The 141,344-nt window shown below is 49.3% G+C and overlaps 7 protein-coding genes and 1 non-coding gene across 10 annotated transcripts in view; 3 read left to right on the top strand and 5 right to left on the bottom strand.

Moving 5' to 3' along the window:
• The window catches only part of MLLT1 (MLLT1 super elongation complex subunit), a 64,821-nt gene extending 22,471 nt beyond the window's left edge, over window positions 1-42,350 (bottom strand). Inside the window, exons 1-3 of the mRNA XM_061150578.1 lie at window positions 42,293-42,350; window positions 32,673-32,853; window positions 26,504-26,586 (exon numbers count right to left, since the gene is read on the bottom strand). Coding sequence (XP_061006561.1) covers window positions 26,504-26,586; window positions 32,673-32,853; window positions 42,293-42,304 — 276 coding nt within the window. The 5' untranslated portion in view covers window positions 42,305-42,350. The remainder of the gene's footprint in view (window positions 1-26,503; window positions 26,587-32,672; window positions 32,854-42,292) is intronic.
• Window positions 31,370-31,442, top strand: TRNAG-CCC (transfer RNA glycine (anticodon CCC)). Its single transcript has one exon. It is a non-coding gene; the product is annotated as a tRNA-Gly (tRNA).
• Window positions 42,351-53,599: 11,249 nt separating the features above from the next.
• ACER1 (alkaline ceramidase 1) lies at window positions 53,600-110,222 on the bottom strand. Of its 2 annotated transcripts, none has more exons than XM_061150577.1 (6): window positions 109,446-110,222; window positions 59,439-59,553; window positions 59,197-59,338; window positions 57,824-57,961; window positions 54,769-54,906; window positions 53,600-54,293 (listed from the first exon to the last, which is right to left on the bottom strand). In XM_061150577.1, exons 2-6 carry the CDS (start codon window positions 59,515-59,517, stop codon window positions 54,125-54,127), a joined length of 666 nt encoding a protein of 221 aa, XP_061006560.1. In that variant the 5' UTR covers window positions 59,518-59,553; window positions 109,446-110,222; the 3' UTR covers window positions 53,600-54,124. The 2 variants fall into 2 exon arrangements, with proteins under 2 accessions (XP_061006560.1, XP_061006558.1); XM_061150575.1 differs by lacking the exon at window positions 109,446-110,222 and adding an exon at window positions 77,243-77,335.
• CLPP (caseinolytic mitochondrial matrix peptidase proteolytic subunit) lies at window positions 100,453-106,250 on the top strand. The gene is made up of 6 exons (XM_061149283.1): window positions 100,453-100,667; window positions 100,758-100,829; window positions 101,345-101,441; window positions 102,348-102,535; window positions 103,285-103,390; window positions 105,902-106,250. The coding sequence occupies exons 1-6, from the start codon at window positions 100,482-100,484 to the stop codon at window positions 106,069-106,071; spliced, it is 819 nt and encodes a 272-aa protein (XP_061005266.1). The 5' UTR covers window positions 100,453-100,481; the 3' UTR covers window positions 106,072-106,250.
• Window positions 110,223-110,405: 183 nt separating the features above from the next.
• ALKBH7 (alkB homolog 7) lies at window positions 110,406-112,078 on the top strand. Its single transcript, XM_061150573.1, has 4 exons — window positions 110,406-110,643; window positions 111,290-111,463; window positions 111,551-111,675; window positions 111,844-112,078. The coding sequence occupies exons 1-4, from the start codon at window positions 110,440-110,442 to the stop codon at window positions 112,004-112,006; spliced, it is 666 nt and encodes a 221-aa protein (XP_061006556.1). The 5' UTR covers window positions 110,406-110,439; the 3' UTR covers window positions 112,007-112,078.
• A 119-nt stretch (window positions 112,079-112,197) lies between these two features.
• PSPN (persephin) lies at window positions 112,198-116,510 on the bottom strand. Its single transcript, XM_061150574.1, has 2 exons — window positions 112,748-116,510; window positions 112,198-112,663 (listed from the first exon to the last, which is right to left on the bottom strand). The coding sequence occupies exons 1-2, from the start codon at window positions 112,899-112,901 to the stop codon at window positions 112,356-112,358; spliced, it is 462 nt and encodes a 153-aa protein (XP_061006557.1). The 5' UTR covers window positions 112,902-116,510; the 3' UTR covers window positions 112,198-112,355.
• Window positions 116,511-116,637: 127 nt separating this feature from the next.
• On the bottom strand, window positions 116,638-121,865 carry GTF2F1 (general transcription factor IIF subunit 1). Its single transcript, XM_061150572.1, has 10 exons — window positions 121,474-121,865; window positions 121,340-121,386; window positions 120,777-120,849; window positions 119,203-119,567; window positions 118,560-118,744; window positions 117,847-118,000; window positions 117,580-117,761; window positions 117,411-117,484; window positions 117,186-117,324; window positions 116,638-116,995 (listed from the first exon to the last, which is right to left on the bottom strand). The coding sequence occupies exons 1-10, from the start codon at window positions 121,483-121,485 to the stop codon at window positions 116,673-116,675; spliced, it is 1,554 nt and encodes a 517-aa protein (XP_061006555.1). The 5' UTR covers window positions 121,486-121,865; the 3' UTR covers window positions 116,638-116,672.
• A 14,956-nt stretch (window positions 121,866-136,821) lies between these two features.
• Window positions 136,822-141,344, bottom strand: part of KHSRP (KH-type splicing regulatory protein) — an 11,611-nt gene continuing 7,088 nt past the window's right edge. The window contains exons 11-20 of one of the 2 annotated variants that reach the window (XM_061150571.1): window positions 141,286-141,344; window positions 140,638-140,738; window positions 140,399-140,543; window positions 140,160-140,320; window positions 139,963-140,072; window positions 139,455-139,543; window positions 139,172-139,372; window positions 138,989-139,066; window positions 138,750-138,910; window positions 136,822-137,673 (exon numbers count right to left, since the gene is read on the bottom strand). The exon at window positions 141,286-141,344 is cut by the window's right edge and continues 44 nt beyond it. In XM_061150571.1, coding sequence (XP_061006554.1) covers window positions 137,665-137,673; window positions 138,750-138,910; window positions 138,989-139,066; window positions 139,172-139,372; window positions 139,455-139,543; window positions 139,963-140,072; window positions 140,160-140,320; window positions 140,399-140,543; window positions 140,638-140,738; window positions 141,286-141,344 — 1,114 coding nt within the window. In that variant the 3' untranslated portion in view covers window positions 136,822-137,664. Of the gene's footprint in view, window positions 138,911-138,988; window positions 139,067-139,171; window positions 139,373-139,454; window positions 139,544-139,962; window positions 140,073-140,159; window positions 140,321-140,398; window positions 140,544-140,637; window positions 140,739-141,285 lie in introns of both variants that reach the window. The other variant, XM_061150570.1, reaches the window with a different exon arrangement.

The following is a 141,344-nucleotide window of genomic DNA, read 5'->3' as shown; positions in this document are numbered from 1 at the left end:
CCCCCAGCCCTGGGCCAACTGACCGAAGCTCTGGACCGGCCCCTGTCCACCACCTCGGACCCTCAGGGCCCACTCCAAGGCCGCCTCCCTGCAGCTGGCAGGGCTGGCCTGCAGGATGCCCCCACCACGCCCCTGCCCACTGCCGCCCCAGGTCGCAGAAGACTTGGGTGCAGTGCAGCCTCACCAGCTGAGGAGGACACTTGGTTCCTAAGAACCCTGAGGCTGTTTCCTCTGCCCACGCTGGCCCCAGGGGCCTATTTGACATTCCCATAAGAGGCCCCAGGGTTCCCACATTCGCTGAGCTTAAAGGAAAACCAGGTAAACCCAAATCTGATCAGGGCCCAGCCTGCTTGCTTACAGGACCACAGCTTTTGAAAACACTTCGCAAAGGAGAGAAAGGGAGAGAGAGATGGAGAGAAAGAAGATTTAAAGAAGCGTTAGACAGCAATCAACAGCAACGAACTGGTTTTATCTGAATCCTGATTTGAACAAATTACTTCAAAACATGAATGTGAGATGATTCGGGCAACTTTGACATTATTGAGTATTTGACATTAAAGAATTATTGATTTATTGCTTTCTAGATTTGATGATATCTGTTAGGGCTTTTTGGTTAAGAGTCTTGTCTTGTCCAGACACAGACTGAAATCAGGACCTGACTAGGACGCTGCAGCCCCAGCGTGGAGACGCAGCAAGGGCCGCCTGCAAGTGGGTCGCTGCTGCCGCTGGAGGTGGTGCTGTGCGCTCTGCTCCGCACCCCTCTCTACTTCTCCACAAGGTTCTCGGTTTTCTATATTTAAACGTTTACCTGTACAGGGCTGGTCCCACCCCAAGCTTCCGTGCAGCTGTGCATCTAACCACTACCTATCTGAGCCGACTCCATCCTGCTACAGGGGACAAGGAGAAGGCAGGCCCAGGGCCGCCCTTCACACCCCCACGGCTCCCCCAGCCCAGGATCTCCTGTGGCAGGCACGTCTAACACTCGGCCCCATCGTCAGCACTCTGCCAGCCCTCGCCAGGAATGGGCAGTTAGTGGGAGGCTTTACATGGCACCTTCCTTCATCCTCCAAAGCTCTGAGGGTTCATTGCTGTTTCACGGCCCCTCGGGAGAGGAAACAGGCTTTGTGGCATGTGATTACTTGCCAAGGCCACACGGAACCAGTAAAGGTGGGCAGACACGGGATGGGCATACCGCAGCCTTGGGCACGTGCAGAGCCCCATCTCCTGTGCTCCTCCGGGCCGGCCCATGGGTCCCCAAGCCCAGGCTGATCAGGCTGGGGGCTTCCAGGCAGCAGGAGAGAACTGCAGATCGCCAGGGAAAGAGAGGGAGGAAAGCAATCCCTGAAATCCTACTGCCAAGTAGGCAAGTGTTTGGGGAGGTCCACGGAGGCAGCTTTACAGGATGACGGTGGCCTGGGGCGGGGAGGGTGGGTCCATGACAGCTGGTGTGAGCGAAGGGGCTCGCCGCGCCGGTGCACCAGAGCCAGCAGGGCTGGGGGCACTGACACAGCAGAGTCCACAGACACCAAGGTGGAAACTGCCCCTCTCCCTCCTCCCTGCACCCCCACACTCACACACACACACACCAAATCTGTTTCGGGAGGCTGGTTATAGTAGTTACTTCAAGGTAGTAGGCTGGAGAAAAGACTTCAAACCCTTGCAACCTACATCTATCACCTTTGTAGTCATAGTAAGAGGAAAACTTTTAAAAAGTGTTAAGGAAAGCAGTGCATTGTGGGCTCCAAACCATGGACTTTGGGGTCTGAGATCGCTCGGATGTCGAAACAGCTCTGCTGCTGCCTCGCTGTGTGATGCTGGACCTGCCACTCCACCTCTCTGAGCCTTGGTGAGAGGAGGGAAAAGACTCCCGGGGTTCTGGGTGCACAAGGGCAGGTGGGAAGAGGGGCTGTGATGCTGGCCAGCACCGTGGTGTGGTGTGGTGTGGCGGCCATCAGACTGCCCAGGAGACCAGGAGGCCACCCAGCAAGTGAACGGGGGGCCCGCCAGGGCTGGGCACAGGGGTCAGGCCACCTTGTATGGAAACAAGCGCCCTCATGCTGGACGTTAGCTTCGGTTATCTGGAGTCCTAACAATCTAACACCAACAGGAGTGGGAAAGGAGCCAGCGACATGAGCACACATGTAAAATGGTAACCTGATGAAGAAACCTGGACAAAAACAGATGCAAAAGAGGAAAGGACAAAGCCTGCGGTAAGCCCACGGGCGCCTGGAACTCAGGGGACCCAGCCAGGCGTCCTCGGTCTCCTCCCTGGGCCTCCCAGCCCCATCTGAGACACCTCCACCCTCGGTGCTGTTTCTACAAAGAGACACAAGAGTCAGATATGCAAAGATGCGAACAACCTCTCAGCCTGGAACTGGGCCAGTCTGACCCCAAGAGAGCACCCAGGCTGATATGGACGAGCCCCTCACCACTGCCTGCACTCTGGGGGGTGACCACGCAGATGACTCAGTGACACCTCTTCTCTGGCTCATTCACCCTTTGGAGGCATTTCTCTCCCGGGCGCCACACCTGCCCTCGAGGAAACACAGATGCTTCTGGGGTCCCATGCAGAGGACGCTACAGGCAAAAACTGAGCACACAGCTGGCTGACAGCCCCCTGACCTTCCTTGGTCTCCTCACACAACATGCCCTCTGTCCTGGCTCCTCGGTGATCCACCGGCAAGGCCAGGCCCCCTGGATCAACCAGCAAGGTCCTCAACGCAGAGCACAGGCTGCCCACCTCCTGAGCCCAGCATGGCCGCAGAGAGCCAGGGAGTCAAGGGGCTGTGTGGGGCAGGCAGTCTCCCCACCGGCCCCTGGGGTCGAGGGCTTAGTCACTCAAGACTCACTCTCCTCTGCCGTCTCAGTTCAAACTGAGGGCAGGTGGGGAACGCCCGACCAGTCACCAGCAGCAACCAGGACACCCAGAGCCGCGCCCCCTCTGGGGGTGTGAAGGAGGGCCGAGGGGCTCAGCACTGCCCACACAGGCACTGGCCCCCCAGCACAAGCCAGCAGGAATGTCAAAGACATGCCTCCAAGGGCTTCCGGCTCAGAAGCTGGCCTCGTTGTTTCATCTTACTTTAAAAAAAAAAAACCTCTTTCTGAAGAAAACCACGCAAGCTGCCTAATAAAATGTACCAAGACACCCCTTTCTGTGACTTCAGTTAACGGCATTGGAGAGAAGTCATGGAAAGTTAGTGATGGTTAGGGCTCAGTGTCCAAGAATAGCCTGCTGTGGGGGCGGGCTGGAGGGCAGGGAGGATGTCTAATATTAGCAGAAAACAACTGGAATAAATGTCTTCGTGTTTTACGTCTCTGAAAATTGGGCTGTCTCCTGAAGTCAGCACGCACTCTTTTTAAATTTTTTTTTGTTACTTATTTATTTTTTGGCTGTACTGGGTCCTTACTGCTTTGTGTGGGCTTTTCTCTAGTTGCAGTGACCAGGGGCTGCTCTCCAGTTGCGGTGCATGGGCTTCTCACTGCAGTGGCTTCTCTAGTTGCGGAGCATGGGCTCTAGGTGTACAGGCTTCAGCAGTTTTGGTGCGCGGGCTTAGTTGCTCTGAGGCATGTGGGAATCTGGTTCCCTGACCAGGGATCGAACCCATGTCCCCTGCACTGGGAGACGGATTCTTAACCACTGGACTGCCAGGAAAGTCCCCAGCACACATTCTTGACGTGTTTCTCTTTCTCCCCACCAAGTATGTTGTTAAGTTGACGGTACATCTCACAGTGAAGGGAGGCAGAGACCAGAGGAAACGGGGTCAAAGTCGGCTTCGGGGAAGATTTCACAGCCCGAACAGCCCAGCTGAGGGTTCAACATCCACGTGTGCCGAGGTCAGCGTTCATTCTCCGACAGACATCGCAGGGCATGGGCAGGGGCCGCCGGCCAATGTGAGGTGCAGGAAACAACAGAGCAGGCGTTCTCTGAACTTAACCCCTTGTCCCCACCCTATCCCTGACTCTCTTCTCCACCCCCTGGTTTCACCAATCACTCCAAACCAAACACTCGGGACTAAGGGACAACCAGCTTTAATTTGAAAAAGAGAAAAAATAAGATCAGCTCCCCCACACCTGCTCACACCCGAAACCAAGCCCCTAAGCGCCCCTCTCACATGACCCCTAGACACTGACTCTGTCTGCTACACAGACAGGTACTTCCAGTCTGGCAGCCGCTGAGCTCCTCCCAGGAGGAGCCGGGTCTGCCCTGTCACCTGACTGCTACCGCAAGACAACCTGGAACAGGAACAGGAGACGCACCTTGGCAAGGCCACAAGATCTCATGTCCAGAGAGGTAGATGGACCCAGAGGTCACAGAGATCGACGCCTCACTGAGGGTCTAGAGCACACCCACCTACCACACACAAACCTGAGAGGCCATTTTAAAAAATGTATTTAAGTTGTGCTGGGCCTTCGTTGCTGCTCATGGACTTTTCTCTAGTTGTGGTGCAAGGGCTTCTCAATGCAGTGGCTTTGCGTGGTGCAGCTCTCAGGCTCTACAGCACAGGCGCAGTAGTTGTGGTGCACAGGCTTAGTTGCTCCACGGCATGCAGGATCTTCCCGGACCAGGGATTGAACCCCTGTCCCTTCAACGGCAGGCGGACTCTTAACCACTGGACCGCCAGGGAAGACCCCCTGAAAGGCCTCTTACATGGCAAGTGTGATGACTTCAACACAGCCTGGGTGATGTCTCCGAAGCTCCCCAACGTGTTCACCCCTCCCTTCTGAAACTGCGTCTCCCACTTTCACCAGGAAGGGTGTCTTCCCGTCTGCTCTGCTCCGCTGACTCCACCACCCACTAGGCTCTCAGCAAGCCTGGCTTCCTAAGGGGAACTTTCCCACATCCCCCCCTTCTCAGCGGGTTCCTGTGACAGGGGCAGCACCCATGTCCCCGGCTTCAGAGCACCGAGGACCGATGGAGTAGACCTCACCACCCTCAGCCCTGCTCATCCAGCACCTCTTGCCCTTTTGGTCCAGGAGCCCACCACACGTGGGTCTGGATCCACTTTGGTCCTTTCTGTGTCCCAGACTTGTAAATATCTGCTGCATGGATAAATCAAAGAAAATAAATCACGGGGAAAAAAAAGAAGAGAAGCAATTTCCCCTCCTCCAGTAAATAAACTTTTATAAAAACCTCCAACTGCCAAGAATAAATGACCATGGCGCCCCCTGCTAGATGCCATCTTCCTACAGGCAATCTCCTCTGCCTCTCTGAACAGATGTTTCAGAGCACGATGCCAGTGGGTGGGCTGCAAAGACAAGCTTGTGGGTTTTTAGATGTCCTGTGCCAGACCCAGAGCACAACCATAAAAGAGAAAACAATGAGAAACTGGACTATCAAAACGTAAAGCTTTTGTTGGGCAAGATATACTGTGAAAAGACAAACCACAGACTTGGAGAAAATATGTATAAATCACATACTGGATGAAGAACTTGTATCCAGAGTACTGTATATAAAGAACTACTTAAACTCAACAGTAAGGAAAAAAACTAACCCAATTTTTTAAAAAAGGCAAAAATTCTGAACAGCCCATTTCATTTGTCCAAAGAAAATATATGGGTTTCGAATAAATACATGAAAGATGCTCACAGTCATCAGCCATCAGGGAAATGCAAATCAGAACCTAAAGAGGCACCAATTATTATACTTCATGTTCACCAGGATGGCGACAATCAGAGATACGGAAGGTGTGGGCCAGGATGTGGAGAAACTGGGACCTCGGACGCGCTGGTAGCAATGTAAAAGGGTTTGGCCCCCATGGAACACCATCTGGCAGCTCCTCAAGTTATGGGCTTCCCTAGTGGAGCAGACAATAAAGAATCCACCTGCTGTGCGGAAGACCTGGGTTTAGAGAAGGGAATGGCAAGCCACTCCAGTATTCCTGCCTACAGAATCCCACGGACAGAGGAGCCTGGAGGGCTACAGTCCATGGGGTCGCGAAGAGTCAGACACGACTGAGAGACTAACACACGGGATTAACCGAAAGACCCAGCAATTCCATTCTCAGGTACGTGCCCAGGAGAAATGAAAGCATATGTGCACAGGAAAACTTGCACACAAAATAGCTAACAGGTGGCGACAACCTGAATGTCCACCAACTGACAAATGGATACACAATATATGGTCCATTCTGAGTGGAATAAATTCTGCCATAAGAAGGAACGAAGCACTGGCATGTGCCACGGTGTGGATGAACCTTGAAAACATTACGGTGAATAAAAGAAGCCAGTCACAAAAGGCCGTAAAGTGTAGGATTCCATTGATATGAAATGTCCAGAACAGGCAAATCCAGAGACAGAGAGTGGATCAGTGGCTGCCAGGGGTTGGGGGAGGAGTGAATGGTGAGTGACTGCTCATGGGGATGGGGTTTCTCTTGGGAGAGATGGAAATGTTCTGGAACTAGTGGTGATGGCTACACAGCTCCGACTATACTAAAAATCAATGAGGGGCTGCTCTGACAATCCAATGGTTAAGACTCTGCACTTCCACTGCAGATGAAATGGGTTTGATCCCTTGTCAGAGAACTAAGAACCCAAGTGTCACACGGCATGACCAAAAACAAACGAACAAAATCAGAAAAGAAAAAAATGAAATGTACACGTTAAATGGATGAATTATACCACACATAAATTAGACCTCAATAAAGCTGTTAACGGCTTCCCTGGTAGCTCAGCTGGTAAAGAATCCTCCTGCAATGCGGGAGACCCAGGTTCAATCCCTGGGCTGGGAAGATCCCCTGGAGAATGGAATGACTACCCACTCCAGTTTTCTGGCCTGAAGAATTCCATGGAGTGAATAGTCCATGGGCTCACAAAGACTCGGACACAACTAAGCAACTTTCACTTTACTTTTAAAGCTATAAGGAGAGATACTACTACACGCCCATTGGAAAGGCAAAGAGACAACTGACATTACCAAGCGCTGAGCAGCAAGATCGCTCCTCCACTGCTGGTGAGGGTGCCAAGTGGCAACCACAAAGTTGAGCATACCTGTGCTGTGTCACCCCACAATTGCCCTCTTGGGAATTTACCCAAAGAGGCTAAAAATTTATGTCCACACAAAAACCTGTCTGCAAATGTTTAGGGCAACTTTATTCTTAATCATCAAGAACTGGAAACAAACCACATGTCCCTCAACCAGCAAATGGATAAACAAATGCAGTCTTATCCACACAATAAAGAGGAATGGACTATTCATTCATGCGACGCCATGGATGGATCTTAAGTGCATCTCCCTAAGTGAAAGAAACCAGACACAAAGGGCTACATATTGCATGTGTCTATTTATGTGACATTCTGGAAAAGGCAAAATGCAAGGATGGAAAACAGATGAGCAGTTTCGAGGGACTGAGGGTGGGGGGAGGAACTGACTTCAAAGGGACAGCAGGAAGGGGTCTGGGGAGGGGGGTTGGTTCTGTGCAGTGACGTCATGGTGGATACATGACTATCATGTCAAAACCCAGAATGAACTTCACTGAAGACAAACTTAAATGATAATAATCATAACCAGATGGGTGGGGGAAGGAACCCAAGACAGAGCACAGACGATGACTAATGAACCTAAGTGTACACAAGTGTGTGACACAACCACCCCAATAGCACTGGAGGAAAAAAGAGATGTCACAGAGAACTCTCAACAGATACTGGGGGTGGAAGACAGGAGAATTGCACGCAGACACCATACTCTTACTTCTCACAGGAATACTTCAAGATTCTTAAACAGCTTTCCAGACATACTAAGGTTAAACAAGCAAGCAACTACATTGCATGGAGGGAGAGCCAGGGGTCTCCCTTCAGAGAAACAAGTTAAGTAACAGGGCAGGGCGGGGGTGATGCTGGAATGAACTCGGGGTGCTGAACTGGAGTTGAGGCATTGGTATGAACTGACATTTACTACGCAGACAGAGAAATGAGCATAGGTGGGGCAGCTAGTACACAGGCATACACTTCCCAGATCTGTCATCTGAGGGACCTAAAAGCAGACGCCCCAGGAGCAATGAACACATTTTGCTCCCAGATCTTCATTTTGAAATACCTCCTCCAATAACAGGGAACAAGTTCTAGTGCTTCGTCGCTCAGTCGTGCCCACCTCTTTGCAACCCCATGGAATGCAGCCTGCCAGGCTCCTCTGTCCATGAGATTTCCCAGACAAGAATACTGGAGTGGGTTTCCCTGATGGCTCAGTGGGTTAAGAATGGGCCTGCAATGTAGGAGACACAGGAGATGCAGATTCAATCACTGGGTTGGGAAGATGCCCTGGAGGAGGAAAAGGGACCAAGGCTCCTTGGAAAAAGGGCTGATTCTAGGGCTGGGGCATGGAAAAACCAAGATGAGCCAGGAGCATTTTTGTGGTGCCAGAAAGTGAGGAAGCACCCCCAAGACATGGGAACGTGATGAAAAGGCACAGGGGCCAGCCGGAGGGAGCTCCCACCTGCCAGGGGGCAACAATCTGAACCACAAACTGAGTAATAACAGACCTGGATTATAACCCATCCCCCAAACCCCACAAGCAATGACATAAATAAATGGCTGAATAAATCAATGCATGTACAAGGGACAACTACCTTACATAATAATTCCAGCTGATAAATGCAGAAGGAATGAGTGAGATGGGAATCACCATGGAACACCACTAACAGAGGCTAAAACTAGTGGACGGGGCTTGAATAAGAAACAAGTGAGGTTTCCCTGGTGGCTCAGTTGTAAAGAGTCTGCCTGCCAATGTAGGAGACACAGGTTCCATTCCTGGTCCGGGAAGATCCCACACACCACAGGGGAACTAAGCCCATGCACCACAACTATTAAGGCCTGTGCTCTGGAGCCTGGGAACTGTAACCATGGAGCCCACTTGCCGCAACTACTGAAATCCGCATGCCCTAAAGCCTATGCTCCACAACAATGGAGCTTCTCTTGGCTTCCACAAGAGAAGCCACCACAATGAGAAGCTCATGAACCACAACTAGAGAGTAGGCTCAACTTGCTGCAACTAGAGAAAAAGCCTGGGCAGCAACAAAAATCCAGCACAGCCAAAAATAAATAAATAATTTTTTTAAAAAAGAAGTAACTTAAATAGTTTTAAATGTAGGAAGTACTACACCAACGTTAATTCTTTGTTCTGACCCTGTGCAGTGATCCTGTAAGATGTTAACACATGGGGGAGCTGGGTGTGGGTACACAGGAGCTCTCCGTATGATCTCTGCAACCCTTCTGTGTTCCTAGGTTTCTAACATTATTTCAGAATTAAAAGTTGAAAACAACAGTCATGACTATGAGCCAGTCCATCCTGGATAGGTTCTCAAAGATCTTTAAGTATATTTGCAGCAACCTGAATGTGCAAATCTACCTCTTACTCTGACTGTGAATTTTATGGAACTGAAAGTCTTACAAAGTCTTTCCAATAAAATCTGTTACCCAAACTGAGATGTGGAGTAAGTATAATACCAAACTTCAAAGACACGGTATTTTTAAAAGGGAAGTAAAGTAGCTTGCTGATTTTAAAACACTGATTACACATCCTGAACTGGTAATATTTTGGATATATGATATAGGGTTAAATCAGTTACAGTATTAAAATTAATTTCACTCATTCTCAGCTTTTTTTTTTTTTTTTCCAGTGGGTTTTGTCATACATTGTTATGAATCAGCCATAGAGTTACACGTATTCCCCATCCCAATCCCCCCCCCACCTCCCTCTCCACCCGATTCCTCTGGGTCTTCCCAGTGCACCAGGCCCGAGCACTTGTCTCATGCATCCAGCCTGGGCTGGTGATCTGTTTCACCCTAGATAATATACATGCTGTTCTTTCGAAACATCCCACCCTCACCTTCTCCCACAGAGTTCAATAGTCTGTTCTGTACTTCTGTGTCTTTTTCTGTTTTGCATATAGGGTTGTCGTTACCATCTTTCTAAATTCCATATATATGTGTTAGTATGCTGTAATGTTCTTTATCTTTCTGGCTTACTTCACTCTGGATAATGGGCTCCAGTTTCATCCATCTCATTAGAACTGATTCAAATGAATTCTTTTTAATGGCTAAGTAATATTCCATGGTGTATATGTACCACAGCTTCCTTATCCATTCATCTGCTGATGGGCATCTAGGTTGCTTCCATGTCCTGGCTATTATAAACAGTGCTGCAATGAACATTGGGGTGCACGTGTCTCTTTCAGATCTGGTTTCCTCAGTGTGTATGCCCAGAAGTGGGATTGCTGGGTCATATGGCAGTTCTATTTCCAGTTTTTTAAGAAATCTCCACACTGTTCTCCATAGCGGCTGTACTAGTTTGCATTCCCACCAACAGTGTAAGAGGGTTCCCTTTTCTCCACACCCTCTCCAGCATTTATTGCTTGTAGACTTTTGGATAGCAGCCATCCTGACTGGCATGAAATGGTACCTCATTGTGGTTTTGATTTGCATTTCTCTGATAATGAGTGATGTTGAGCATCTTTTCATGTGTTTGTTAGCCATCTGTATGTCTTCTTTGGAGAAATGTCTGTTTAGTTCTTTGGCCCATTTTTTGATTGGGTCATTTATTTTTCTGGAATTGAGCTTCAAGAGTTGCCTGTATACTTTTGAGATTAATCCTTTGTCTGTTTCTTCATTTGCTATTATTTTCTCCCAATCTGAGGGCATTCTCAGCCTTTCTTAATGTGCCTAATAAAAAGCTTCTATCACATACATGGCTTACATGTCTCACTGGACAGCCAGGGCACAAGATACAATTCACTTATTGGAACAAGAGGCCTCAGGCCACTTGGGGGACAATGAACAGATAATGAGAGGAGCACTTCACCAAGACTCTGTTCCTTTAATTGGTCTTCGGAGACTTTACTTGTCCTGGACACGCTACCTCATCCAGGCATGTTCTCCCAGGCCACAACCAACACCTCCAATCACTTTTCAAAGGAACAACTCAGTCACAGCTTGCAGACTTTTCTGGGTCAACATGTGATCGGAGGGCAACTGTCTGGATCCCCCTGGACGAGCTCAAGCTCCCAACACAAAGAAGTTCACATCACACATTCATTCTGTCATAGCAAATTCTGTGAGCATTTAAAAACAGGCACCTGTGACTTCCCTGGTGGTTCAGCAGCTAAGACTCCACACTCCCAATGCAGGGGCCCCAGGTTCCATCCCTAGACCGGGAACTAGATCCCACATGCTGCAACTAAGAATTCACACACCACAACTGAAAGATCCTGTATGCTATGATGAAGATTGATGATCTTTGTGCTGCAACTAAGAGCCAGCACAGCCAAATAAATAAAGATATTAAAAATAAATAAAAAATAAAAACAGCACCTATCCAGGATTCACAAAGAACTCTTACATCTCAACAACAAAAATAAAATGGGCAAAGGACGTGAATAGATATATCTTCAAAGAGGATATGCAAATGATCAACAAGCACATGAAAAGACGCTTTGCATCATTAGTCACCAGGGAAATGCAAATCAAAACCACGATGACATGCCACACGACACACACAAAGATGAAGGTAATTCTAGAAGTTATTAATAGGGAATTCCCTGGTCCAGTGGTTCAGAGGACACCACTCCAGGGGACATGGGTTTGATCCCTGATCAGGCAACTAATCAAAGTTATTAAATAAAAACAGGAAATAAGGGTTGGGGAGGATGTAGATAAATTAGAACCCTCAAACACTGCTGGTAGGAATGTAAAATGGTTCAGCCATTGTGGAGAACACTTTGGTGGTGTCTCAAAAAGTTAACGGAGAAGGCAATGGCAATCCACTCCAGTACTCTTGGCCTGGAAAATCCCATGGATGGTGGAGCCTGGTAGGCTGCAGTCCATGGGGTCTCGAAGAGTCAGACACAACTGAGCGACTTCACTTTCACTTTTCACTTTCGTGCACTGGAGAAGGAAATGGCAACCCACTCCAGTGTTCTCACCTGGAGAATCCCAGGGATGGGGGAGCCTGGTGGGCTGCCATCTATGGGGTCGCACAGAGTCGGACACGACTGAAGCGACTTAGCAGCAGCAGCAGCAAAAAGTTAAATATAGAACACCGTGACCCAGCAACTCCATTCCCAGGTATAAACCTAAATAAACTGAACACTGGTTTTCAAACAAGTACCTGTACACGTGTTCACAGCAATGCTATGTCAGAGCAGCAAGTGATTCTCAGCAGCCAGCTTGATACAGAAATAGCCCAAATGTCCTCCAACAGACGAAAGGAGACAAACTGTGGTACAGCCACAATTACTCAGCCATGTATGTATGTGTGCTCACTCGTATCCAACTCTTTGTGAACCCCTGGACTACAGCCCACCAGGCTCCTCTCCATGGGATTTCCCAGGCAAGAACACTAGAGTGGGGAGCCATTTCCTCCTTCAGGGAAACTTTCTGACCCAGGGATCGAACCCACATCTCCTACATTGGCAGGCAGATTCTTTACCACTGAGCCATCAGGGAAACCCATTCAGCCATGAAAGGAATGAACTTTTGATACAGAACAATGTGGGTGAACTCAGTTATACAGCCAGATACGGAAGGTCACATGGAGAACAACTGCTTAATGGATATGGGTCAATGTCTTGGGACTAGATGCAGATGCTCACTGCCCAATACTGTGAATACCACTGACTTGCTCACATAAAAATGGTTAATTTTATGTTATGAGAATTTCACCTCAATTACAAAAAAAAAAAAGGTGTGTAGGGGTGGGTGAGCTGACACACAGGCTGTAGCACCAGGCTTCTTGACAGACAACAGCTGCCCCTCCAGAATCAATTTGGCTCATCCTTCTAGGCACCCGCTCAACAAATATTTTCAGGTACAAGTGTTCTCACTTTGCCAGAGGCTGGCAGACACACTGAACAGCACTGGCAGGGCCCCGCCCCAGAGAACTGGCCTTCCAGGGGCAGAGTCACGCACTGGGCAAGCAGGCCTGTGTTCATTCCGGGGCTGGGGAGCAGGAGAGCGAGCACGCCAGGAGAAAAACCAAGGTCAGACCTGAAGATCAGAGAGACCCCTGGACTCTCCCACGTCACAAGAGTGCAACCCTGGGCAGGCTCACCATTCGAGCCCCCCACCTCCCCATCTATGAGATGGGACCATGGGGCCAACCCTCTATGGGACTATGTGAGGCTTGGAGGAGCTGTCAGGGAAAATGCCTAACACAGCCACTGGCCTATCAGCATCCATACTTTTCCCCAAAGTGCAAAATTAGCTGAGGTGCAGCAACATTATAAGTAATAGTGCTCAACATTTATAACATCTCCGTAAGTGCAGAAGAACCATATAACAAAAGTCAACACCCGTCTGCTATGTAAAAAAAAAAAAATTCAACAAACTAGAAATAGAAGACATAAATGAAAAGCCCATAGTAAACATCATACTCAACAGCAAAAGACTGAAAACGTTCCTGATCTTAGAGGATGCCTTAAAGAAAGGCATGCCCACTTTCACCACTTTTATACAACACCTAAGAAGTCATATCCAGAGCATCAGGCAAGAAAAAGAAAGAAAGGAAGGGAGGAAGGAAAACAGAAAGAGAAAGGAGGGAGCGGAGGGAGGAGGAAAGAAGGAAAAAAAATTGGAAACAAAGAAGTAAAACTATCTCTGATCACAGATGATATAATATTATATGCAAAATTCCTAGATTACACACACACAAAAAAACTGTTAGAACCAATGAACAAATCAGCAAAGTTATAAGATACAAAATCAACACACAAGAAATCAGCCACAGTTCTATACGCTAACAATGAACAATGTGAAAAAGAAATTAAGAAAATAATTCCACTTAAAATAACATCAAAAAGAATAAAATACTTAGGGATTAACCAAGGAAGATTTGTACAATGAAAACTAAAACATTGCTGAAAGAAATTAAAGACAAATGCAAAGATATCCCATGATCACAAATTTAGAAAAATTCACATTGTTAAAATGTCAATACTGCTTAAAGTGATCAAGGGATTCGATGCAATCCCTAACATAATCCCACAACTTTTTTTTTTTTTTTTGCAGAAGTAGAAAACTCTACCCCCCAAATCACATGAAATCTCAAGGGACTTCAGTGAGTCAAAACAATCTTGAAAAATATTCGGAAAACTTACACTTACTGATTTCAAAACTTACTACAGAATGGAGAACCCAGAAATAAGCCCACACATTTATGGTAAATAAATCTACCACAAAGGAGGCAAGAATATACAATGGAGAGAAGTCAGTCTCTTCAATGAAGTGATGCTGGGAAAACTGGACAGCTACATGTCAAAGAATGAAATTAGAACATTCTCTAACACCACATACAAAAATAAACTCAAAATGGATTAAAGACCTAAATGTAAGACCATAAACCATAAAACTCCCAGAGGAAAACATCATAGGCAGAATACTCTTTGACATAAATTGCAGCAATATTTTTTTTTATTTGACTCCTAAAACAAAGAAAATACAAGCAAAAACAAACAAATGGAACCTAATTAAACTTAAAAGCTTTGCACAGCAACGGAAACCATCAGCAAAATGGAAAGACAACTACTAATGAGAAAACATCTCTGAACGATACGACTGAGGAGTTAGTGTCCAAACACAAACAGCTCACACGACTCACCGTCAGAAAAACAAACAACTCAATTACAAAACATTCAGAAGACCCGAACAGGCATGTTTCCAAAGGGGACCTGCAGATAGCCAACAGGCACAAGAAAAGATGCTCAGCAACATTAATCATTAGAGAAATGCAAATTAAAACCACAATGAGGGACTTCCCTGGTGGTTAAGTGGTTAAGATTCCACCTTCCAATGCAGGGGACACAGGTTCCATCTCTGGCTGGGAAACTAAGATCCCACAAGCTGTGGAGCACCTAAGCTCACATGCCACAACTAGAAAAACCCTCATACTGCAACCAGAGAAGCCCGCGTACCAAAACTAGAGAAAGCCTGCATGCCGCAACAAAGACCCAGCCCAGCCAAAAAAAAAACCACAGCCCTGCAATGAGATAGCACCTCACACCTGTCAGAATGGATATCAACAAAAAGAACACAAATAATGAAAGTTGGTGACCATGTGGATAAAAGGGATCCTTTTTACACTGTTGGTGGGACTGTAAATTGGTACTGAAAACAGTATGGAGGTTTCTCAAAAAACTAAAAACAGAACTACTACATGACCCAGCAATTCCACTCCTGGATATATATTAAAACAAAACTAAACAAAAAAAAACTAATTAAAAAAGATACATGTACCCCAATGTTCATAGCAGCACTATTTTCAATTGCCAAGATATGGAAGCAACCATCAACATGTGGATGGATAAAGAAGATGTGGCATATACAGATACATACTCAGATATACATACTTACATACACTTACAAACATACATATACCATGGACTACTACTCAACCATAAAAATGAACAAAACTCTGCCATTTGCAACAATATAGATGGACTTGGGGGACATTATGCTAAGTGAAATAAGTCAGACAGAAAAAGACAAACACTGTATGTTATCACTCATATGTGGAATCTGAAAAATAAACCAGTGAATACAACAAAAAGGAAACAGACTCAGAGATACAGAGAACAAACTAGTGGTTACCAGTGAGGAGAGTAAGGAGAGGAGGGGCAAGAGAGGGACGGGAGTTAAAGAGGCACACACTATGCCATGAAGAGAGAGAAAACAAAACGGGGAATACAGTCAACATTTTATAACAGTCGCAAATGCAGTGCAACCTTTAAAAACTGTGAGTCATTATGCTGTACACTTGTAACTTATATAATATTGTCCTTCAGCTACACTTCAATTAAAAATTTTTTAGAAAAATATTACAAAGCTATGGTAATTGAAACAGTGTGGTGCTGGGCATAAAGACAGATATACAGACCAATGGAATAGACCAGAAAGCCCAGAAATAAACTCTCATATATGTGGTCAAATGATTTCAACAAGGGCATCAAGACCATTCAACAAGAAAAGGACAAGTCTTCAACAAATGGTGCTGGGAAAACTGGATATCCACATTGAAAAGAATGAAGTTCAGTGGGGCGGGATGGAGGCTCAAGAGGGAGAGGGTGTGGGTACCTTTATGGCTGATTCCCGCTGGTGTACGGCAGACACCAACACAACACTGTAAAGTAATTATCCTCCCATTAAAAATAAAAATTAAAAAAAAAAATGAGGTTCAACCTTTACCTAATACCATATCCAAAATTACCTCAAAATGGACCAAATATCTAATTGTAACAGCCAAAGCTATAAAATTCTTAGAAGAAAACACAGGGCAAAAGTTTCACAATATTGGATTTGATAATGATTTCTTTCCATATGGTTCGAAAGAAATCACTATGGTTTTTCCAGTAGTTACGTATGGATGTGAAAGTTGGACCATAAAGAAGGCTGAGCACTAAATAATTGATGCTTTTGAACTGTGGTGTTGGAGAAGACTCTTGAGAGTGCCTTGGACTGTAAGGAGATCAAACCAGTCCATCCTAAAGGAAATCAGTCCTGGGTGTTCATTGAAAGGACTGATGCTGAAGCCAAAGCTCCAATACTTTGGCCACCTGATGCAAAGAACTGACTCATTAGAAAAGACCCCGATGCTGGGAAAGACTGAAGGCAGGAGGAAAAGGGGAGGACAGAGGATGAGATGGTCGTATGGCACCATTGACTCAATGGACATGAGATTGAGCAAGGTCCGAGAGATGGTGAAGGACAGGGAAGCCTGGCGCACTGCAGTCCATGAGGTCACAAAGGGTAGGACACAACTGAGCGACTGAACAACAACAAATGATATCTTGGATATGACACCAAAGGTACAGGCAAGAAAAGGAAAAATAGACAAATTGGACTTCATGAAAATTAAAACCTTTTATGCAAAGTACATGACCAACAGAGTGAAAAGGTAATCCACAGAATGGAAGAAAATACTTACAAATCATATATACAATAATGGATTACTACCCAAGACATACGGAGAACACCTAAAACTCAACAACAACAACAACCACACAAACAAGGAATTCCCTCAAGGTCCAGTGTTAACACCTCACACTCCCAAGGCAGGAGGCACAGGTTCAATCCCTAGTCAGGGAACTAAGATCCCCCATGCCATGGGGGACAACCAGGAAAAAAAACTCCAATTCAAAAACTGGCAAATAGCTCAAACAGATATTTTTCCAAAGAAGATATACAAATGCCCAGCAAGCAGATGAAAAGACGTTCAACATCACTAATCATCAGAGAAAGCAAGTCAGAACCACAATGAGGGAAGCCCCTGGCAGTCCAGTGGTTAGGACTCAGTGCTTTCACTGCAGAGGGTCCAGGTTTGATCCATGGTCGGGCAATTATGATCCTACAAGCTGCATGGCAAGGTCAACAACAAAAACCCACAATGAGATAGCACCTCACACTCATTACTATGGATACTATCAGAAAAAGAGAGAAAGCAACAAGTGTTGACAAGGATGTGGAGAAACTGGAACCCTTGTGTACTGTTGGTGATATGTAAAATGGAGCAACTGCTATGGAAAACAGCATGGTGGTTCCTCAAAAAATTAAAATAGATGTACTACATAATCCAGCAATTCTACTTCTGGGTGTGTACCCAAAAGAACCAAAAGCCCACAACACAGTAAATCAACTTAGACTTCAATTAAAAAGTTAAATTAAAACTTTAAAAAAGAATTGAAAGCAGGGTATCAAAGATATATTTGTATACTTGTGCTTACAACAGCTTTATTCTCAGTAGCTAAAACATGGAAGCAACCTAAATGTCCAAGATAGATGAGAGGATACTTAAAATGTGCTCCATCCACACAATGGAATATTGCTCAGCATTAACAAAGAATGAAACACTGACACACACCACAGTATGGATGAGCCATGAAGTAAGCCAAATACACATATTGTTACAATTCTGCTTACATGAGGTACCTATGATAGGCACATTCATAGTGACAGAAAGTGGAATACAGGTAACCAGGGACTGGGGGTAGGAGAAGTTATTATTTAATTGGCAGTTTTATTTGGGATTATCAGAAAGTTCTGGAAACAGAAATAGTGGCTAAAAACCATTGTACATATTTTTTTGGATGAATTTTTTATTGTGATAAAATATACATAAAACTTAACATTTTAAACATTTTCAGGTGTACAATTTGGTGGCATGTAGTATATTCATGATGTCGTGCATCATGTGCATCATCACTATCCATTCCCAGAGAGTTCTCATCATCTGAAACAAAAACTGTGTACCCATTAAAAAATAATTCCCTAGATAAAGAAAATGTGGTGCCTATCTACAATGGAGTATTACTCAGCCATAAAAATGAATGAAATAATGCCATACGCAGCAACATGAATGGACCTAGAGAGTGGCATGCTAAATGAAGTGAGTCAGATAGAGAAAGAAATATCATATGACATCTCTTATATGTGGAATCTAAAAAGAGACAATAAAAATGAACTCACAAAACAGAGACTCACAGACTTAGAGAATGAACTTATGGTTGTTGGAGGGGAAGGGATAGTTAAGGAGTTTGGGATGGACATGTACACACTGCTATATTTAAAATGGATAATCAACAAGGATCTCCTGTATAGCACATGGAACTCTGCTCAATGTTATATGGCAGCCTGGATGGGAAGGGGGTTCAGGGGAGAATGGATACATGTATATGTATGCCTCAGTCACTTTGCTATTCACCTGAAACTATTACAACAGATGTTAATCGGCTATTCTCCAATACAAAATTTAAAAATAATAATAATTCCCCAAGTCCCTAGTAACCACTATTCTGCTTTCCATCTCTGTGAATTCGCCTATTCCAGAAACTTTACACAAGTGGAATAACATAGTATTTGTCCTTTTGTGTCTGGCTTACTTCACATCATGTGCATTCTTAATGACACCGAATTACACTTTAAAATGGCTTCAATGATAAATATTAGGTTACAGATGGACTTCCCTGGTAGCTCAGCTTGGTAAAGAATCCGCCTGCAATGTGGGAGACACGGGTTCGATTCCTGGGTCGGGAAGATCTCCTGGAGAAGGGATAGGCTACCCACTCCAGTATTAATGGGCTTCTCTGGTGGCTCAGAGGGTAAAGAATCCACCTGCAATGCAGGAGACCTGGGTTCAATCCCTGGGTTGGGAAAATCCCCTGGAGGAGGGCAAGGCAACCCACTCCAGTATTCTTCCCTGGAGAATCTCCATGGACAGAGGAGCCTGGCGGGCTACAGTCCATGGGGTTGCAAAGAGTCAGACACTACTGAGCGACTAAGCAGCAGCAGCATGTTACAGATAAACATTATGTTACAAATACAAATGACAAAATCAGACCAAACTACATCCAAGTCAAGAACTTCTGCTCTTTGCAGGACACTAAGAGATTAAGTGATTGAGAAGACATGCCATAGACCAAGAAAATATCTGCAAAATCAAAGTTTGACAAAGGAGTGATATCCAGAAACATAGAGAACTCTTACAAACTCAATAAGGAAGGAGACATCCCAGATTTTACAAAATGGTCAGACACTTTGAACAGACACCTCCTCAAAGAAGTTAAAGGCAAATAAGCATATGAAAATATGCTCAATGCCATAAGTCATAAGGGAAAAGTCCAGAACCAGATGGTTTCACTGTTAAACATTACCAAACAATCAAAGAATTAAGACCAATCCTACTCAAACTCTTCCAAAAACAGAAGAGGAAGGAACACTTCCTAACACATTCTGTGAAGCCAGTAGTACCCTCACACCAAAGCCAGACAAAAATACCGTAAGAAAACTACAGAGCAATACTCTTTGTGAATATAAAATTGTCAAAATAACAGCACACCAAATCCAACAGCACATTAAAAAAATTATACATATAATTAAGTGGAAATTTATCCCAGGAATGATAGTCGATGTAATACACCACAGTACTAAAATAAAGGGGGAAAATTCACATGATTATCTCAACAGAGGTAGGAAAAAGTGCTTGAAAAAAACGTTACGCCCTTTCATGAAAACACTCAGTAAACTGGGAATAAAAAGGGACTTTCTTAATCTGATAAAGGGCATTTAAGAAAAATCCACTGCTAACATCATACTTGATTAAAAAAAAAAAAAAAGACTGAACATTTTCCCTCTAAGTCAGGAACAAAATAAGAAAGACCATGTTTGACATTACTATTCAACACTGTACTGAAGTCCTAGCCAGAGCAATGAGGCAAGAAAAAGAAAAAAGGTGTCCAAATACCAAAAGGTATTCTGTAACAGCAGAAAGCAAAGATGAACTAAGGAGCCTCCTGATGAGGGTGAAAGAGGAGAATGAAAAAGTTGGCTTAAAACTCAACATTCAAAAAACTAAAATCCTGGCATCCAGTCCCATCACTTCATGGCAAATAAAAGGGGAAAGACTGAAAACAGTGACAGATTTTCTTTCCTTGGACTCCAAAATCACTGCAGACAGTGACTGTAACCATGAAATTAAAAGACGCTTTCTCCTTGGAAGGAAAGCTATGACAAACCTAGACAGCACATTAAAAAGCAGAGACATCACTTTGCTGACAAAAGTTCCCATAGTCAAAGCTATGGGTTTTCCAGTAGTCATGTATGGATGTGAAAGCTGGACCATAAAGAAGGCTAAGTGCCAAAGAACTGATGTTTTCTAATGGTGGTGCTGAAGAAGACTCCTGAGAGTCCCTTGGAAAGCAAGGAGATCAAACCAGTCAATCCTAAAAGAAATCTACTCTGAATATTATTTGGAAGGACTGACACTAAAGCTAAAGGTCCAATACTTTGGTCAACTGAAGGGAAGAGAGACACACTGGAAAAGACCCTGATGCTGGGAAAGACTGAAGGCAAAAGAGGGCAGCAGAAGATGAGATGGTTAGACAGTATCACCGACCCAATGACATGAATCTGAGCAAACTCAGAGATAGTGAAGGACAGGGAAGCCTGCCACGCTGCAGTCCATGGGGTCACAAAGAGTTGGGCATGACTTAGTGTCTGAACAGATCCAAACTGACAGGAAAAAAATGAAACTACCTCCATTTGCACATGATATCTTTTATGCAGAATATCCCAAAGAAGCCACAAAAAATTGCTAAAGATAATAAACAGATTCAGTGAAGTTACACAGGACAAGATCAACATACACACAAATCAGCTATGTTTCTATAAACCAGCAATGAACATTCCAGAAGGAAATTAAGGGAACAATTCCATTTTACAATAGCATATAACAGACTAAAATATCTAGGAAAAAATGTAACTGAGAAAGTAAAATACTTGTACATGAAAACTACAAAACATTTCAGAAAAGAAATTAAAGAAAAAAAAAAAAATTAAAGAAGACCTATAAATGAAAGACATCCCCTATCCATGGTCTGGAAGACTTTAATATTGTTAAGATGGCAATGTCTCCAAAATGTTTACAGATTCAATGCAATCCCTGTCAAAATTTCAGTGGTCTCTTCTGCAAAAATGGAAAAGTCCAATGTCAGATCCATACATAATGCCAAGAGGCCCACATCAACCAAAACCATATTAAAAAACAAACAAAAACCCCAACAAAGTTGGAAAACCCACATATTCTGATTTCAAAACTTCTTACAAAACTACAGTAATCAGAATGGTACTAGTATAAAAGTGAAAGTGAAAGTTACTCAGTCATGTCCGACTCTTTGAGGCCCCATGGACTACACAGTCCAAGGAATTCTCCAGGCCAGAATACTGGAGTGGGCAGCCTTTCCCTTCTCCAGGGGCTCTCCCCAACCCAGGGATCAGACCCAGGTCTCCTGCACTGCAGGTGGACTCTTTACCAGCTGAGCCACCAGGGAAGCCCTAGTCTAAGGACAAATGTAAAGATCAATGGAGCAGAACTGAGTCCAGAGATAAAGCGAACCATATACAACCAACTGATTTTCGACGATGATGCTACTTCACGGCGGGGGAAGAACAGTCTCTTCAACAAAATGGTGCTCAGACAACTGAAAGATCACATGGAAAAGAATGAAGTTAGACCCTAACTCATCCCACACACAAAAATTAACTCAAAATGTGTCATCCCCAGCCACCATTGAACAAGCCGCACTTCGCCTTCCTATGCACGTCTCACGCCAAATGAGTGTCCTTCTCTTGGTGAACTAGTGCCATCTTTCCCTCATTTCTGTACCCCTGCTGTCTGAAACGGCCCCAGGCACAGTGCCAAAGTACTGTCCAGGGGTCCCAATCCCAAGAGAGCTGTGAGGTGCCTTCCAGAGAAAATATGTCCACCAGACAAGCTTAGTGCCAGCATGAATGACGGTGCTGTGAGTCCACTGTTAACAGTCAACAATGAAACAGTGAATAAGGAGCCGTCAAACAGAAGCGCCCAGAAAACAAGGCTATGTGTCCCTCTGCTGACAAAACCGTGACCAGAGGCTCACAGGAACTTAACCTCTAGGCCCCTTGCAGCAAAGGTTCAGTTTTCACTAACTCAGTGTTCCTGGTAACTTTACGTAACTATTTTGAGGAAGGAGAATTGACTGTATATATGTGTGGAGGTGTGTGGGGGGGTGTTGAAACAATGGAATATTATTCAGCCATAAAAAGCAATGAAGCACTGACACACAGCACAACTTGGTGAACCCTGAGAACATGAAGCTCAGGGAAAGAAGCCACACACAAAAGGCTGCGTGTTGTGTCATTCCTTCTGCATGAAATGTCCACAACAGGCAAATCCAGAGACACAAAGCAGGTCAGAGGCTGCCAGAAGATGAGAGTGGGGATGGGGAGACAAAACATTTGACATTAGAGAGGCTGTGTAACATCACGAATGCACTAAATTCTGCTGAATTATACACTTTAAAATGCTTAACTGCACAGGACGTGAATTTCACCTCAATAAAAATTTTATTTTACAACTGTCATATCATAGGAAAACATTTGGCCATTGACCCCAGTTCCTGATCTTGGAAATCGCTCAGCTGTGTCCAATTCTTTGCAACCCCATGGACTATACAGCCCATGGAATTCTCTAGGCCAGAATACTGGAGTGGGTAGCCTTTCCCTTCTCCAGGGGATCTTCCCAACCCAGGGATCAAACCCAGGTCTCCCAAATTTCAGGCAGATTCTGTGTCTGATCTTGGGATCTCCTGAGTGAAGGGGTGACAGGAGCGTTCTGTGCTCTAATGAGGTAGCTCCAGGTGGGCCCCTAGGTGGCTTAGGATGGGGTTGGTCCCCAGAAAGACCAAGTCTTGACGAGAAGCTCATCCCCTGTCCTGACCTCCAAGCTCCAGGGCAGGGGAGGGTGGAGACTGAGTTAGTCAGCAATGGTCAGTGACTGACTCATGTCTTCTTAACAAAGCTTCCATAAAACCCCTAAACATGGGGTTTGGAGCCCTCAGGGAGAGCAGGCGAATGTGCAGGTGCAGGTATGGTGGGGGGAAAGGACCTGGAAGTTCCGCCCCAACCCACACCAGGCCCCGCCTCTCTTCCAGCTGGCTGCTTCTGACCTGCATCCCACATACTAAACCCAAAACAGGAAGTAAAATGTCGATCAGAGTTCTGTGAGCTGTTTCACCTCAGGCTCTCAGAGCCTGAGGGGGCTGTGGGAAACCCTGATTTACAGCTGGTCCATCAGAAGCACAGGAGGCGCCGGTCACAGGGTACACCGTGGGGCTGAGCCCTGACCTGAGGGTCTGTGCTAATTTGATGGCTACTGGCAGAGAGAGCTAAGCTCCTGGACACCTAGACGGGGTCTGGAGAACCAGAGCCAGAGGAGAGGTGCTGGGAAGGATGCTGCATTTGGCACTAAAAGCAAGTGAATAGAAACAGCTCAGCGATGCCCAGAAGAAATTTTAAGTCAGAAGAACCCAACCCCACCCCTCTTTTTTCCACCCAGGCTTTGGGGAAAGGAGTGGTTTATCTGTATAAGAACATCCTGCCAACAGGTCAAACAGAATGTGGCCTCAGATAAGTGCTAGTGCCAAACACCACGGAACCCAGAATTCCACTGTTCCCCAGCAGGTGCCATGGCCAGGGGCAGATGCAGCCAGAATGCCTCAGGCACACACAAGAAAACATCCTGCGTCTGAGAGAGAGCCCTCCTGTCACCTTCCTTTATCTCTGGGGCCTCGACTCCTGGGGCCTAAGGCCGTAGGGACTGCCTGCTCTGTTCACCCTGTGTGCCCAGGCTGACCCTGCAGTGACACCAGCGATGAAGCACTCACTCCGTGCTGGGACCAGACCATGTGCCCGCCCTTCCATCTCTCCTAATCTTCCCAACAGCCTGAGAAGCAGACACGACTGAAATCTATCTCATAAACAGAGAGACGGGTCCAGAGAAGTGGCTTGTCTACAGCTGCTCCTCATTGCTTAGCACAGCAATGATCAGCTCACCTAACTGATGACTGAACGGTGAGGAGGGCTAAACTCCGATGGCAGCTCTTGCCTACGTGGGTGGGGTGGGGGTGGGAGAAGCCACTAGCAGGTCCTCCCCAGATGGCCCTACACCATGCACATCCCACATCTGCAGCAGCTGCTTCTGCTGTAAACCCGCCCTTGCTTTTCCACACTTGTCTGGGCTCTACTAACCTCCAAAGGGACCCACATTTAGACAACACTTGTAGAAGCAAGCAAACAGCAGAATTCACAAATGGCCATCATCCTGGGTCACATCCGTTTTGCGTACGTGTATGTGAACACAAGCTCTGCCGGTCCAAGTGAGCCCCCCACAATCAAGGTGCAGCCCAGCCCATGTGACTGGGCGTCTAGGCGCTCCTGCACACAGGCTGGGGATGTGACCGCCCTCTGGGGCCTGGCCAAGTACTCAGTAATAAGCATCACCCAGCAGAGTGTGAGGTGCACCCAATGGGACCTGTGACCCGCACCCCAGTCCCTCCCCAGGTGGTCTCACAGTGCAGGGCTGCCCACTACAGCCCTAAGGGCAAAGCCACCACTGGGAGCAGAGGATTCTAGTCATGGGACACAGGGCACAGGAGCGCACCCAGCACCCATCTCAAGAACAGGCTCACAGCTCCACGCCGGCCCCAGTGCCCAGCGCTGCAGATATGGAGGTATCCATGCACATCGCTTTCTCCAGGTGCACTTGCTCTATCTCCCCAGCCACCCAGAGGGGCTCTGATCAGCATTTCATTTGCACAGCCTCCCCGTGGGGCAGGAGGGCTGGAAACACACGTGCCAGGGACTCACCCCAGCCCTGTGCCTCCACACTCCCCAAGCAGCAGGAGGCCTCCCGGGGTCTGGCTCCCTAAGCCACAGGGCGCCAACGCCCCTGGGGGCACAGTGCCCCTCCTGGGCCTGTGCAGACAGGTTGGACTCTCCTCTCATCAGCAGCCAGTCACCTTGATGCCCAGAAAAGCAGGGTGACCTGCAGTCCCACCATCAAATCCCATACCCACTGAAATGTTCCTCAGTGCACCCGAGCTCTGCCCCTGACACCAGGGATTCTCAGAAGAAGTGGCTTGTCAAGTGAGCGGTGGCACCTACGGGCCCCCCAGGATGTCATCCCCCCTGAGAGGTGGCAGAGCTGCCCACAGCCAGTCCAGCTGCATGCATGGAGAAGCATCCAGCCAGCAGGCATTCAGAGTCAGGTAAAGTCACCACTGCCGGCTGGACATACCTGCGAGAAGCAACAGAGGCTCACTGCCAGGCAGACAGTGGTTAAATGCTGGGTACTGGGCTTCAGAAAAAAAGTTCTGGTCTGAACTGTGTCCCCAGTTTCTACACTGACTCCCACGCCCCTCGTGATGGTGCTGGGTCACAAGGATGGAGCCCTCGGAACGGGATTAGTGCTTCCACAGACTGCTCACGCTTCCCCACGGGAGGGCACAGCAAGAGGAGTATGTGACCTGAAGCACGGCCCTTCCCTGACCGTGCTGGCGCCTAGTCCCGGCCCTCCAGCCGCTGGAAAGCTAAGCAAACAACTTCTGGTGTTTCTGAGCCGCCCTGTCTGTGATATTGTGTTATCACAGCCTGAACACTGAGATGATTTCTATTTTTTTCCACTTTAAGCACATAGAGAATACTACAGAGAGAACACCCTCCTGTGATCCTACCACCCGGATTACCTTTACCATCTTTCGTACATATGATCCCTTTTTTCTATAAATACCATACACACAACTTGCTTTTCTCATTCAACAATGCTTAAAGCTCTCTCCCCCAAGGCCGTCAACAGTTCCGGTTCAGAAGATGCACAAGCGCCTCCAACCAAAAGCCTACATTGAATGTCCAGGTACCTTCCGGATCTTCCCCTCTCCTCCCACAGTGACTGTCCAAGGACTCTGGCCCCACCCCAGCATGTGACGGCTGAGCCAGGGACCCTGCCACTTCTAGCATGACTGACAGGGCCATGGCTTGCTGCTCCCCAACTTGCCAGCTCCCCAGTCGACTGCCATGGAGAGACGGTTGTGACTCCACCCGCGGGCGCCTGACATGGAGTCTCCATTACATGTGTCACCATCCACCCTGCGGCGCAAGGTCCCCTCACCTCATGTGAGTTGTGCGTCCTCCTCATCACTCCCCAGGACCCTACCTTGTTCTTGAAGTACACTTCGATGGGCATGATGAAGCCAGCATACCCCGACTCCTCCACCTTGTAGGGGGGCTCCTTGCACACTGAAAAGAAACAGACGATGTGCCATCAGCTCCTGGCAGCAGGAAGCACACGCATTCTGCCTCCTCTCTGGGCCCAGTGGGCTCTGCAGGAGGCTGGCTCCCCAGGAGCGGAGATCCCAGGCCTGGGCCACATCAGAGGGGTCACAGGGGAGAGAAGAAGCAGAGCAGGAGAAAGGGGGCCCCTGCCACCCTGGGGTGGGAGAGTGTGCGGGAAGGGGCCGGAGACCAGCTAAGGCAGAGTAGCTGGCACTGGCCACGGGGCGCATGGGTTCAAGACTGAGAGCAGCAAGTGAGGCTTGGGTGAGATGCCAGGCCTGGGGAGCCCTGGTCTCCCTGCGGGGCAGGCTCTCTGCTGTGCCCACCTCCTGCCATCACCCATGTGAGCATGTGACTCGGGGCCCTGCTCGGGGCCAGGGACACGGACACTAGCAGATGGAGGTGACCTGGTCTAAGACGGGGCTTGCTGCCTGGGCTCCACTGCAGCACCTAACCACAGCATCCCTAGGGACCGCAGCAACCCCAGGGAGGGAGGGAGGGGGAGAGAACCCAAGAAGAACAGCAGAACAGAGGTAAGACAATCTCCCAGTCTCAGTCTCCAGGACGCACCGTCAGTGTTCTGACACGCATGCTGTCACTCTGCGAGTAACAGGAAAACACTGCTCTCCTGCTTTTAGGAAAAACAGAAGAGTACAGATCCACCCCTCATGTCCTCCACCCCACCTTCTCCCGTGGCGACCAAGAGGTAGGAAAACCCTGCCACCTGTTAACACCTTACACACGTGTGTCTGGACTGTAACTCTTAAATGAGCCACAGATGGCTGGAACATAATGACAGGCCAGCACCTTGCACGTGGCTGGCACATGGGGTATGAGACTTGCTTGGCTGGCCTGACTTCCTACCAGGGGTGAGGGGGCAGTCATGACCTGGTCATAGGACCCACCGCAGCAGAGCCTCCTGGGGGCGCCAGTGGCCAACTCCTCAGCTGAGCACCAGGAGAGCTGTCACCTGACCTCGGGGCATGAATGTGAGTCATTACTGCCACCAAATGCTACATTCATTCATTATCCACGTCTGCGGTGTCGGGTGTCCAGATGGTGACAAAAGCCAAGGTCCCCAGGAGGGAGCAAGTCACCTTCAGTGGGACAGTCAGCCCACCCGGAAGTGACAGAGTCAGGGACAGTCAGCCCACCCAGAAGTCAGGAGTTGCCCTGCCCAGGGGACAATAAGCAGGGGACTCTGTGGGGGTGACCTTAGCCCCAATCCCTATTCCAACAGGTCTCCTGCTCTTTGGTCATCCTCCATGGGTGCTGGCTGGGCACGTCACATGCAGCCCACCCCACACCACTTTCTCATTCCCTCTGAAACCTGCACCGCCTGGCATCTCACAGCTCAGGATCCAGGCTGTCCCAGGCTTCCCCAAGGCCACCTTAGCTTCTCCCAGAGAACTTCGGAAAAGGAAAGAAAAAACCGAAGTCAATGAGTCAATTCAGCTCAACAAATGAAAACAAGATACTTTCAAAAATGAAAATTAGAGAGTAAGAAAGGGCTCTTAGACATTACAAATACAGTATTTACAATGGTTTAATTCAACAGAAAGACCAGAAAATAAAGTCAAAGGAATTTCCCAGAATGTGGGGATAAAAAAAAATTTTTTTTAAGAAAGGTGAGAGGTGCAAAAACAACGCTGTGGATTAAACACATGTCAACAGCAGCTAATATTCATAAAGCACCTATTGTGTGCCAGGCAGTATTCCCAGAATCTTATACCATCAACTCTCAACAATACTGTGAGCCAAATGCACTTGTTCCCATTTTACAGATGAGAAAATTTAAACATAGAGAATTTACATAACAAGCATTCTAGAAAGAGAGAACAGAAATTAAACAGATGGAAAGAAATTCCCAGAGAAATAGAAGAGAATCTTCCAGAGCTAAAATGAAGGGCACCAAATATCCAACATGATGAACAAATGAACCAAAAAACATTCAATATGATAAACAAACAAACCAAAAAAGTCCCCAGAAAGGTCATAAAAACCATCTTAAGTCCTTCTAGGGAGAAAACAAAGACACTAAAAAACACATCACCTGCAACAGAACGAGAAACCAATAGCATCAGATTCCTCAGAAGATGACAAAGCAACATGTTCAAAGCTCTGAGTGATAGTCATTCTCCAACCGGAACATTATACCCAGCTCAACTACCACTCAAGCGTGGGGCCAGAACAGGGCACTCTAGATACACTAAGACTTTATTCCCTACACCCCTTTCTTCAGAAATTGCTTCAGTGATTAGTCTCTTGGGAAACTTCTTGACAAATTACTCCAGTAAAACAGGAAAATGAACCAAAACATAGGGTGTTAGGTGAATCCCTGAGGAGAACAGTAAAGTAAGTCCCAGTGTGATGGCTAATGAGGTGGTCTGGAGAGGAGCCAGTTCTAATTAAAACAGGAAGAGGCTGGAATGAAATATCCAGAGGAAGCGGGGAGTCTCCACTGAATAAATGAAATGATGGGGGTATGGAGAAAAAGGCAAAGCACCTCTGATGAAAAAGACAAATGCAGGGATGGGGAGGAAGAAGCAAAAGGTATTCACAAAGTCACAGGCTAAATATGAAGCCGAGTAAATGGGGCCAAATTTCTTTTTTCTTTTTTTGGCTGAGCTGAATCTTTACTGCAGCATGAGGGCTTTTCTCCAGTTGTGCACTCAGGGGCCTCTCCAGTTGTGGCACATGGCCTCTCTAGTTACTGCATGCGTGCTTAATTGCCCCATGGCATGTGGGATCTTAAGCGTCCCTGGTGGTTCAGCAGTAAAGAATCTGCCTGCAATGCAGGAGATGTGAGAGACATGGGTTCGATCCCTGGGTTGGGAGGATCCCTGAGAGAAGGAACTGGCATCCCACTCCAGTATTCTTGCCTGCAAAATCCCATGGACAGAGAAGCCTGGCAGGCTAGTCTATCGGGTTGCAAAGAGTCAGATAGGACTTAGCGAATAATTAACAACAATGTGAGATCTTAGTTCCCAAATCAAGGATCAAACCCACGTCCCCTGGACCGGCAGGGAAGTCCCAAAACAGGGCCAAGTTTTAAGCAAGGATGACAAAAAAGATCCTATCTGACCTTGGCGTGACCTTGAGCATTCTCCTTGGAGCAAGTGACCCAGAGTTCAGAGAGAACCAGCCGGACGGTGGAGAGCATCAATACAGTCAGTGACCCTCACAGTTACCGACTTCTAGACTCACTCTCTGACCTGGAGCAGAACAACCTTAACCAAGTTGAGTGTAGCTCCCAGAAGGGGCATAAGGGTCAAGGAAGACAGGCTGCTCCTGCCCTTCTCTTCCTAAGTGGAAAGTCAGGAGACCCTGGCCAAAGCCGACAGCTTTGGAGAACCCATCCTTTCTCTTGGCAAACGTTTAGAAGGCACCTACTGTATCCTTTCAGCCCCAGGGATACAGCAGCAAACTGTGGCCAAATGCAAACCCCTCGCTTGGTGGGGATGTGAGAGGGCAAAGCTAAGGAAATAGTCTGAGCTTTCATGTTAGAAACTTAAATTTTTTTTTTTTAAGGGTCAGTATGCTCATATATGCACATTTTATATATAAAATGTGCACAAATCATTGTGTGTGTTCAGTTGATAAGCCATTTCCGACTCTTTGCGACCCCACAGACTGTATGTAGCCCACCAGGCTCCTCTGACCATGGGATTCTCCAGGCAAGAGTACTGGAGTGGGTTGCCATTTCCTTCTCCAGAAAGTTAAACAAATTTTTAAAGTGAAAAATCTAGAAATAAGAAGTAAATTCACTTCTACCACTTTAAAGTGGTAAGGAAAGGACACAACCCAGAAAGGACTAGAAGGCTGCCCCTGGGGTGGGACCACCACTGATGAGTTGGGAGGTGGAGATGCCCACCAGGTACATCCCGGCGGGGTCTCTGTGGGGTGTATACTCTGATTTAAAAGATACTTTTTAAGCACATAAAGTATAACTTCAGAGGCTGGAGTCCTGTAAGGAATTCACTAGCTGCTTCACCTTATGTTTTTCCCTGATCACTAAACAAACGGCAAACAGGCATCTACCATCTAATTCACATGATGCAGGGTGGCTCAGTGGTAAAGAATCCACCTGCCAATGCAGAAGACATGGGTTCGATTCCTGGGTCGGGAAGATCCCCTGGAGAAGGAAATGGCAACCCACTCCAGTCGTCTTGCCTGGGAAACCCCATGGACGGAGGAGCCTGGGGGGCTACAGTCCATGGGGCTGCAGAGTGTCGGTCACCACTTAAGTGACACAACCACCACTACCACATGCTGCAGCTGCCCTCTACACAGAGGCTGCACCAATAGGCTTTGCAAACAAGGACGGTTCAGCTACTCAACTCTGACTGCAAACTGCCTCTGCACAACAGTATGCTTCACCCAAAACCCATTTTTCAGACACTGGGAGCTGGGAGAATGTGCCCCTTCCACGTGACCACTAACAGGTGACTAGGCCTCTTGGGACCTCAGTTTCCACACTGAGACATGGAAGGGGATGCTGGGCACCACCACCCCTGCCAACGTCACAGAGTCTCTGCGAGTGGATGGGAATCACCACTGGGAGAGAAGGGGACTGGACGGGAGAGGGAAAGCAGGCACCCGGCCAGAAGGAGACAGCCCGGCTTCTGCTGTTTCATGGCACAGTCAGTGACCATGGAATGAACGGGAGTGACCAAGCGCCAATCGAAACAGGCAGACCCTGCCCACGGTGCACAGAGCCCTGCTTTAAAGCTCAGGCAGCGGGACTTCCCTGGTGGTCTAGTGGCTAAGACTCTGTGCTCCCAATGCAGGGGGCCAGGGTTCAATCCCTGGCCAGGGAACTTGATCCCACATGCTGCAGCTAAGGCCGGGAACAGCCAAATAAATAAATAAAATAAATAAATATTTAAAAAAATTAAAAAATAAAAAAATAAAGCTCAGGCAGCTTATCGAGACCCCTGAGCCTGCTTCCCCTTCTGTAAAAGAGGGTCGTGGGGCAAACAAAAAGAGCTTATGAGCACAACACGTCTGATAAATGGCATGTAGTATTATTATCGTTACCAGGTGCTATACATCATTATTATTACTACTACTACCACCAGGTGCTTCCCAGGTATCTGCTGTTATCAGGACTCCGATCTGCTCTCTCCAAGAGGCTGAGAGAGGGAAGAAGGAAGAGAAGTGAAAAGTCAGGAAGGAGAAATTAAGGAAAGGAAGAGCTGAAAGCTGATGGAAGAATCCAGAAGGAAGAACAATGGCCACTAACTATGCCACTAGGAATCTGGAGCTGCTGTCCCCCCGGAACCAGGAGTTTCTACTTCTGTGACACACGTCCCCTCCTGGCTGGACAGTCAGACACTTGCCGGCACTGGCCCAGGCCCCAGCAGGTCCCAGGACAGGCTCCATACTCTCACCCCGTGAAGCCTCACCCCGAACCCCCTGCCCCCCCTGCAGCCTGGCAGCAGCTCTCCCTGCCCCAAAGCCCTTCTGGAGCAGTCTTTTGTTTCTTTATCAACACATCCCTCCGAGGCCTACTTATGGGACCCCTGTGACATGCTGGGCTTCACGCAGGGACCAAACGGTGACGCGGCAGACAGGCCCCGACCCCACAGAGCTCCCCGACTCCCCCTCAAAGTCTCCCGGAAGTGGCCTCTGACCTGGCGGCCTGGACAAGCTTCTGTGCCTGCAGGCACAGGACAGCCTGAGGGGGAAACGAGGAGGAGGCAAGGGCCATACGCCTGCCTTTTCTGGTCCGGCCCCACACGTCAGGGGCTCTGGAAAGGGCATCTCTCCTCTGCCGACATGGGCCCAGTGAGCAACTTCCTGCTTACTCACGGGGTGGTCGTACACCACCCTGCCCACCCTCCAACCCGGGCCACATACTCTGGTGCTCCTCAGAGCCAGAGCCTCAATAATGACACAAGACACCCGTCACCAGCTCTGCTGGGCTTTCCTGACAACCAAGTTCACAGCTGAGGGGAAGTGGGGGGTGGGGGCGCCCCTGTGCGGAGGCAGAGCAGCGCTGGCCAAGGAGTTCAGGCCAGCTGCTCCCCAGGGAGGGGGGCACTCACCCCGCTTGGGCTTGGGGAAGCTGTCGTGTAGCCGGAAGACCACCTTCTCCACGAAGTGCTGGATCTCGCACTGCTCAGGGCCGCGGACGAACACCATCCAGTCATGCGTGAACCCCTCCGTGGTGGGCTTCTTGCGCAGCTGGGCGCGGTGTCCCAGCTCTAACTTGACCTGGACAGTGCACTGCGGGGAGAGAGGCAGGCGCAGGGTCAGCGCAGAGCCCAGGGCCCTGGGATGTGGGCCGCCCCCTCCATCCATCCCCCACCCTACCCCAGGTAGCATACAGAGCCCAAAAGTGAAGGGACTCCAGGAGGCTCCAATTACAGGGGGTGGGGAGCATGTGTTTGCTCTACATGCTTTCTCTCCCCAGCAAGCCCACTCGGGGCCCTGCATCTCCACCCCAGTCACCCCAGGACCCAGGCACCTGCAGTCTCCTCTCCCCCAGGCTCTGCACAGCTGGCTGGCTCCTCTCACTGAGGTCTCAGCTTGACAGCTGCTTCCTCAGGGAAGCCTTCCCTGACCACCCAGTCTGAAAGCACCCACTCCCACCCCCACAGCTCTTCAGACCATATGGTCCTCTCAGCACCCTCCACCAACAGAAACCACTTGCTAGTGGCTTGCCTGGTCTGCTCTTAGGTTGGCAGCCTGTCTGGGGCAGTAACCCTCACCAAGATTTCCCGAAAAAAGAAGTGTGACCCATGAGGGAGGGGCTGGTGCCAGGACCAGAGGGTACCAAGATCCACTGATGCTCAAGCCCCTTGCATAAAAAGGCTTAACACTTACAAGTGACCTACGGACATCCTCCTACAGACTTTACATCATCTCTGGGTTACTTATAATACCTCGTACAACATAGATCCTATGCAAACAGTTGTAAATACAGGTAAGTGCTATGTCAACAGTGCCAGGGTCCAGCAAATTCAAGTTTTACTTTTTGGCACCTTCTGTAACTTTTTTCCCCAAATATTTTTGGTCCACAACTGTATGAATATACGAATGCAGAACACACCAATCTGAAGGGTGGGCTGTACCTCACTCTACAAGTGAGGCAACCAAGGCTCTGAGACTGAGCTGCTACGTGGCCATGAGAGATGGCTCTGCTGTATGTGTGTGTGTCGGTCACCCGAGGGCCACTCTGCTATACTGACCAACCCACACCAGTCCTTGATTAAAGCCCTGTTGTCATCCATCATCCCACAGAGTGCCTCCGGAGAACAGAGACCCTGAGGGTCACCTGAGTCACCCACACCAACGATGGTTTGCAGTGAGAATGGGGGGGGGGGGGGGGCACGGCAAGAACGAAGCCACCTGGGACAGGTGCAGGTGGACCATGGCCTCGGCAGCCAGACTCCCCTCCTTGCACACGTGTTGGCCCCTCCCCCCTAAGCGAGCAGCCCCCACACTTCACAAATTCTGGAGCGCCCATGGGGACCCACTGCACACACCCCTCTGGCCTGGAAAACCCTCCCCAAACTTCCCTTCACACAGAGCCTGACACCTAGTATCAAAACCAAGAACATTACAAAGAAGGCAGAGGCCAAGTGGACACTTGCTTCTAAGTGCCAAGATAACCAAGGGCACGTGGGCCGCCAGATCCCACACATCCTGGAGACTCCCCTGCTGGGCTCACCAGCTGGGGCCTGGACCAGAAGCCTCTCTCTGCGTCCTCCGCCCTCTTTCCACTACCAGCCCCCGAGCATCCCCAGGGGCCACAGCCCCTCTGGTGCCTGCCTCTTTTACCCATTTAGACCCCGCCACCAGCATCCTCCTGCTCTTCCCCTCCTCCTCTGCCTGCTCGGTCACTGCCTGGGACACAGGGCTCACCCTTCGCAGTCTGAGTCAAGTCCATAAGCCTCAGCACACCTCCTGCCTGCGTTTCCCCAACTCTGGGGTGCTCCTGACTCACCACGTTTTCATCTGACTCAGAGAGAGGATGCTGCAGAGCCGTGCACGCGCACATATCTGCCCTCACTCACAAGCAGCTGCTGCTAAGCTCTGGACACACCATAGGGGCTGTGAACCAAGGGTGCACGGGGAACACACACACCCTGCTTCCCCATTCTGTCAGGCACCAGCCATCCCCAAACACACCAGGCATGCGTGCTCCTTCCCGGCTGTGAGCCCACAACCGGGGAGCCCTCACTCACTTCTTTGCAGACTGAACTTACACTCATCTCTGAAGCCTTGGCTCAGGGCTGCTCTCTCCAGAGCCCTATCTGATCGGTCCCCACACTGGAAACCAAGCAGGCCCTGGTCTCCACAACCGTCCGCAAACAGCCAGCTCCTTGGTGTGCTTCACCCCAACCCTGCCCCTGAGCACCTTCAGCTGTCTCCAGTTACCCTCTATCCTGGAACCACACTGCTCGAGGTGTCAACCACACAGAATTAAACTAGAGAGGCTTCCTAAATCAGGGAGTTCTAAGCGGCACATTCTGGGGGGAAGGGCCAAGGTGACGGTTAAGTATAGGGTGGTCTCCATGTGCGGAATGGTGGGAGGCTGTGGGTGCTGAGTGAGCTGTAAAAACAGCAGGAGCCCCTCCCCTGCTGGCAGGACCACAGTCCTGGGGCGCTGCTCGGAAACAGAGCAGAGAGACCCCCCTCAGGGCCGGCCCACTGGTAGGAGGGGTGGGGATCCAGATGGAGTATTTCAATTTAACATAAGAGAACCAGCTACATGCAGGTGATGGAGTCAGGGAAACAGCACTGAGTGAGAAGTACCCTGGGCAACTGTGTATGGTCTGGGCTGAAGGCAGACTAGGACAGACAGACCACAAGCCTGCTGGGAGGCAAGTGGAAGGAGTGGCTAGAAGAGGAGCCTGAAATAAGGGAGCTGGGAGGGCCTGCGGGCGGATGGAGGAAAGACAGGAGACCCTGGGCAGCTGGAAGGCTGTGATGCCCATGGAGCCCGGCCCGGCAGAGCAGTGGCGGGGGAATGGGGACATTCGAAGGGAAATACCCTACCAAAAGCTGGAGGAAAGGACTGGACGTCTGGATAAACAAGTCATGCTCAAATCAGCCACGAGCTTCTATTCACAGAGCACTGCTTATGGGCAACGTTCAAGATAAACAAATCCCGATGATGTTTACATGGTCCCGAATAGGCCATAATCACCCCCCACACCCTATACTGACTGTGTAACATACTCTGCTTCACACACCCTATACACAAGTGTGTAACACACTCCATGTTTCTCTCCAACCTGTTCTAACGCTGAGGAGTCAGGAGACAATCCCTGGACTGTGGGCAAGGTTCCAGGTGGGAAGCCAGATCATGATGACGAGACCCTGGGAACAGCTTCTGGTACTTTAGAATTAAATCCCAGGTCTGCTGTTCACTTGGCCGGAGATCCACAACCCTGCTCCCACCTCGGCCGCCCGCCTGGCATGTCTCATCACGTGGGGTTCCCACCCAGGGCACACCAGCAGGCAGCCAAGCCGTGATTGTGAAAGAAGGGAAGACCACAGTTCCATGCGAGGGGGAAGATGGGAGTGCCAGAAAGTCGCGCCACAGGCCAAAGTAAACAGGGAGGTTCTGAAGCGCAGTGGGTAATCTTTGCTGCCGACAGGCCATGCCCAAAGCCCCGCCTGGGCCCAGGCAGCATCTCTGCCCTCGGGGGCTGGCGCCAGCTCAGCCTCAACAACCCCAGACCCCAGGGGCCGAGGACCATGCCATGCACCGCTGCACCCAGGAGAGGGGGTCTCCTTCAAGTGCTGGAATCTTCTGAGAAGTAAAGATGGGAAATCACACAGATCTGGGGACACGATATGAGGGAAAAAAACACCGAATCAGTGAGACGCTCAGGCTACGCTGAAGCAGAGGCAGGCTAGGCTGAGTCCCCCCTGCCAGCTACTCCAGCTCGGCGAGTCTCAGTAATTTATTACCTGCTCTGCCCCTCCCTCCCAACTCCACCTGGGCTCCTTCCCCGTTCAACAGAACCAAGCAACTGAAGCAGACCCTCAGCCGCTGCTCCAGGAAGGGTGTCCGCTGGAGAGGTTCGCTGCCACCGGGTTAACAAGCCTGTGCTGCCCCAAATGATGCCTCTCACCTGCCACTCGGCTGCTGGGACATGGCAGAGCCTCCGAGGGCGAGGGCGGGCCTTGGTCACTGCCTTGGTTCAGCATCTCATCTGGGGGTTACTTCACCACCCCCTCCTCCAACAAAAGCCCAGAACAAAGGGGCACATTTCAACCCTGTCCCAGAAGGGGTTAACTATTCTACCTCTGGGAAAACCTCCCTAAAACCTGAGTGGAACGAGGGCTCCCAGGGCCATCTGGGGACAGTTAAGCTTGGGCTGAGGGCCTCCGCCGGGCACTACCCTCACTCCAGGCCAACTGGCAGTTGGCACTTGGAACCCCACGGCCAGAATCCTAAGTCCTGCAAAGCAGGCCAACGGCTCGGCCAGCCCAGATCCCTCCAGGTGTGGACCGGGAGGCCTTGCCAGCCTGGGGCCCACAGTTCCTCTCCCAGATCCTTCCTGAAGCCCTCAAACCCAGAACCCAGCCAGCCGCCCAGCCCCAAAAGGCAGGTCTTCAACACCGAGTGTCTGTAAGATTTCCCCCGCTCTTCTGGTGGGAATTCTCTTCAGCAGACACCCTTCCCTCTGGGAATTTGAACTTTACCAAGTGGCCTAGTTATGCCTGAAGTCTGGCGGCTGCTGTGAATTCCCTCAGATGAACAATCCCCTCCCCTCCCAGGGGAAGGAATCACTGAGGGACCCCTCATTGGCCTGGAATGATTCTGCCAAGTCTGACGGGACCCAGCAGGGTCACTGGCCATGTGGTCCACACACAGCCACAAAAGGGGATGGGAGGGGGCGGGGGACCGGCCTCACGGAACCATAGCCACACAAATCCAAAGAAAATGCTCTTCACACAACTTTCTCCTTGGGGGCCCTGTGGGGGCTCCTGAAGCAGCTACTGAATCAGAGTTGGCTCCAGTTGTCCCTCCCTCTGTGTCAATCCTCTCAAGCAGGGACCACCTGCCCAGAGGCGGGGACCTCTCACAAAAGCCACAGGAGGGCCTGGGCCTCTGACCACTGGCCCACAGAGGGCTGGTGGCCGCCCCTGCACCCTCTTCTGGTTCTGACCAGCCTCAGTCCTGGGGCACAAGGTTAATGACAAAGTGACAAGAAAGGACTCCATGAATGTGTCTCGGGACACTAAGGATAAGCAAGCAGACCACCATTATGCGTGCTAAGTTACTTCAGTCGTGTCGGACTCTTTGCGATCCTATGGACCATAGCCCACCAGGCTCCTCTGTCCAAAGGATTCTCCAGGCAGGAATACTGGAGTGGGTTGCCATGCCCTTCTCCAGGGGGATCTTCCCGGCCGACCCAGGGATCGAACCCATATCTCTTATATCGCCTGCATTGGAGGCAGATTCGTTACCACTAGGGCCACCTAAGCAGACCATGGGGCTAAGCAAATACACCCATGATCCTCAGGGTTGTCAGGGGGCTGAGCAGCCTGACCTCCAGCAGCCCAGCAGGGAGGCCTGGTACCAGATATATTAATACTTTAAATCTGTAGGGAACGCCCACCGACATGCAGACAATATGCTGGTTGACCCCAAAGTTCTCCAGGGAACAGTCTTGGGAGATTCTGAACATGAACAACCGGATGAAGGCATCTATTCCAGGGCCGGTGGACCTGGTGACAAAGGGAGTGGTTCCTAGCCCCTTTTATTAAACTGACAGTTGGTAAAGCTAAGTGCAAAACTTCACATTACAAACCGTGGGGGACACGAAGGGGAGTTGTTAGGCTCTGGTCCCTGCTCTCAAGTGCGTTACAACACAGCTTTAAAGGCTGGCAGGCCAATCTGCCGGGTGACAGCTTCAGAGCCGGGTTGGGAAGGACCCTGGCACCCTCTCGTTAGCGCTCTGCCAGGTCCCGAGGTTCTCTGGAAAGGTCTGGCAAAACAGCAAGAGATCCCCAAGCACGCCCCCAGCCTCAACTCTTCCTCTGTAACAAGGGCCTTCCTCCATCATGAGAAACACACCTCCCTTCCAGAGCAGCAGAGCATGGACACAGAAAGCTGTTCCCAAGTCCAGGCTTAGCAGACGAAGCGTCATCTAGCATCAGTTCAACCTGTGGTTCAATGGGTCGGCTGCCCACTTCGGCAGCCAGGTCCGACATTTCTGCAAAGGGAGGAACACCTGGGCCTTTGGGGAGCAAAACCCCCAGACACTGACACCACTTCTAGCTCCCTAGGCAGCCCCCGGCCCCCCAGCAAACTTTCAGCATCTGCTCAGTCTGTAGCCAGGCCCATTCCTTCCCCACCATCTTTGTAGATCATATGCCTGCTAGCCATGACCCCTAAGTAAGCAAAGACCTGCCCCCCAAAATACATCACCACGTTCCCGCTAAAAAAATACACATCCTGAGATTTCCCTGGTGGCCAGTGGTTAAGACTCTGCACTCCCACTGCAGGAGGCACAAATATGATCTCTGGTCAGGGAACTAAGATGGATTTCCCAGGTGATGAGGTGGTAAAGAATCCACCTGCCAATGAAGGGGATGCAAGATATGGGTTTAATCCCTGTGTTGAGAAGATCTCCTAGAGGAGGAAATGGCTACCCACTCCAGTATTCTTGCCTGGACGACCCCAAGGACAGAGGAGCCTGATGGGTTGCAGTCCATAGGGTCGTAAGAGTCGGACACGACTTACCCACCAAGCACGAAGGCACAGGGCGCTGAGACCCCCAACCGCACAGCCCAAAAGGAAAACCCACCATCACATCCAGAAGGAAACAAATGAGCAACGACAGACTAGAGGTTGGAGGGATCAGACAGTTGGGTGTATGGTCAGGACAAAGGGAACTGGAATGACTTTTCCCTGGGAGCCCAGAGCCAAATGCAGAATCCCCTCTTTTCTCAGCCGGGCCAGAAAGTTCTAGAGAACACACCAGGAAGGCCAAGAGAACCAAAATCTCCCAAAGCAACAGGTCTGGCTGGGGGAGAGACCCGCTGTTCCTTATCACACTGAGGCCTTCACAGGTGTGGGGCGTCCCAGGGGAGGCAGAGAAGGCTGGCTCTGCTGGATTCAAAGGGTCCCGACCCCCACCCCACCCCCAGATCCCGTACCAGAAGTCCTCCTGGACAGCTTACAGCTGGCTCACCTACTCAGATCGATAAGGGACACCATTCTCTCCTGCCTCCCCTGGGGCCGTGAGGAAAGGACAGGGCTCAGAGCTGGGGCCTCTGCCTCCCACATTTGCATGAGAACACAGCCCAGACGAAGAACTGGACTGGGGTGGCACGCGCCTTCCTCTGGGGCCGGTTTCACTTGCACTTGCATGCGCAAAGATCTGGAGCAGCGCTGTCCAGTGGAACCTCCTGCCATGGAGGAAAGGGCACCTCTTCACAGCCCAACAAGGCGGCTGGAACCTCAGGAGTGGTGGTTCCTGAACACCTAAGATGCGGCTCATGCAACGGAAGAACCGACTTTTTCACTCTGGTTCAAGTTTGAATCACAACTGCCAGCAACTGTCACACCAGACAATGGCGGAATGGCGCTCTTTGTTCCAGGGGGCTCACCTGCCCCCCGAGCAGGACTGTTGTCTCCCTGCATTGCCAGCCCAGAACACTGCCCTGTCTCACTCACAGAGACAACCACAGCCTGCCAAGGGCCCCCCACATCACAAGGTGGATGGACGCCCATGGGCCTGAAATGTCTCCTTGGGGGCCCAGTGGGGCAAGGGGCAGAAGTCTTGCTCTGCACCTGCGGGTTGTCCAGCAAGACTTTCCCAGGGTCCAGCTGCCTTAACAGTGGACACTGAAGGTCTATTTTGTTTCCTAACTCAATAAACATCGGAGGCCTCGAGCTCGGTCCCTTCAAGGGAAATGAACTCACCCCACCCTGCAGAAATCCCCATTCAGCTGTCATAAACTATGCCTCACCTCTTGAGAGAAAGGTACAGTATCAAGGCTGAAGTGAAATTGCAGTGAGAGGGTGCCCCAAGCACAGGACTCAGTGATTCTGGCCACCAGGCGGCCAGGATGGGCTGGGGTGTATGCCTCCTGCACCCCCACCCCTGAAACCCAACTGCCACACAGCGCCTCACCAGCCAGAGCCGCCTGAGTGGCGCCGGCAGCCAGGGACGCCCCAACCTGCCCTCACTAAAAGCGGGGAATTCAGCTTCCACCCCCACAGCCCCACACCGCCTTTCCTGGCCTCACGCCCCGGGAAGCCAGGGGCAGCAGATGAGGGTGAAGAGAGAGTTGATCCTACGTAGGGAGCTGCAATGGTCCCTGGCTTGAGTTTACTGAAACTGACTCTGGGTTGCCAGACCAAAGGGAGAGGGTCCGTGGGGAGTCTGGGGGGCTGGGGAACACCCTGGGTTTGCAGCAAGTCTCTGGGTGGAGGCTCCAAGATGCTGGGGAAGGCAGGGAACATGGGGGTATACAGGGGCTGGGAGGAGGACAGTGGGTCAAAGTCACAGCACCAGACTAGGGGATGTTGGAAGGAAGTGGGTGACCATGAACATCAGGAAAGAGACAAGGGGGTCTCTGCAAGGAGGATAGCTGTGATTCCAGGAGCCAGATTTAGCTCTGGACTGGGGGGGGGGGGCTGGGGAGCAATGTGGGGCAACGTCAGGGTCACAGGGGCAAAGAGGGCCCAAAGTGAGGGGAGTGAGGCATCTGGTATGTGAAGGGTGTGGGGGCTCCAGATCAGAGCAGAAATGGTCCCTGGATCTGGTCAAAGAGGGTCTGAAGGTGAAGAAACAGCCCTTTGGGTCCCTGGAACCCGAAGGGGAGTGATCAGAGCAGAGGGGGCTGAGGAAGCCGGCCCAGATCCGAAACGAAGGATGTTCAAGGCAGGCCGGGGTCCTGGTGAGAAAAGGCCTGGGACCTCGCCAGCGTTTGAGGAGAGGGCTGAGGCTCAGCTGGGGCTGAGGCAGGGGCAGGATGAGAGGGGAGAGAGGTTAGGCTGGGCCTGGGTTCAAAGGAGGAGGCCGCAGACCAGGAGTTCTGGGGGGACTCAACCCCCAGCAAAGGTTTAATGTGGAGAACAGACAGAGTGTGAGGGGAAGCAGGGCCAAGGGGCCAGGGCAGGCAGGAGACACCAACTGCCCTGGATTCAGAGAGGAAAGGGGGTACAGGTCGGATCAAAGGACTCTAAAGGGACCCCGGAGATGGCTGTGGAGAGTCATGATTGGGCCAGAGTCCGGAAGGATGTCCCGGGGGGCTCTGGGTCGGACTGGGGTCGCAAGGGGAGTCCCAGAGTAATCCAGGCCAGGCTGGGGTCCCGAGGAGGGTCCCAGAGGGTCTGGGTTGTAGTGGGGTCACAAGAGGTGTCCCACGGGGATCTGGGCCGGACCGGGGTTGCGAGGGCCATCCCAGGGGGCTCTGGGCAGCGAGGGACCGAGATTCCCAGGGGAGTCTGAGGCGTTGTAACCCGGCAGGGGTCGCGGATGGGGGAGGGGCACCCCCGCCCCACATAAAGGCCCGGGAGAGCGGTGGGCGCGCACAAAGCGGAGCGGGCGGGCGCCGAGCCGGAGCGGAGAGGCCGGGACCGAGGAGGGCCGGGCCGGGCGGGCGGGTAAGGGAGGGAAGGAGGGAGGGAGGGAGGGAGCCCGGCGGGCGGCGCGGGCTGCGCTGGGGCGGCGCGGCCGTTCCTCACCTGATTGTCCATGGCTGGCGCCCCGCCCCGCCCCCGGGCCCCGCGTCGCTCGCCGCCGCCGCCGCCGCTCAGCGCCGCCCCGCCGCCCTCATTGTCTGTCAGGCGCCGCCGCCGCCGCTCCCGGCCGCCCGCCCGCCCGCCAGCCCCGCGGAACCGGAAACCGCCGCCAGCCCGGGTCGCGCACCGACCGCGGGCCCCCGCCGCCGACTCGGGCCAGCCGCCCGGACTGACAGATGTCTGGGCCAATCGACGATACGGGCAGCCACTCGTGGGGTGGGACTTCCGGCCTGGTGGGGGCCTGCCGGGCTGCGGTCCGAGGGACGAAGCCCGCAGCCAATGGGAGGCCCGGACCGGAGGGGCGGGAGGAGGGAGGGAGGGAGGCGCGAGGCTAGCCCAGCAGAAGGGAGCGCGAGGTGTGCGCCGCACGTGGAGGGGGGCGGGGGCGGGACGAGCGCGCCGCGCCTGCGCACTGTAGTCCGCAGGGGGCGCTACCCGGTGGCCCGAGCATCCCTGGGGCCCGAGCCTCCCTGGGCCCGAGCTGAGCTGGCGGTTGGAAGGCTGGAGAGGCATCCCCTGGGACATTTTTGTTTCCTAGCCACGTGTTGCTACTGTGTGATGGAATGAGCCCTGGGCTCTGGAACTACAGATTAATTTTACAATCCTGGATCTCTATTATGGTTCACTCCCTTCCTCCTCCGAGGGTCAGTTTGCATCAGTAAAATGGGGACTATATCACAGTACCTTTTGATGATAGTTCATGCTAGTCTGAATGATACAAATCTGATACCAGCTACATTGACATAACCAAGACATTCTCAATTTATTCCCGAAAATTATCATGCCAATCCCTCCAAAAACCGATTTTTAATTTACCCATGAATATATACCTTCACTGTGACTTGTAAACTGTTTAGATCGGACGTTAACGTATCGCCCCATCTTTTTCATGATCTTGTAAGCCACTTTTCTTGTGGACATTAGGACTTCTGCCTGCGATTTGGGGCCCCTTGTGCAATTATTTTAAATTCCTTCTATAAGATTAAAAATCGGGGTTTTTTGGTTTGTTTGGGTACCCCCCCCCCCCACATTTCTCATTTAAGTGTCAGGCTCAGTGGTAGAAATTTAAAAATCCGCCTGCTAATGTAAGGAGACGCAGGAGACGTGTGTTCCATCCCTGAGTAGGGAAGATCCCCTCGGGGAGGAAATGGCTACCCACTCCAGTATTCTTGGCTGAGGAATCCCGTGGACAGAGGAGCCTGGCGGGCTTCAGTCCACAGGGTCGCAAAAAGCAGGAGGCAACTGAGCATGCTCGCAAAATATTTATTAGGTTGTGTGGCCGGTGCTTTGTGATGAAGAACGTCGGAAAATCAGTTACTTTGGAATTAAAAGAAGCCCAGATAGGAACTGCTAAGAGAGTCAATGTCATAGTACATAGTAACACTGTACTTTTAAACCTAGGGCAGGGCCACCTGGGTTTTTTTTTTTTTTTTTTTTTTTTTTGGTGGGGGGTGTTGGAGGTCATACTGAGAAAATAAGCAACAATAATGCTAAACAACGATGCCAACCAATAATAATGTTATTAATAAAAGGATGACAGAAAAAAATAACAACACTGTTTTGAAACCCCTAATGAGCTAATCATTGCAGATGACAGTCGACCATTAACTGAAAAGTCCGTGGGAGACTGGAGAGTATAACATCATGTCCACCATGACCTCTTCACAGATTGCCTGCTAGATGCAGAGGGGAAAAATTGGGCAATACACAACACCAAAGAAGAAGTTATTCTTGCCCCAAATATTTAATTTGAATCATACCTTTAGTTCCAGTTTACAAAGGAAACACACAGGGTATGTGATCATGGGAGGTGACACCATGAGAAGAAATCAGGCAAGGAATTTCCCTGGTGGTCCAGTGGTTAAGACTCCGGGCTTTCACTGCAGTGGGGTGTGAGTTCAATCCCTGGTTGGGGGTACTAATGTCCCCAGATGTCACACATGGTGCAGTGAAAAAAATAGAAAACAAAGGAAGAAGCAGCAGCAATCGAACAAATTCAGAAGGTGAAACTCTCAACAGTCTGGGAGAAAAGACATGAGAACCATTCAGAGTTCAGAGATGGTGTCACAACCAAATGCAATGTAAGGTCCTTCATTGGATCTTAGCTTTGAATAAACCAGCTGTGTCACTGGGGAAATTTGAACTTGAATTGGATTATATTTCAACTTGTAATTGGTTAGGTGTGATCATGGAATTACAGTTGTGTAGAAAAATTATTTACTTTTTAAAGCTGCACAGGGCTAAAATGCCACCAGGCTAATTGCCTTTAAAACACATTAATTTAAAAAATAAAAAATAAAAACTAGACGAAAATATGGCAAATGTTAAGAACTGTTCAATCTAAATGATGGGCATATAGGATTTCATCAAACTGATCTCTATACTTTTCTGTATATGGGAAGCTTATATAATGAAAAGTAAACATGTTGGGACCTCCCTGGTGGTCTAGTGGTTAAGAGTCACCTGCCAATGTAGGGGACAGAAGTTTGATCATTGGTTGGGGGAACTAAGATCCCATAGGCTGAGGAGCAACTAAAGCCCTTGTGCCACAAGCCCATGCTGGGCAACAAGAGAAACCAGTGCAACAGGAACCCCATGCACTGCAATTAGAGGGTAGCCCCCAATCACCACAACTAGAGAAAGCCCACTTGAAGCAACAATGACCCACAGCAGACAAAAATTAATTCATTCATTCAAAGTTAGAATGGTAAAGTAATTTTAAAATGTAAATATGTTGAATTCCCTGGTGGTCCAGTAGCTAGAATTTCATGCTCTCACTGCCAAAGGCCTGTGTTCCCTGGTACAGGAATTAGATCCCACAAGTTGCACAGCCCAGTCAAGTGTGGTCAAAAAAAAAAAAAAGCATCCATTGCCTAAAACTGAACAGCTGTTTTCCTTCCTTGAGGAGGTAAGCAGAGCGCTGCTCCGTTTTCTCATTAGTATGGCCATATCCTGGCCAACACCTGCTGTATACAAGCTCCAGAGGATGAATTTTAAACTCATTTAATCATCGCAATATGAAGAGGTAGGTGTTGTTGCCCTCATTTTACAGGTGAGGAAACCGAAGCTCAGATGAGGTTATTGCATTGTCCAATGTCCCATGTCCAGTATATGCCAGAGTCAGGGACCCACAGAGAGTCCAGAGCTACATATCTGCCACCTGTGTCTTAGTGCCTGCTTAGTAGGCGGGCACTACCAGCAGCCTCCCCGACGAGAGCATCTCTAAGGAAATCAAAGAAGACTTCCTGGTGGGGAGGGAGTAGGGTTGAGGCTGAGACTTGAATGACATTGAAGGTGAACACTTGATTTCTTTCAGAGGAAGGTACAATGTTTAGATATTGTTACAAGCTGCTGAAGCCGAACCTCCAATACTTTGGCCACCTGATGCAAAGAGCTGAAGCACTGGAAAAGACCCTGATGCTGGGAAAGATTGGAGGCAAAAGGAGAAGAGGACAGCAGAGGATGAGATGGTTAGATAACATCACCAACTCCATGGACATGAATTTGAGCAAACTCCAGGAGATAGTGGAGGACAGAGGAGCCTGGTGTGCTACAGTTCAAGTGGTCACAAAAAGTCAGACACAAACTTAGCGAATCAGCAACAACAACAAAGTTAGAAGTTGGCATTGTACACAAAGTTGCTCTGGTTGTCATCTGCTGTATAAAAAACCACCCTAAACTGAGTGACTTGGAACAACACTAAACTGTTGTTGGGACCCAGTCACCTTCAGAGATTTTGGTTTCATTCATTTGAAGTAAGAAAGGGCCAGGTCACCCATTCCCCCTTTTGGAAATTCAGCTGGGGATTCTCTTGTGCAGACTGGGTCAAGAATTACTGAGTTGCAGTTAATAACATTTCTGTTGTTATTGTATCTAATTTTTGTGATTATTTTTGATCTGTGACAAAGGACTTCTGGAAGTGACACATTTTTTCCTATCTACATCAGTGTGCCTGAAGGGAATAGATTTAAAGAAAAACTTAAAGCAAATAGTAATTTGAGCAGAATGCGTGATTGACAACCCAGTGGCTCAGTGAGTCAAGAATCCACTTGCAATGCAGGAGACACAGGAGACTCAGGTTTGATCCCTTGGTCGGAAAGATCCCCTGGAGGAGGAAAATGGCAACCCATTTCAGTATTCTTGCCTGAAAAATCCCATGGACAGAGGAGCCTGGCGGGCTACAGTCCATAGGGTCACAGAGATTCAGATACAACTGAGAAACTACGCATGCATGCATGATTGACACACGTTATCCAGATGTTACAAGCATCTGTAATTTGGGCAAGGCTTGGCAGAAACGGCTTATCTCTGCCCCTCATGATGTGAACTCACTGAGGCTGAATGAAGAACCTCTCCAACACAACTCACTCATCACGCCAGGAAGTTGGTGCCAGCTGTTGGTTCTTCTCCACGTGGGCTCCTGCACTTGGTGGCTTGGGATTCCTCACAGCATGGTGGTGGCTGGGTCCCAAGAGTGGGTATCCCCCCCAAAATAATAGACAGCTGCATTGCCTTGCATGAACTAGCCTCAGAAGTCACATGGAGTCACTTCCACCATACTCTAAGCCCACCCACATTCAAAGGCTTCTTCATGGGACTTCCCTGGTGGTCCAGTGGCTAAGGCTCCACGCTCCCAATGCAGGGGGCCCAGGTTCAATCCCTGGTCAGGAAACTAGATCCTATTGCTGCAACAAAAGAATTTGCATGCCACAACTAAAGATCCCACATGCTGCAATGAAGATCAAAATATCCCATGTGCCGCAAGTAAGACCTGGTGTAGCCAAATAAATAAAAATAAGTGCTTAAAAAAAAAACTTTAAAAAGGACTCCATAGAGGAGCGTAAAGGTTATGGGTATAGTCCAGAGGGTCGGAAAGAGACATGACTGAAGTGACTTAGCACTTAGCACTCAGATAGTTGACTTACAATATTAGTTTCAGATGTATAACATAGTGATTCAATATTTTTATAGATTATACTCCATATAAGATTATGATAAAATATTGGCTATATTCTCTGTGCTATATATTACATCCTCGTAACTTTTTTTTACATCTAGTAGCTTGTACCTCTTAATCCCCTTCACCTATTTCGGCTCTCCTCACCTTTCTTCTGGTAACCACCAGTTTTTTATCTGTATCTCTGCCCTCTTCCAACATGTCTTTAAAATCAGCTGGGTAAACAACAAGCTCCTATTGTATAGTACAGAGAACTATATACAATATCTTGTGATAAGCCATAATGGAAAACAATTTTTAAAAGAATGTATATATATATATGTATGTATGTATGTTTAACTGAATCATTTTTATATAGCAGAAATTAATACATTATAAATCACCTATATTTCAATTAAAATTTTTAAAAAATCAACTGGAGATTCTATGTGCAGACTGGGCTAAGAATCACTGAGCTGCAGTTAATAATTTTTTGTTGTTACTGTATCTAGTTTTATGGTTATTTTGTATCTGTGACAAGTGACTTTTGGAAGTGACACAATGTTTCCTATTCAAATACATCACTGTGAGCAAAGGGAGTAGATCTAAAGAACAAAAGCAGATAGCAATTTGAGCACTTGGCAGAATGCATGAGTGATACATGTCATTCAAATTTGTTACAAAGAGTGAAATTGAAGCAGGACTCCCACAGGTAGAATGTAACGTTTTGGAAGTAGTGAGTTTAGCTCGTCTGTAACTGAACTGCTGTATTAGGTCTCTATCGCCCTCTAGTGTCCCAGTTTACTTGCACCCAAAGGGAACGCTTGGTATTAATTACACTATCTTTCTTTCACCTTTTAGGTGCTTCAGCCTTCCCAGACTTTTTTTGGAACCCTCTTTCTGGCCTCCTGACCCGAGTCCAACTACTACAGAATGCTTCCTATACCTCCCAGTTTCCTGCCAGCCACAAATGTACACACAGCCATTCACAGCAATGCTGAATAAGACCAAGCTGGAGCAGAGTCCAATGGGGATGTCAGAGACCTACCCCAGGTTAATTTCAAATCAGAGCAGACCTTAAATGTCATACAGAGGCACTTGGCCCTTGTCCCATAGGCAATGGGGAGCCATGAATGGTTTTGGGTGTGTGCGTTAGTCACTTAGTCGTGTCCGACTCTTTGAGACCCCATGAACTCTAGCCTGCCAGGCTCCTCTATTCATGGGATTCTCCAGGCAAGAATACTGGAGTGGGTTGCTACTTCCTTCTTCAGGGGATCTTCCTGACCCGGGGATCAAACCCAGGCCTCCTGCACTGCAGGCAGATTCTTTAGCATCTGAGCTATAGAGAAGTCCCATGAATGGTTTTGGAGCAGACCCAAACTATGTGCCACAAGGCATTTCCCCAGAAAAGGCTGCTACACTGGACATTTGCAATGTTTCCTCTCTTAGCATCATTCTCCTTTAAAAGATATATATTTATTTCTTGGCTGCACTGGGTCCTCACTGCCGAGCACTGGCTTTCTCTAGTTGCAGTAAGTGGGGGCTACTCTTCATTGCAGGGTGTGGGCTTCTCATTGTGGCGGCTTCTCTTCTTGCAGAGCTCAGGCTGTAGGTGCCTGGGCTTTGATAGTTGCAGCACATGGGCTCAGGAGTTGCAGCTCCCAGGTTCAAGAGCACAGGTTCAGTAGTTGTGGTGCACAGACTTAGTTGCTCCATGGCATGTGCAGTCTTCCCAGACCAGGGATCGAACCTGTGTCCCCTCCACTGGCAAGTGAACCCGACCACTTGACCACCAGGGAAGCCCCTCTCCTTTTTATTTCTCCCTGGCAACAGTCCTCGATCCGAGGGCTCCCCCTGGGGGCCAATATGAACGTGTGTGTTTTTAAATGGCAGCCCCTCTGGAGGACAGGCACGGGCTTAATACTGGACTTCAACTCCTACTTGTTCCCTCTTCCCCCCAGATCAGTCATAGTCAGATTGAGGCTCCCCTCCTTCTGCAGAGGAATCATGTACCCAAGTCTGGCTAATCAAACAGCTGCATCCTTCTGGCTACTGGGATTGATTGGGGGGAGGCGGGACACCAGCCAAGACTGACTCTGGGAGCTTTATTAAATTTTAACTGAGGTGAAATTTACCTAACCTAAGACTAATCAGAAACTATACTTAAGTGTACAATTCAAAAGCAACTAGAGCCTTATCAACATTGGGTAACCATTGCCCCTATCTAGTTTTCCAAGACATATTCTTCACCCCAAAAGGAAACCCTATACCAATGAGCACTCACTCCCCATTTCCTCCTCTCAGCCCCTGTGTGCATGTGTGCTAAGTCACTTTAGTCGTGTCCAACTCTTTGTGACCCCATAGACTGTAGCCTGTCAGGCTCTTCTGTCCATGGCATTCTCCAGGTAAGAATACTGGAGTGGGTTGCCATGCCTTCCTCTAGGGGATCTTCCCCACCCAGGGATTGAATCCGAGTCTCAAGTCTCCTGCATTGGCAGGCAGGTTCTTTACCACGAGTGTCCCCTGGGATGCCCCCTCTCAGCCCCTAGCAACCACTAATCTGATTGATTTTTTCCCTTGTGGATTTATCTGTTCTAGACATTTCACAACATGAAATCATAGACTATGTGCCCATTGGTGTCTGACTTTTCACTGAGTGTAATATTTTCAAGCTTCATCCATATTGTATCATGTGTCAGTGCTTCATTCCTTTTAAAGGCAGAATGATATTCCACTGTATGGATATACTACTTTTGTTTATTCATTGATTAACATTTTGGTTATTTCCACCTTTTGGCTCTTATCAATAGTGCTGTAATGCTATTTACAATATCTAGAACATGGAAGCGACCCAGAGGTCCATCAACAGATGAATGGATAAAGTTGTGGTACATATATACAAGGGAATATTACTCAGCCATAAAAAGGGATGAATTTTAGTCAGTTCTAGTGAGGTGAGTGAACCTAGAGCCTGTTATACAGTGTGAAGTAAGTCAAAAGGAGAAATACATACTGTATATTAATGCATGTATACTGGATCTAGCAAGATGGTACTGATGAACCCATTTGCAGGGCAAAATGGAGACAAAGACATAGAGAACAGACATGTGGACACAGTGGGGGAAGGAGAGGGTGGGACAAATTGAGAGAGTAGCTTGGAAACATGTACATTACAATATGGAAAATAGCTAACTGGTGGGAAGTTGCTGTATAACGCAGGGGCTAAACTTGATGCACTATAACATCCTGGAGAGGTGAGATAGGGCTGGGGGTGGGAGGGCTCAAGAGGGAGGGGACACATGCATACTTATGGCTGATTCAAGTTGCTCTATGGCAGAAACCAATACAACATGGTAAAGTAATTATCTTCCAGCTAAATTTTTAAAAGAGAATAATATATATAAATAATATATATAACTGAATTATTTGTTATACAGCAGAAATTGACAAAACATTGTAAATCAACTATACTTGAATAAAATTAATTTTTAAAAAAGAAAAAATGGTGCTGCAATGAACATTTCTGTACAAATATTTCTTTGAAAACCTGTTTTCAGTTCTTTGGTCTATATGCCTAGGAGTGGAATTGCTGGATCACATGGTGACTCTGTTTAACTTGTTAAGGAACTGGTAAACTCTTTTCCACCCTGTGGTACCATTTTACATTCCTATAAGCAACCCACAAGGGTTCCAATTTCTCCATGTTCTCATCAGCACTTACCTCCTGGCTTAAAAAAAAAAAGAAAATTATGGCCAACTGAGTGGATGTGAAATGGTATTCATGGTTTTGATTTGCATTTTCCTACTAGACTAATGATGTTGAGCATCTTTTCGTGTGTTCTTGGAGCTTCAGTGTATACTTCTGATCTTGGAAGGCTATAAGCCTGGTGCTGCTTGCAGCCACTTCCCACCCGTGAGGTACTCCAGGATAGAGAAGCTCAGCCATAGTGACATCATTTGAAGCCTGAAAGTGAAAGTGTTAGTCACTCAGTCATGTCCCACTCTTTGCGTCCCCATGGACTGTCACTGCCAGGCTCCTCTGTCCTTGGGATTCTCCAGGCAAGATTACTGGAGTGGGTTGCCATTCCCTTCTCTGGGGGAATCTTCCTGACCCCGGGATCAAACCTGGGTCCCCCTCATTGCAGGCAGATTCTTTACTGTCTGAGCCAACAGTAAAGCCTAGATCAAGCCATACCTGCAGTCTGATCTCTAACTTCAAAAGTATATGTGCTGGTTATCATTTTGTCATTCCAGCCAGCTAGAGCTGTAACATTTTGTCCTTTGCCACCATTAGTCCTTCATGATGGAGACAGGGGCTTGCCAAGGCCCCATGGTGAGATAGAATTACAAACTGGATGATTCCCTGGTCCTCCTTCCTACCTACTCACTGCCTCCATACCCCAAGAGGAGGCTACATGGAGTGGTCAGCAGAAGCCAGAATCTGGGGACAAATCATGGTCATGCATTTAGAGATAGAGACAAGGGGAGACGGAAGTGGATGCTTTTCTATGACACCTGTGATTCCCTCTGCCCAGAATGGTCTTGCCCAGCTCTAGGTATGGCTGGCTCCCTCCTCACTGAGGGCTCAGCTGCAAAGTGCACTTCCCAACTGATCACCCATATGAAAGGGCTGCTCCCCCACCCCATGATCTTTGAGAACATCACCCTGCTTTATCTTTTTTGCAGCACCCATCCGTGACTGCAATTGCCTCTTTTATATTTATCTAAAGTGTGCCTCCTCATTAAGGCAGGTACTTTGCATGTCTTTGTTGTCTTATATGAGGACTGATGTCAAACATATAGTAGGAACTCAGTATATAGTTGTTGTATCTGAGGACTCCTGTCAAACATATAGTAGGAATTCAGTATACAGTTGTTGAAGAGATGAATGAATGACTGAAGGAAGGAAGGAACAGGTGGGGACATAGATGAATGGAAGGGTGATTGAATGAACTGGATGGACAAGTGAAAAGATGGCTGAATATGGATGGAAGGATGGACGGACGAAGGATGGTTAACAGTTGAATACATGGATGGATGGAAGAAGAATGATTAATGAATGGTGAAAAGATGAATATATGGATGCATGAAATGGATGAGTAGATGGATGGATGGATGGATGAAGGATGGTTAACAGTTGGATACAGGAATAGATGTAAGAATAATGGATGATGGAAGGATGGATAATAAATATATGGATAGATGGATGAATAGATGGATGCATGGATGGTTGAATGAATGGATGATACATTAATAAATGGTAGATAAAAAGACAGATAACAAATAAAAGAGTAAAACAATGAATGAATGAACTATTGGATGAGTAACTTAAAAGATAGATGGATGGTTCAATGGAGAGTTCAAAAGAATGGATGGCTGGATGAATGGACAGACAAATTAAAGGATGAGTAGATGGGTGAATGTTTGCCAGACCCCATTCTAAGAACTTAACATATGTTATCTTGTTTTATCTACACAGAAGTCTAAGGAAGGAATGCTTTACAGACAAGGTCCTTGAACTTCAGAGGTAGAGGGGGAAAAAAATCACTTCCCTCAGAAAATACAAGTAGGAAATGGTGGAGCAAGATTCAAATTTACATCTGCCTGACTCCAAACGCTGAGCTCTTAACCATCATGGAAACCACCCTTCTCCCTCACTCCTCTCACTTTGATAGCCTGTACCAACCACCACGGGCTTCCCTGGTACCAACTGCTAAAGAATCTGCCTGCAATGCAGGAGACTTCAGTTCGATTCCTGGGTTGGGAAGATCCCCTGGAGAAGGGATAGGCTATCTACTCCAGTATTCATGGGCTTCCCTGGTCGCTCAGATGGTAAAGAATCCACCTGCAATGTGGGAGACCTGGGTTCAACCCCTGTGTTGGGAAGATCCCCTGGAGGAGGGCATGACAACCCACTCCAGTATCCTTACCTGGAGATTCCCATGGACAGAGGGGCCTGGTGGCTTACAGCCCATGATGTCATGAAGAGTGGGACACAACTGAGCGACTAAGCACAGCACACAGCAACCAGCCACCGCAGCGCTTGTCCTGATGCCCGTGCCCTGAGAGCAACCATGTCACCCAGTACAGGCCTCCATGAGGCTCCAACGCTACCAGCCCCATAAGTCCATGTGAGCATGTGAGGACCCCTGAGATCTCTGCATGCACATGAAGTCACTTCAGTCATGTTCAAACTCTTTGAGACCCCACAGACTGTAGACTCCCAGGCTGCTCTTGTCCATGGGATTTCCTAGGCAAGAATACTGGAGTGGGTTGCCATTTCCTTCTCCAGGGGATCTTCCTGATGCAGGGGATAGAATCTGCGTCTTCCATCTCCTGTGTAGGGAGGTGGGTTCTTTACCATTAGCACACATGCTTGAGTGTAAGGTGACCAGAAAACATGTCCATTCTCTAGGCTGCCTCCCAAGTATCAGTGACACTGCACAGCCAAAGACAGGTCTGAAGAGTCTTACAGTGACCACCACTGTTTATAAGATGCCCAGGGACCAAGCCCCAGCCTGAGGTCATTCCCAGTGGCTACCACAGAAGCACAGCCCTTCAGTGATCCAGCCCCACCAGGTCGTGTGCAACAGTGAACCTGGAAGAGGAAGTGAAAGAGAATGGGGGTGGGTCATGGAGGGGAGCTCCAGGGTTATCAGACCATAGCACAGAGAGGTGATGAAGTCCACCCCCTGCCTCGGTATGGGGGCACGGAGGACCAGGATGATGGGGAGAGGGAGCCGGAGGGCAGAACTGCGAGTGTCTCTCAGTCTCCCAATTCAGGCCGCTGTCCTCGGTGGGTACGTAGGTATTGGGTGATCAAGAAGCCCTGGCGGACCTCAGCAGCTCTTGTGGTCATCACCCATCTCCACGTAGGGCAGCCCCACGGGCCAAGTGTCCCGAGGCCAGTAGCGGACTTTGATGGTTTGGTTCGGCATTTCGTATGTGGAATCCACCATAGCCAGGATGACCATGCCATAGGGGAAGGTGAAGCTGATGAGTACGTGCCTGGGTGACAAAGTGGAGAGGGGGGAAAGATGGCCCAGCAGTCAGCTTGATGGCCCCAGCCCCACCTCTCCTGACCTCTCCTGGATCCTGGCCATCGAAAGGGATCTCCTGACCACACACCCCCCAAGACATACACACACATCCCAGTATCTGTGCCTGTCCCCACTTCCCCCAGGCTCCTGCTCCAAACTCTGGCATCTGAGATTTTCTGCTTCTAGGATCCACGTGAAAGTGGAGGTTAGTTGCTCAGTCATAGAATCTGCATCTGTGCAACGCCACGGATTGTAGCCTGCCAGGCTCCTCTGTCTATGAAATTCTCCAGGCAAGAACACTGGAATGGGTTGCCAAGTCCTTCTCTAGGGAATCTTCCTGACCCAGGGATTGAACCCAGGTCTTCCACATTGCAGGTGGATTCGTTACTCTGTGAGCCACCAGAGAAGCCCCTAGAGCCCAAGACCATAGGGTAAATGCTTACCAGATGCTGTGCAGGTAGGAGAAATTAATCCATTGCCAGAAACTGCAAAACAGGCGGTCACTGATCCAGCTAGTAAGGGCGAGAGCCCATATAACCGTGGAGACCTCAATCAGATGCCGGAGCTCCTTATTTTTGGTCCTAGGGAGGCAAGAAGGGAGATCAGAGCCTGACTCAGCTAGCAGAGCCCCAGGGGGCTGATGGGAAATTCCTCCATTCCAGGAGAGGAGGCTTGGAGGAGGGAAGGACCAAGGGGGCAAGGTGGGGGAGCGGCCAGACCCATGCTAACACGTAGGGACCACTTACAAGATACTGGGTCCTCACAGCAATGTTTTTGTTCCCATTTTGTGGATGCGAAAACTGAGGCACGTGAGAGTAAGTATGCCCCAGCCCCCACCCCAAGGTTACGCAGCCGGTATGTGGTCTGCATCAGGTTTATCAGAATACAGAAGCCGCAGCCAACAAGCCCTTCTGTGTTTGTGCTTTGGGGTGTAAGTGTATGTGCTCCTGTGGGCTGGTGCATGAGAATTTATGTCTACGTAGCTCTGAGAATACGTGTGGATATGTGTGGGAGGGTGTCCCATGTCATGGGACAACTCAAGATTACAATATGTGTTTCCCCAACAGCAGAACTAACCCAATGTCTCTTGGGAAAGAGCTTATGAGAGATTAATGAGGCAATAACTCCTTCATGGGTAAAAGTGCAAGCCCTGCCTGCTAGCCTAAAAGGGGACAGTCTGAACACCAAAACAAAACAAAACCACAAACATAAGAATTGGTAAAATCTGAGTACAGATGGTAAAGAATCTGCCTGCCAATGCAGGAGACACAGGTTCAATCCCTGGGTTGGGAAGATTCCCTGGAGAAGGAAATGGCAACCCACTTCATTATTCTTGCCTGGGGGAATTCCATGGACAGAGGAATCTGGTGGGCTACAGCCCATGGGGTCACAGAGAGTCAGACATGACTGAGTGATTTAGCATGTACACACACACGTAATTACACAAGATGCTGCCTCGGGGGAGGTGGGGAGAATCTGGGTGGAGGGTACACAGGACTCTGTACTATTTTTGCAGCTTCCTCTGAGCCTGTAATTATTTCAAAATAAAAAGTTAAAAATATAGCATAGTGATTGCAATGGATTGAAACACTTCAGAGATAAAAGTCCATGAGTTCATGCTTAAAAAAAAAAAAAAAAAAAAAAAACTTTCATTGGTCCTTACCAAAGATGACTAAGGCACCAACTTGCTGCTCTGGAAATTAATTTTTAAAAGGGAAAGAATTAATGCCCTGTCCTGTCTTTCCTGTCCAAACTGTATTTCAAGGTTGATGAGCAAACATTCTTCTGTCTGTCTGGATGGACTCCACATAATTAATGCAGAAGGAATAACAGAATCTGAAAATCACCCTTTTGCACCCTCTAAGGAGATCACGGGTGGAGACAGCATGAAATGGCTGCTGAAATCATTAGGGGAAAGGTCTGTAGAAAACTTTATAATGAAGGATCTGGATGACACCATCTGAATCCACAGATCAAACACAATGGCACTAAATGTAGGACGACCACTCATTATGAGGTCTTAATGGGCTGGCACAAGCAGCACCCAGTGCCACACATGAAGTGAAAAAAAAGTTAAAGCTAAAACTAGATCTATTAATTTACAGAGGAAAAAAAAAAGGAAACAGGTTGAAAGACACCACAGGAAGCAGTTGGCCAAATCCAAAATTCAGGATGTCCTACAGGACAAATCTTTGAGTTTCTGTTATCAAACCAGAGGCATGAAGAAAGAGGGAGGGAGGAAAGGACTGCTATAAAAGAAGGAAGACCTGAAGACTGTGTTTATCTTCTGATTTAAACAAGACCAAGTACAAGAAGATGTCTTTGGGAAACTGAGGAAAGGTCAGTGCAAACTGGGTATTATTTATAGATGCTATTCTAAGGAAGCATCTTCCATTCGTCTCTCTAGATCCTTCTCTACCTTTTTCCACCCAGCCCTGAGCCTCAAGGGGTGGCAGGGTATGGGGTAGGGGAGCTGAGTTAGGTGGACCTGGAAATAAATATTCCAACAGTACCCTCCCTCCACCATTTGACTCCTTGCTGGGGCTCCCCATTGGTCAACCCAACTGGAAACCATTGACCTACCCAACTGGAAACCATTGGCCAACCCAAATGAAAACCATTGGCCATCCCAGCTGGAAACTGTTGGCCAACCCAACTGGAAATCATTGACTTACCCAACTGGAAGCCCAAGGATAAAGGCTTGGCCCTTATCCTGGATTTGGCCCATACAACCTCCCTTTGGGATTGGCTCAGGCTGACTATAACCAACTGGAGGTCACAGCTCTGGCCAAGAAGACTCTCTCTGCTACATCTCTCCTTCCAGATTCTTGCAATCACTCCTTTCCATCACTCCCCATCCCAGGTCTCCTGATGATCATGGAGTCCCACTGTTATTAACAGAGGGATTCTAAATGATCTCTAGTGATGTTCCCACAGTCTGCCCTCTCCTTTGTAAACAACCCTTTTATACAACTCTCCTTAAATGGCCCCATTTGGGAGTTCCTTCTCTAGCCTGCCAAGACATAACATGGGTTAAAAATGGTAATTTTTTATCAGGAGAGTGAAACCCTGAACAATTAATGGGTGACATTATATGAAATCTAGGGGGATAGAGAATGCAGGTTGGGGACCTCCCTGGTGGTCCAGTGGTTAGGACTCTGAGCTTCCAATGCGAGGGGTGCAGGTTCCATTCTTGGTTGGGGAACTAAGATCCTACATGCCATGTGGCCAAGAAGAAGAAAAAAGGAACGCAGGTTGGCAACATGCTGTTGGGGCTGGTTTATGGAGGTTTATGATACAATGCCCTCCACTTGTGTGTGTGTTTGGATGTTTTCAGAGAAGGACAAACTCTGCCTTAGGTTTCAAATCCTGGTCCTGCCCCTAGCTGGCGAAAGATCCTGGGGAAGGGAACATGGTGAGGTTTTTCTTTGGCGGGTGGGTACGGTTCTTGGAAGAGAAAGGGGCGCCACCTCTCTGGGCACCTGCAGTCACACCCACTTCTTATACTCCTGGACCACGATGTAGACAATGTGCAAGCCAATGGCGTTTAGGGCGTATGCGTTGATCGTGGGCTTCAGGAAGGACAAGAAGGTACTGACCAGGGTGATGGTGACGATCAGTGAGATGTACCAGGACCTGGAGGAAGAGAAGGGCTCAGCTGTGGCGGGCAGGGGGAGGGTGATTGAGGGGTATTCCTGTGGGGTTTGGGTAGTCACATGGAAATCTCATGGCTGAGATGGATGAGAAAAGTGAAGGGGTTCTGAGAAGCCCAACTGAGCTCAGAAAAAGGTCTTGAGACTCCCAGGTGGGCTCATTATAAAAGGTCAGATGAAGGTCCCAAGGCCCAGGTAAATTCAGGCAAGAGTCTCAGGTGAGCCAGGTGGGATTAAGGAAGGAGCACCAGGGGTCCCAGAAACTATTAGGAGAGAGGTCCTGAAGGCTTGGGGTTCCCCGGTGGCTCAGTGGTAAAGAACCCACCTGCCAATGCAGGAGACCCGGGTTCCACCCCTGGGTCAAGAATATCCACTGGAGAAGGAAATGGCAACCCAACCCAGTATTCTTGCCTGGAGAATCCCATGGACAGAGGAGCCTGGCGGGCTACAGTCCATAAGGTCGCAAAGAGTCAAACACAACTGACTGCCTGACAAGCAGCAACAGCCTGCAAGGCTCAAGTGGGTCAAACAGGGTCAGGAGAGACATTCAGATGGATCTCAAGTCAACAAAAAGGGGGCCCAAGAAGATCCAACGAAAGATGCCAGAGAGACCAGGTGATAGACTCAGGGAAGAGGCCTCGGACCCCAGGTAAGCTTAGGCATGGGGTCCTGGGATGCCCTGGAGAAGGAACTGGCAACCCACTCCCGTATTCTTGCCTGGAGAAGCCTATGGACAGAGGAGCCTGGCAGGCTACAGTCCATGGGGTCGCAAAGAGTCAGACACAACTGAGCACACACGTGCCTGGGACCCCAAAGTAGGCTCAGAAAGGCTCTGGAGAAGGTCTCAACTCTCCAGGTGGGATAAGAGGAAGAATAAGCAGGTGGGTAAGGGGACAACAGAGGACAAGATGGTTGGATGGTATCACCAACTCAAAAGATGTGAGTTTGAGCAAACCTGAGGAGATGGTGAAAGTCAGGGAAGCCTGGAGGGCTGCAGTCCATGGGGTCACAAAGAGTCAGAAATGACTGAGTGACTGAACAACAAGGGGATGACTTCCAGGGGTCCCAAGGATGCTCAGAAGAGGGGTGCCTGGAAGTTCGGTTAGGTCAGACAGGGTCAGGAAAAAGTCCTGGGGTGTTGAGGGGAGGGACTCCAAAGAGGGCCTGGAGGATAGATGGGCTCCGGTAGGATTGACAGAGGGCCGACCCCTGCCCTACCTGTTCTGCCCTAGGAAGGTGGGGAAATAGCAGCGAGGCAACCATATGCTGTAGCCGCTGGCCAGCAGCCACAGGATAGCGATCTCATCCAGCATCTGGCCCAGAAAGCTGAGCGTCATGTGAAAGTACATGGAGAACAGTCCTGGAGGGAGAGACAAAGGCAGGTGGTCAAGGGTGTTGTCCCTCTTGCTCCCCACCCGCCCCCCCCCCCCCCCCGCCACTGTCCCAATGTCCCCACCTACCTGTGATTGTGAAGAGAATAAAGAGCACATAAACGTAGCGGGAGCGTTTCTGGATATATGGGCGCATCAGAAATGTCATGAGGGGCCCAAAGATGAAGAAGGTGACATTGCTGAACTGGAGAAGGAAGGGGAAAACATGATGAGGGGTTGTCAGACAGGGGAGGCCGAGCACGGTGGCCCTCAGTCATTACCCAACTGGTCAGCAGCCATCTTTCAGGCCGTTAACCAACCCAGGGTCTAGCCATCTTTCAGCTGACCAGTCAACCACTCATTGGTTAATCCATTACTCCATCCATTACTCTGTGGGCTCACTAATTCATTCAATGCACACGGTGAAGACTATCTACTAACATTTTCCTTTCAGCAACAGTGTCCCCCAGGTTTGAGCTGGGCATCCAACTACTCAACTAAAGACTATATTCCCCAGCCTTCCTTGCAGCTCACTGTGGCCTTGTGACCTGCTCTAGCCCATGGGATAGAACTGTAAATGAATCTACTAATATAACTTCCAGGTCAGTTCTTGAGAAGCTGCTTGAGCCTTGCTCTCTACTTCCTATGGACTGAAATGCAAACATAGTGGTCATGAACTGGCCTTGGCCTTGTAGACAAGGAAAGACAAAGCAATACCCTAGTGACTCACTTCTAAAAAATAGCCTGAGGGGACTCCCCTGGCAGTCCAGTGGTTAAGAATCCACATTGCAATGCAGGGGGTTTCCCTGGTAAAGAATCTGTCTGCAATACAGGAGACTTGGGTTCGATCCCTGGGTCAGGAAGATCCCCTGGAGAAGAGAATGGCTACCCACTCCAGTATTCTTGCCTGGAGAATCCCGTGGACAGAGGAGCCTGTCAGGCTACAGTTCATGGAGTTGGGAAAGAATCAGACAGGACTGAGCAATTAACACCTTCACTTGCAATGCAGGGGACATGGGTTCAATTCCCAGTCAAGGAACTCAAATCCCACATGCAATTAAGCCCCCACATCTACTGAGCCTGCACACCACAAGTAGAGAGTCCATGTGCTTAAACAAAAGATCCTGCATGCCAGAACTAAGACTGTGACTAAGACTCAACTCAGCCAAATAAATAAGTACTGAAAAAGAAGAGAAATACAGGGAGCAGGGACTTCTCTAGTGGTCCAGTGGCTAAGACTCTGCGCTCCCAATGCAGGGGGTCCGAATTCTATCCTTGGTCAGAGAACTAGATTCCTCTTGCCACAACTAAAGATTCTTCATGCTGCAACTAAGACCTGAAGCAGCCAAATTAAAAAAAAAAAAAAAAAATACAGAGCACAGTGGTGGGTTTGGAGAAAATCATTCACCTGATACAAGGTCAGCATCTACTAGCCTAGGTTCTGGTCACCTGTACAGGTTCCCAAGACAGGAGCCCTCCTGATTCCAGGAGAACCCAAAGCTCTCCTGGGACAATGATGGAATCAGCTCAAAGGTCACCATTTAAGAGCCCAGCCTTGGCAAACTGGTTTCCCAGCCCATGGTCCCACCTGTGTCCTTGTTTTCCATGCCAAAGCCTCTGATGTTTATCAATGGAAAAGGTCAAACACATCTCCAGGAGGGTCACCCAGTTCACAGCAGCTATCCTAGAACACAGAGATCCCCCCCTTCCCAACTTGCCCTGTCTATATCACAAGACCTTGCCCCACTGGAATAGATACCCATGCCAAAGCAGGATATCAGACTTTCTCTTTTAGGAATTTGAAACTTGGAACAGGCACAAAGCCTGGGAGTCACCAAGATCGAGTTGCATCATTGACAACTCTCTACAGAGGCCCTGGGCTATTGTTGTGATATTTAAGATGTGCCACCCATGAGAAGACAAGGCTGAGAACAAAAAAGCGAATGCTTGAGGACAGTATTTGCACATCTGCTGAATCCTGCAGACCTACTGTGGGTCCCAGCCTTCCTAAAACAATTCATCTTTCCTTTTTTTAAAATTGCTATATTTTATTTATTTTTTCATTTATTTTTATTAGTTGGAGGCTTATTACTTTACAATATTGTAGTGGTTTTTGCCATACATTACATGAATCAGCCATGGATTTACATGTATTCCCCATCCTGAACCCCCCTCCCACCTCCCTCCCCATCCCATCCCTCTGGGTCATCCCAGTGCACCAGCCCCGAGCACTTGTCTCATGCATCTAACCTGGACTGGCGATCTGCTTCACATTTGATAATATATATGTTTCAATGCTGTTCTCTCAGATCATCCCACCCTCACCTTCTCCCATAGAGTCCAAAAGTCTGTTCTATACATCTGTGTCTCTTTTTCTGTCTTGCATATAGGGTTATCGTTACCATTTTTCTAAATTCCATATATATGTGTTAGTATACTGTATTGGTGTTTATCTTTCTGGCTTACTTCACTCTGTATAATGGGCTCCAGTTTCATCCATCTCATTAGAACTGATTCAAATGTATTCTTTTTAATGGCTGAGTAATATTCCATGATGTATATGTACCACAGCTTCCTTATCCATTCATCTGCTGATGGGCATCTAGGTTGCTTCCATGTCCTGGCTATTATAAACAATGCTGCGATGAACATTGGGGTACACGTGTCTCTTTCAGTTCTGTTTTCCCATCTTCCCATTTTTTAACACATCTCACTATCTTTCCAATATTCTCTTTCCCCCTCTTGTTTGTTTCTTGGTTTGGGTTGTTGCTTAAGTTAGTTTCTTTTTAATTGAAGTATAGCTTATTTACAGTGTTGTGTTAAATTCAGGTGTACAGCAAAGCGATTCAGTTATACATATGTTTGTTCTTTTGCAGATTCTTTTCTATTATAGGTAATTACAAAATTCTGCATGTGATTTCCTGTGCTATCCAGTAGGTCCTTATTTATCTATTTTATATACAGTAGTTTGTATCTGTTAATCCCAAGCTCCTGGTGCATCCATCCGCTTTGGTAACCATAAGTTTGTTTTCTTTGTGTTTTGTAAATAAATTCACTTGTATTATTTTTCAGATTCCACACGTAAGTGACATCATGATATTTGTCTCTGTCTGACTTACTTCACTTAGGATGATAATCTCTAGGTCCATCCATGTTGCTGCAAATGACAAAGTTTCATTCTTTTTTTAAAATTTTATTTATTTATGGCCGTGCTAGGTCTTCAGTGCTGTGCGCAATGGGGGCTAGCTGTAGTGAATAGGGGCTACTCTTCAATACGTGCACAAGCTTCTCACTGCAGTGGCTTCTCTTGTTCCTGAGCACAGGCTCTAGGTGTGTGTGCAGCTTTAGTTGCAGCACATGGGCTTAGCTGGGCCATGACATGAGGGATCTTAGCTCCCTGATCAGGGGTCAAGCCCACATCCCCTGCATTGGCAGGCAGACTCTTAACCACTGGACCACCAGGGGAGTCCTGTTTCATTTGTTTTTATGGCTGAGTAGTATTCCATTGTATATATGTCCACGTCTTCTTTGTGGATTCACCTGTCAAAGGACATTTAGGTTGTCTCCATGTCTTGGCTATTGTAACAACACTACTATGAACACAGAGGCGCATGCATCTTTTTGAATTAGTGTTTTTATCTTTTCAAAAGACATATGCCCAGGAGTGGTAAGGTAGCTCTCTATAGGCTGAGCCCCATGAATCCATCAACAGTGGTATATTAGCTAGGGTTCTTTCATAGCAAGCAACAGAAGTGATTCTGGTGAACTTAAACTATAAATATAAATTGTGTGTGTGTGTGCATGTGTGTGGTTACTTATTTAATTGAGCAAATTATTTATTCATGTATTTGTTCATTCATTAATTTATTACAAGGAGCTAAATAATTAAAGGAAAATTGCAGAGGACAAGAAAACCAGAAACCAGAATAACTTTGGCCCTTTAATAGACAATCTCTCCAGGGGGCAATTTTGGGTATGAATGAAATGAACTGTGTTCAGTCCTTCTGTGCAAGCCCAAACTTCAAATTCTGGAGAGTGAGGACGTCCCTGGTGGTCCAGTGGTTAAGAATCCACTTTGCAATGCAGGGGAAGCAGGTTCAGTTCCTGATTGGGAAACTAAGATCCCACATGCCACACAGTGACTAAGCCCATGTGCCAAAACCATGGAGCCCATGCATCACAACCGCAGAGTCCACGAGCTGCAACGCAAGATCCCACATGCTACCACCAAGACCTGACATAGCCAAGTTAAAAAAAAAAAAAATGTCTGGAGAGTGTAGCCTGGGCCACATCTGATCCTCAGAGGAGACTACTTCGAGTGACCATCCCACCAAGAACATAACCAGGTGGCTGATGAAGGGGAAATGGAGCCATGGATACTGAATGGGCAAAAACTCCACACAAATCTGATGTCCCCTCCATCTTCAGCCACATGCCAGTCCTTGGGGAAACCAAGCGTGCCTGAAGATGGCTCAGGCACTTAAGCCTCCACTTAGAACACATCTGTGATTCCCATACATCAAAGCCAGATTCTTTAACTTGGCTTACACGCTCCCTCCATAATTACCTTTCCCCACCTTCAACTGTACAATCCGGGTGGAAAGAATAACTCAGCTCCTCCAAAGGAGTCATACTTTACTTCTTACCTCCTGGAGTTTGCATAGACTCTTCCCACTGCCTGTAAGGCTCTCATTCCCACGCAGCCCTCTGTGCCAGCCCAACTACTCTGTATTTAGCCTGGGGATTGCTTTCTTCCTAAAGCCTTCCTAAGCCCATCAGGCAGGGTCAGGGTGGTCTTCCTTTGTGTCCCATGCAGTCCCATGTTCCTGACCCTGGTCTCGCTGTTCTGGAACTATCTGGGTCTCCTGCTACATCTAGTCTTGAGAATAGGGATTGTGGCTTCCCCCTTCTCCATTATAACCTCAGGAGCCAGAATACAGTACAAAAAAGTCTTAATGAATGACCCAGATAACCATGATGGCATGGAGTCAAACATCCTACAGTGTGAAGCAAGCGGGCCTTAGGAAGCATTACTATGAACGAAGCTAGTGGAGGTGATGGAACTCCAGGTGAGCTATTTTAAATCCTAAAATATGCTGGTATTAAAGTGCTGCACTCAGTATGTCAGCAAATTTGGAAAACTCAGCAGTGGCCACAGGACTGGAAAAGGTCAGTTTTCATTCCAATCCCAAAGAAGGGCAATGCCAAAGAATGTTCATACAACTGTACAATTGCACTCATTTCACATGCTAGCAAGGTTATGCCCAAAATCCTTTGAGCTAGGTTTCAGCAATACGTGAACCTAGAACTTCCACATGTACAAGTCAGGTTTAGAAGAGGCAGAGGAACCAGAGATCAAATCGCCAACATCTGTTGGATCACAGAGAAAGCTGCTTCTGCTTCTGCTTCACCGACTATGCAAAAGCCTTTGTGTGGATCACAACAAACGCAAAATCCTTAAAGAGATGGAAATACCAGACCACTTTACCTGTCTCCTGAGAAACCTGTATGTGGGTCAAGGAGCAACAGTCACAACCTTACATGGAACAACTGACTGGTTCAAAATTGGGAAAGGAGTATGACAAGACTGTATATTGTCACTCTGCTTATTTAACCTCTATGCAGATTTCACTATGCAAAATGCTGGGCTGGACGAATCACAAGCTGGAATCAAGACTGATGGGAGAAGTATCAACAGCCTCAGATACGCAGATAATACCATTCTGATGCCAAAAACTGAAGAAGAACTAAACAGCTTCTTTTTTTATAAAAAAATTATTTATTTATGGCTGTGCTGGATCTTTGTTGCTGCGTCTGGGCTCTTTCTCTAGTTGTGGTGCACGAGCTTCTCATTGCAGTGGCTTCTCTTGTTGCAAAGCAAGGGCTCCAAGCACGGGCTTCAGTAGTTGTGGCTGTGGGCTTCCAGGATCTGGAGCACAGGCTCAATAGTTGTGGTGCTCTGGCTCAACTGCTCCCAGGCGTGTGGGATCTTCTCAGATCAGGGATCGAACCTGTGTCTCCTGCATTGGCAAGGGAATTCTTCGCCACTGAGTCACCAGGGAATACCTAAACAGCTTCTTAATGAAGGTGAACGAGAGTGATCTCCTATTGACTGTTCAAAACAGTTCAAATGGATTTACCTGTCGCACACGGGAAAACACTGGGCAAGGACATGTCTCTGGTGGCCCAGTGGTTAAGAATCCACCTGCCAATGCAAAGGACATTGGTTCAATCCCTGGCCTGCGAAGATCCCACATGCTGAGGGGCAACTAAGCCTGAGCGGCATCAAGTTAACTGCGCCCACATAACCTAGAGCCCATGCTCCACAACAAGAGATGCCCACACATGCCGCATCTAGAGAAGGCCTGGGCACTGCAACAAAGCCCCAGCTCAGTCAAAAAAAGTAATGAATTTTAAAAAATACTTAGCAGAGGGTCCTGCATCTAGAAAGTTCTGAATAGAAGGCACTATAACTGTTACTTTCCAATCTTTTGAGCACGTGACATTACAGGTTGTTCTTAATCCTCACACACCCATCAAGACCAGGCTTTCTAGTCCCTGTTTGGCAATGAGGAATCTAAGTCTCAGAGAGGAGGAGTGATTTCTCTGAGGTTGCACAGCTCTGAAGTTTGCTTTTACCCCGTGCTTTGAAAGATAGGATGGGAGTTCCCTGGTCTCCAGTGGCTAAGAGTCTGCGCTCCCAATGCTGGGGGCCCAGGTTCCACCCTTGGTCAGGGAACTCAATCCCACGTGCCACAGCTAAAGATCTCACAAGACTCAGCTAAGACCCAGTGCAGTCAAACAAATAAACAAAAAAAAATTTTTTTTTAATTTAAAGAAAAACAAGAGGACTAGATGTATGGTGATGACTAAAGGGGGGCTCCCCTATTTCCTGGATGTGTCATCTAATTTCTCTGAGTCCCCCTTTCATGCACCAGTAAAATAAGAGAGAATCATCAATGCTGTCTAGGTTATGAGGATCCTCTCCTATTTTACTGTAAACCTGCTGCAGCTGTAAACCTAGACAGTATATTAAAAAGCAGAGACATTACTTTGCTGACAAAGGTCCAAATAGTCAAAGCTATGGTTTTTCCAGTAGTCATGTACAGATGTGAGAGTTGGACCATAAAGAAGGCTGAGTGCTGAAGCATGGATGCTTTTGAATTGTGGTGCTGGAGAAAACTCTTGAGAGTCTCTTGGACAGCAAGGAGATCAAATGAGTCAATCCCAAAGGAAATCAACCCTGAATATTTATTGGAAGGACTTCTATGGAAGATGAAGCTCCAATACTTTAGCCACCTGATGCAAAGAGCTGACTCATTGGAAAAAACCCTGATACTGGGAAAGACTGAAGGCAGGAGGAGAAGGGGACAATAGTGGATGAGATGGTTGGATGGCATCACTGACTCAATGGACATGTGTTTGAGCAAGCTCCAGGAGATGGTGAAGGACAGAGGAGCCTGGTGTGATGCAGTCCATGGGGTCACAAAGATTTGGACATGATGAGTGACTGGACAAGAACAACAGCAATGCTACCACAAAGGCTGTTGGCAAGGAATGAGGGGTGCATGAGGCCAGGCATTGAAAAGCTACCTTGCTGGGGACATGGTTTCAGCTTAAGAAACAGTAAAGGTTGCTGCTGCTGCTCTTGTTATTGTTGAAGGAGATAATAACAGCAGGCTTATTATTGGTACAGATGCTCCAAGCTCAGCTGCCTGCAGAATGAAGGCAGGGGTTCTGAATGTCCTTGAGTGTGTAGAATGAGGACACAGTGATGGGCGGTGCCTGTGACTAATAAGCTCCAAGTGGCTCCGGAGTCTCTGATAGAATCAGAGCCCAAGTTTCCCAATCACCGGCCCCACCCAGACTCCAAGAGTTGGGCGAGGCACCCACCTGAGATTATGGCCAGTCCTGAGCTCTCTCACACCTGAGCTGGACTGCTTGGGTCCCAGCCCCAGAAGGTGACTTCACTTCAGTTCAGTCATTCATTCACTCATTCATTCGCTCAACAATCACCCACCCCTTCAGTACTGTCTATGTGCTCAAGGACATTGTTGTTGTTCAGTCACTAAGTTGTGTCTGACTTTCTTCAACCCCATGGACTGCAGTGCGCCAGGCTCACCTGTCCTTCACTATCCCCCAGAATTTGCTCTAACTCATGTCGATTGAGTTGGTTATGCCATCCAACCATCTCATCCTCTGTCAATCCCCTTCTCCTCTTACCTTCACTCTTTCCCAGCATCAGGGTCTTTTCCAATGAGTTGGCTCTTTGCATCAGGTGCCCAAATTATTGGAACTTCAGCTTCAGCATCAGTCCTTCCAATGAATATTCAGGGGTGATTTCCTTTAGGATTGACTGGTTTGATCTTGCAGTCTAGAGGACTCTCAAGAGTCTTCTCCAGTCTCCAGCATTAGCAGGCGGATTTTATTTTATTTTTTTAACCATCTGAACCATCAGGGAACCCTCCCTTCAAGAATATTACCAGTGTCTGAAACAAAGTCCCTGGGACTTCCCTGGTGATCCAGTGGTTAAAACGCCACACTTCCACTGTAAGAGGCATGGGTTTGATTCCTGGGCAGGGAACTAAGGTTCTGCATGCCACATGTCATGGCCAAAAAAAGAAATAAAAAACCCCCAAAGTCCCTCCCTTTATCAGGTATCCAGTCAGAGTTTGGGGGTTAATCTGTGCTTCATTTTCCTTCTCTATAAAATGTAGGCCTTGGGACTTCCCTGGTAGTCCAGTAGGTTAAGAGTCTGCCCATCAGTACAGGGGTCCAATCCCTGGTCCAGGACGATCCCACATGCTGAGGAGCAACTCAACTTGTGCACCACAGCTACTGAACCCACATGCCCTAGAGTTGGTTGCTCCGAAGTAAGAGAAGCCACTGCAATGAGACACCTGCACACTGCAACGAGAGAGTAGCCCCCACTTGTCACAACTGGACAAAGCCAGAGCAGCAATGAAGACCCTGTGCAGCCAAAAATAAATAAATATTAAGGAAAAAACCCCACAGACCCTATCTCTGAGCACCACGGTGAGGACGAGAGAACTGAGTGCTGCAAGACCGGGGCAGGGGGTTGGCAGTTTTGTTCACTGCTGCCAGCCCCCAGTGTCTAGAACAGTGCCTGGCATGCAGTAGGTGCCCAGGAAATTTTTGTAGAGAATAGTGCATGCAAAGAATATGTGTCAGGGGAATTCCCTGGTGGTCCTGTGGCTAAGACTCTGCACTCCCAAAGCAGGGGGCCCAGGTTTGATCCCTGGTCAGGGAACTAGATCCCACCTGTGGCAAATAAGAGTTCACACGCCACAACTAACAGATCCTGCATGCTACAACTAGGACCTGATGCAGCCAAATAAATAAAAAAAATTTTTTTAAAAAGAATATGTGTCAATAGTGCATACATGGGCCTGGCACTTGTGCAGTGTGCCATGGGGCAGCTATTATTCTAGAATGCTTTGCTGTTTGGATCATCAAAATCTGGCATGGCATCTGGTAAGTGGATGTGGCTGGATTCCTTAGAGCTGGAAGGAGGAAAGGGAGAGAGATGGGGGAAGGGAAGGAGGAGATGGAGGAGGGAGGAAGGAAGGAAGGAAGATTGACTTGAATTAATGCCTCACCTCATCTCAGCCTTTCTCATTTACCCACCATCCTGGGCTAAAACCACAGCCCCTGGACTTCTCTGGTGGTTCAGTGGCTAAGAGTCTACACTCCCAATGCAGGGGGCACAGGTTCGATCCCTGGTCTGGGAGGATTCCACACACCGCTGGGCAACTAAGCCTGAGCCACAACTACTGAGCCCAGAGCCGCAGCTACTGAAGTCCACGCTATAGAGTCTGTGCTCTGTAACAAGAGGAGCCACCTCAATGAGAATCCTGTGCACCACAATGAAGAGTAGCCCCCACTCATCACAACCAAAGAAAGCTCATGCGCAGCAATGAAGACCAGAGCAGCCTAAAGAAATATTTTTTTAAAACATGCTTCTTAAAAAATAAAAATAAAAAATAAAATAAAACATGCTTCTTTCCAAGGCACAACTTCACCTACTGTGACTTCCATGAAGACAGAAAACACCTGTTTTATCGTCAGCTGTGTCACCAATGCCTTTCAAGTTGGGCACCCAGTAGGCACTCCGGAAGAATTTGTTGAATCAATCAAATCAAGAAACATGGCTGGGGGGGGGGGGCAGAAGGGATAAATTATAGTCTAAGATTAATAGATACATACTACTGAATATAAAATAAACAGCGAGGTCCTACTTTTCAGCATAGGGATCCATACTCAATACCCTATAATAAACCATAATGGGAAAGAACATGGAAAAGGATTTCCCTGGTGATCCAGTGGTTAGGACTCTGCACTCTGACTGCTGGGGCCCCGGGTTTGATCTCTAGCGAGGTAGCTAAGATCCCACAAGTAGTGTGGCATGACCAAAAAAATGTGTGCGTGTGTGTACTCTTTATATATACATACTTTATATATATATATATATACTTTATATGTATTGTGTGTGTGTATATATATATATCCCTTGGATTCTCCAGGCAAAAACACTGAAGTAGGTTTTTGCATCTCCTGCATTGCAGGCAGATTCTTGACCCACTGAGCCACCTGGGAAGCTCCAGCACTCCACAGAAGCCCCCTTGTTGCATAGGTACTCAGTCCTCTGAAGCAGGAAATGGCAACTCACTCCAGTATTCTTGCCTGGAAAAGTTCACAGAGGAACCTGGTGGGCTACAGCCCATGGGGTCCCAAAGAGTCAGACAAGACTGAGCATCACGCATGAACTTGGTAAATATCTGCTCAATCGGAGGAATGAATGAAAGAGTTTTTCTTCCCTAGCACATACCACAACCTGGCACCCTATACCGTTGACTCTTGTTTAGTGCTTCCATCTCCCAGGACATCAACCCCACTGCCCATGTGTGCATGCTCAGTCCAACTCTCTGTGACCCCATGGACTGTAGCCCACCAAGCTCCTCTGTCCAAGGGATTCTCCAGGCAAGAATACTGGAATGGGTTGCCATTTCCTCCTCAAGGAGATCTTCCGCACCCAGAGATTGCACCCACATCTCCTCTGTCTCCTGCATTGCAGGCGGGTTCTTTACCTGCTGAGCCACTGGGGAGGACCCATTCCAGCCCCATGAGAACAGGCATTTCTGTCTGCTTTGATCACCGCTGTATCCCTGGAGCTGGAGCAGTGTCTGGTTCCATCAGTTTCCGATGAATGAGGAGGGAAATAAAGGGGTCATTTCAATCTACCCCGGCATCGGTTCCAGGAGGCCAACAGGGTGGGGTCACCAATGCCTGTTACCCCAAAGGAGAAGAGAGATCCAGAGGGACCTACTGAGTCTGGGCCCAGGCTGTAGCAGGGGCATTCTCTTCAGTTTCAGGTATGCAATTATTCTATTCATGGCATCTGCTCTCCCCGAGGGCAGGAACCATGCCCTCCTCAGTTTCTGTCGGGCCTGGCATACCAGAGGTGCTCTGGAGTTAATTGCTGTTGCTATGGGAATTCCCTGGCAGTCCAGTGGTTAGGACTCGGCGCTTCCACTGCCAGGCACAGGTTCAATCCCTGGTTCCTGAAACTACTAATATAATCCTCCAAGATGTACAATGAAGCAAAAAAAAAAAAAAAAAAAAGGAAAGAAATTGCTGTTGCTGTGAATGTTGAGGAGAAGAAAGGCAGAAGAGGGAGGTGTGGTTTTGAGCTCATGGGACCTGTCAGTCACAGCCAGGTGCTCAGAGAGGGGTGGGCCTTGTGCCTGGGCCACACAGCATCCAGGGAAGAGAGAGATGGGAGTTATCAGCGCACTGCAGAGGCCAGCCATGCCAAGGTTGTCAGAAGAGGAGGTGAGGAAGCTGATGGAGGTGTGGGCACTGCAGCTGGCAACTTCCTGACTCTTACCTCCCCATCTGTTCGATACCCACCCCCCACTAGACTCCCCCTACTCATTCCCACCTGCCTATGCAGGTCCCCACAGCAGGCACGCCATCCCACTGCTCTGGATCTGAGCATCCGGGAGGGGGTTTTCTAGGGAGGATGGGATGCAGAGCTTCTGAAACTTTGGCAGGATCCCAGGGAAGAAATTTCAGCAGCACAGCTGCCTCTGGGAGTTAAAGGGGGAGGGGAGCCTTGAAACATCGCCCTACACCACTTGAAACTCTCCCCAGGAGGCCACCAAGCCAAAGCAAACAGGCACCCACTGGGGTGGCCCACGCACCTCGACTTCCCCCCACGCTCATCCTATCCCAACCCCTCCCACACCCCCACCACACTCTGTCCCAGCTGGACCACACTTCCAGACTCCTGGCCAGGCTGTGAAACGCAATCAGGTGTCCCAGCCACCCCCACATTATGGAGTCCCCCACGCTCCCAATTCTGCCATGGCTCCCCAGTGCCCCCACGAAGGCACATGGATTCTTCCACCTGGCAGCCTTGTCTTGGCTTCTGGAAACCTCACCAGCCCTTTTTCTCACCTTCCGTCCCTCCCCCTCAGGCAGGCAGCCTAGGTGCTGGCTTTCAGCTACCAGTTCTTGTCTCTCATCTCAAGACCTTGGCATATGCTATTTCCTTTGACCCATCCACCTTAGAGAATATTAACTTATTCCTTAAGCATCGAGGTTCCCCCCACCCCCACCAAACGGAGGCGTCACACCCCACCCCATGGTTCCCCACCATTACTTCCAGAGCCCTGTTTCTCCCTTAGTCATGAGCTAACCATGGTGTTGGGAGGAGTCCATTCCTAATTCTGAACCACCCCCTCCACAGCCTGGGGGCCCTAAGCCTCTCTGGGACCTGGAATCACCCAGCACAGGTTGGTTTACAGCATTTTTGCTGAATGGATAATGAGTCAATCGATGAATACAGGATAAATTTCAAACACTCCAACTCAGCATTGAAAACGTCATCTTTGCATTCCCCTGGTGGCTCTGTGAGTAAGAATCCACCTGCCAATGCAGGGGACACAGGTTAGAACCGCAAAGATTCCACACGCCACAGAGCAACTAAGCCCCGTGGGCCGCAACTACTGAAGCCTGAGTGCCCTAGAGCCCGTGCTCAGCAAGAAGGGCGACCACGATGAGAAGCCGGCACATGCACACAGCGATGAAAGAGCAGCCTCCGCCTGCTGCAACTAGAGAAAGACGCTGAGCAGCAACGAAGACCCAGCACAGCCAAAAATAAAATGTGTTAATTAATTTTTAAAAAAACCTTCATCTTTATCTGGCCCCATATTTTGGGCACAGAGACACACTTTCCCAAACTGGTTGTCCCTCTTTTACTTCCAGAACTTAGCACATCACTTTCTTCTCTTCTGCTCTCTTTCCCAGACTCCTACCTGCCTCGGTGAGCTCCTATTCTTCCTTCAAAACCCAACTCCTAGGTGCCCTCCTCCATGAAGCCTCCAGCAACCTGAGCCAAGTCCTCTAGCACATCCTTCCTCTATACCCTGACTGTGGTGGGCTGGGCCCTGCCTCTACCAACCCCAGGCTCACAGCTCCTTTCCAGAAGATCAATAAGAAAGCAAAAGATTCTTCAGAGAGCACTGTTTTCCAATTATAAGTTATGACTCCTAAATGGATTGTGAATGGACTTAAAAATTCCTTTCATGGGCTTTTCCTGGTGGTTAAGAATCCACTTTCCAAAGCAGGGGATGTAGGTTCAATCCCTGGTTGGGGAACTAAGATCTCACACACTAAGGGCAACTAGGATCAAGTGCTGCAACTACTGAGCTGTGAGCCTGTGGGCACAACTAAGATCTGATGCAACCAGAAATAAATAAATAATTTTTTTAATTTTTTTCTTCTACGTCATCTTTCATTTACATACCTAGATCAAAACATGCTTTTAAATAGCTGCCTAACATTTTGACATGTATTCAGCACTACACAGATTGGTGAAAAATATTATGGCTTCTTTTTATTTTTTGGCTGTGCAGTTTACAGGATCTTAGTTCTCCAACCAGGGATTAAACCCAAGTCCTCTTCCCTGGTGACTCAGATGGTAAAGAATCTGCCTGCAATGCAGAAGACCCGGGTTCCATCCCTGGGCCAGGAAGGCCCTCTGGAGAAGGGAATGGCTACCCACTCCAGTATTCTTGCTTGGGAAATCCCGTGAACAGAGGAGCCTGGCAGGCTACAGTCCATGGGGTCGCAAAGAGTCTGACACAACTGAGCAACTAACACTTCCACTTCACTCTTCAGTGAAAGCGCAGAGTCCTAACCACCAAACTACCAGGAATTTTCTATGGCTTCCTTTTTATTCATTTATTTATTGCCACTGCAAATGTCCCAGAGATGACATTAAACACAAACTTTGCCAGCCATAGGGATTTTCTCTTTGGTGAAAGTTCCTAGAGGTACAATGGCAGGGTCAAGGCTAAAGTTTATTTGTAAATTGATGTCTTTTAAAATATTTATTTACCTGGCTGCACTGGGTCTTAGTTGCAGCATTCGAACTTTTAGTTGTGGCATGTGGGATCTAGTTCCTGGACCAGGAATCAAACCTGGGCCCCCTGAATTGGGAGCACAGAGTCTTAGTTACTGAACCACCAGAGAAGTCCCTGTAAATTGATACCTTGACACAAGTTGTCAACTTGCTTGCAGGAGGCCACAGAATGTGAGTTTGCCCACATTCATTAAAAAAAAAAAAAAACTCATTTTTAACTCCTGATTTGAGAGGCCAAAGAGAAAAAAATATATTGTTTTCTATTTGGGCTTTAAAAAAGAAAAACTTCTTATATGAATAGGCAGACTACAGCCCCCTGAGTCAAATCCAGCTCACTGTCTTTTGTATGGCCCATGTGCTAAGAATGATGTTTACAATTTTAAAAGGTCACAAAAAGGGAATTCTCTGGTGGTCCAGTGGTTACCACTCAGATTCCATTGCAGGCGGCAAGGGTTCCTTTCTTGGTTGGGGAACATCCCGGAAAAAAAAAAAAGGTTTCAAAAATTAAAACAAGGAGAATGTCTTGTGACACGTGACAATTACTTGAAATTCACATTTTGGTGTCCACAAATAAAGTTTTATTGGCATTCAGCCATGCTCTTCTGTTTACATATCATCTTGGCTGATTTCTAGTTACAAGGGCAGAATTGAGTAGTTTTGAAAGAGATCATGTGGCTCCCAAAAATCCAAAACTACTGTCTATTTGGGCTTTCCAGGTAGCTCAGATGGTAAAGAATCTGCCTGCCAATGCAGAAGACAGGGATTTGATCCCTGGGTTTGATCCCTGGGTCGGGAAGATCCCCAGGAGGAGGGCATGGCAACCCACTGTAGCACTCTTGCCTGGAGAATTTCATGGACAGAAGTCTGGTGGGCTATAGTCCATGGGGTCGCCAAAGAGTTAGACATGACTTAGCAACTAAACAACACTGTCTATCTGGCCTTCAGAGAAAGAGTTTGTGGGGGCTTCCCTGATGGCTCAGTGGTAAAGAATCCGCCTGCCAATTAAGGAGACAGATTGGATCCCTGATCTGGGAAGATCCTACATGCTGCAGAATAACTAAGCCTGTGCACCACAACTGCTGAGCCTGTACTCTGGAGCAGCTACTGAGCCCGCATGCTACAACGACTCGAGTCTGTGCCCTAGAGGCCGTGTTCCACAGCAAGAGAAGCCACTGCAATGAGAAGCTCGAGTACCACAACTAGAAAGCAGTCCTTGCTCATTGCAACTAGAGAAAAGCCTCCACAGCCAAAAATAAATACATAAACTTATATATATATATGTAAGGAGTTTGCGGATCCCTGAAGTATGTGCCTTATTAGCTATAGTGATGGGGTTAGGGAACTCAGAAGTGTGTTGGAGGAGAAAGTCTCTTCTATAACAACACAGATTCAATTGCCCATGCCCTGATCTATTTGCCAAAGCCTTTTGAGTAGAATAAAAGACATCCTAGGGGATTCCCTAGTGGTCCAGTGGTTAGGACTTGGTGCTTTCACTGCCAGGGCCTGCTTTCGATCCCTGGGGTCAGGGAGCTAGGATCCCACAAGCTGCACAGCCAAAAAAGAAAAAAAAAAGATGTCCAAGGTAAATACTGTCTGGTCAAACTTCTGTTTCTGCCTGATAAGTATCCGGGAAGGCAGGTATCGGATGCTAATGATGTAGAAATCTCTGTCTGAATACGTGTCATGACCAGAATCAATTTTTAGACTTACAGCCTTGGCAAGTTATCTGCAGGCTATTCAATTTTCCACATTTAGAGACGGGCTGAGGGCTTCCCCGGCAGCCCAATGGTTAGGACTCTGTGCTTCCACTGCAAGAAGGCACAGTTCAATCTCTGGTTCAGGATCTAAGATCCTGCAAGCCCCAACGCACAGCAAAAAAAAAAAAAAGACAGGTTGAAGAAGAAGGATAGCATGGGTGGGAATTTTGCACAAGAGCACACGGATCCGGATGCAGCCCACACCTGAGCCAGCCCTCTCTCCATGCCTTCTGTGGGGTGGGGCTGGAGATGGAACTTTCTGGACTGCTGGGGAAAGCAGAGAGGAGGGTTCCAGAACCCCCAACCCTCTTCTCTGCCTATAGGCATTGGCATATTCAGCCCCCTCTCATTTTATAAAAAAAAGGCCATTGAGGACCACGAACAGTCAATACCTCAAAAGCTGGGGCAACCTCAGCGACACCTTGGTTCTCAAACTCTCATGTTCCAGCTCTGGAAAGTGGTGAGGTCAAAGGTAACAGAGTCAGAGCAACTTGGGTATCGTGGCACACGATACCTCCCCCCTCTCCAAGAAAAAAACCTCTCCTGGATGTGTCAAGTTCAAATCCCACCTCTGAGTACCAGGGCAATCCTGGGCATATCCTTCAATCTCCCTGAATGCCTGTTTCATCACCTGGAAAATGGGATTAACTAACTCCATATACTATGCTTGCATGCTAAGTTGCTTCAGTTGTGTCCAATTCTTTGCAACCCCATGGACTGTATAGCCCATCAGGATCTTCTGTCCATGGGATTTTTCAGGCAGTAATACTGGAGTGGGTTGCCATGCCCTCCTCTGGGGGATCTTTATATGTGGTGCCTAATTCCCAGGGAAGATTAAATGGGGTTTTTCAGGCCAAATATTTAGGGTGATGCCTGACACACAGTAAGTGCTCAATAAAGGCCATTACATGCAAGATTGCATGCTCATCATTTATTGAGCATGTACTATGTGCAGGGCACAGAGTAAAGGATGTTTCCTCATTACCCACCATCCTGGGGGCTCCAGGAAACGTCCCCAGCACCCCACACAGGATGGCAGAGGCGCACGTGTCTCTGGTCACTCACATCTTTCAAACTTCAGTTAAATGCCACTGCCACTGACACATCCACAAACAGGATTTTTGAGCTCTTTTGATGTGCCCCCACAGCAAGGGCTGGGGAAAGGATGACCAGTCATCCTGTTATACCTGAAACTGAAGGATCTCCTGACATAAGACTTATGGTGCTGAAACCAAGACAGTCCCAGTAAACTGAGATGATTTAGTAACCCTGGGCTGAGAGTATAGCTGAGAATAAAGTAGACATAACCACCTGCTCCAGGAAGTCCTCCCTGGTCCACCCCTCCACCACTGGCTCAGAAGCTACCTCTTGGCTTCTCTGAAGCTGCCTGTGCACCCCCCTTTAAAGCACCATCACCCTGGCTTGTGAATGCCCGGAGTAGCCTCTGTATCCTCCTTTCCAGGAGGGCAGAGAGGGCTCTTTTTCAGATCACTATTGCAAGGCTCATGCCAAACAGAGACAGTCTAATGAATGAAAGCCAGCAAGGCAAGCTTTGCCTAACAGATGAGCAAACCAAGGCCCAGTAAGGCGGGCCACTGGAGCAGGATTTCCCGGAGGTGGAGGAGCTGGGGCTTGAACCCCTGTCAGCTGAGACTTTGTCCCGCCAGCCCTCCCACCCGGCCCCTCACCGTGTTGTAGAACTCGGCCACCAGCTGTGAGTACTGGAAGTTGGGCTCACACCAGTCCACCTCAGAGCTCTGGTAGGCGAAGATGCTGGGCATCTTGACACCTCACCTGCCGCCCGCTGGCTGCGTCTGGCAGAGAGCAGCATCTGAGCCTACAGAGGGACAGGCCCAGCCAAGGCGGGGAGAGGATGGCGGGGTGCCCTGCGGCAGGCAGGTCGAGAGGAGGAAAAACCTGCTGGATGGCTCCCTGGTTGCACCAGGGACAGCCTGCCTGTGAGGTGGTGGCAGGTGCCCTGGGCAAAAGCAGAGGGGCTGGCACCATCCAGGGAGCAAGGGGGAGTGGGAAAGGGGCTTCCCTTCCCTGCTCCCTAGGAGTGGGAGTTAGGGAGACTGTTCTTGGAACAGTAATTTTAAATACTGGTGATGTTAGATCACTGTCCTCACTTCACAGATGGGCAAAGTGAGGCAGAGGGCAAGATCCTTTAAGGTGAGGACACCAAGATATGCACACAGGCAGGCTCCTGACTCCAAGCTTCTAACCACTACCCAGATGCCACCAAAGCTACACACCACAGCCTCCCAGATCTAGGCCAAGAGCTGCATGCCTGCCCCAATGGACTCTACTCAGCTCCCTTGGGGGCCTTTGGTGATAGGACCTCCTTTGAGGGCCTCAGTCTTCCTGTCTGGGCTATGGGAGACTGGGGTGGATTGAAACCATTTCTCTTGGGCAGACAAGACCTCAAATACCTGGAGGGTCTGAGTTTCCAATGAATGGGAGGAGACTGTGGAGTTCCAGGCCTGGGGTTCCCAGTCCTGACTTCCCAGGGCTGCGGAAAGCTCTGGTTTGAGAGTCAGACAGGCTTGAGTTTGAATTCTGAGTTCCTCCCATTCCTAAGCTGTGTGACCATGGGCAAGTGAATTCACTTCTTTGAGCCTCAGTTTTCTCACCTGTAAGATGAGAAAAAATAGTACTTCCCTCTTAGGGATTCTGTGAAGATTTAATAAACTGATATAGCATTTCCCTAGGGAGAACATTTTTTGGTGAGGTGGACCTGCATTCAGAATCACTTAGCTATGTGGTGAGAAATCTATTTACTCTTTTCAATTCTCATTAGTTACAGAAGAGGGGCTCAGTTGGTGCTAATAGATGTTTATGCCTCAACATTTCATCCCTTTGTTTGATAAAAAGCCCTTCAGCAGGCAACAGTATCCAGCTGGACCATCTAGACATTATTTACTTACACTGTATTTATTTTAAAGTAAGTTTGTCTTCTAGCTGCTCATAGCCACTTTCCATTCATAGCAGAGTTCTTACAAGTTTCTTCTTAAGAATAAACTAACTGAAGCCTTATAATTCTTGCAGTGGTTACAAAAATCTATACAGGTGAAAAAAACTGCATAGACAGATAGGATAAATGCACAGACATGAATAATGACAAACTGTTGAAATCTGAATAAGGTCTATAAATCACACTAACATAAGTTACTTGGTTTTGAAATTGTATCATTATATAATATGTAACCCAGGTAAGAGAAATTGGAGAAATATGATAGAAGGATACAGATCTATCTGTACACTTTTTGCAACTTCTTGTGTGTACAATTATTCCAATATAAAGAGTTTTTTAAGCAACTGGTTTGGGGTTTTCATTGGTGGATGAATAGCTCAACAAAACATGCTCCATCCAAGCAAAGGGATATTATTCGATGTTAAAAAGGAAGAAGATTCTGATACCTGCTGCAATATGGATGAACTCTGAGGATATGACACTCAGCAGGAGAGAAGCCTGTCACAAAAGGACAAATACTGCTTGATCCTACTCACAGGAGGTCCCTAGAGGACCTCAAACCGTAGAGACAGGAAGTGGGGGCCAGGGGCTAGGGGCGGGGGGTGGGGAGTGGGTATTTAATGAGCACGGAGTTTCAGCTTGGGAAGATAAGAAAGTTCTGGAGATGAATGGTGGGGATGGTTGCACAACATGTGAAGCTAGCTAATGCCACTGACCTTAGGATCAAAATCGGTTAAGACAGGGACTTTCCTCGTGATCCAGCGGTTAAGAGTCTGCACTCCCAATACAGAGGGCACAGTTTCCATCCCTGGTTGGGGAGATAAGACCCTGCATGTTGCAGGGTGTGGCTAAAAAAAATTAAGATGGTACATTCCATGTTATGTATATTTTACCCCAATTTTAAAGTAATTGATCTAGGTTTTTAAAGGGGGTGTTATTTGACAAAATACCTTAAGTAGATAAGAGTTTAGGGAGGGAGTGGATATAGGAAAATCTTGAGGGTCATTGGTAAAGTTAGAAACTTGGGAACTATTGAGTTGTGTATGTATGTTGATGGCTTAGCCCAGAGCTGGCACTGGACTAAAAGAGGCTATTATACCACCATTACCACCATCACCATCATCATCACCTGTTTTTGCGGTTCACTCACTCAGTTGTGTCCGACTCTTTGTGACCCCATGGACTGCAGTACGCTAGGCTTCCCTGTCCTTCACCATCTCCCAGAGTTTGCTCAAACTCATGTCCATTGAGTCAGTGACACCATCCAACCATCTCATCCTCTGTCATCCCCTTCTCCTCTTGCCTTCAATCTTTCCCAGCATCAGGGTCTCTTCCAATGAGTCAGCTCTTTGCACCAGGTGGCCAAAGGATTGGAGCTTCAGCTTCATCATCAGTCCTTCCAGTGAATATTCAGGGTTGATTTCCTTTAGGATTGCCTGGTTTGATCTCCTTGCTTTCCAAGGGACTCTCAAGAGGGCTCTCCAGCACCACAGTTCAAAAGTATCAATTCTTTGGCACTCAACCTTCTTTATGATCCAATTCTCACATCTGTACATGACTACTGGAAAAACCAGTCTTGACCATATGGACCTTTGTCAGCAAAGTGACATCTCTGCTTTTTAATATGCTGTCTAGGTTTGTCAGTTTTTCGTCCAAGGAGCAAGCATCTTTCAATTTCATGGCTGCAGTCACCATCCACAGTGATTCTGGAGCCCAAGAAAATAAAATCTGTCACTGTTTCCAGTTTTTCCCTATCTATTTGCCAGGAAGTGATGGGACCAGATACCATAATCTTAGTTTTGAATGCCGAGTTTTAAGCCAGCTTTTTCACTCCCCTCTTTCACCCTCATCAAGAGGCTCTTTAGGGACTTCCCTGGTGGTCCAGTGGTTAAGACTCCATTCTCTTAACACAGGGGGCCCAGGTTCAATCCCTGGTCAGGGAACTATATCCCATGTGCTACAACTAAGGGCTTCCCTGGTAGCTCAGATGGTAAAGAATCCGACTGCAATGTGGGAGACCTGGATTTGATCCCTGGCTTGGGAAGATCCTCTGGAGAAGGGGCCAGCTACCCACTCCAGTATTCTTGTCTGGACAATTCCAGGGACAGAGGAGCCTGGCAGGCTATAGTCTATGGGTCACAAAGAGTCAAACACAACTGAGCGACTTACACATTCACACTTCACATAAGCAAAGACCCAGCATGGCCAAATAAATTTTAAAAGGGAAAAAAAAAAAAAGAGGCTCTTTAGTTCCTCTTCACTTTCTGTCATTAGAGTGGCATCATCTACATATTGGAGGTTGTTGATATTTCTTCCAGCTTGTGAGTGATCTAGCCCAGCATTCCACATGATGTACTCTGCATATAAGTTAAACAGGGTGACAATATGCAGCCTTGCCATATTTCTTTCCCAATTTTGAACCAGTCAGTTGTTTCATGCAAGGTTCTAACTGTTGCTTCATGTCCTGCATACAGGTTTCTCAGGAGATAGATAAGGTGGTCTGATAGTCCCATCTCTTTAAGAATTTTCCACACATCACCATTATCACCATTATCATCACCATCTTCTACAAGATGTCAAATACTTTGATGTTCACACTCTGCCAGGTACGCCGTCACCTTCAAGATCCTCTGAAGGGATGGAAAAGATGTCACATTTAGAGGTGACAAAAGTTTCCAGAGCCTGGACTACAAGCTCGGCTTGGCTCTATACTCCTCTAGATCAGCAACAACCTTACCTGTGGCCATAGCCCACAACCGTCACCATCACCCCTGCCTCTCTGAGCCCAGTTGGAAGCAGATAGCCTCCCATGTCCCTCCCTAGTCAAATCTGGGCCAGGAATAGTTGTCAGGATCTGGTTCTCCTGGATCTCGGTCAAGGTTTAACAGCTGGAAGCAAGATGATGAGATGCCTACGCCCAGCCCAGTGTGGAGTTTGGGAAATTGCCTGCACACGTGGACTGGGGCAACAGGATGGTGAGACAGGTGCGTGGGTGCTGAAGGGGTGGTGCTCACCTTCTGCCAGATGGCAGGTGTGGGAAGTGCCAGAGCCTGGGTGGAGAGGTGACAGGTCTCCGTGGGCATGCAATAAATTAGCACAGACGGCAACTTGAGACAACACACCTTTCCTATCCTACAGTGCTAGAGATGAGGAATTTGAAAGGAGTCTTATAGGATGAAAATCCAGCTGTGGGCAGGGCTGTCTCCTTCCGGAGGCTCCATGGGAGAGTCCAAACTCTAGATTTTCCTAGTTTCTAGGGGCCACCTGCATCCCTGGCTCATGGCCCCTTCCTCCATCTTCAAAGTACATCATCCCCTCTTTGGATGTCATCATTTTACTCCACCTTACCCCCTTTTCTCTGATCTGAACTTTCTTATAAAGACTCTTGTGAAGACTGGATCCACTGTGTAAGACAATCTTCTCTCAGGATCCTTAATTCAATGACACTTTTGCCATGGAAGGGCTTCCTTGGTGGCTCAGAAGGTAAAGAATCTGCCTGCAATGCAGGTTCAATTCCAGGGATGGGAAGATTCCTTGGAGGAGGGCATGGCAACACGCTCCAGTACTCTTGCCTGGATAATCCCATGGACAGAGGAGGCTGGCGGGCTACAGTCCATGGGGCTTTGCCATGGAAGGTAACATATTGCCAAGTTTCAGTAACATGGATGTGGACATTTGGAGGGAACTAATCATTTACATGGACTTCCCGGGTGGCTCAGGGGTAAAGAATCCAGTTGCACTGCAGGAGACTCAGGTTCCGTCTCTGGGTTGAGAAGAACCCCCGGAGAAAGAAATGGCAACCCAGTCTGGTATTCTTACCTGGGAAATCCCACAGACAGAGGACCCTACAGTCCTACAGGTGGGCGACAGTCCATGGGGTCACAAGAGAGTCAGACAGGACTGAGCAACTAAATGACAAGTCATCTTCTCACCGCAGAGGGATCTCAGGACTGGGAACCTGGGGTTGAACTAAATTGGGGTTGAGATGGATGTGAGGATGGAATCGGGGGTGAGAATGGATGTAGGGTGGGGAACTGGCCTGGGGATAACTATGGAGTGAGGCTGAAGCCTGAGTTGGGATTGGAGACAAGGCTAAAGGCAGTGCTGGAGATGGAAGGCACTGGGAATGGAAATACAGGTGAGGACAGGGACAGTGTTGGCGGGTGAGTTTGAGGACAATGTTGGGATAGGTTTGGGGATGAGGGTGGGCTTGAGATCATGGTGGGGGGTCGGAATGGGGACCTTACTCATCTCTCATTCACCATCATAGGGACCTCATGAAGCTGTGGATGGGACTCTGCCCATGACGGACATTGGCATCCCACCGCATGTCAGCTCCTGTGGGGTTTGTAAGGGTGGGAGGTAGACGCCAGTGGTGTGTCCATCAAGAAGGCTGACGATGAGCCATGACTCTTAACCATCTCTGCTCACCCAGGCAAAGGTCTGATGTATGTTATAGAAAAACACAAGTGGCCAAGAGAAATTGAAACTGGCTGATAATATTACAGTCCAGAATTAACTGTTAGGCTATTTTTACCTGAAACGATCATTCATATTATTTATTTTTTATAAAGATGTTGGTGCTATTGTATGTTTGTTCCTAATTTTTTCACTTAAAATGCCATTAACAGCCTGTGATATTTTGAAGCCTTCTTCACTATGATTATCTTAAGTTTTATTTTTACTTTTTAAAATTATTTATTTATTTGGCTGTGCTGGGTTTTACTTGTGGCATGTGGGATCCAGCTGCCTGATCAGGGATCGAATCCTGGCCCCCTGCATTGGGAGCTTCGAGTCTCAGCCACTGGACCACCAGGGAAGTCCGTAGTTTTACTTTTAACTATGGGAAAATACACAGAACATAAAACTTGCCATCTTAACCATTTTCAGGTGCAGAGTTCAGTGTCATTAAGTACATTCACACTGTTGGACAACCATCCCCACCATCCATCTCCAGGGGAAGGTGGGAGGAAGGATAAACTAGGAGGCCGGGATTAACAGATACACATTACTACATAGAAAATAAATAAACAGGTAAGGAGGATTCGGCAGAGGGAAGAAACAACAGCCGCCATCAAAATGGGCCAAAGAACTAAACAGACATTTCTCCAAAGAAGACACACAGATGGCTAACAAACACATGAAAAGATGCTCAACATCACTCATTATCAGAGAAATGCAAATCAAAACCACAATGAGGTACCATTACACGCCAGTCAGGATGGCTGCTATCCAAAAGTCTACAAGCAATAAATGCTGGAGAGGGTGTGGAGAAAAGGGAACCCTCTTACACTGTTGGTGGGAATGCAAACTAGTACAGCCGCTATGGAAAACAGTGTGGAGATTTCTTAAAAAACTGGAAATAGAACTGCCATATGACCCAGCAATCCCACTTCTGGGCATACACACTGAGGAAACCAGATCTGAAAGAGACACGTGCACCCCAATGTTCATCGCAGCACTGTTTATAATAGCCAGGACATGGAAGCAACCTAGATGCCCATCAGCAGATGAATGGATAAGGAAGCTGTGGTACATATACACCATGGAATATTACTCAGCCATTAAAAAGAATTCATTTGAACCAGTCCTAATGAGATGGATGAAGCTGGAGCCCCTTATACAGAGTGAAGTAAGCCAGAAAGATAAAGAACATTACAGCATACTGACACATGTATATGGAATTTAGAAAGGTGATAACGATAACCCTATATGCAGAACAGAAAAAGAGACACAGAAATACAGAACAGACTTTTGAACTCTGTGGGAGAATGTGAGGGTGGGATATTTCAAAAGAACAGCATGTATGCTATCTATGGTGAAACAGATCACCAGCCCAGGTGGGATGCACGAGACAAGTGCTCCGGCCTGGTGCACTGGGAAGACCCAGAGGAATCGGGTGGAGAGGGAGGTGGGAGGGGGGATCGGGATTGGGAATACATGTAAATCCATGGCTGATTCATATCAATGTATGACAAAACCCACTGGAAAAAAAAAATAATAATAATAAAAAAAAAGAAAATAAATAAACAATAAGGTCCTACTCTATAGCACAAGAACTCTACTCAATATTTTGTAGTATTTTGAATTTTTTCAGATTCTTTATATACATATATATCTGAGTCATTGTGCTATACATCTAAAATTAACACATTTTAAATCAACTATATTTCGTTTTTGAAAAACTGCTTGATTGAAGTACAAGTGAATTTGATAAACTGCACGCATTTAAAATACATCACTGGATATTGTCTTGACATATGTACACATTTGTGAAACCAACACCATCACTCAGATAATTAACATGCCTATCTTAGTGTAAGCTTTTTTTTGTTTTGTTTTGAGGTCCTTCATTTAATCATTAGTTTCTTTTTAAAAACATGGCACATACAAGGCTTGACCAAGAGCTCACAATGAGGAAAACTGAAATCAGTGCGGTTTATTTTGGCTTTCTGATTTCCACTAATGACTTCATTTAATGAAAACTAAGTTTCAGGTGTCCATTTTCTGAACAAGGGTGTTACTTTGTTTCATAGTTTAAACAACAGCTGTACACGTTTATTTTTATTGTGTGTTTTATAAAACCTTTTCATTTTGTACTGTGGTGTAGCTGATTAACAATGCTGTGACGGTTTCAGGTAAACAGCAGAGGGACTCAGCCACATGTACACAGGTATCCATCTCCCCAGACTCCTCTCCCATCCAGGCTGCCCTATAACATTGAGCAGAGTTCCCTTGCTACAGCAAGTCCTTGTTGGTTATCCATTTTAAATACTAGCAGTGTGCACATGTCCATCCCAAACTCCTTAACTATCCCTTCCCACCATCCTTCCCTCACCACCCCCGCAACCGTAAGTTCTTTCTCTAAGTCTATGAGTCTGTTTATGTTTTGTAAGTAAGTTCACTTGTATCATTTCTCTTTAGATTCCACATATAAGGGATGTCGTGTGATATTTCTCCTTTTCTGTCTGACTTACTTCACTCAGTATGACAATCTCTCAGTGCACCCCATGTTGCTACAAGTGGCATTATTTCATTCTTTTCAATGGCTGAGTAATATTCCACTGTATGTACCATATCTTCTTTATGTATTCATCTATAGATGGACATTTAGGTTGCTTCCCTGTCCTGGCTATTGTAAACAGTGCTGCGATGAACACTGCAGTGCATGTATCTTTCAAATTATGGTTTTCTCCAGATATATGACCAGGAGTGGGAATGTGGGAGCTCTATTTTTAGTTTCTTGAGGAGCATCACACCATTCTCTAGTGGCTGCACCTACTTACATTCCCACCAACAGTGTAGGGGTTTGCCCTTTTCTCTATACCCTCTCCGGCATTTACTGTTGTGAACTTTATGATGATAGCCATTCTGGTTGGTATGAGGTGATACTGTAGTTTTGACTTGCATTTCTCTAATAACTAGTGGAAATCGGTGCATTTTAAATTGCTAAGACACATTTCAACAGTACAGATTTTTAAAAGAAAAACCACTTCCTATTAAACATTTAAAAATAGAAGAAAGTTTGGGGAATCTTCCACCCAGATATACTCTCAGTATTATTAGCATTTTGACCTTTAACTTCCCTTTCTTGAGGTATTTGTGTCTCTGGTGTGTGTGTGTCTGTGTATATTTGTGTGTATGTGTTTGTGTGTGTACGTCTGGTGTATAAGTGCATATACACCAGTAGGAGCTTTTGGAGTTGTTTTCTTTTCTTTCTTTCTTTTTTTTTTTTCTTTCTTTCTTTACTTTTGGCTGTGCTGGGTCTTCGTGGCCTCATGGGCTCTCTCTAGTTGTGGCAAGTGGGGGCTACACTCCAGTTGTGGTGCACAGGCTCCTCACTGTGGTGGTTTCTCTTGTTGGGCTCAGTACTTGTGGCACACAGACTTAGTTGTCCCATGGTTTGTGGAATCTTCCCAGACCAGGGGTAGAACCCCTGCAGTGGCAGGTGGATTCTTTTTTTTTTTTTTTTAATTATGAAAGCACAATAACCCATTTACAGGAGACTTGGAAAATACAGAACAAGGTTACATATGGTTCCACTATATCTTACAACTTTTTTAAGTAGATAAATTAAGATTTTTGGTTGGAGTTCCAATATCAAACACTCAAAAATGGATAGAATGAATACACAGAGAAGCAGAAGGACACAGGAACGGCAGGTAGATACTTAACTACAGGACCGCCAGGGAAGTCCCAGAGCTGCTTTCTACTTGCTTACTTTTCTGACTTTCCATTTAGGGGTGCAATGCACAATTGCCTCCTGGAATAAATGTATGGGATCATGTTTTTGAAAAGTGAGTTTAATTTAAAGATGATGCTTAAGTAAATCATGGTTACAGGCACAGAAGGGCAAAAATTTTAAATCTGAAAATATCCAAGGCTCTGAAAGACATGATCAGGCAATTGGTGAACTTTAAATTGTTGTTGTTCAGTCCCTCTGTCATGTCCAACTCTTTGCAACCCCATGGACTGTAGCCCGCCAGGCTTCCCTGTCATTCACTGTCTCCTGGAGTTTGCTCAAACTCATGTCCATTGAGTTAGTGATGCTATCCAACCATCTCATCCTCTGTCACACTCTTCTCCTCCTGCCCTCAATCTTTCCCAGATTTCCCAGGTCTTTGAATATGGACTGTTTATTAGATAATAGTATTAAATAGGTAGGAATTTTCAGAATTTGATAAATGAATCATGGTTACCTAAGAGAGTATCCCGGAGAAGGCAATGGCAACCCACTCCAGTACTCTTGCCTGGAAAATCCCAAGGAAGGAGGAGCCTGGTAGGCTGCAATCCATGGGGTCGCTAAGAGTTGGACACGACTGAGCAACTTCACTTTCATGCATTGGAGAGGGAAATGGCAACCCACTCCAGTGTTCTTGCCTGGAGAATCCCAGGGATGGGGGAGCCTGGTGGGCTGCTGTCTATGGGGTCGCACAGAGTCAGACATGACTGAAGCGATTTAGCAGCAGCAGCAAGAGAGTATCCTGGGCTTCCTAGGTGACACTAGTGGTAAAGAATCCGCATGCCAATGCAGGAGACACAAGAGACTCAGGTTCACAATGTTCATCGCAGCACTGTTTATAATAGCCAGGACATGGAAGCAACCTAGATGCCCATCAGCAGATGAATGGATAAGGAAGCTCTGGTACATATACACCATGGAATATTACTCAGCTGTTAAAAAGAATTCATTTGAATCAGTTCTAATGAGATGGATGAAACTGGAGCCCATTATCCAGAGTGAAGTAAGCCAGAAAGATAAAGAACATGACAGCATACTAACACATATATATGGAATTTAGAAAGATGGTAACGATAACCCTATATGCAAAACAGAAAAAGAGACACAGAAATACAGAACAGACTTTTGAACTCTGTGGGAGAAGGGGAGGGTGGGATGTTTTGAAAGAACAGCATGTATATTATCTATGGTGAAACAGATCACCAGTCCAGGTGGGATGCATGAGACAAGTGCTCGGGCCTGGTGCACTGGGAAGACACAGAGGAATCGGGTGGAGAGGGCGGTGGGAGGGGGGATCGGGATGGGGAATGCATGTAACTCTATGGCTGATTCATATCAATGTATGACAAAACCCACTGAAATGTTGTGAAGTAATTAGCCTCCAACTAATAAAAAAAAAAAAAAAGAGAGACGCGGGTTCCATCCCTGGGTCAGGAAGGGAAGAAGGCACAGCCACCCACTCTAGTACTCTTGCCTGGAGAATTCCCATGGACAAAGGAGCCTGACAGGCTGCAGTCCGTGAGGTCACACAGAGTTGGACACTGGCAGGCGATATGACAAAATAGTAGTGATTGGTAAATTTGGGTAAAAGATACATGGCAGTTCATGGCATTGTCTTGCAACTTTCCTGTTGCAATAGAAATGTTTCAACATGAAAAGTATTTTAAGTTGACAAATTAGGGGCACTCCTTGGTGGTCTGGTGGTTAGGACACCGCTCTTCCACTGCTGGAGGCCTGGGTTCAATCCCTGGTTGGAGAACTAAGATCCCACAAGCCTCAGGGCAACTGAGCCGTCATACCAGAACTAGAGAATCCGTACACCACAACCAAAGATTCCAAATGTCACTGAAGATCCCAGGGACCACAGCTGAGACCCGTCAAAAGAAACTGACCATCAGATCTGGCCGTTTGAAAGTCACTGGTGACCTCACCCATTTGTGTCTCAGTGGAGTTGTTGGGGGAAAGTCTGGTTAGAGTGGGTTCAAGAGACATTAAAAAGGGAAGGAGTGGAAATATTGCCACCTGCTGCAGCAACATGGATGGAACTAGAGATGATCAAAGACAAACAGCCTAGGATATCACTTATATGTGGAATCTAAAAAAAAAAAGATACAAAGTTAACTTATTTACAAAACAAAAACAGACTTACTGACATAGAAAAAAACTATGGGAAAGCAGGGGTGAGGGGGTGGCTGGGAGAGGGATACATTAGGAGGTTGGGATTAACAGATCAACTCTGGTACATCCGCACAATGGAATATTATTCAGCCTTGAAAGGAACGAATGAATCAATGAATATACACAACAGCACCAGTCACTCTCAAAAACACTATGTTAATGAAAGAAGCTAGTCACAAAAGACTGCTTACTATATGGTTCCATCTACATGAAATTCTAATAAAGGGAAATCTAATCTTGAGTGACAGAAAATCGGATAAATGGTCATTTGTAGATGAGGATGGGATAGGGTTAATGCAAAGTGACCCAGGGCAATCTTTCTTGGGTGATGTAAAGGTTCTCTGTGTTGACTGGGGAAGTGGAGACACTGTGGGTTTGTTAAAACTCATCAAACCATACACTTAAACTGTGCTCAGTCGCGTCTGATTCTCTGTGACTCCATGGACTGTAGTTGGCCAGGCTCCTCCATCCACGGGATTTTTTCCCAGGCAAGATACTGGACCATGTTACCACTTCCTATTCCAGGGGATCTTTCCAACCCAGGCATCTAACCCATGTCTCTTGCATCTCCTGCATTGGCAGGCGGCTTCTTTACCACTGAGCCACCTGGGGCCTCCCGGATAGCTCAGCGGTAAAGAATCCGCCTGAGATGCAGGAGACAGGAGACACTGGTTCAAGCCCTGGGCGGTGAAAATCCCCTGGAGGAGGAAATGGCAATGTGCTACTGTGTTCTTGACTGGAAAAAAATCCAATGGACAGAGGAGCCTCGTGGGCTACAGTTCATGGGGTCTCAAAGAGTCAGAGAGGACTAAGCACAAAGCCTTAAAATGGATACATTTTATGAACTGGACATTACATGTCAATAGAGTTGATATTAAACCAAGTTGAACAAGGAAGAAAGAAGGTAAAAAAAAAAAATAGGGGTTTACAGGGTTGTGGTCTTTGGGTGATGGAGTCCTGGGTTCATAGCAGAAATGGGTCAGGTGGGACTTCCCTGGTGGTCCAATGGCTAAGACCCTGCATTCCCACACTCCCAATGCAGGGGGTCTGAGTTTGATCCCTGGTCAGGGAACTAGACTCCCACATGCCACAACTAAGAGTTCACATGCCACAACTAACAGATCCTGCATACCACTACTAAGACCCAGCACAGCCAAACAAATAAATATTTCTTTAAAAATGGGTCAGGGTATAATGGGCTTAGCTTACGGTTCCACTGGTAGTTTGAGGCATTCGCATTGTGAATTTCCAGGACAGCTTACCAGGAACATATGGAGAAGACAGGCTCCTCTCTCTCCACTTAAAAACAGTGTTTTGCTTTCACTGTGTTTTTTTAAATTCAGTTTCCATCTATTTCTGGTATGTCATTCCATTTTTCCATGTATGGCAGTCATTTAAAGTTTCTATTTTAAACTAAATGTATATTTGAATGTCTTAAACGAGGGGATTTACAGCAAAATTATTCATGATTGTATAGCCGGCACACATTTGAATGACTTAAGTTTAGAAAACCTCATGGTTTCCCACCACTTTTTGTTGTGTTCTTTTCATGAATATTGAAATTTATAGGCTTGGTCTACCAGATGGATTGCATTTCTTGAGGGTTTGTGTATGTGTGTGTGTGTGTGCATGTGTGTATATGTGTGTGTGTGTGTGTGTGTGGGCAGTGAAGTAACAGACAGACTTTTATGAAGTATTAATACCTAATTACTTGCCCAGAAGAAGATTCTCCCTATTCGTCAGGTAAGGAGAATACACTTACAAAACTTTCAGAACCTCATTCAAGGTCTCGGGAAATAAGTAGTGGGGTAGAGACTGAACCCAGGACTCTCTCCCCTACCACCCCTTAACTGTTGATAATTATCACTGAACAATGATTGGAGGCTTCTCTGGTGGTCCAGTGTTCAGACTCCACACTGCCAATGCAGGGTGCACGAGTTCAATCCCTGGTTGGGGAACTAAGACCCCACATGTCACAGGCCAAAAATAATAATAATAACTGAATACTTTCCAATTTAAAAATTGAAGCCATCTAGAAAAACTTAATTCGAAAAGATACACATGCCTCAATGTTCACAGCAGCACTTTTACAATAGCCAAGACATGGAAGCAACTTAAGTGCCCACAACAAATGAATGGATAAAGATGTGGTATATATATATATAATAATATATTATATGAAATAATGCCATGTGTAGCAACAAGGATGGAATTAGAGATTATGATCCTAAATGAAGTAAACCAAACAGATAAAGACACGTACCATATCATATCACTTACATGCGGAATCTAAAAAAAACCAATAAAAATGAACTTATTTACAAAACAGAAATAGATTCACAGAAACAGGAAATGGCACAGGCATATGGAGTCTTCGTTTCTGAACCAGGGATCAAACCCATGCCCTCTGCAGCAGAAGCTCAATGTCCTAACTACTGGAATTTTCATATATTCCAATAACTTTTTAAATTACACCATGGGGGGCTTCCCTGGTGGTCCAGTGGTTAAGAAACTGCCTGCTATGCTGGAGACACACCAGTTCGATCCCTGGTCTGGGAAGATCCCACATGCTGCAGAGCAACCAAGCCCGTGCACAACAACTACTGAAGCCTGTACTCTAAAACCTGTGCTCTGCAACAAGAGAAGCCATCTCGATGAGAAGCCTGCCTATCCCAACTAGAAAGCAGCCCCCACTCGATGCAACTGGAGAAAGCCCACATGCAGCACCAAAGACCCAGCACAACCAAAAATAAATAAATGAAATATTTTTAAAAAGTTACACCATGGGACTCTTTCCATGTCAATCAACAAAACTGAATACACAGAGACTTCCCTGGTGGTTCAGTGGTTAAGACTCAGCTCCCACTGCAGGGGACCCAGGTTAGATTCCTGGTTGGGGAACTAGGATCCCACCTGCTATGCAGCGAGGCCAGAAAGGGGGGTAAAAAAAAGTGAATGCACAATATATTTGTCATTGCTGACAACCCATTTAAATGCCGCCCCCCCCCCCCCTTGCTCAATTGCAGGAGACCCAGGATCAATCCCTAGAATGGGAAGATTCCCCTGGAGAAGGAATGACAACCCGCTCCAGTATTCTTGCCTGGAGAATTCCATGGGCAGAGGAGCCTGGTGGGCTACAGTTCATGAGGTCGCAAAGAGTCGGACATGACTGAGTGACTAACATTCCCCTCCACTCCACCCCACCCCACCCCCACAAGCTCCCTCTCCCGGCTCAATGGCTCCCCAAAGCATCTGATGCTTCTGAAACTGACGGCTGATCTCAACAGCCTGTCCACCTGCCACGTTTGTTCTTCTGCTGGACCATTCTCTTCCTTGGGCCTGTGACTGCCCCCATCCCAGTCCCGGCTCCCTCCTCTAACTTCAACCCATTGTTCCTGGGACAGGGTAGGGAAGGGAGAGCTCACCCTCTCCCATGCTACCTGAGTGTGCCAGAATTACAGAACCACCCGCTTCCTGGAAGTCTCCACTCCAGTATCCACAGGCTGCCCTAGCTCCCCAGATCCCAACCCAGTGGTTCTGAGCAGGGGCCATTGCGCAATGTCTAGAGACCTTCTTGGTGGACATGACTGGGAGGACGCTACTGACATCTAGTGAATGGAGGCTAGGTGTGCAGGATGAACCCCCACAACAAAGAACTTCAGGCTGGCAGTTCCCAACATTTTTGGCACCAGGGACCGGTTTCATGGAAGACAATTTTCCCATGGACCGGGTTGGGGTTGGAGGTGGGGGGTGGGGCGGTGCGGAGAAGAGTGGGGAGGGATGATTTCAGAATGACTCAAGTGCATTACATTTATGTGCACTTTATTTCTAATCTAATGCTTCTGCTGATCTGACAGGAGGGTACCAGTCTGTGCCCCGGAGGTTGGGGACCCCTGTGCTGTGTGCTTAGTCATTCAGTCATGTCCTACTCTTTGTGACCCTATGGACTATAGCCCATCAGGTTCCTCCTCCAGGGGATCTTCCTGACCTGTGGATCAAAGCTGTGTCTCTTACATCTCCTGCACTGGCAGGCAGATTCTTTACCACTGTGCCACCTGGGAAGTCCCCATAGTACACTTGATCTTAGCCAAAAGGCTGACTAATTCAACCCCAAATGTCAGAAGTGTCAAAGTTGAGAGACTCTGCCCTAATCTTACCCAAAACTGACATCCCCATCTCAGTAAAAATCACCTCCATGCCCCCAGTGACTCCAGCCAGGCAGGTTTGAAGCTTCCCTCCCCTTCCTGAGGAATTCAATCCACTCCTGAATTAATTAGGTAATATTAGATGCTGCAACAAACAACCCAAAATGTTTAATGACTCAGATATGATGGAAGCTTGTTTGTTCATTTTTTAATATCTTTTTTTTGGGGGGTATGATTTTTAAATGTATTTTTAATTGGAGGATAATTGCTTTCCAATTTTTTGTTGATTTATTCAGGAAATTTGTTGCTTAGCCATCTAAAACCCAACATGTAAGAAGAAAGAAAAAAATCCAAAATGTGTGTTCCTGGGACTTCTCTGGTGGTCCCGTGGCTAAGACTCCAAGCTCCCCAAGCTGGGAGCCCAGGTTCAATCCCTGCTTGGGGAACTAGCTCCTGCATATCGCAACTAAAAGTTCAAAAGCCACAACTAAAGATCCCATGTGCTGCAATAAAAAATAAAAAAAAAAGAGAGAGAGAGAGAGATCCTGCATGCAGCCAAATAAATAACTTTTTAAAACTGTGCTTCTGATTGGCAGGTGGTCCCCCTCCCAGGCTCCTCCTTGTTTATCAGGCCACTGGATTCAGCTGCGAGAGCTGATGGGAGTCAAAAGAGAGGGGAGAAGTCATGCCTGCTCCTCAAGCTCCTGGACTTGTAAGGGTCACACAGCATCTCCTTGCAAGGTCCCTTGGTGAATGAACATATCACATGGCTCCTGGGATGCAAGGGACGCTGAGAAACGTAGCCCTAGGATGCAAGGGTGTGGTGACCACTCTCTGAGATGATCTCCAATGATGCCCACCTCCTGGCAGTCACCCCCAGCATAGTCTCTAGTCCCACACTGAATCGTGGTTAGCCTGTGTGACCACTAGAAGTAACCATGTGTGAGTTTCAAAGCTGAGCCACATAACATATTACAGCTTCCACCATGCTCTCTTGGATCACTTATTCTAAGGGGAAGTTGGCCGCCATGTTGTGAGGACACTCAATTAATCAAAAGGTCTACTTGGGAAAGAACTGAAGCCTCCCAACAGTAGTCAACTATCCAACTTGCTAGCTATGTGAGTGAGCCATCTTGGATGTGAATTCTTCAATTAGTTGAGCATTTGTGTTTTATTTTATTCTTCTTCTTCTTTGACCTCACCTTATGGCTGGAGAATCCCAGGAATGGGGTCGCACAGAGTCGGACACGACTGAAGTGCCTTAGCAGTAGCAGTAGCATGGCTTGTGGGATTTTCATTTCCCAACCAGGGATAGTACCTGGGTCCCATCAGTAAGAACTTGGGAGTCCTAACCACTGGACCACCAGGGAATTTCCCATAATGCATTTTCAACTTATGATATGTTCATGTATGATGGGTTTATGAGATGTAACCTCATCATTAGTCAAGGAAGATCTGTTCTGTCATAAACAGCCCTGTGGCTAAATCTCACCTTGAGCCATTTCCTAAAAATGAATCTCTAGAAGTAGATTGTGAGAATTTAAAATTTGGTGTCAGCTTCAATTCCAGTAGTAATACCCTCGGCGAGCCTTTACCTGGGGGAATCCATTTACCCATGCCTATTCAGCCCTCAAGGTTTCTGCTTCTTTCTTTCCTTTTTTTTTTAATTTTCAATCTCTATCAATTCAACAGGCCTGTTTTGCATTCATCTAAGAAAAGCAAACAGTGATCAGAGTTTTCTTGGATCCTGGACTGAAAACTGATGCTCAGAGGCTCAGTGGTGTCCGACTCTTTGCGACCCCATAGACTGTAGCCCACCAGGCTCCTCTGTCCATGAGATTTCCCAGGCCAGAATATTGGAGTGAATTGCCATTTCCTCTTCCAGGGGATCTTCCCAACCGAGGGATTGAACCCGTGTCTCTTACATCTCCTGCACTGGCAGGAGGATTCTTTACCACTAGCGCCACCAGGGAAACCCAACAACCGGTAGGATGGACTGATTTGCAGCCAAGTGTTCAAACTGATTCTTCCTCCCCTGATTCATTCATTCATTGGGAATATTCAGAGCAAATTCTGGAAAAACAAGAGATTTATAAATATCTGAGTGCCTATAATGTGCCATGTGCTGTTCAAAAGTTGCTTTGTTTTTTTCATTTCGGGTCACTGCCCACTTTAGATTGGTGACTTTCAACCAGAAGCAGGTCTATCCTGGGCAGGGGGCACTTCAGCACCCGGAAACTTTGGAGACAGTTTGGGTTGTTATGATGGAGAGAGGATTACTGGTATCTAGTGGGTGGGGCCAGGGATGCTGCTCCACACCCTACAGTACCCAGGACAGCACCCCTTCCCGGACAAAGAATCATCCAACACAGAATGTTAATAGTCCTGAGGTTGGAAAACCCCAGTTTAAATGAAGTGGAATAGAAGACAATAAAATAGAATATATCAGAAGGGGTTGCTCAAAAAACAAATAAACATCATTTCACAAGGCTTCTCTAGAGAGGTAACGGTTTTTTGGCTTTGTTTTTTTAATATTTATTTATTTGGCTGTTCTAGGTCTTGGTTGGGGCATATGGGATCTTCAGTTGCTGCATGAAAACTCTTAGTTGCAGGATGTGGGATCTAGGTCCCTGACCAGGGATTAAACCCGGGCCCTCTTCTTTGGGAGCAGAGTCTTAGCCCCTGGACTACCAGGAAAGTCCTAAGGAGGTGGTGTGTGAATAGAGATTTTTGTGTTGAGCAAGATTCAGACAGAGGCCAAGTGGCTGGAAGACACTTGGCATGTCTGGAGAGCAGAAGTGGGCCAGCGTGGCCCCTGAAGCCAAGTGGAGAAGAAAGGGTGGAAGAAGAGGAGGGTAGAGGTCAGCAGGGGTGATGGGAAGCCAAGGGGAGGATTTTAGGTAAAGGAGGGATGTGGCTTAGCTTCTGGGGAGTATCCTGATAGTCTAGTGGATAGGATTTGCCCAGATTCAATCCCTGGTCAGGGAACTAAGATCCCACAAGCCATGAGGCCCAGGGGCTGCCCTCTCCCACCAAAAAAAAAAGCCTTTACAAGGATCACTCAGGCTGCTGAATGAAATAACAGCAAGGAGTCCAGAGCAGGGGAGAAGCTGCAACACTGACAAGGGTGTTATTGAGGGTAATGACAAGGATGCAGGAGGTGAAAAGTAGTTGAACTGTGCCTACCTGGATAGAGCAGGTATAACACAGGCAGTGAGGGCAGGAGTGTGGGGCAGTGCTTGAGCAGAGCACTGTGGGGGTGGTGGCAACTGATGGGACAGCCCTTCTCCCCAGAGGCAGGGTGGGAGCTCTGGCCTCAGGGAAACCGGCTGGGCAGGGTCACCCACCTGACTCATCGCAGAAACTGGAAGGGCCAATGCTGCTCACCCACTTCTTCAGTCACTGCAGTGGAAACACCTCTCCTGGCACCAGGGTGCCTCCAGTGAGTGACTGAAAGTTGCTCTGTCGTGTCCGACTCTTTGTGAGCCCGTGGACTATACAGTCCATGGAATTCTCCAGACCAGAATACTGGAATGATTCCCTTCTCCAGGGGATCTTCTCAACCCAGGGACCAAACCCAGGTTTCCCGCATTCCAGGTGGATTCTTTACCAGCTGAGCCATAGGGAAGCCCAGGTGCCTCCAAGGTCTCCTCTATACTCTTCCACTTTCACATTCTTTCCTCTTTCCTGCCCCTGATTCCATAAAGTGAAAAGTGTCTGTGTCCTTCTCTATCTCTTCATCAGACCAGGCACAAAACTACGCTTCGAGTTCAGAGTCCAGCAATTAGCAATGGTCTGCCTGTGAACTCCTACATATGCATCAAAGAAAGAAAGAAAGTGAAGTCGCTCAGTGGTGTCCGACTCTTTGCGACCCCATGGACCATAGCCTACCAGGTTCCTCCATCCATGGGATTTTCCAGGCAAGAATACTGGAATGGGTTGCCATTTCCTTCTCCAGGAAAACCCATGCCAAATGGACCCTCATTTGGGAGGGCTTCTTGGATGCCCATGGTTACAGATCTAACACAATAGTTCAGTTCAGTTCAGTTGCTCAGTCGTGTCCGACTCTTTGTGACTCCATGAATTGCAGCAAGCCAGGCCTCCTTGTCCATCACCAACTTCTGGAGTTTACTCAAACTCACGTCCATCAAGTCGGTGATGCCATCCAACCATCTCAGCCTCTGTTGTCCCCTTCTCCTCCTGCCCCCAATCCCTCCCAGCATCAGGGTCTTTTCCAGTAAGTCAACTCTTCACATGAGGTGGCCAAAGTAATTGGAGTTTCAGCTTCAGCATCAGTCCTTCCAATGAACACCCAGGACTGATCTCCTCTAGGATGGACAGATCCTTGGATCTCCTTGCAGTCCAAGGGACTCTCAAGAGTTTTCTCCAACACCACAGTTCAAAAGCATCAATCCTTTAGCGCTCAGCTTTCTTCACAGTCCAACTCTCACATCCATACATGACCACTGGAAAAACCATAGCCTTGACTAGACGGACTTTTGTTGGCAAAGTAATATCTCTGCTTTTTAATATGCTATCTAGGTTGGTCATAACTTTCGTTCCAAGGAGTTAAGTGTCTTTTAATTTCATGGCTGCAATCACCATCTGCAGTGATTTTGGAGCCCCCAAAATAAAGTCTGACACTGTTTCCACTGTTTCCCCATCTATTTGCCATGAAGTGATGGGACCAGATGCCATGATCTTAGTTTTCTGAATGTTGAGCTTTAAGCCAACTGTTTCACTCTCCTCTTTCACTTTCATCAAGAGGCTTTTTAGTTCCTCTTCACTCTCTGCCATAAGGGTGGTGTCATCCGCATATCTGAGGTTATTGATATTTCTCCCAGCAATCTTGATTCCAGGTTGGGCTTCCTCCAGCCCAGCATTTCTCATAATGTACTCTGCATAGAAGTTAAATAAGCAGGGTGACAATATACAACCTTGACGTACTCCTTTTCGTATTTGAAACCAGTCCGTTGTTCCATGTCCAGTTCTAACTGTTGCTTCCTGACCTGCATATAGGTTTCTCAAGAGGCAGGTCAGGTGGTCTGGTATTCCGATCTCTTTCAGAATTTTCCACAGTTTATTGTGATCCACAGAGTCAAAGGCTTTGGCATAGTCAATAAAGCAGAAATAAATGTTTTTCTGGAATGGTCACCCATTCCAGTCCATTTTAGTTCGGTGATTCCTAGAATGTCGACATTCACTCTTGCCATCTCCTGTTTGACTACTTCCAATTTGCCTTGATTCATGGACCTAACATTCCAGGTTCCTATGCAATATTGCTCTTTACAGCATCGGACCTTGCTTCTATCACCAGTCACATCCACAGCTGGGCATTGTTTTTGTTTTGGCTCCATCCCTTCTTTCTTTCTGGAGTTATTTCTCCACTGATCTCCAGTAGCATATCGGGCACCTACAATAACTAATACACATCAATTACCATAAGTAAAATTAGACAGCCAGTGGAAATGTGCTTATGACACAAGAAGCTTAAATCCGGTGCTCTGTGACAAACCAGAGGGGTGGGATGGGGTGGGAGGTGGGAGGGAGGTTCAAGAGGGAGAGGACATATGTAGACCTATGGACGATTCATGTCACTGTACGGCAGCAACCAACACAATGTCGTAAAGCAACTGTCCTCCAGTTAAAAATAAATAAATTAAATATATATAGAATAATATATATAATATATAAATAGTAAATATGTGTATATACATATATATAGAGAGAGAGAAATCTCTCCCACCAAACACACGTCAATATCTAATACAAATCGAGTCCTTGCTACATTCCAGGTCCAATTCTGAGGACCTGACAATGACCCCAGGATGTAGTTTATTACTATTATGTCCATTCTATAGAGAGGAAAGTAAGGCACAGGGACACACAAACTAGTTGAGTAATGGATGTGGTGACCCAAGGACTAAAGAGCAGATAAAACCAAGGAGGGTCTTGGAATGCAGGAATGGAAAAACCAGACCCTTATCATCCTTCTCTCCCCCATGTTGTAACTATTAACAGATTTCAGGTCCTCCTGTCTCCCCTCCTACCCCACACAGGGAGAGGGTATTTGTCTTACTCTTCCCCCACCCAGTATACGTGGGTCATCCAATCAGCAAATGACCTGCAAGACCCCCATCCCACTCCTTGTACTCTAGGTATAAAAGTGGACTAAGGACCCCTATTCAATGTTAGATCTCCCTTGAGCTGGCCCACTGTTCTAACAGTGTCTCCCACTCTAATAAATTTTATTCTCCTCTCATTCTGCTTCATGTCTGGAAATTCTTTTCCAACCCGGGCATGGACCATGACAGTGGGGCCAATATTTAAACACAGAGAATGTCACTCTGCCACCTCAGCAGCAGGAATCCTCAAATCCTTCCCTGTAAAACCGGTTTGATCATCACCATCTTCCAAACAAGAAACTTCAGGCTCAGAGGAGTTAAACAATGTACCTGAAGATCACACAGCATGTCAGTGGCTAAACCAGGCTTGGCATATTGGAAAGCTGCCTTCAAAGCCCTCGGCTCTTCTTTTTTTTAAAGTTTTGAAATATGTTATTTAATTTCCTCCTAAAAGTTACATTAAGTATTTTTTTTTTATTTTTTATTGAAGTATAGTTGAATTCAAAGCCCTAAGCTCTTAAGCTACCTCCTTTACCACTTCATCTCTGGGTTCAACGTGTACTTAATGAGCACCTACTGTGTGCCAGGCAACGGTTCTAGGCTCTGGAGACAAAATAAGGAACAATTCCCAGGTGACATTAGAACTGAAAGATGAAAGAGAGTCCACCCTGAGACCATCTAGAGGCAAAAAGAGGTTCCAAACGTTACCAGGAGCCTTCCTTCACCCCCCTACACCTTTGTCCATTGTCCTCCTTTTGCCAGGAATGCCTTTCCCTACGTAACAAACTCCTATACATCCTTCAAAGCCCAGCTCCAACACCTGCTCCTCCTAGGAAGCCTTTCCAGACCGACCTCCCGGGCCAAGTTCGCAACTTCCACCCTTGGGCTTGCATATCTTGGGGCCTTCCCACTACCGCATGCATAACCATAGACGGATGGGAAGGTCTCGGGAGTCGGCCCCACCAGGCTGGATGATCGTTGAGGCCCAGGCCCAGCGGGCGAACGGAGCTGATTTTTTTTAATTAGCAGTGAAAAGCAGAAAACTATGACGATTCGTCAGAAAGACTCAAACAGTGATCTTGGAAGCTCTCTGGCTCCACTCGAGCACCACGTCTCTGGCTCCGCCCCCCCATCGCCCCGCCCCGAAGCGTGCCCTGTGCTTCCCGGAAGTGGGCGGTCTCGTGAGCCAGCGCCGCGGGCGCAAAGCACGCTGAGAGTTGTAGTTCCAGCATCGTACGGAAGCCGGGAGGGACGTGCGACGCGATGTGGCCCAAAGTATTGCTTAGGGGGGGGCGGGGGGCGGCCGGCTTGTGCCCAGCGCTGGGGCCTCGCCTCGCCGCCCGCTTTCCCCCGCAGCGGACGCCCGAGAATCGCCTGGCCCCGCAGCGGAGCCTGCACGCGACGGCGGCCCGGGCTCTCCCGCTCATTCCCATCGTGGTGGAGCAGACGGTACAGTGGCGGGGCGGGGACACGGCCCGTGGGTGCAAGGGCTTGGGGCACGGAGGGCGTCTGACCCTCACCCGCGTCTTTCTTCCCCAGGGTCGCGGCGAGCGCGCCTATGACATCTACTCGCGACTGCTTCGGGAGCGTATTGTGTGCGTCATGGGCCCTGTGAGTGCCTCGCGCCGCGATCCTCCCCTTCGCCTGCCCAGATCTCCGCAAACCTCCTTGATCCTCTGACTTCTCCCCCATGACTTTCCTCCCTAGGCTGACGCTCTTGTCCCAATCTGACACCCCCTGCTTCCTGGGCATATAAGCCCCCTGATGCTCCCTCCTGGTCTGGAGTCCCCCTTCTACTCCTTTAAATCCTCTGCGTCTCCCTCCCTAATCTCTGACTCGCTCCCTCACCAATGATCCTCCTCCCCATTCCTGGGCTCCAGTCTCTCCTCCCCAACCTCCTCACCCCTTTCCTTCCTGTTGCCTGAGTCCCCCCTTCCTGTGTCCCCAACCCCCTGGTTCCGGATCACCCCCCACCACATCCACTCCTGGTCCTGAACGCTTCCCGGTCTGTCTTACTTGGGCCCTGACCACCATTCTGGTGCCCTGACTCAACCCCAGCCACCCCATAACTGCCGCCCTTAGCTTTCACGCCCATCTGAGGACACCCCTGCCCTCCTCACTTGCAGATCGATGACAGTGTCGCCAGCCTGGTCATCGCGCAACTGCTGTTCCTGCAGTCGGAAAGCAACAAGAAACCCATCCACATGTATATCAACAGCCCCGGTGAGCAGTGCCTTCCCCGGGTGCCAGGGGCACTCCTGGGGACACACCTGGTGACTCCAGGGACTGAGGCCCCTAATTAGGGAGGTTCTGTCTCTGGAGCAAGAAAGGGGGCAGAGCTTCCTTTGGAATCTCCAGAGGGTCTGGAAACCTCCAAAATCTGCCTCTTCCCTTGCTTTTTTAAAGAGGCATCTGAACCTGCCTCTGATCCCATACATAATGTTTTACCAACCTGACTCGGTTGTCAAAATTTTTTAAACTAGTAGATTCCACCCTATCCCCCCAAAAAGGTAGAATAGCCAACAGCCAATTTATTTTATGTTTGGTCGAGTTGTTCCTCCTGTGGGATCTTAGTTCCCTGAGCAGGGATCAAACTCAGGCCCATGGTAGTGAAAGCCCTAACCACTGGACACATGGGGAATTCCCTGAATAGCCAATCTTAATAGATCGTTTACTGTGCCGGGCACTTTTATAAGCACTTTATAAGCATTTAACTCATTTTCTTCATGCAGCCTCTCACATGATGGGTAGTATTTAGTTATCTCCAACCTACAAGGAGGTACCATGTCTCCAAGAGGCTGGGTAACTTACCCAAGGTCACATGTGATGACCTGCCCAGCCAGGGGTCACACCCAGGCAGACTGGCTCCAGAGTCTTCGCTCATAGTTACTGCATTCTCCCAATTCTTGAGAATGTGGCCAATCTCATCCTCCACTGGGTTCACATGTAAGTGTGGCAACTGTCAGCTCACTTTGGAGCCAGCCCTCATTTGCTGCCCCCACCTGGCCTGTGTCACCTTCCTACCCCTGGGAGTATTTCTGTTTGAGACCCCAGCCCTCTCCAGGACCTTAGGAGAAAGGATGGTGGGGGGTAGCTGGCACAGCCCCTCACTCTCGGCCCCGTCCACAGGTGGCGTGGTGACCTCGGGCCTGGCCATCTACGACACGATGCAATACATCCTGAACCCCATCTGCACGTGGTGTGTGGGCCAGGCGGCCAGCATGGGCTCCCTACTTCTGGCCGCTGGCACCCCAGGCATGCGCCACTCGCTCCCCAACTCCCGCATCATGATCCACCAGCCCTCTGGGGGTGCCCGGGTGAGTGTGCCCTGAGAGCTGCTTTGGGGGTGGGGATGGGGGTCTAGACAGGTGAACCAGCCAGACAGGCAGGAGTCACGTGACAGGGTGGGTTTAAAATGTAGATTTTGTTGGTATGCAGATATGGTGAGGCCAACTGACCAGGAGAGGGTTGCCATTAAAAAGACAGTTTGTGACTCACAGATCCCAAGAGGAGGGAGTGTGCCAGGCCTTGGGGACCACACACGTAGGCACAAGGGTTGGTCGAGAGGAGAATGTGAGCAGGAGCCTCCTTCGAGGTTTCTGCTGGAAAGAACGTGTGAGGTTAGGATGGGCTAGCGTGAATAGTGTTGGTGGGCTCTAGGGCGTAGGGATTGTCCCTAGTTGTCTGGTACCCTCTGGTGATGGGGCAGGAGGATGGTGACCCAGGGTGTGAGAGCTCTGCAGAGAAGATGGCGGGTGTGTGGGCTTGGATTGGCAGCTTTGCATGTGAAAAGTGTGTTCTGGGCAGCTTTCTGATGTCTCTAAGAAATTAGCTCCTTCCCTTCTGGTCAGGGAGGTACCAGCTGCCAGAAATAAGAACATAGAGTTAATACAGAGAGCCTTCCTAGAGGTGGTAAGGATGAAACAGACTATGGAGGCATTCACAGAGGCCTGTCCCACCCACCTGAATGCTAGCAGCCAGAAACCCAGGGCGGTCTCCTGAGTCCCTCTGCCTGCAAGTGGCAGACCCTGATCCCAACCTTCTCCCTCTTGGGATGGCCCCCTAGGGCCAAGCCACAGATATCGCCATCCAGGCGGAGGAGATCATGAAGCTCAAGAAGCAGCTCTACAGCATCTATGCCAAGCACACCAAACAGACCCTGCAGGTGATCGGTGAGCGTCCCCTACAAGGCCCTCGGCTGCTCTTTTATTGGAACCAACACAGGCATACTGGTCAGGCCTCTGGACCTGGTGCAGCTGATACCAGGCTGGATCGTCCTGTGGTGGGGGCCCTCCAGGGCCCTACAGGATGTGTGGCACATCCCCACGCTCTGCCCACCAGCTGTCAGCAACCCCTCCAGGGGTGACAGTCAGAACCATCTCCAGCCATCGCCCAGTGTCCCCTGGGGATCAGAATCCCCACCCCACCCCCAGTTAAGAACCCCTGTTCTGAGCACTTTTTTTTAGAGACCCAGGGACTTCCCTGGTGGTCTAGTCGTTAAGACTCCGCACTTCCACTGCAGGGGATGCGGGTCTGATCTCTGGTCAGAGAATTAAGATCCCATATACCGCACAGTGTGGCCAAGAAAAAATAATAATAAAAATGTAAAAATTAAAAGACAAAAAACTTGACTGAAAGAGGTCCAAAGGTTTTGAACTGCTGCTGCTGCTGCTGCTAAGTCACTTCAGTCATGTCTGACTCTGTGCGACCCCATAGATGGCAGCCCACTAGGCTCCCCCGTCCCTGGAATTCTCCAGGCAAGAACACTGGAGTGGGTTGCCATTTCCTTCTCCAATGCATGAAAGTGAAAAGTGAAAGTGAAGTTGCTCAGTCGTGTCTGACTCTTAGCGACCCCATGGACTGCAGCCTACCAGGCTCCTCTGTCCATGAGATTTTCCAGGCAAGAGTACCGGAGTTGGTTGTCATTGCCTTCTCCAAGGGTCTCCCACAAAGAAGATTCCAAATGGCCAAGAAACAGAAGCCAAGGTTCTCATCACCTTTATTGATGATGTTTAATAATGAAGTGTCATCAGTGGGACTTCCCTGGAGATCCAGTACTTAGGACTCTGTGTTTCCACTGCAAGGGGCACAGGGTTCCATCCCTGGTTGGGGAACCAAGATCCCACATGCCGCATGTGGTGTGGCCAATAAAAAAGAAAAAATAATAATGACATCATCAGTTATTCGGGAAAGGCAGATCAATGCCCTGATGAGATACCATTTCAGGCCACTGTGCTGTGTGTGCTCAGTCGGATCCAATTCTTTGAGACTCCATGGACTGTAGCCCTCCAGGCTCCTCTGTCCATGGGATTCTCCAGGCAAGAATACTGGAGTGGGTTGCCATTTCCTGCTCCATTTCAATCCACTGGAGCAGCTCAAATAGAAAATACTGACACCACTGAATGCTGAGGGGAGCGTGGAGCCACTGGAACGTTTATCCACTGCAGGCAACAGTGATAACTACAACCACTTCAGGAAGCTGTTAGGGCACTGAGGGTGAACACCCAGAAAGATACCTGGTTCCTCTGCTCGGCCTGTAGCCAAGGGAATCAAGTGCTTCTATCCGAAGATGCAGACGGGAATGTAGTCCTGTTCCTACAGTCCCAAATGGGGAAAGACCCAAGTGCCTGACAGCAGGAGAATGAGTGGCCAGTGGTGGTATATTCATGAGGTGGGACGCTACACAGCCAGAAGGACTGAGATAAATCTCCAAAACAGTACTGAGTGGGAAAAGGAGTAAATGCTCTGGTTATACGTTTATTTACTTTTTTAATTAATTAACTTTAATTTTTTTGGCCACATTGCTCGGCATGCAAAATCTTAGTTCCCCAATCGGGTCCAACCCATGTCCCTGGCAGTGAAGTGTAGAGTCTTTTTTTTTTTTTAAATTTGGCTGCACCAGGTCTTAGCTACAGCACATAAGACCTAGTTCCCTGATGAGGGATGGAACCCAGGACCCCTGCATTGAGAGTGTGGAGTCTTAACCACTAGTCCACCAGGGAAGTCCCTGTGATTATGTATTTAAAGAGCAAAAAACTGGCATAACCTCTATGCCATTAGGCCACTGTTAGGGCGGGGCAGGGAGAAGGCAATGGCACCCCACTCCAGTACTCTTGCCTGGAAAATCCCATGGATGGAGGAGCCTGGTAGGCTGCGGTCCATGGGGTCGCTAAGAGTCGGACACAACTGAGCGACTTCACTTTCACTTTTCACTTTCACACATTGGAGAGGGAGGTGGCAGCCCACTCCGGTGTTCTTGCCTGGAGAATCCCAGGGACAGGGGAGCCTGGTGGGCTGCCGTCTATGGGATCACACAGAGTCAGACATGACTGAAGTGACTTAGCAGCAGCAGCAGGGTGGGGCAGGGGGCGTGGGACTTAGCAACTGGATGTGTCCCCAGTGGGGTTTGGGAGGTCTGATCTGAGAGCTGGCCACATGGGTGGGTTCAGTCTGAAAACTACCACACTGTCCACTTCCACAGTCTGTGCCCTTTCCTAGATGTGTATTTACATATCAACAAGCTAAAAAAACAATAAACAGGTATTTTACTGGTGGGGAAACTCAAGGCACAGGGATGGGGAGGCCAGGGTCACACAGGGTGGACTTGGGCTGATTGAAGACTGGAATGTGGCCTTTGGTGTCCATTCTTCACCACCCGCATCCTGCCTGTACGCCCCCTGCAGAGTCGGCCATGGAGAGGGACCGCTACATGAGCCCCATGGAGGCCCAGGAGTTCGGCATCTTGGACAAGGTTCTGGTCCACCCCCCACAGGATGGGGAGGACGAGCCAGAGCTGGTACAGAAGGAGCCGGGGGAGCCAACAGTGGTAGAACCCACCCCAGCCAGCGCCTGAGAACTGGCCTCCCTCTCGCCCTCCCAGGGAGAGCAGAGGCGCCTGGCCTGCGAGCCCCTCCACACTGAGCCTGGAGGGGCCCCTTGAGGAACTGTGGATATGGGGGTGCCCCTGTCGGTGGGTAGCCCAACTGAGACACTGTGATTTTAAATTAAATCTTTGTAGCCTTTGCTCCTGGCTCTGGCGCCTTCCCTCTGGTGTCTACCCTGGCTCACGTGTGCCTTCACCCTGACCTTCATCTTGAGCAGAGCTAAGAGCCGGCATGACACTCCAGACACTGCTCCAGAGGCCACAACTTACTGTGAAGAAGACACAGAAGTCCCTGTCCTGAAGAAACTTACATTCTTGGGAAAGTAGACAGTTGTTTTTTTTTTTTAAATCAGGGCAAGAAGTATGCAGTGTTGTGTGTGTGTGTGACGAGAGTGAGATGACAAGGCCTGCAGAGGCCTTGCTGAGAAGGTAACATTAGAGCAAAGACCTGGAGGAGGTGAGGGTGGGGGGAGCCAGATTGCTATCTTGGGACACAGCAGGCCTGGCAGAAGGCATGGGAAGTGCAAAGATCTTGTGGCAGGACTATGCCTGGCACATGAGGGGAACCATGAGGGAGCTGCGGTGGCTGGAAGAAGGGAGGGAGGGAGTGAGGGGAAAAGTAGAGATAAGAGCAGGAAGAGGAAGAGTATAGATCATAAAAAGTCTGGTAGGGCTTCCCAGATGGCTCAGTGGTAAAGAATCCACCTGCCAAGATTTGATCCCTGGATCAGGAAGATCCCCTGGAGGAGGAAATGGCAATGTACTCCAGTATTCTTGCCAGGACAATCCCATGGACAGAGGAGCCTGGCAGGCTACAGTCCATGGGGTCGCAAAGAGTCAGACATGACTTAGTGATTAAACAGCAGCAGGTCTGAGATAGGAGGGAGATGCCCCATGGAGGGTTTCAAGAAGAGGAACAGGGGCTGGAGAAGGAAATGGCAACCCAGTCCAGTATTCTTGCCTGGAAAAGTCCATGGACAGAGGAGCCTGGCGGGCTGCAGTCCATGGGGTTACCTGACTGAGCACGTGTGCACGAGGATGGAGGGAGATGGGTTGGTAGCAATAAAATGGTAGAACTAAAAAAAAAAAGGAGGAACAGGGGACTTCCCTGGTGGTCCAGTAGCTAAGACTCTGCACTCCCAGTGCAGGGGGTCTGGGTTCGATCCCTGGTCAGGGAACTAAGATCCCACATAGTGCAACTAAGCCCGAGTGCTGGAACTCCTGAGGCTGCACCACAACAAAGACCCAGCGCAGCCAAAAGAAAAAGAAGAGGAACAAAAAGGAACCACAGAGTGGTGGGTGGAGGGTGGCAAGCACAGAAACCTGGAGTGAGGAGACTTGGTATCACCCAGAGGAGGAGTGACCTCGCCCCAGCCACATGGTGAGAGAGGTCAGTTTCCAGCCAGGTTTTAAAGGCAGGGCTTACAGGTAGGATGTGAGATTTGAGAGAGAATGAAATCTCCCAAAACTCCTAGGTATTGGCCCAAAGCAGCCAGAAAGATGGAAAGAAAGATGAGATGTTTCCAGGAGAGCTGGGGGGAGGAGCAGGGGTCAGGATCAGGAGTTGATTTTGGATGTCTGTAAGTCTAGCGTGCCTCCCCCACTCCCAAGCCCCCCCCCCTCATCCCCCCCCACCCCACCCCCGCAAACATCCCAGGGCATGGTTAAATCTGGAGTCAGGATCGGGAATAAAAATGTAGGAAACTTCAGTGTGTCCATGAGTTAGCAGTCAGGCTAAGAACTAGCTATGGCACTTGGCCCCACAGAAATCCCTAAGTTACTTCAGTCGTGTCCGACTCTTTGTGACCCTTTGGACCGTAGCCTACCAGGCTCCTCTGTCCTTGGGATTCTCCAGGCAAGAGTACTGGAGTGGGTTGCCATTCCCTTCGCCAGGGGATCTTCCTGACCCAGGGATCGAACCCACATCTCTTGCAGTAAGAGGCAGGTTCTTTACCACTAGCGCCACCTGGGAATGGCCTTCAGTAAGACCACTTTTATTACTAGGGGCCCAAAAGCCAGGTTGGAGTGGACCCAGAGAGAAGGGGCTGGAAAATACTGGGAGCTAGACAAGTTTTTCAAGGAATTTTGCTGTCAGAGCAAAGAAGAATTTTTGTTTTTTGTTTTTTTTAATATAGAGGACTTTTTAATTTGGCTTCATTCATCGATTATATTTGGTTGAACTTTTTCATTCTGTGCAATTTAAAATATATACAAAAGTGGAGAAGACCCTCATGGTTCATTGGTTAACAATGGCCTGCCAATGCAGAGGACACAGGTTTAATCCCTGGTCCGGGAAGATTCCACATGCTTCGAAGTAACTAAGCCTGTGTGCCACAACTACTGAAGTCAACATGCCCTAGAACCCATGCTCCACAAGAGTCACCACCACAATGAGAAGCCTGTGCACCAAAACTAGAGAGTAGCCCCTGCTCTCAACAACTAGAGAAAAGCCCACACAGCAATGAAGCCTGGTGCTGCAAAAAAAAAAAAAAAAAAATCACCTGTAGTAATTTTTTTTTTTAATAGGAAAAAAAGTAGAGAAACTAGAATAATGAGGTCTCATGTACCCACCACACCAATTCATGGCTGATTATGACTCGTCCCTCCCCTGCCTCTACAGAGCCTCTACCGTGGCTTTGTAGTACTTTGAAGCAAATCCCAGCTTTTCATTTCATCTGTAATATTTCAGTATGTATTTCTAAAAGGATAAGAAATTTTTTTATTTCTCAAAAATACTAAAAATAGAATAACCACATGACCCAGCAATTCCACTCCTTTTGGTATATATCCAAAAAAACCACAAAACACTATTTAGAAAAGATAACATGCATGCCAATGTTCATGGCATTATTTACAACTGCCAAGATATAGAAGCAATCTAAGTGTCCATCAACAGATGAATGGATAAAGAAGATACAGTACATATACACAATGGAATATTACTCAGCCATAAAAAAGAATGAAATAATGCCATTTGCAGCAACATGTATGGACTTGGAGGGTATTATGCTAAGTGAGTTAATCAGACAGACATTCTGTATCATATCACTATTATGTAGAATCTAAAAAATAAACTAGTCAACAAAACAAACAGACTCACACAGAACAAACCAGTGGTTACCAGTGGGGAGAGGGAAGGAGGAGGGGCAATATAGCTGTAGGGAATTTTTTTAAAAAGGTTATTATTATGAGAGTCTATGAAATCATGCGTGTGTGAAACTTTTAAAAACTGTAAAGTGCTACAGAATTTATAGAATTTTCAAAAAATAATAAAGGACAAGGAATCTTTGTCCTGAAAAAGACAACCACAATATCATTTTCAACCAGAAAAAAATAACACTTACCGTGGTCGAATATTCAACCGCGTCCAAATTTCCCTGGTGATCACTATTTTTTTTTTTTAATTTTTCCAATCAGGATCCAAATAAGGTGCAGGCATTGCCACTGGTTGATAAATCTATAAGTGTCTTGTTATTGCGGTTTTTCCCTTTAGTCTCTCAAATCTCTCTCCCTCTTTTTCTTCTCTTTTCTTGAACTTAACTTGTTGGAGAAACAGGGTCGTGTGTCTTAGGAACTTTCCCTCTGAATTTTGAGGATGCGAGTCTGTCCTTGGTACTTTCGGTACCTGGTGTCTGACTCTACACAAGTTTGATCCGATTCAGGTTCCGCTTTTCCGCCGATTACCTCGGCGTGAGGGTGGCTTCTAGCAGAAGATATTTTAAAACCAGTTGTCTATGGGCTGAAAAATGGTGACCTTCCAATTCTACCATTAAAGGGAGAGGAGTTTTTGTTTATATACTGTTTTTAAACAAAGTATATAAACAGTTTATATACTGTTTTAAACTGGAAGCCAGCCTGTTTGTATGCGGATGGGGGAGAGGGGGGTCGGAATGGGAGGCGCCTCGCCTTGACCTTTGACTGAAACCCCTAAGTCCACAAACCTGGTCCCACCCCATAATCATAGCCTTAATGTCACTCCCGTAACTCCTACAGCTCAGCCTGACTGGACTCTAACCTTAACTTCATAGCCTTGGCCCAATCCTTCTCTGACCCTTGACCTCTGACCCCAGAGCATAGCTAGCCTTTGACACCACCGCCCTCTGGAAGACGGACCTGAGGAGTCTCTATGGTCTAAAGGGCCCAATAGCGCCGGAGAGGAGGCAGGTTCTGGGAAGAGCCAATAGCTTGAGAGGACGAGCCGAGTAACAACCAGTAACCTTGAGCGAGAGGCGGGACTCTGAGGAAAGCCAATTGCTGGAGGGACTCGGTGCAGCCACAGCCAATAACCCTGGGGAGGGGGCGTGGCCCTGGCCTCTTCCAAGACCCGGCTCGGGGGCTATGGCCGGAGGTGGGCAGGTTGTACTGCGGACGCTTTCCCAGCACTGCTGGGTGCGGGGCTCGGGCCCAGCCGTTCTGAGCCGCCTACAAGACGCGGCCGTGGTGCGGCCCGGCTTCCTGAGCGCGGCCGAGGAGGAGACACTGAGCCGCGAGCTGGAACCCGAGCTTCGCCGCCGCAGATACGAATACGACCACTGGGATGCGGTGAGGCGGGTGGCGCTGGGGCGGGTGGAGCTGGGGCGGATGGAGCTGGGGCGGAGCCACCGGGGCGTGGCTTAGGACGTTAGAGACCCGGCGGGAGTGGAGCGCTGGGGTGGGCGGGGCTTAATCTGGGCGGGGCCTGGGAATGGGGGCGAGGTCTTGATACTTGGGGTCTTGGGGGCTGGAAGAGCGCCTTGGAGATGTGAGCAGGGCCATACGAGGCAGAACCGAGGGGTGTTTGGGGGACAGGACCAAAGTTAGGGGTGGAAATGGGTGTGGAGCGAGATGAGGGAGGGTCACGGGTTGAGGGGTGGAGACAGGGGACCCGGTGAATCAAGTTGTGAATATTGGAACCGGGCCAACGTTAGGGACGGAATGTGGGACTGAACTGGACCCTGATGGTGGGTAGAAAGGACTAAAGCCAGACCCAGATGTGGCAGGGGTTGGGATTTGAGAAAACATCATGGGGTAGTTAGGATCAAAGTTGAGAATTGAGGGTTGGGGTCAAGTGTCATCCTGGAAAAACTAGGCCTTTGCTTTGCACTTCCACCACCCTCCCCCCAATCCCTCCCCAGCCCTGGGCTATGTCTCAGTTTCCCTGTTCCCCACCCCTGGAAGCTTCCAGGCTTGACCTGAGTGCTCTGGGCAGGCCATCCACGGCTTCCGAGAGACAGAGAAGTCGCGCTGGTCAGAGGCAAGCCGGGCCATCCTGCGGCGTGTGCAGGCAGCTGCCTTTGGACCTGGCCAGACGCTCCTCTCCTCAGTGCACGTGCTGGACCTAGAACCTCAGGGCTACATCAAGCCACACGTGGACAGCGTCAAGGTGGGCAGAGGGCAGTGGCTTGGAGCTCCCAGCTGGGGATGGGCTGGCCAGGCCAAAACCCACCCTCCACCATGTCCTCTCTTCCAGTTCTGTGGATCCACCATTGCCGGCCTATCCCTGTTGTCTCCTAGCGTCATGCGACTGGTGCACACCCAGGAGCCAGGGGAGTGGCTGGAACTCTTGCTGGAGCCGGGCTCCCTCTACATTCTTAGGTATTGGCAGCCAAGGAGCCTGCACTCCACCAGTAACTCACAAGACACCCACTCAACATTTGGAACACCTTCTGTCATTCAGCCATGATAGCAGACTCTACCCCTAGGGCTGGTCTGCCTGGAACCAGGGCTGCCCTCACCAGCCACATCCTCTGTTTTCTCCTGCAGGGGCTCGGCCCGTTATGACTTCTCCCACGAGATCCTTCGGGATGAAGAGTCCTTTTTTGGGGAGCGTCGGATTCCCCGGGGCCGTCGCATCTCAGTGATTTGCCGCTCCCTCCCTGAGGGGATGGGGCCAGGGGAGCCTGGGCAGCCGCCCCTAGCCTGCTGACCTCCTGGACCATTACCCCAAGCTGTTCAGGACACCATGTTTGTGAATAAAGTTGTGAATACTGTTGGAGAATGGACAAGCTGGCCTCCTGTTGCCAGCTGTTTGCAGGAAGCCCAGGATCTGCAAGGGAAACCCAGGACCACACCTGCCTCCCCCCCTTCCCCTTCCCCTACCAGGAGCATTCCCAGCTGAACACACAGTCATAAGGCTGGAGGAGCAGTTTCCTTTATTGAGCCCCTTGCTGGTGGCCCCAGCCCACCTTCCCTTCTCTTTGCCTCAGCCTCTGGGCCTCCAGTAAGTAAGTCAGCTGAGCTTCTCCAGCGGCTGCAGGGCTCCGGGTCGGCCATCCTTAGCCACCGCAGCCACAGGCTGCTGCCGAGAGCTGGGGCAGCCGCTGCCAGCGGTGGCGGTCGTCGAGAAAGGTCACATCGGCGTAGCGGGTGGGCCGGCAGCAGGGTCCTCCATGGGCTCGGCCCTGGCCCCGCAGTCGGGCCAGCGTCAGGCCGTGTTGGGTGCGGGCACCGCGAGGACAACTGCCAGCACAGTAGCGGAAGATGACCGTCTCCTCCGACGTGTAGCCCAGGCCCAGCTCAGCCACAGGCAAGGACAGGCTCCACAGCTGGCACGGGCTGGTCAGGGATCGGCGCAAGCGGGCTCCTGCAGGGACAAGGGGCAGCTGACAGCAGGCAGAGTCTGGGCAGAAAGGAGTTGGGGAGCGCACAGGGTTCCGGGAGTCCTTACCCAGTTGTGGCCTCTGGGTCTCTCTGTCCACCGCTGGCTCAAATGAGAGCTCTCTCTCCGCCACCAGAGCCTCCCAGGCCCCCCGGCTTCCACCAAGGTCCAAGTGGAGGATCAGGAGAAGCAGAGAGCCTAGCAAGACTCTTCCTGTGGCCATGGTGACGGGCAGGTCCTGAGGATGCGGATGCCCGGCACCCTCAATTTATCCCCTCTCTGCCCGAGCTGGGGAATTAACCTCATCACTTCCGGCTGCTGCTTGTTGCAAAGGCTCCAACGTCGCACACCTCAGGCCCAGGCAGCCCCGCTCCTCTGCCCCACACCCCATCCTTCCAAGAGTTAAGGGTGCACACCCCCTCACACACACACCCCATCCAGACATTCCACAGACCCATTTCCAACACCCCCTCCGCCCCTTGATTTACGAGTGCTGTGTCGGCAGCCAGGGCCGAGCTCAGGGAGGGCAACTTGGGGTCCCCACCCCACCTGCTGTCTGGAGGGAGGGTTGGGGGGCCCCAAGGGTCTCCCAGTGGGGGTCCTCCCCTCTCGGGCAGGGTGCTGGGGCCCAGTAGCCCCCACATTGTGCACCAGGTAGAGCGGATGTGCATGCAGGGAAGAGGTGGGTGAGCTGACTGGGAATCCATCATGGCTCCTGCCTGGAGGATTAAGACATCATGCCCTGCCTCCGGGTCTGGCCCAGGCAGTATCAAAACAGGAAAAGGGAGAGGCCTGGGGACTGCCAAGAGCTGGGACACAGGGGCAGGAAACACCCTGCAGGGACTCCTGTCTCTAGAAGGCCAACCTGAGTCCCCTGGGATCCCAGCCCTACCTGGGGTTGGAGGGCAACAGAGCAGGAGGGGAGGTTAAGCCCTGCCCTGGTTCCGGCAATCTCCCAGCCCTTCTCCATCACCCTGGGGAAGCGAGCCTCCATCCTCAGCCATGAAAGGGGGCTAACAGAGTCCCTCCCACATGAGGTCTTGAGGACAAACAGGAGACATATTTAGTGTGTATCAGGGTGCCTGGTACTGAGCAGTTGAGAGCCTCTTAGAAGCTTCCCTGGTGGCTCAGATGGCAAAAAGTTCACCTGCAATGGAGGAGACTCAGTGTTCGATCCCTTGGTTGGGAAGATCCCTGGAGAAGGGAATGGCTACCTACTCTAGTATTCTTGCCTGGAGAATCCCATGGACAGAGGCGGCTGGTGGGCTATACAGTCCATGGGGTTGCAGAGTTGGACACAACTGAGCAGCTAAGCACACACAAAATGCTCGAGGCAAAGGAAATAAGAGCATCTTTTTTATTTTCAATTTTTAAAAAATTTTAGGCCATGTCCTGTGTCATGCAAGATCCTGAATAGGGGATCCGACTTGTGTCTCTGCGTTGGGAACCCAGAGCCTTAACCACTGGACCACCAGGGGAAGTCCTGAAATACAAGCAACTTGTGTAGATTTGACAAGGTGCTTGAACCCAATGCAGGCAAGACCAGATGAAAACTCAGGTGAGACTGCCCCTGAGACTGGCAAAGAGTCTGCTTACACGTGGCTGGGTGTGTGTGTGTAATGGGCATGCCTGTTGGTAGCAGTATAAACCAGTGGCAGTTGAACACTGGCTACAGAAACCACTAATCCCATCCCTTTGACCCAGGACATGTGCTTCAGGAGCTCATCCATTTCAGGTGAGCCAAGATGCAAGCTCGAGGCTTTTTGCTGCCCTTTGTATCGAGAAGTAGGAAAAGACCACAGCACCACCCACGGGGGACTGCTTCAGTGATTTTGGTGTGCTTTTTTCTTCTCAACTGCTTGTTGAGACTACCTTCAGATGGGGGGTGTCACTGGGAGGAATGTCACTTATCTAAAGTCACCCAGAATTAAGAGACACAGGTGGGGTTTGAACCCCAAGTCCTACTGAATGCAAGGCTCCTGATGTGAACCACTGGGGGCACGTAGACCGGTGTGGTGGGGGAGGCCTCAGACCTCGGTCCACATGGCAGGCAGAGCAGGGGTGAAATTGTCAGGGTAAGGGGCAGGCACTTCCTTCACGAAAGTCTCGGCGGAAGGATGGGAGGGAGGTTGGAACGAGCTGGGACATTCCTGGGAATTAGCCGGCCATCTCAGGCATTCCGGCTCGGCAGCCAAGGGTATGTAGAACTGGGTGGGGAGGTTTTCCACCTGCCGTCTCCAGCATCCTGCCACCAGCCGGATCACTCAAATGGGTTTCAACGTCGTTCCTGCTGCCAAGTTCCATTTCCAGCAATGTGACTCCACAAACGCAAAGAACCCTCTTGCTTACAGAATGCCTAGCCATACTGGATAAAATAAACACCTTACCAACTTGTGAGACTCTAAGGGAAGCCCCAGAAACCCCACTGGGAAGTTGAAAAGTAGGGTCTAGATGCCAAGACCAGTAACAGGGGTTTGGGATTTTGTGGCCATTTGGGACAGAATCAAGAGCTGAGAATCTTAGAATCACACATCTGGGGCAGGTGTGCATGCTAAATTGCTTCAGTTGCTTCCGACTCTTTGCGACCCTATGGACTGTAGCCCGCCAAGCTCCTCTCTCCATGAGATTCTCTAAGCAAGAATACTGGAGTGGGTTGCTGTGTCCTCGTCCAGGGGACCTTTCCAACCCAGGGATCATCCGGGTCTCTTAAGTCTCCTGCATTGGCAGGCGGGTTCTTTACCACTAGCGCCACCTAGAAGCCACTTCTGGGGCACCTGGTAGGCACATGCAAAAACCACCTGGAAGAACTTGCCTGGGACTTCCCTGGTGGTCCAGTGGCTAAGGCTCCATGCTCCCAATGCAGGGGGCCCAGGGTCTGATCCCCGGTCAGGGAACTAGATCCCACATGCTGCAACTAAGACCCAGCACAGTCAAATAAATAAATAAAAACAAATATTATTAAAAAAAAAAAAAAAAGAACTTGCCTGCAAAGCAGGCCACCCAGGAGCTCCACAGACAGAACCTGGAACTAGGAACGAGTCCCCCATCCCAGGTCACAAACACAATCTAAAGAGGCATCAGAAAACAACAGGATGCCCGTCTGCTTCAGGTACTAGGTGAGTGTGATGGAGACTGTAAGACAAGGATGTTTAAACTAACAATAGAAAAGAAGGCATCAAAAACAGAAGGGGCCATACACTCAAAACAGAGCTACTGATCTGAAAAAGATATTTGCAGAACTGAAAGACAGTGACACTAAGTACTTACGGGTTTGTGCACGTGTGCTCAATCATGTCCGACTCTTTGGGACCCCATGAACTGTAGCCCCACCTGGCTCCTCTGTTCATGGGATTTCCCAGGCAAGCATACTAGAGTGGGGTGCCATTTCCTCCTTCAGGGGAACTTCCTGACCCAGGGATTGAACCTGCGTCCGCTGCACAGGCAGGCAGATTCTTTACCGCTGAGCCACCTGGGAAGCCCTACTTTTAACGGGTTCAGGTGGTGGATAAGCCACAGCTGAAGAGAGAACCAGCCAAGTGGAAGACAGAGCTGAAAGAAATCACCCAGCAGCTCCATGGAGGAGGCTGAGGGGGTAAGGAGAGGATTAAGTTCTGCTGCTGCTGCTAAGTCACTTCAGTCGTGTCTGACTCTGTGCGACCCCATAGATGGCAGCCTACCAGGCTCCCCTGTCCCTGGGACTCTCCAGGCAAGAACACTGGAGTAGGTTGCCATTTCCTTCTCCAATGCATGAAAGTGAAAAGTGAAAGTGAAGTCGCTCAGTTGTGTCCGACTCTTAGCGACCCCATGGACTGCAGCCTACTAGGCTCCTCCATCCATGGGATTTTCCAGGCAAGAGTACTGGAGTAGGGTGCCATTGCCTTCTCTGGAATTAAGTTCTAAGAGGCGTCTACAGGTGGCGGGACGAGAGGCAGCAACTGTGGGGATGAAGACACTGAGGATTGTGGAAAACAGAGCCTGTTTATTGGGGGCAGCATCACTCCTTGAGGGAGAAATGCATCTTGTCGTTGATCATCTTGCGCTCAGGGTTCAGGCGCTTCAGGATCTGAGCCAGCACATTCACTGTCTGCTCGCTGCTCAGCCCCGTCTTCTTGGTCTGGAACTTTTTCAGCAGGTCCTTGGTGGTCATGGGCTTCCGCGTCAGGTAGCGGCGCACGGCGTCTTCAGTTACTTGAACATCGCCGCTGCTGGGGGTTGACTTCCCAGACTGGGGCTGAGGAGTGGATTTACCAGACAAGCTCTGGGGCCCGGTGTCCAGTCGTAGCCGCTTGGCTGCCGGCGTTTCGCTGGGGCGCTTCCCTGTGGGAGGTGGCGGTGGGACTGAGACTGGGTCTGGGAGGCTGGACCACTGGGTAGGGGGGTGGGGGGGTGGGGGGACAGTGCTGGGATCATGTGTGCAAGGGGCTCAGAGGCTTCGGAACAGGAAGACCAGGATGGGGTCAAGAGGGCAGGGTAGGGCGGGCGGGGTGGGATGGGGCGTACTACTCACCCTGCTCCAGCTTGCTGGCAGCTGCCCGGAGGGTGGAAGAAGTACTGCCCGCCTCAGTGCTGGGCGTGCCTGGCCGGCTGTTACCCCGGGAACTGCCCCCTGATGGCTTCCGCTCCCTTTTGGGGGGCGTCTTCTTTTTCTGTGGAGATTGGGACTGAGCACGCATGTCGGGAGAGGGCCTCCCCACCGTCCGCCCTGGCCGGCCCTGCCTTGGCGAGGCCTTACCGCCATGAAGAGTGCCGAGGAGGCTTCGCTGTCAATGTCACTCTCCTCCGAGCTGTCGGACTCCTCACTGCTGTCTGCAAGGGGCCAGAGGAGGGGGCGTCAGGACTGGAGACCCCTGAGCCAGCCCTCGGCCCTGTCCCAGATCAGGGGCTCAGAGGGGCCAACCCACCTTTCCTCCGCTTCTTCTCCTGCGGCGTGGGTGCCTTCTTCTCCTCCTCCTCCTCCTTGTCCTCCTCGGGCGGCTTTTCCTCCTCGCTCTCTTCACTGCTCTCACTCTGCTCGTCCACGCCCTTGGGACCCTCCTCCTGCTGGGTGACCTTGGGCTTGCCCTCCAGCTCATCCTGGGAGCTGCTGTAAGACAGAGAGCGGGCAGAGGGTGAGTGAGCGCGTCCGCAGGCCGGCCCAGGGTCTCACACCCGCCTCCCGCCTGCCTCACCTGGAGCCGTCGGACATGTAGTCCACCTCCTGGCCCTCGAAGTCCCCGTCATCACTGTCCTCAAAGGCCTCATCATCTGAGCCCTTCTTCTTCTTCTTCTTCCGGCCCCCCTTGCTGGGCGGTGCCTTCTTCTTGGCCTTGGGGGCTCTGCCACCTGGGGAAGAATACACGAGGTGAGGGGCTCAGATGGACATGCATCGTGTTGTGTGTATCTAATGATGCCTGGACATCTCAGGGGCCGTGGTGATGCCAGGACCAGCCCCAATTCCTCCAGGAGGCAGAGAGCTGGCCCAGGGTTGTACCAATCACCCACCGCCAAGCAAGCAATCTCAACTCCACACCCCCAGCCAACCCCTTCCTCTAACTCACACTTAGGGCCGCCATCCCTGCCCTAAATCACCTGGGCCAGCCAGCCACTGGGCAACCAGAGACCACCCCTTGGCCCAGAGCCTGCTGGTACGACTCAAACTGGCCAGTCCTAAGGCCATTCCCATGGAAATCCCAATCGAGGCCATGGCCGAGAGAGACCTTCCTGGGGCCTCCTAACCAACCCTAGTGCTTCCCCCAGCAGCTAAACTCCTGAGGGGATCCAAGGGTCTGCAAGTAATCAAGCAATCCTTTCAGGGGCATTCACCTCTCTGAGTCATCACACAGGAACTGGATTAATTACAATTGCCACCCCTGCCGCCCAGGGCTGGCTCCACCCGTCTCACCCTCCTCGCCGCTGGCCTCGCTGTCATCGGACGACATCTCCAGGTCGTCCTCCAGGTCGTGGATGCGCAGCTCGCTGGCCTTCTTGCGGCTGCGCTTCTCCTTCTCCTCATCCTCCTCGTCCTGGTCCTGGTCTTTCAGTCGCCGCTGCTGCATGATGCTGAAGTGATTCAGGACCTTGTTTCTCCTGTGGGGCGGGGGGCAGTGTTACAGCAGGGGCTGGCAGCGGGCCTGGCTCCGGAGACCCCCTCCGGGAGTGGGCCTCATCCACTGGTGCCTCCCTGCACTTCCACCACGTGTGACCCGGAGGAGAGCCACAGACACAACTTAGGTGATGAGAGGGACGACCTGACCCTACACGTGGGGACACAGGCACGTGGCAGAAAGACCCTGAGCTCACACAGGGAGAGCTGGCCTTCCATTGGTTCCCTGTCTTCCCAGAGTCCCTCAGGAGAAGGTCTCATGTGATGCTAACGCCCTAGCACTGGATCCACCTTCCTGCTGTCTCCAGTCCATCTGCCCCCTGGACTGGGTGCTCCTGAGCGGTGGAGAGATCTGGCTTGCTCACCGCTGAGTCCCCAGCTCCCAGCCAGGCACAACGTCAGGGGGTTGCAGCCCTTTTCCAGGCATGGCCCCATCACTCACCTCTCCCACTCCTCCTCAGCCTCCTCGGCCGTGAGCGTGCGGTGCTTGGCCAGCGGCGTGAAGTTATACCAGTTGTGCACAGGGAAGGCCTCGAAAGCCCCATCAGGGCACTGGGTAAAGATGTAGTAGGAGGTGTTTTCTGTCACGCCTCCCTTCTTTATGCCCTTGAACTTGCGGCCCGATTTGCCGTTGACCCGCAGCAGCCAGGGCTGGTCCTCTGGCCGGAACTCCTTGAGGACGATGCCGTACTTCTTCCTCCGCGCCTCCTCCCGGAGCTTGCGGTTGAACTCGCTGCCGGCGCCCGACTCAGGCATCTCCTCCTCTTGGTAAATCTTCTTGTTGCTCAGGTCTCGTTCCAGCCGGGCCTGGGAGGACGGAAGGCGACACTTCTCATCAGGGAGCCTGCTCCCCATCCAACGATACCCCGTCCTCCCCGCAGGCTGAGCGGTGGACCCTCAGAGCCAACTTCCCGCTTGGCGAAAAGAGGCTCTGTGAATGTGGGCAAAGGGATCTGTCTAAAGCCCGCTACGATGTCTGTTTCTGCAGCTTTTTGAAAGTTTGAAATTATTTCCAAATTAAAAAAAAAAAAAAGACACCCCAGAGTCAAATCACTTGTTGCAACCTGTTTGCTGCAAACCCCATCACAGGCTCACCTGGTCCAGAGCCTTCACCTCCGCCGTTCTCCCTTCACTTGCCCTCGACCCCACAGTGGACAAATCTCTTTACAGACTGTTTGTAACCCTTTAATGGCTTCTGCTATGGATGAATGTTTGCGTGCCTCCAAAATGCATTCTTTTTGGCTGTGATCCGGGGCTTCTGGAATCTTAGTTCCCCCACCAGGGATGGAACCTGGGCCCTCACAGTGAATGGGCTAGAGTCCTAGCTGGAGGCCTAACCGCTGTATCTCCAGGGAATTGCCCCAAAATGCATATAACCTAATCTCCAGTGTGATGGTATTTGGGGGCGAGGCCTCTGATAGATGATGATTAGGTTATGAGGCTGCAGCCTATTAGTAATGGGATAAGTGCCCTCTTTAATAAAGGATTCCATAGTGCTGTGTCCCTCTTCTGCCAGGTGAGGGTACAGTGCACATGCATCAGCTATGAACCAGGAAGCCTGCCCTCACTAGACACCAAATCTGCTGGCGCCCTGATTTTGGACTTCTAGCCTCCAGAACTGTGGGAAATAAACATCTGTTGTTTATGAACCACCCAGTCTCTGGAATTCTGCTAAAGCAGCCTGCAACAACTAAGACAGCTTCTAAAGACCGTTCTGGAGTCTCCGACAATGGGGGCTCTGAGTCACCTCTAGGAGGCAGCCCCCTCCTCTCTTGCCCAGATAGATCTTGACCCCAAATGCCCATTAATGGGCACAAATTTCAGGAGAAAACCTCCTGCAGGGTCATACATATCTTGCCCTCAGGGGTGCCCAGAGGCTCAGCCTGGGCCTTAGTTATCACTTATCTGCACATGGGGAGAGAGGAGGATACTAAGCCTTAGTTACTATCACAACCAAGCAACTATTACATCAAATCCAGGGTCAAGTTTTCTCACATCCTCAGAACTCGGACTTACCTGATTCCAAGTAGTGAGGTTGACTTTATCGGCTGCATTGAAAGCCATGATATTGTATTTTTTGGTGGTATTTCTGGAATGGACAAGAAAGAAAAGGCAGTGCTCAGTCAATCATTCATTAATTCAGTAAACCCTCCCAGGCTCAGTCCTTTGTGCTGGGCAACGCTGGGGACCCATGAAAAAAACCCAGAGATAGATCAGTTAGGGACAAATATTTCTGGGAACCCAAGATGGGATAATTGGGAACTCAGCCTTGGGCAGGGGGGTGGACAGCCAGGGAATGCCTCCTGAAGGAGGAAAATACTGTAACGGAATTTTGCAGGATCAAAAAGAATCCACCCAGTAGAGTCACAGTTGCCATTCCTGGCTGAGGGAATCCTAGGCAGGGAGGTTGCGTGTCACTGTATATTAATGTACTCATTCATTCACTCTATTAAAAAAACAGTGATGCCCCAGAGGCCTCGGCTCAACCCCAGCCCTGGAAGAAGAATCAGACACTCCTGGAGGCTCGAGATTTAAACATTTTCTGGAGGGAGAGGGGGTCGGTAGGATCAGGGACTTACTTGGGAACTCGGACGACATACTCAGTGACATTCTGGCTGCTGGGGCCCTGAGGGGAGAGAAAGCAGGACAGTGAGTGAGAGGCTACAGAGGCCACCACCAGGACCGCAGCCGAACCGCCTTGCCGCACACTTACGAGGGCCGCCATGGGCGATGGGCGATTGACCCGGGTCCGGTCAGAACCTCTTTCTTTACGCCTCCCTCGGGGTGCGCGTCCCTCGGTCCCGCGGAGGCCGCCCTCGAAGTGTCGGGTCTCTGGCCTCGATCGCGGACCCTAAGCCCGGGATACAATCGATCCTGGGAAAAGCTATCCGGAGGCCGAGCTGGGTCGGCGATCAGCTAGGGACCGCCTGTGCCAAGTCTGCGCCTGCGCAGCCGCCTAAACCGGAATCTAAATCCAGCAGGCCTAGTCGAAGTAACCTACTCCGAACTGAAGGTAGCTAGCGCCTTCTGTATCTAGCGCTCTGGCGGCCCGCAGTGTATATATATATATATATATATATATATATATATATATATACATCACGATAATTCCATCAAGCCGATAACTTCATCATGCGGATAACCCAATCAGGTGGTGTGGGGACGCCCCCAGTGACATTACATCTCAGGACCGCGGGGTATCTTGGGAAGGAAGGGAGGAAACCCGCCACCTTTGCGGCCTGTCGGGCTATTTGCGCATGCGCTACTTTACTCCGGAAGTGAGTCCGAGGAGGCCGCGTTACCACAGCAACCGTGGCCTCCTTGCCAGCGGACTGCTGCGGCTCTACCTGAGTCTCTTTGGGGTTCATTTCTCCCCACTGCCCCTGGGGGTAGCCCTATCATCTCGCCAAAAAATTGGGCCAGGGGCTCTTGTGACGTTGAATCGAACCAGGAGGGGTCAGGGCCTGTGTAGGGCATGGAGCGCGATCATCCCACGGTCCGGAGGCGGGTTGGGTTTCTGCAAGTCCAAGCTGCCCCAAATGGACAGGCCCCTGAGGCCCCAGAAGAAGGGAAACGTCGCAGGGGTGGCTGGCTCACTCGGGGGAAGGGAAGGAGGTTGTGGAGGGCGGGAGAATGCAGGTAACCCCCCTCAAGTCCAGGTGTGCACACGCCCCTCCTCCCGGCCCCCTACGTTATAGTAACACAACAATCTCTTTAGACAGAGATTAGAGAAGACCTGAAGGGTGAGCTGCAACCTGAAGGGACTGCGGTATGGAATTCCAGCGGGGGTGGAGGTGGGGGAGGAGCAACAGGGAGGTGAGGAGTACAAGGGTCCGAAAGGAGGCCACTGGGCCGAAACACAGTAAAGAAAGGGGAGGGTGGTATGGGATGAGACTGGAGGGGTGGACAAGTCCATGTCCATCTCAGAGCCTCAGTTTCCTCAACTGTAAAAAGGGGTGATGCTTCAAGGAGATGCTGCACACAAAGGGCCTGACCTGCTTGGGTTCACACCTAATCCACAAGACCTGTAGCAGTATTAATGGTGCTGTGCCTGGATATATCACTGGGTATGGACACGCACCCGCAGACACCACCCTAGGGCAGAAATAGGTCTGCCAGCAACATGTGTCCAGTGTCACCCACTATAGCTGTGGACACAATCACCTCAGCACCAACTGACCCCTACAGGCACCAACCCCTCTCCCCTGTCTCACTTTCTCGGACACTGCAGACATCCTCAAGTCCCCCAATCGTCTTTGTGATGGGTGGTCCAGGCTGCGGCAAAGGGACACAGTGCAAATACATGGCAACCAAGTATGGCTTCTGCCACATGGGGCTGGGCCAGCTGCTGCGGCAGGAGGCCCGACGGGGCACCCAGCAGGGCCGGAAGACCCATGACCTCATGCTGCAGGGATCTTGGTGCCCATAGTGAGAGCTCCCGGGCAGGGCAGCACAGGGATGAGGGGCCCATTGGGAGGAGCGTCCCAGGAGGACCCTGTGGGAGCCAAGGGGCCTCTCGAGGGCAGAGGCCACCGGCTGCTGCTTTGTCAACCGAGCCTCCGTGTCCTCCACTGTAAAATGGGAGAGCAGCTGGACCCTCAGCAGAAGGCTGGGGTGCGGGGTGAATGACTTTGTTCCTATAAAGGGCTTGGCAGGGTGCCTGGCCCTTAAGACGCACTTAGTAAAGTTTCTTTATTGTTTTAGTTACTAAGTTGTGTCAGACTCTTTGAGACACTATGAACTTTATCCCTTCAGGCTCCTCTGTCCTTGGGATTTACCAAGCAACCCACCAGAATGGGTTGCCATTTCCTTCTCCAGGGGATCTTCATAACCCAGGGATCAAACCCTCATTTCCTGCATTGGCAGGGGGATTCTTTACTGCTGAGCCACCTGGGAAGCCCTCAGTAAACTTAGCGAGTATTTATTCACTTTGTGACCTTGGGCATGTTGTCAGTGGCCCCTTCTGCCGCCAGTTCCTCACAATAAGATGGAGGTCGTCCCAGTTCCTCATGACAGTGATGAGCAAAGGAGCCCAATAAGCCTGGCGTGGGGCAGACGCCCCCCACCCCAGCAGACAGTAGCTGAGCCCCATTCTCAGAAGTGCCCCCAGAGACCCCAGCCCATCAGAGGGGTCCAGGGAAGGGCACTCAGGATCCAGGGCACCCAGCAAATGTTCCCCTGAAATCACCAGAACTTGCCTAGGTGACCTCATAGGTGAGGGGCCCCCCAAGCACTGAATATAGCCGCCCCTTCCCGCCCCAGGGAGTCATCCTTGATATGATCAGCATCCGCATGCTGTCCTGCCCAGAGAGCCAGGGCTTCCTCATTGGCAGCTTCCCCCAGGAGCTGAGGCAGGCCAAGGAGTTTGAGCGTTTTGTGAGTGACCCTGAGAGGGCATGAAACCAGGCCTCGTCCCCACCTCAGATGGAGATGTCAGGCAAGAGGAGCTGATGACAGGGAAATGGAGTTTTGTGTTAGGGGATGGTCAGGAGGTGGTTGGAAGTGTCTAGACCCCCAGGTGAGCTCTTCAAGGGTGAGGACAAAGTCATTTTAACATCCTCCCACACAGTCAATCCTTTCCCTGATGGCTCAGACAGTAAAGAATCTGCCTGCAGGAGACCTGGGTTCAATCCCTGGCACAAGAAGATTCCCCTGGAGAAGGGAATGGCTACCCACTCCAGTATGTTTGCCTGGAGAATTCCATGGACAGAGGAGCCTGACAGGCTACAGTCCATGGGATGGCAGAGTCAGACACGACTGAGTGACTATCTCTTGCACTTTCCACACAGTCCCTGGCAACTGGTAGACAAACTATTTGCCCACTGAGTGGCATGTGGGCTTAGCATCACTTCTGGGTCGTAAAGATGGACTGTAGCTCTTCACTTACTCGTTTATTCAAACTCCTGTGCCCAAAATAATTCTTGAGGACAAGCTAAGTTCTCTGGACTTCACCAGACACATGGGTCAGGGACCAGCAATATGTTCCATACAAGATACAACAGAATTTCTGGTAGCCATAAGTGCAGTGAAGAACAGAAAACAGAATGACATCCCAGAGAGGTTGTTGATCAGTCTCTAAGTCATATCCCACTCTTCGAGACCCCAGGGACTGCAGCATGCCAGGCAGGAAAAGAGAAACTGTGGCAGGCTAGGGGCCTCCAGGCTTTCCTGGGACTTGCTGGGCTTGCTGAATGTCGTAGAAACGCATTCAGGTGCCAGGCGTGGGGAAGGAATCTGACAAAGGTCGCAGGGGGCTGCCCCCGCCCTCCCTGCCCCCCCCCATCCTGCCCTCTGTATGCACCTCTACTGAAGCAGTTTTGTCCGGATTGTTGTGATGAAGGTAAAAGGCAAATAGTGGCTCCCTCTCCAGGGAGCTTGAAGGGCAAAGGCCAAGCTAATGAATGACTCTAGCCAGCACCTGGCCTAGAGTAGACACCCAGTCACCCATGCCAGCTGAATGGTCTCCACAGGTGGTTGCAAAGCATCAGGACAGAGGCTGCAAAACCCCCAGGGCCTCGGGTCCCACGTGATCCACTGACATGTTCAGTTTGGACTATTCAGCGTTTCACACTTTTTTTTAAATTCGTGGCCAACCTTCAAAAATCCAGAGATGCCACATGAAAACTCCCAGCTCCTCCTGAAAAAAACGCCTGACTTGGCAACACGGGAGCCTGCTGGTCCCCATGGCAACTGCAGCCTGAAGTCCTCCGGAGCTTTTCACCAGCCCAGCACTGTTCTCCACACTCTGCACAGATGAACTCTGATCTTCCCGAACGTTCCAGGCACCCTGCTTTTTCACAGAGGGATCAGGGAGCTAGCCCGGGTCACACCATTCAGGCAGCCAAGGCAGGACCAGGGCTCCAGTTTTAACACGTTGATGGGATGTGCTCCCTCTGTTCCCTGCCGGCCCCCCTACACCCACCCACTCCCTTTCCTTTACGGAGGCCCATTCAGGATCCTGCTTGTGTGGTAGCTTCACGCTAAGAAGCACAGCACACGTGCTTTTCTCTGGTACCCGTGTGGCTCTAAGAAGTGAGAAAATGAAAATAAACAGGATCTTAGTTCCCTGACCAAAGACTGAACCCTTGCCCTCAGCAGTGAAAGCTTGGAGTCCTAACCACTGGGCCACCAGGGTATTTCCAAGAGTGGGTTTTCTTTCTTTTTCTTTTTTTTAAAAACATTTATTTATTTTGGCTGCGCCAGGCCTTAGTCGTGGTATTCAGGATCTTTAGTTGTGGTATGTAGAACTCTGAGTTGTGGCATGTGGGATCTAGCTCCCTGACCAGGGATGGAACCTGGGTCCCCTGCATAGGGAGTGCTGAGGCTTAGCCACTGGACCACCAGGGAAGTTCAAAGAGTGTGTTTTCTTTAGAGGGAACTTTGATCTCCGTGAGCCATCTAGCCCCTGCCTTAGGGTCCATCTAGGGTCTGCGTTAAAAGGCGTCCCTGGAGCCACCCAGCTTAGACCTTCAGCCCTGATCCCGCCAGGCTTTCCAGCCTGTTTCAGGCTACTCTGACTGGTGTGAGTTGGAGCAGTGAGTCTGGCTTGAGGCTGAAGCTCCACACTAAGAACATGATGCCCAGGAATTCTTCCCTTTATCCTTCCTGCTTTCTCTGTGCTTTGGGGGGACAAAGGTGCTGAAATTCACAGGAACCCAGAGCTAGACACTGCCTCGGCGTTCCCAAAAGACCAGCATCCTTATTTTATAGACAGGAAAACTGAGGCCCAAGCAGGGAACATTCTCTGAGGTTGGCCCCTACTCTGTGGGCGGTGGTGGGCTGGCCTAGTTCACGTGCTGGCCTTGGAGCCCTTGAGACCGGGGCTGAGGTCCCACTCAGAGCTGCTGTCTCCACGTGTCCACTCTGGGTCACTCTGGGTCAGCACTCCCAGCCTGTTTCCTCGTCTGTGCACAGAAATACAACCAGCATCTCCTCACTGCGAGTGAGGCTGATGCAGGGAAGCTGTCACATCTGTTTCTGAGTTGACTGCAGTCACATCTGCCCCCATCCTGAGAATACACGCTCTGGGGAACTGAGGGGTCCTTGGCCTGGCTCGTGGCAAGAAGCATCTGTTTGTTGTTGTTGTTGCTTTTGTTGTTTTTTACTTTTTTGGCCACATCCTGTAGCATGTGGGATCTTAGTTCCCTGACAAGGGATTGAACCTGTGCCCCCTGGAGGTGGGAATGCAGAGTCTTAACCACTGGACCACCAGACAAGTCCCCAAGCAGCGTCTGTTGAATGAGCACACGGGAAGCCCCCAGGAAGCACTGGCTTGAGGGCCAGTGGGCCAGACCAGACCAGACCAGACACCAGTAGCCCTGACTATCTGCATCAGGTCAGGTTGTGCAGGAGATCCATGAACAGTCTCCCCAAGATGCCCAGGGACAGAAGGCCCAATTATGGGGGCTCATGTTTCTCCCCAAGAATCACCTATATTATGAGACCAATGATTTGGGGACGTTCACAAGAGAATGTTTTATTATTAATTTTTTGGCCTTGAGGCATGTGGGACTCTTAGTCCCCCCACCAGGGATTGAACCCATGCCCTCTGCATTGAAAGCCTGCAGTCTTAACCACTGGACCACCAGGGAAGTTCCAGAAGTAGGTTTTGCAATAATGATGTATGTTTTCAAACTTTCCTAAGTATAGCCTCACAGGAAGTTGCCGAGATGGTGGAGAGGTCCTGCCGGACCCTTCATCTGGCTCCGAGGAAGGGCCACATCTCATGCAATGCGCACCCAATATCAGAACCAGGCCTTCAGCCCTGGTTTGTATTTGTTTTCACAGTCGCCTCCATGGCAAGTGACATCCACTTTCCATTTCCCAAACTGCTACCATTATCTTTAAAAAAAAAAAAAGTAGAAAAGGGAAGTGGATAGAATTCAAAGCCTTAAATAATAGCGCAGGCAGTGAAACGTGAACTCAAGTCAGTCAATGAACATTTTTTAAAATTTATTTATTTATTGCAGTGCTGGGTCTTCATTGCTGCAAGCGGGCTTTTTCCTCCAGTTGCAGACAGTGGGGGCTACACTTTGTTGTGGTACTCAGGCTTTTATTGTTTCAGAGCACGGTTCTAGGGCTTCAGTAGTTGCAGCTCACAGGATTTGTTGCTCTTCCGCAGCATTTGAGATCTTCCTGATGAGGGATGGAACTCATGCCCCCTGTATTGGCAGGCTGATTCTTAACCACTGGACCACCAGTGTCGTAGTCGCTCAGTTGTGTCTGACTCTTTTGAGACACCATGGACTGTAGCCTGCCATGGAATTCTCTAGGCAACCATACTCGAGTGGGTAGCCATTCCCCTCTCCAGGAGAATCTTCCTGCCCCAGGGATTGAATCCAGGTCTCCTGCATTGCAGGCAGATTCTTTACTGTCTGAGCCACAGGGAAGCCGGGGGAAGTCCTTAATTCTTGAAAAAAAAATTGTTTTGTTTTGCTGTGCTGGGTCTTAGTGGCAGCACATGGGATCTTCAATCTTCCTTGCAGAAGGCGGGATTTTTTGTTGTGGCTAGAGAACTCTTAGTTGAAGCATGTGGGATCTAGTTCCCCAACCCATGCCTCCTGCATTGAGAGTGGAGTTTTAGTCACTGGACCACCAGGCAAGTCCCTGTTCTTTTCTTTTTAATTCATGAATATTTTAGTACATATTTCCTAAAAAGTGAAGGCTTTTGTAAAAATTGTATCATGCTTCCATTATCACACCTTAATATCCTCCATGTTGTGAAATAACCAATCATTATGGAAATTCCTGTGAACACCTCAAAATCTTTTTCTTTTCACATCTTGTCTTAATCGGGATCGAAGTAAGGTTGGCCCACTGTGATCAGTCGCTTTGTCTCGGTCCTAACGCAATATAACTGGTGGCCTTTTAAGAAGAGGAGACTTACACGTGGACAGAATGGCCACTGAGGACACAGAGAGAAAACAAGCCAAGGAGAGAGGCTTCTGAAGGACTCCATCCTGCCAGCACCTCAGTCTCAGATTTCTAGTCTCCAGGACGGTGGAGAAGTGGAATCTCTTTTTTTAAAAAAAATTTATTTTGGGCTGCTCTGGGTCTTGGTTACTGTGAGTGTGTTTTTCTCTAGTTGTGGTGCGCAGGCTTCTCATTGCAGCGCCTTCTCTTGTTGCAGAGCACCGCCTCCAGCAACTGAAGCACGCAGGCTTCAGTTATTGAGGCTCCCAGGCTCTAGAGAACAGGCTCAGCCTTTGCGGTGAACAGGCTCAACTGTTCCGCAGCATGTGGATCTAAATTCCCAGACCAGGGATGGAACCCTCGTCCCTTGCCTTGACAGATTCTCAACCACTGGACCACCAGGGAAGTCTCCAGGAAATGGAATTTCTGTGGCTGGAGTCACCCAACTGTGGTACTTCGTGTGACAGTCCTCACAAATTTAAGATAGCGGGTCAATCAGGGGCTGCTGTAACACACCCCCGCTGGCCCCTTATCTTATAGATTCATTCATTGCTGATCGGAATCAGTAACTTCATATTCCAAATCAGTTCAAAATGTGTAACTCTCAGTCATTTGTTTCCCCCACATCAATTAGCTGATATTCTTCCCTTAAAGAAGGAATGTCCTTCCTCAACAAGGGCTATTTGAAATATATTGGTTCCTGCCAGACAGGTGGGACACAAGATCATCTTATCCCTTCCAAGAGCCCATTTTCAGACTGAGGGGTTGGGGGTGCCCTAGCTGCCTCCAATGGTGACAGTGAGGTTCATTATTTTGTTTTGTTCTCTTGCATCCTTACCATCTCAGTTGATGCTGCTGCTAAGTCACTTCAGTCATGTCCGACTCTGTGCGACCCCATAGATGGCAGCCACCAGGCTCCCCCGTCCCTGGGATTCTCCAGGCAAGAACACTGGAGTGGGTTGCTATTCCCTTCTCCAGTGCATGAAAGTGAAGAGTGAAAGTGAAGTTGCTCAGTGATGTCCGACTCTTAGCGACCCCATGGACTGCAGCCTACCAGGCTCCTCCGTCCATGGGATTTTCCAGGCAAGAGGACTGGAGTGGGTTGCCAGTGCCTTCTCCGGACCATCTCAGTAAAATAAGTGTACTTAAAGTATTTAAAGTGAGTCTTCTTTTTTTTTAATTTATTGGAGTCTAATTGATTTACAGCATTGTGTTAGTTTTAGGTGTACAGAAAAATGATTCGTTTGTATATATACTCATTCTTTTTCAGGTTCTTTTCTGACATAGATTATTACAAAATATTGAGTAGAGTTCCCTCTGCTGTACTGTAGCTCCTTGTTGCTTATCTGTTTTGTATAAAATACTGTGTATATGTTCATCCCAAGCTCCTGATTTATCTTTCCCCTCCTCCCCACATGTCTCCTTTGGAAACCATAAGTTTGTAAGTCTGTTTCTGTTTTATAAATGTTCATTTGTGCCATTGTAAAAATTAGATTTCACATATGACTGATATCATATGATATTTGTCTTTGACTTACTTCATTTAGTATGATTATCTCTAGGTCCATCTATGGCACTGCAAGTGGCATTATTTCATTCTTTTTCCAATTTTTATTTCTTGGCCACACTGTATGGTATGTATGATTTTAGTTCCCTAGCCAGGGATCAAACCCAGGTCCCCTGTATTGGGTGTGCAGAGTCTTAGCCACTGGACCACTAGGGAAGTCACTATTTCTTTCCTTTTTTATGACTAATACTCCATTGTATATATGAACCATATCTTCTTTATCCATTCATTTATAGATGAATATTTAGGTTGCTTCTGTGTCTTAGCTATTGTAAATAGGGCTGCTGTGAACATAGGGATGTATGTATCTTTGAATTATGCTTTTCTCCAGGTATGTGCCCAGGAATGGGATTGCTGTATTACGGTAGCTCTATTTTTAGTTTTTTGAGGACCTGCCATACTGTTCTCCATAGTGGCCTGCACCCATTTACAGTCCCACCAACAGTGTAGGAGGCTTCTCTTTTCTCTATACCCTCTCCAGCATTTATTGTTTGTGGACTTTTTGATAATGGCCATAATTGGTCTTCTTTTTTGTGAGTCAACGTGTCTCATTTGGGGCCATTAGGAGTTCCCTCATGCTGCACAGTTTCCTCCAGGACACAGCTCCATTTCACTTTCACCTTCTCGCTTTCTTTCTGTGCAAGACTTCCAACCCCAACCTTTCACATTTCTGGCCCAGACCTGGAAAATCAGCCATTTCTCCTGGAGGCCTCTGGGCAGTGGTGTTCCATCTGGGGGCCAGGGGCACTCACTGCTATGGATGTTCATCGTTTCCAGGCCTCTCCAGCAGACAGGGCCAGGAAACATACACTTTTGAAAGGAAAAAAAAAAAAAAAAAATATATATATATATATATATCACAAGTTCATACTGTTGTTTCCAGCTCACACGTAACATCACAGTGTTTTACTTTTCTGTTTTCCCTAAAAAGTCTGCTTCCTAAAACCACTGATATTCTCAGTTGCATTATTCCATTAGATGCAAAATAGTTTCCAAATAAGTAACATGCCAGTGTTAACTACTGAGAATTAAACTACCATAGGAAGTTTAAGACTTCTTTGCAGCTATGGTTTTCCTTAGGCTTCCTTGGTGGCTCAGATGGTAAAGAATCTGCCTGCCAATGCAAGAGACTGGGGTTCAATCCCTGGATCTGGAAGATTTCCTAGAGAAGGAAATGAAAACCCACTCCAGTATTCTTGATTGGGAGACCCCGTGGACAGAAGAGCCTGGCAGCCTGCAGTCCCTAGAGTCACACATACTCGGACACAACTGAGCAACTAACACTTTCTGGTTTCCTTATAATAGCTCTCCCTGTGGACGGACCACAAAAACACTGGGTCCCTAGCGATAATTATTTTCTCCCTGCATTTGCGGCATGACATTGACACAGGATTCATTCATTTCAGCTTGGCTTTCAACACTCAGGGATTGCTTTTTAAAATTAACATTTTGCATATGCAGCATACTTAATGATTTCAAAGTCACATAAAAGAGTAGATCCACCCCTGCCCCCAACTGTGCCCTCCCCTCCCTGTATGCAAGCATTTTCATTAAGTTTTGGGTTGTCCTTTCTGATGTTGCTTTTTGCAAATATAATACAGGTGTGTGTGTGTGTGTCCCTCCTCATAAAAACTAGCATTCCATATACAACAGACTTCATTTTTTGCTTAACTTTACAGTATACTCTGAGATTTTGTATCTGTGTCAAGAAGTCTTCCTCAGACTTCCCCACTGGTCCACTGGCTAAGACTCTGTGCTGGTGGGCTCTGGAATGCACAATAGTTGTGGCTCCATAGTTGTGGCACATGGGCTTACCTGCTCTGAGACATGTGGAATCTTCTTGGACCAGGGATTGAACCCATGTTCCCTGCATTGGCAGGCAGGTTCTTATCCACTGTACCATCAGGGAAGTCCCCCTTAGTGGCTTTAAATGGGCATTTCTCTTATGATGAATGAAGCTGGGCATCTTTTCCAAACTTTTGGGCCAGTTTCATTTCTTCTTCAGTGCACTCTTTGTATCTTTTCTCACTTTTCCCCATCCTAGAGGATTGTTGGTCTTTTTTTCCTCTTGAGTTTAGGGAACTCTTTATATGTTAGCTGTTTGTAATATAGGTTGCAAAGTTTCTGACCCCCCACCCCCCGGTTTGTCAATTATTTTTTTGTTTTATTATGCCTTTGTTTTTTTTAGCCATGATGCCTGACCTGTGGGATCTTAGTTTTCTGATCAGTGATGCAACTGGGGCCCTGACAATGAAAGCACTGAGCTCTAACCACTCAACTGCCAGGGTGTTCCTTACTGTGACTTTGCATATTTATTTGGCTGTGCCTGGTTGCAGCATGCAAACTCTTAGTTGTGACCCATGGGATCTCATTCCCTGACCAGGGATCAAACCTGGGCCCCCCTGCATGAGGAGGGTTGTCTCAGCCACCAGGCCACCAGGGAAGTCCCAAGAGTGGGCAGTTTTATCTTATTCCCAACTTTACTCGGAAAGCAAGTTTCCATTAAATAAGATGCAGGCTTAGGATGTTTATCAATTCCTAGTGTTTTTTTTAAAAATTAAATCAAGAATGTGTGAATTTTGTCAATTAAATTGCTCTTTCTCTGTTTAAAAGGATTCTTATATGACTTTTTCTTTAGTTAAGTAATAACACAATAAATTGTACTGAACTGTCCTTGCTTTCCTAGAATGAATCCCACTGGGCTGTGGGGGTTTTTTTGTTGTTGTCATTTTGCTTTTTAATGTGCTGACAGGTTCTGTTTCGAAAGGAAATTCTGGAGGAACTAGGAGGTGGGGTTCAGGGATTGGACCAGAGATTGAACCCATGTCCCCTGCATTGGCAGGCAGGTTCTTATCCACTATACCATCAGGGAAGTCCCTCTTAGTGATTCGAAATGGGCATTTCTCTTACGATGAATGAAGCTGGGTGGCCTTGGAGATCCTGGGAGGTCTCCCTGGAGTTAGGAGAGGGCAGCAGCAAGCTGGAAACGCTTGTTCTTTCCCCAAAGTGCTCGTGGGAGAGGAAAGCAATGGAAAACTGCTTAAATCCATCTTAAAGGGAACGTGTGTGTGTTTCGTTGCTCAGTCATGTCCGACTCTTTGCGACCCCATAGACTATAGCCCCCCAGGCTCCTCTGTCCATAGGGTTCTCTAGGCAAGAATAGTGGAGTGGGTTGCCATTCCCTTCTCCAGGGGATCTTCACGACCCAGGGATGGAACCCAGTTCTCCTGCATTGCAGGTGGATTCTTAACCATCTGAGCCACCAGGGAAGCCCTTTAAAAGGAATATTTCAATAGAAATACCCATCAACGAGGAACCAGTTAAGTAAATTATGACACACATCCATACAACAGAATGGGCTTCCCCGGCGGCTCGGAGTTAAAGAATCCACCTGCAATGCAGGAGACTCAGGTTCCATCCCTGGGTGGGGAAGATCCCCTGGAGGAGGAAATGGCAACCCATTCCAGTATTCTTGCCTGGAGAATCCCATGAACAGAGCAGGCTACAGTCCATGGAGTCGCCAAAGAGTTGGACACAACTGAGTGACTAAACGAAGCAACAATAGAACAGAATACTATCTAGTGATTAAATAAAATACACACAAGTACCTTCCTTGTGTGTCAAATACACAACCATCTCCAGCTTACTAAGTGAAAGGGCAAATCAGTGTCTTCAAGAAAAAGCAGGAAAAATAACATCAGAACTGAATTTGCTTGGTATATGCCCAAAGAGTTCCAGGAGGAGAAACAAGAATCAGATTAATTTGATTGCATCCAGGGAGGGTGAAACTGGGTGCTTGGGGGCAGCAAGGAGACTCTTCACCCTTTCCCACTGGTCTTGTTTGGCTTATGAGCTCTGTCAATGCCCTACCTGTCCAAAACTCAAACACATAGAAGAAAAACTTGGAACGACAAGAGTAAAACAGACCCGGGGGGGCCTGGTTTTTTACTGGGGGAGCACCACCCTAGATCCCTGATCTCGGGGCAGGGGTGGGCATGGGAGGCCACCTCATTCAGCCTCTTCCTCACCCAGCCCCCTTTCACGGATGCCCAGGTGGGCTGGGCCCACAACGTCGTCATCACACTTGACTGTTCGATGGAGATGATGATGCAGAGAGCCCTAAGCCAGGACCACATGGAACACTGGACAGATGACTGTGAGGCAGCCCTCCGCTAGCACCTGGAGACGTACTACACCCTGTATGGACCTGTCCTGACCTTCTACCAGCAAAAGAACCTGCTCCGAAATGTTAAGTACCATCCCCCCACTCCAATCCAGCCCCCGCAAAGGGACCAAGTCCAGCTGAAACAGAGCAGGTGTTACACTGTTACCTAGGTCCCAGACCTCTCTGGGCCTGCCTGAGTTTCCCCAAGCACATACACTGGGGGGTTCCATCTCTTCCATTAGGCAGAACGGGTGCAGCTGCGTGGATTCCGAGAGATGATGCTGAAGGTCTGAACAGAATGACTGGCTCCAAAACCACACCATTGAGTGTTTTTAGAACATGGTGGAGGTAATTTAGTTGCTCATTTGTGTCCAACTCTTTGCCACCCCATAGACTGTAGCCCACCAGGCTCCTCTGTCCATGGGGTTCTCTAGGCAAGAATACTGGAGTGGGTTGCCATTTTCTTCTCCGTGGGATGTTACAAAATTTAGGATCATGACAACCAGCCAACCACAGCTCAGCTCCAATGCAGCCATGGGTCCTCAAGGCGTAGGAAGTAGGACTATCTTTGTTTCAGTTTGAATTTTTGGCTGTGCTGGGTCTTCATTGCGGTACACAGGCTTTCTCTACTTGTGGCACGTGGACTTCTCTTGTTGCAGAGCTCGGACTCGGAAGTTGTGGCGTGCGGGCTTAGTTGCATTATGGCTTGTGAGATCTTAGTTCCCAGACCAGGGATTGAAACTGTGTCTCCTGCATTGGAAGGTGGATTTTTTTTTTTTTTTTTTTTTTTTGGGAAGGCGGATTCTTAACCACTGGATCATCAGGGAAGTTCTCCAAAGTATGGATCTCTTAATTCTTAAAGTGACCCATGCAGTTACTATACATTGCTATGGAGCTAAGAGAACTTTGGTGTCATTCCTGGTCCCCTCCCACAACCAAGGGTAAAATCGAGAGTGAGAGGAAGGAGCCTGGAGCATCATGGGTGGGGTGGGAAGGCGGTGAGCCAGCCTGGCACATCCCCCATCCCGTGGGCTGTTCCAGGGGACAGCGCCCCCGTGCAGTCTGTGCGGCCGAGCGAGCGCCCAGCGGTAACGCGTGGCCTTTCTAACCATTTCCCCTCCCCTCATCCGTGTGGCCCTGGGGCTGCACCTGTCAGTCCTGCTCTAGCAACTGGAAGGGGAACCTGCTCTCCCCTGGTGTGTGTGAGGGAGAGGTGTGGGGGCCATGACCTCGCTCTACTCTGAACTGACCACCTCTGCTACCCCTTGTCTACACCTTGGCCAAAGTTCCAGAAAACATTTTTGCCAAGTGCTGCTCTGTCATCGAAAGCCTGCAGTGAGTCGGGAGAGGGCTAGGGGCCCCACTTCCCCCTCATCCCAGAGGTCAGAGCGGGTACACTGCCTGAGGTGAGATGCTGGTGAGGGGAGTCTTGGGTTCCAACCTAAACTGAGGCTCCATGTGACCCCAGGGTGACAGCCCTCCCCCTTTCCTGGGCCCACAAATGGCTGACTGGGGGCACTCCCACAGGGGTAGGTCCCTAAGAAGCCTTGCGTGGGAGGTCACGAGGGCCGCGAACAGCCCCACACCATGACAGCTGATTTTCCCTGCTGGAATTTGACCATACCTCCCAGAACTCTCCCAGCAAAGTACGCCTCTGGATGACCGGCCCTGGGCCAGACAGCTCAAGAGGTCCTCAACGACTGCTCTCCCATCTCCCATCCTCATCCTGAGGCTGCCAACCCTTGGGACAGATGTCCCTCCCTTGGACAGGCCAGGTTTCCACCTCAGGGCTCGCCAGCCAAACAGGCCACAGTGAGGACCGGATCACATAAAGCACTGTGTGGGTTTGTTCCAGCAGCGGCAGGCTGTATCCATGGGAACACCTGTCCCCAGGGACCCTCCTGAGTGCCCTGCTCCCCAAGTTCCCAGTGGGACAAATGCTGGGGATGAAGGGGTGGGGAACTGGACTGCTGGGGCTCTGCCTGCTTCTCCCTTCCTGCAAGACCAGACTTCAGGCAAAGTTTTTTGGGGCCCCAACCCGACTCTCATTGGCCAAGCCTTGTTCCTCTTCAACTTGTTTCCTCTAGAAACACAACTGCGGCCGGCACGCAGTTTTAGACAAAAAGCACTTTATTTAACCAAAAAATGGGGGGGGGGGGGGGGTGAGAGTTAGGAAAGCACAATGCGCCTGCAGAAAACTATCGTCTCTTAGAATTGTTCTTTTTTTAAAATAAAAAAAATAAAGGAAAAAACCCAATACAACACAAAGCTTATAATTTCCAATCACCATTATCAGGCTTTTACAACATCTATAAAGAACAAACATCTGCTTCAAAACTCTATGGGGGGGGAGGTGGGGGGGGGGGAGAGAGAGAGAGAGAGAGACAGAGAGAGAGACGGCACCCGGCAGACTTGGGGAGGTTTTGTTACCATTTATTTGTGAAGTTAAAAACGAGCGATAAAAAGTAAAAACTGCCATACAATTTTTTGTTTGTTTTGTTCTCAATTGTTTTCAGTTTCCATGTCCTCTTGAACAGATGAAACACAACAGACCAGTCCTGGGGGCGGGGGGTGGGGGGCAGCGGCAGCGGGGGGAGGAGAGGGGAGCGGAGCTGGGCGAAGAGGAGCGAAGGAGGAGCAGACAGGCTGAGGGAGGGGCTGCCTGGCACAGGGAGGAGGATGGGCTTTCCTAAACGTCAAAACCTGGTCCAAGGAATGTTCCAACTCTAACTAAAAAGAAATTGCAAGAGTGACTTTGTTTCCTTTTTTAAAAGTTTATTTTAAAAACATGAAAAGGGCCAAGGGTGGTCGCAGGGAGTGAATGAATTGCTTTTTCCTGAAAGAGGCAGTTTCAGGAAGGCTGGGATGGGGTGGGGGATGATAGAGATTTTTTTATATATATATATAATTTTATAAGTTTTGTTTTGCTTTTTAGTTTTTAATTTTTTTTTTTTTTTTTTGCAGAGATTTAGTTCTCGCTATCTTCTCTGGCTGGCTCAAGATGAAGGATCCCAATTTTGAAAGAAAAAAAGCATATGAGACACACAGAATGAGCGAGAGAGCGAGAGCCTGGCACTGCCCGTGCCACGACCCCCAAGCCACTCACAGGGAGGGCTCCCCCGGCACCCGCCTTGGCAGCCATCGCTCTCTCGACAAACAAACGGAAAAAAAACAAACGAAAAAAAAGCCCCCAAACAGAACAAAATGGAAAAAAAATAATAAAAGATTTTCACAGATGAAGAAGTTCACATTCATTCGATTCATTGAGCCTGCGGAGAGGGAAGAGATAGGAATTGGTCACTACGGGGCGGGGAGGGGGACGGGGCGGGAGACTGGGGATAAGTGGCAAGGAGGGGGCCAGGAAGCCCCTCTCCCGAGCCTGTGGCAAGCGCAGGCTGGAAGGATGTGTTTGTAGCTGTCTAGTCAGTGCTCTGGGACTGGCTGCAGTCAGACTGGCTCTGAGATGGAGGAGAGTGACACAGGAAGGAGAAGCAGGGGCCGCACAGAGAGAGCGAGAGAGCAAGAGAGAAGCGCTCAGGGCTGGGGGGGCGGGGAGAGGGGTGCCCTGTGTCTTCAGGAAGGCGGGCGGGCGGGCAGCTCCCGGCGCATCACGACATGACAACCAGAGATCACGGTGTCCCCACAACACCCCTGTGAGGTAGGTTGGAAGGTGGCAGCGATCGTCATGCCCACTTCACAGACAAGACCGGGACACGAGGCGGGCGCAGGTGCGAGAGCAGAGGCCGAGCCTGGGCGTGGCGGGCGGGCCCTGCGGCCGGGCCCCTTGGCGCCGCCCCCGGCCCCCAGAGCTGTGGCCGGGCCCCACGGGGCAGCTGGCAGCACACACAGTCACTTGGACACGCGGGGAGAGATCGTGGGTTTAAAAATAAAAGAGTCAAAAGAACAAAAACCATGAGAGTAATGCAGAGAGGGGCAAAAATATCCGTTTTCTTCCCAAGTGGCCAGATTGTGAGTGAGCGAGTCAGCAGCCGGGATGGCGACCTCCGGCTGAGCGGATGGCCTGCCCCCCACCCCCAGGACTACCCACCAGTTCAACAGTTCCTCCTTTTATCTGCTGCGCGCTCTCCCCCAGCATCACGACAGCGTTACACAGGAACAAGCGGGCCGGCGGAGAGGCCTCTTCTTTAACCTCTGGACCCAGCGCACACTTCCCCCAGCTCGTGGGGGCTCCCGGAGACCTCTGGCCACACGGCCCCCGCTGCAGGCATCAAGGACACACCCCGCAGGGGAAGGGGTTTCCGGCGCTACCCACTAAGGCAGGATGGACGGTGGCCGGGGGTTGGAAGGAGAAAGGAGGAGGAGGAGGGTGGCAATTCCCACTTGCCTGCTGCTGTCCCTGCTGTGTGGGCGGAGGCTGGGGGCCGCCGGGACCTGGAGTCTGTCCGTAGTAAGCGGCTTGCTGTCTGTAATATTCAGCCCAGGCGGCACTGTAGTCTGGCTGGGAACCTGGGGGTGCTCCTGGACCCCCTCCGGTGGCCACTTGAGCTGTGGGGGAGCAGAGGGTGGGTGAGCAGACCAGGATGCCGGCACGCCTGGTCCCACCCCTGTGGCCCGCCGGCTCACCCTGCTTCTTGTAGTACTCTTCCCAGGCCTTCGTGTAGTCCTGCTGCGGGGGCGCTCCAGGCTGCTGGGGCTGCTGGCCTGTGGGGGCAGGCCCCGAGGTCAGAGGACAGGTGGGGATGTGGCCACCCTCTTGCCCACCCCTCCCTAGCTGACTGGAGCTCCCGCGGCGGCCCAGGCACTCACCGATCTTTTTGTAATACTCTTCCCAGGCCTTGGTGTAGTCCGACTGGCCAGCAGGTGGAGGCTGCGGGGGCTCGCCCTGGGTGGGCGGGGCCGCGGGGGCCGGGGCCGGGCCAGGCACGGGGCCTGGGGGCTGCTGGTAGTAGTGTGAGTAGTAGGCGGCCCAGGCGGCGTTGGGGTCAGCGGCGGCAGCAGCGGCTTTATCTGCAGGCAGAGGGCGTGCGGGCTAAGCAGTGGCCAAGTAACCGGCCCCTCCCCACTGCCCTGCTCAGATCCTTATACTCACTCGGGTCATGAGGAGCAGGCGGCTGCCACTGAGGGTAGGTGTTGCCCCAGCCCTGGGGTGGGTACTGGTGAGGAGGGGGGCCTCCAGCACTGAGGGTGAAAACGAGGGACACATGAGCCAGGTTAACCCAGGGTCCTTGCAGAGGACGGCCATAGCCTGGAAGGGGGCCCAGAGCACCCCTTATGTGGAACTGCAGATTCCTGGCCCAGGGAAAGGCATTAGACGACTGATGCGAGGGACACAGGCCATGTGGACTCAAGAATGTGACAATCCCCCACTACACCACACAGGATTACAGGATCTACGTGTGGAGTGAAGACTAGGGCTAACACCCACAGCATCTTTTAAAAATGGTGTCTCTAAAACAACGGGTTGGCCAGGGTTGTGTTTGGCACCTCTGCAAGGTGGAATGGCCTTCTCGGTGGTGAGGAACACGGACACAGGGCCTGCTGGCCTCCTTGCCAACACTGTGACCCCCCACATCCTAGGAGTCCGCGGGAATACTCACTGAGGGGGAGCCCCAGGTGGGCCCTGATTGAAGGGCCCAGGGTTGAAGGGCCCCATGGGGCCGGCAGGGCCTGGTCCCCCAGGGCCTGGTCCAACTGGGCAGAGGGGACCCTGGAGGGAGGAGAAGTGGACGAGATCAGTGGAACAGGAGGAGGAGCTGGGCCCAGGTGCCCAGAACCCCTCCTGAGCTGAGCCCACCTCGATCTTCTCCTCAATGAGCTGCTTGGCATGGTCGATCTGCTGGGGCGAGCCCCGGATGATGAAGAGCTTGAAGTTGGGGTCTCCGTTGGGTGGCAGCTGCCGAGATATCTCTACAAAGGCGCCTGTCTGCTGGTTTATGGCTTTCACGTTCTCGCCGCCTGCAGGAGCCATGGGCAGTGAGCGGAGGGCAGGAGGAAAGCGAGGGGAGGGGTGGGGCCTGTGGAGGGGCCACTCACCTCGGCCGATGACCAGCCCGCACTTGTGGGTGGGGATGGAGAAGGTCATCTCCCCGCCTGGAGGGCCCCAGTTGCCTTGGCCCCTACCTCGACCTCGGCCTCCTGGGGGCATGCCAGGACCCCCTGGAGGGCCTGGGGGACCGCTCTGCAGGGCAGAGAAGAGATAGGATGGTTAATGCAGGCAGCCAGCCTGCCCTCCCACTTGAGCCCGCCCACTCAGCACACCCGACATCACTCACCCTGAGGCTTTGGAGGAGGTCGTTGATAATCCGCGCCGCGTGCTCACACCGGTCTGGGGGTCCCATGATGTGCGCTATCTTCTCAGGACCCGTCCCGTCGTCTGAGGCAGCACAGGAGAGCCAAAAAACAGTTATAAGAGATGCACAACTCCGAACCCCCAACGCCGAGCCCCGTCTGGAACACGTCTAAATGCCGCTGGCTGCCTTTCACGTGTTCAGGAGCAAGTGAGGATCCCTCCCGCACTTGGTGCCCCCAGAACTAGCAGACGCGCCTGGCAGAACCTAGAACTGACAACAAATCTCTCAAAAAGCAAGGGCAGTCCGTCCTCCCCAAAAACCACTGGACTGGGCACACGCCCACGGCTGGGGCCTCAGAGCTGATATCACCCAGGGGCCCAGGTGGCCTGTCAGGAGAGCCCTTGAGAGGGGAGAGGGAGAGGACAGCTTGGCAGGAGAGGAAAACACACTCCTCTTCACCTCGGGAAGCCTGCCTGTCATTCACTTTCTTACGGGGCTGCCCCAGAGGGGGACAAGGCGCGTCCTGCTGGTCTAGGAGTAACGAGGCACTGCAGACGCTAACCCCAGTGCCAAGCTGCCCATCTTGGACCCCCAAGAGTGACTCTTAGCAGAGCCCAGCTGGCCCCTGACCTTGTTTAAACTGTATCCGAACACCAGCGTCATTCTGGATCTTCTTGATCATCTCCCCA

The sequence above is a fragment of the Dama dama genome, chromosome 9, assembly GCF_033118175.1.
Source record: "Dama dama isolate Ldn47 chromosome 9, ASM3311817v1, whole genome shotgun sequence".
NCBI classification, from domain to species: Eukaryota; Metazoa; Chordata; class Mammalia; order Artiodactyla; family Cervidae; genus Dama; species Dama dama.
The sequence above is the reverse complement of the archived record's forward strand: the minus strand, read 5'-3'. Positions and strand labels throughout refer to the sequence as shown.

Bases quoted from the DNA above. Each gene is read 5' to 3' on its own strand.
- ACER1 (XM_061150575.1), bottom strand. From the start codon at position 77,335: ATGCCCAGCATCTTCGCCTACCAGAGCTCTGAGGTGGACTGGTGTGAG. The intron at 59,554-77,242 runs GTGAGGGGCCGG...TTCCTTCTCCAG, and splicing joins TGGCCGAGTTCTACAACACG to TTCAGCAATGTCACCTTCTT. The intron at 57,962-59,196 runs GTAGGGCAGGGG...CTCTTCCTCCAG, and splicing joins ACCTTCCTAGGGCAGAACAG to GTCCTGGTACATCTCACTGA.
- CLPP (XM_061149283.1), top strand. From the start codon at position 100,482: ATGTGGCCCAAAGTATTGCTTAGGGGGGGGCGGGGGGCGGCCGGCTTG. The intron at 100,668-100,757 runs GTACAGTGGCGG...TTTCTTCCCCAG, and splicing joins CCATCGTGGTGGAGCAGACG to GGTCGCGGCGAGCGCGCCTA. The intron at 103,391-105,901 runs GTGAGCGTCCCC...CGCCCCCTGCAG, and splicing joins ACAGACCCTGCAGGTGATCG to AGTCGGCCATGGAGAGGGAC.
- PSPN (XM_061150574.1), bottom strand. From the start codon at position 112,901: ATGGCCACAGGAAGAGTCTTGCTAGGCTCTCTGCTTCTCCTGATCCTC. The intron at 112,664-112,747 runs GTAAGGACTCCC...TTGTCCCTGCAG, and splicing joins GACCCAGAGGCCACAACTGG to GAGCCCGCTTGCGCCGATCC.
- ALKBH7 (XM_061150573.1), top strand. From the start codon at position 110,440: ATGGCCGGAGGTGGGCAGGTTGTACTGCGGACGCTTTCCCAGCACTGC. The intron at 111,464-111,550 runs GTGGGCAGAGGG...CCTCTCTTCCAG, and splicing joins CACACGTGGACAGCGTCAAG to TTCTGTGGATCCACCATTGC. The intron at 111,676-111,843 runs GTATTGGCAGCC...TTTCTCCTGCAG, and splicing joins GGCTCCCTCTACATTCTTAG to GGGCTCGGCCCGTTATGACT.
- GTF2F1 (XM_061150572.1), bottom strand. The intron at 118,745-119,202 runs GTGAGTGATGGG...CCCGCCCCACAG, and splicing joins GCTGAGGAGGAGTGGGAGAG to GAGAAACAAGGTCCTGAATC. The intron at 117,325-117,410 runs GTAAGGCCTCGC...CAATCTCCACAG, and splicing joins CCTCGGCACTCTTCATGGCG to AAAAAGAAGACGCCCCCCAA.